This window comes from Taudactylus pleione, unplaced genomic scaffold, assembly GCF_031769625.1.
Source record: "Taudactylus pleione unplaced genomic scaffold, aTauple2 ptg000019l, whole genome shotgun sequence".
Lineage (NCBI taxonomy): Eukaryota > Metazoa > Chordata > Amphibia > Anura > Myobatrachidae > Taudactylus > Taudactylus pleione.
Genome location: NW_028284421.1, coordinates 25,649,145 through 25,793,323, shown reverse-complemented (window position 1 = coordinate 25,793,323; position 144,179 = coordinate 25,649,145). Strand labels below are relative to the sequence as shown.

At 43.6% G+C, this 144,179-nt stretch overlaps 2 protein-coding genes across 8 annotated transcripts; both read left to right on the top strand.

The window, feature by feature from the left end:
• The first annotated feature begins 28,357 nt into the window (after nucleotides 1-28,357).
• Nucleotides 28,358-40,348, top strand: SNUPN (snurportin 1). Of its 4 annotated transcripts, none has more exons than XM_088446193.1 (9): nucleotides 28,358-28,461; nucleotides 30,509-30,667; nucleotides 34,241-34,412; nucleotides 34,711-34,815; nucleotides 35,168-35,264; nucleotides 35,703-35,800; nucleotides 36,030-36,107; nucleotides 36,270-36,350; nucleotides 39,789-40,348. In XM_088446193.1, the coding sequence occupies exons 2-9, from the start codon at nucleotides 30,510-30,512 to the stop codon at nucleotides 40,041-40,043; spliced, it is 1,044 nt and encodes a 347-aa protein (XP_088302319.1). In that variant the 5' UTR covers nucleotides 28,358-28,461; nucleotide 30,509; the 3' UTR covers nucleotides 40,044-40,348. The 4 variants fall into 4 exon arrangements, with proteins under 4 accessions (XP_088302319.1, XP_088302321.1, XP_088302322.1 ...); XM_088446195.1 differs by lacking the exon at nucleotides 28,358-28,461 and adding an exon at nucleotides 28,482-28,571; XM_088446196.1 differs by lacking the exon at nucleotides 28,358-28,461 and adding an exon at nucleotides 29,258-29,367.
• A 6,453-nt stretch (nucleotides 40,349-46,801) lies between these two features.
• PTPN9 (protein tyrosine phosphatase non-receptor type 9) lies at nucleotides 46,802-111,935 on the top strand. Of its 4 annotated transcripts, XR_015869733.1 has the most exons (16): nucleotides 46,802-47,061; nucleotides 54,004-54,147; nucleotides 56,036-56,125; nucleotides 56,257-56,393; nucleotides 61,883-61,988; nucleotides 62,730-62,840; nucleotides 69,408-69,730; nucleotides 70,820-70,910; nucleotides 71,825-71,894; nucleotides 93,933-94,011; nucleotides 94,089-94,239; nucleotides 94,801-95,008; nucleotides 95,201-95,433; nucleotides 104,037-104,116; nucleotides 111,204-111,295; nucleotides 111,372-111,935. XR_015869733.1 is itself a non-coding variant. In XM_088446192.1 (13 exons), the coding sequence occupies exons 1-13, from the start codon at nucleotides 47,029-47,031 to the stop codon at nucleotides 95,365-95,367; spliced, it is 1,710 nt and encodes a 569-aa protein (XP_088302318.1). In that variant the 5' UTR covers nucleotides 46,802-47,028; the 3' UTR covers nucleotides 95,368-97,270. The 4 variants fall into 4 exon arrangements, 1 of the variants encoding a protein (XP_088302318.1); XR_015869731.1 differs by having other exon boundaries at nucleotides 111,204-111,935; XR_015869732.1 differs by lacking the exon at nucleotides 104,037-104,116 and having other exon boundaries at nucleotides 111,204-111,935.
• Nucleotides 111,936-144,179: the final 32,244 nt, after the last annotated feature.

Sequence of the window (144,179 nt, the reverse complement as noted above, 5' to 3'; positions counted from 1 at the left end):
ACTGTATGATTACAATGTCACTCTGCTTCTTCCTGTCACTCTCTGCCTGTCCCTGTCATCCACTGCCTCCCTAGTCACTCACTGCCTCCCTAGTCACTCTCTGGCTCTCACTGTATCTCTCTGCCTTCCGCTGCCGCTCACTGACTCCCCAGTCACTCACTGCCTCTCCGTCTCTCCTTGCCACTCTCTGCCACAACCTGTCACTCTATGATTTCCGCTGCCACCCACTAACTCCACAGTCACTCTCTGCCTCTCCCTGTTACCAACTCCCTCTTCCTAGTCACCCTCTGCCTCCTCAGTTACTTTCTGCCTCTCCCTGTCTCCCTAGTCACTCTCTGCTTCTCCCTGTCACTTTCTACCTCTCCCTGTCACCCACTGTCTTCCTCTGCCACTCACTGCCTCCCTATTCACCCCTGTCACCCTTTGTCTCCCCAGTTATCCACTGCCTCCCTAGCCACTCTCTGCCTTCTATCACTCTCTGCCTTTTTCCACTGTCACCCACTGCCTCCCTAGTCACCCTGTGCCTCTCCCTGCCACCCACGGGCCCCTAACATTGCATTGCCCCAGTCCAACACTGGTGGTACTAGAAGCGTGGCGCCCATTTGTTGCACATACAATGCTACACTTTATATACAAATATAGTTTTTAGGTGCCTAAGTGAGGGAGGTGAGGTTTGGTAAGGGGTAATGGGCACTTATATATTTAATTCTGGCATTGGCTGAGGGGTTTTATAGGTGATGGGGCCTGGCCTGCTATAATCAGTGAGGGGGGAGAGCACTTATAATCTCCAATTTAGGATTTTTTGCTTTCAAATGCAACATGCCCCAATATTTTAACCATGCCCCCACATTTTAGCCGTGCCCCCAATTCAGTACAGGGGAGGGGGGTGCCGAAACATACCCTTGCTCTGGGCATCATGGCACCTAGCTACACCTCTGCTAACAGGTACCCACTTCTGTTAAAAGCCAATATTGCCGCCCATCTAAAGATTAACAATGACCATCTGTATGATCCAGAAATATATAAAAAACTATTCCTGAAGAACCTCATTTTAAATGCTAACATGGAAATAGATGTATGAAGATTTGGGGCTATTTTGCAGCCTTAGGACAAGGACAGATGAGTAGGATACCACTTAGCACACTTAGAGGGTGATTCAGAGACTGATGCTCAGTTGCGATGGTCACATCCATAGGCCATGTGAATAAGCTTAAGCTTACTCAGACTGCCTGCTGGAACTACTCAACAGGGGCAAGGAAATCTGAGTTGGAAGACGCAGGCCCTGGCCTCGGCACGCTTGTGTTAAAAAATGGACCGGCGGCTGCCCCATCCCTGCCCCCAAATTGATAGGCTGCAGCTTATGAGGCACTGAGAGCGATCTCAGGACCCGTTCTGCACACACGCAGAACGGGTCCTGCGCATGTGCAGTCCCCCTGCTTTTGGGGAAGTACTCAAACCATCGGGTTTGTGTACATCTCTGAATCAGGCTCTTAGACTAGAGCATCAAATTAAGCAGGAACTTTGAGTCCTGTAGGGTGCTCCCCATTCCTCCTAAACTTTGGGGGAACAAAAATAGACAAGAAGCAGAGTTGCAACAACATTTCCTCCACCCAGTTCAGGTCTAAGAGCACCAGTTCACTTGCTGCTGAATGGTATGTGGAAGGACATGTTCCAGCACTGCTGTCAGTATATACACAGTTGCTAACATTTTAAAATATTTTCCATGGATGCTTAGCATCTAAGCCTATACATTTACACAGACCACACACAAGACTGTATCTGTGGACATTATAGGTCAGTAAGTCATATAATGTAATTTTTTTGTGCTTTTATGATCTAATTAACCCATACTTTTTACATCTTAAATACCTTTATTCAATAAATATTAATGTATAGAGCCAAAAGGACAAGTGATTTGTGGTAAGAATTGCATCTACCATGAAGAAAAATTGTATTTAATTGTACAGGTTGTCAATATTGAGAAAAAAATGGGGACATCATTTCCAGGCCATTAAAAGAGTTGGCAGCTAGGCACTGTACAGCAAGACCCTAACAGCAGCAATTTCTCTAGGTCCTTCTTTCATCCTTTGTATTAATTGTAAGCATACATTATGGGTCTGATTCAGTTAGGAGTATTTGATAAAAAAGGAACAATTTGCACCTTGGCAATACCATGTTCAGTGCAGGGTCAGAATTAAAATTTGCAGGTCGACATATAGGGGGGATTTAATTGCAAACATAGATGTAATGTGCCGTTCCGTAATGCACCAGCAGCATTGCATTGCACCAGCAGCATTGCATTGCACCAGCAGCATTGCATTTTCTTCTTTGCACACCCAAAGTGGTACGCGAGAAAACTTGCGATGTTGGCACTACCATGAATGGCGATGCCAGACAGCGCTTCCTGCTGAATTGAATTCCCCTATAGTTGGGAAAGGGGGGTGTCCTAGCTTCATTCCTAATTTCAGTGTAAAACCATAGCTGCCCAGTATTTACTCACTACATGCAAATTAATCTGTATTTTCCCTGCATGCAATGAATGCATTGCACCCCTTGTAATTGCAACATGGTTTGTTCTAATAGCAAATTACTCCTTTTCTTATCTGCTCCTAACTCTGAATCGGACACTATGGGGGAGTTATATCAAACCTTAAAGAGAGATCATTTGGTGATGTTGCCCATCGCAATCAATCAGCTTCTGTCATTCAGAGCCGCATGAATCTACGGAAGCTGAGAGTGGGCGTTTCAGTCCTTGCACATTCATACGTGCGAATGTACACCTGACAGGCGACCGCCAAAATGCGCAGCCACACCTGCGGCCACCCCTGAATCAGGCCCATTATAGACGGTGCTAAATAAATGACAGAAGCTGATTGGCTGATGTGGACAACTTCTCCACTTTATTTCTCTGGAAGGCTTGATACATCTCCCCTTATGTCTTTTATGCCCTACTCTCCTATATTGGTACATACTTTGGAAATAGCTGATAGAATACGTACATATTATAACCTTACATAAGTGTAGGGAGTGGGGCTTTAAGAATGTGGTAAGTCACAGTCAGGAGCTTATATAACATATTTAAAAGGGAAGTAAAATAATAGCCCTTCCCAATGAGCACGTCTACCTTCTCCAACAATTTCCCAAAACCCTGGGCTAGGAATATCCCTCCCTCCTACAGCCTGGAAGTTCTGCCTGAGATCTGCATGTTCACTTTCATAAATACTGAACTGTTACAAGTTATACACACATGCTCCTCCTCCTTAGCCATATACTACTCTCCATGTGACTCACATTACATACACACATTCAGTATTACACCATCCACTAATATTTACTCCATCCATCAACTGTCCTTAGCCATATATACGACATCTCTGCCTCTCTCTGCTTTCCATTCTCCGATCTTTGGCAACTGCCTCAAAATATATGATGCAAGAATATGATACTTTGATATGGGTTGGCTTACCTGCACCTGACGGCTGCAGAAACTCAAGCGGCATCTTCCAGTTCCTGGTGGCCATGTGACTGTAACTTCCAGGTTAGACCTCCGATCCTCCAGCGTACAGGTATTTCTTCCCTAAACCTAATCCCTTCCCGTCCCTCTAGTGCCTAAGTGCCTAACCAGGGCCGTAGCTAGGGTAGTGCGGCCAGTGCCATCGCACAGGGCACCACAGGTCAGGGGGCGCTGTTTGGGTCTGTCAAACTTCTGTTTATTATCATTCTCACTTGTAGCTTCCTCTTATTTCATCCCCAGCATTTCTTGGCCTCCTCTATCTCTTCCCTGGTCCTTCCCCATGAGGCCATTCCCCTTTTTTGGGTGTATTATGTCCCTTTGAAAAATGAGGGGGGCACCAATGCTCTTTCTGGCACAGGGCACCAAAAAGTCTAGTTACGGCTTTGTGCCTAACCCTAAACCCCCCCTACCCTGCAGCCTAACCTTCACCTCCATCAGCAGCCTATCTCTAACCCTCCCGCCAGCAGCCTAACCCTTCTGACGTCAACATTTCACCTGTCCACATTCTAAGAATGACACGTTGCCTGTCGACAATTTATTTCATAACTGTCAACACTGAATTTCAACATTGTCAATGTTGACCTTTTTACTACATCACCTTTGGTAAAGTGTAGGTGACAGACAGAATTACAGTGCATCCGGAAAGTATTCACAGCGTGTCACTTTTTCCACATTTTGTTATGTTACAGCCTTATTTCAAGATGGAATAAATTCATTTTTGTCCTCAAAATTCTACACACAATACCCCATAATGATAACGTGTAAAAAGTTTTTTTGAGATTTTTGCAAAATTAATAAAAAAAAACACTAAGAAAGCACATGTACATAAGTGTTCATGGCCTTTGCCATGAAGCTCAAAATTGAGCTCAGGTGCATCCTGTTTCCACTGATCATCCTTAAGATGTTCCTACAGCTTAATTGGAGTCCACCTGTGGTAAATTCAGTTGATTTTACATGATTTTGAAAGGCATACACCTGTCTATATAAGATCCCACACTTGACAGTGCATGTCAGAGCACAAACCAAGCATGAAGTCCAAGGAATTGTCTGTAGACCTCCGAGACAGGATTGTCTCGAGGCACGAATCTGGGGAGCGGTACAGAACAATATCTGCTGCTTTGAAGGTCCCAATGAGCACAGTGGCCTTGATCATCGGTAAATGAAAGAAGTTTGGAACCACCAGGACTCTTCCTAGAGTTGGCTGTCCATCTAAACTGAACGATTGGGGGAGAAGGGCCCTAGTCAGGGAGGTGACCAAGAACCCAATGGTCACTCTGTCAGAGCTACAGCATTCCTCTGTGGAGAGACAAGAACCTTCCAGAAGGACAACCATCTCTGCAGCAATCCACCAATCAGGCCTGTATGGTAGAGTGGCCAGACGGAAGCCACTCCTTAGTAAAAAGCACATGGCAGCCCGCCTGGAGCTTGCCAAAATGCATCTGAAGGACTCTTAGACCATGAGAGACAAAGATTGAACTCTTTGGTGTGAATGTCAGGCATTCTGTTCGGAGGACACCAGGCACTGCTCATCACAAGGCCAATACCATCCCTACAGTGAAGCATGGTGGTGGCAGCATCATGCTGTGGGGATGTTTTCCAGTGGCAGGAACTGGGAGATTAGTCAGGATAGAGGGAAAGATGAATGCAGCAATGTACAGAGACATCCTGGATGAAAACCTGCTCCAGAGCGCTCTTGACCTCAGACTGGGGCGACGGTTAATCTTTCAGCAGGACAACAACCCTAAGCACACAGCTAAGATAGCAAAGGAGTGGCTTCAGGACAACTCTGTGAATGTCCTTGAGTGGCCCGGCCAGAGCCCAGACTTGAAACCGATTGAATATCTCTGGAGAGATCTGAAAATGGCTGTGCATCGATGCTTCCAATCCAACCTGATGGAGTTTGAGAGGTGCTGCAAAGAGAAATGGGTGAAACTGCCCAAAGATAGGTGTGCCAAGCTTGTGGCATCATATTCAAAAAGAGTTGAGGCTGTAATTGCTGCCAAAAGTGCATCAAAAAGTATTGAGCAAAAGCTGTGAATACTTATGTACATGTGATTTCTTAGTTTTTTTTTTTTATTAAATTTGCAAAAATCTCAAAAAAACTTTTTTCACGTTGTCATTATGGGGTATTGTGTGTAGAATTTTGAGGAGAAAAATGAATTTGTTCCATTTTGGAATAAGGCTATAACATAACAAAATGTGGAAAAAGTGACGCGCTGTGAATACTTTCCGGATGCACTAAGCTGTTATAGTAATAAGCATAAATCTGTCTAGGACCAACTCTATATCCACCGTATTAGGGCTTTAATTGCTGTTTAAGTGACAGCCTTGTAGATATATTTGTGTCCATCTGATTTATATACAAAAGACCCACACACATTTTTGTAATCTCTCCATGTCAGTGCCATACATAAGAAAAGACTATATAGAGGAAAATTAAGTTATAATGAACTATTATGGTATCCTAAGAAGAACTGTTATATTGTAACCACTATCTAGTCAAATGTGAGATGTTCTGTAATATTGGGGCCTATTCATCAACACTAAAATAACGGTTTTAAGGACATTTAGTGAGCAGGTCCTCCTCGGCTCCCTCCGTCACACCCTGGTCCCTCCTCCGGCTCCAGCTGCTGCTCTGACTGTGTTCTCCCGGATCTTCAGACAGGAGGTCGGGGTCCGCAGCTGCAGCCTGTGACAGATGGCCAGGTAGGTGGGGGAGGGGAGCGGAGGAGGGGTGGGAGTTATTTGGGGCGGACGGACACAGAATTACCGCAGCTGTAATCAGTGCTGTGCAAGCGCCGCTTTTGCGAACGTAATGGTGCAACTAATTACATCTGCTTTAAGTTAGAGCAGATAGGGAAAAGTATCTATTTTCTGAAAATCTGTCATCGCAAAAATGACAGGTTTTTGGAATAGATAGTTATGGAAAGGAGGAATGATGAGATCCTCCGGTAATTAGGTACAGTAGAACTCCATGCAAGTTCTAAACCTAATTACCTCCATCGACTTTTTAGTGTTGATGAATAGGCCCCTATGTAACTTGCAAATATGTTCAGTATGTTGTTACCTGATATGACTACAATTTTTGTCATATGCGTATTTTCATCTAATGGTATAAAAAAGCTGATAAACACATGAATTACAATTTAAGGTTGGTACAAATAGAGAATAATGTAATTGTATATTTATGTACTACGAATAAAGACCCATTTTAAAATTAAATAATAGTGTTTTTAGAAAGCATATCATATACACCAGGGGTGGGTTACCTGTGGCACTTCAGCTACTGTGGGACTACACATCCCTGCATGCCCTGCCAGAGTTTTAGCATGGCATGCAGTTACGGTTGCTGCTATTTCCTATGTGGCTAAAGGACCTCTGTGACGTATCCACCACGTGACCGCTGCAGGAGGGCTGGACCGCTCCTGCTTCACCATCCACTAAGGCATAGAGGGGGAATAAATATTTGTGGCGAGCACAGCGAGCCACCGTGCCCGAAGCATGGTGAGCGTAGCGAGCCCGCGAGGGGACACTTTTGGTCCCCCGTTAGCATCCCCGCCCCTCCCCCTTTCAGGCCGGGTCACGTCGGTGTGACGTCACAGGTCCATCAGTGCTGTATAGTCTAGACCTAACCATGCACTTACAGCAAAACTGTGGCAGGGATTGATGAGGTGTAGTTCCACAGCAGCTGGAGTGCCAATGGTTGCCTACCCAGGGCCGGCACTACCATTAGGCAGCTTTAGGCAGCTGCCTAAGGGCACTGGCCACTGGAGGGCACCGCTGAGCAGTCTAAACAAAAGATATCCTTGATATTACAAGGTGCAGGCAGCGACTGTGGCCCGCGGGACATTTTATCTCTGGCCCACCTCTCTAGACCACCTGACCTCCCCCGCACCCAGGCAGTGTCAGAAGGACGAACTGTGGTGGATTGGGCCGCTGCCGGGACATCGGGCAGTTCCCACTGTGCCTCCCTAGATGGGTCCCGTCCCCTTCTCTCCCAGGGCAAGGGGGATCCCAGTGCCTCCTCTGAGTGAAAGCCAGCGCAGGCTCAGTGTCTAACACTGGCCGCGCTAGCTGTTGGGGCGGAGAAGAGCACTTCTGCAGACTGTGGAGAGCAGCTGTCGTTAACGAGGATGCCGGCAGGGGAGGAGACAACACCAAAGTTTGCAGGTCAGTGTGCTGGAGATTTCAGGGGAGCAGGGGGTGGGGGGTTAGGGGTGTTTGTGCAGTGTGATCTGGAGGGGTTGGGGGCAGTGTGAGTGGTGAGGGGGAATCAGATGTAAGGTGAGGCATTGTTAGAGGAAGCAGTGTGGGCTATTGGGGGGACAGTCATAGCTATGAGTGGGGGCAGTGTAAAGGGAACTGTGAGGGGTAGGCAGTTTGATCTGGATGGGGGACATGAACCTCTGAGTAGAGTCAGTAAACTGTGAGTGAGGTCAGTGTAAGGAGGGCAGTGTGAGAGGTGAGGAGGAGCAATGTGAGCTGTTTAGGGGACAGTGTAAGTGGTGAGAGGGGCACTGAGCTGTGAGGGGGGAGCAGTGAGATATGAGTGGAGGGATTGTGAGGGGCATCAGTGTGGTCTTTGAGGGCGGACATTCATAGCAATGAGTGGGGGCAGTATGAAGGGGCTGTGAGCTCTGAGGGGGGCCCTTGGTTCTGGATGGGGCAGTGAGCTGTGAGGGGGGAGGCAGTTTGACCTAGAGGGGGCATTAAGCCGGGGAGGGGGGCAGTGTGTGGAGGGCAGTAAGCTTTGATGGGGGGGCCGGTGGGAGCGTCTGGATCTAGGAAAGGGGGGGAGTAGACTGACATTTTGACTAGGGTACCAAGAAACCTTGCACCAGCCCAGTGCCTACCTCTGATATACACCATCCTGTAAACATGGCATATTTAGTTTGTCTGGCAAATATCATGGGGAGGGGCAGAATTGTAGTCAATGGAACCGACACATAGCTGTAGAGCTTATGAGGCTCGCAGTTGGACACATTTGTATCAAAAGTTCAGGCGCCAAATATGTATGATACTGTTCCTGCAATTCAAACACAGCATGTAAAAGCTTCTGCATACAGACATGTTTAAAGTGTATTGAGATATGCTTTAAGTGTATTATGACATGAGGTACACTTGCCATACCATTCATCATCAACTTATTGGAGGCAAAGTAAAGGGGTTATCAACATGAATCACTACATAAGATTCTTAATTGCACTCCAGAATCCCTTCAGCTTGGTGCACTACTGGCAAATAAGTAGAAAAAGCAGCTTCTTAGTGACCAACTTATCCAACTTCTATCAGAGGATGAATGAAATATTCTATGAATTCTAGATGGACTAGTGTAACAGTGATAACATTGTAACCGTATAGTCATTTTCTTTCATTTTGATGCCAAGCTGTTCCAGATGTCAGTCCAGTCTCCCCTATCTGATTCTTTAGTGAAATCAGTCTCCTATTTTTCTTCATGAAGATCTTTGATGTGACATTTGTAATAACTAAATTGACATGATGGAAGAGATTAGAATGCGCGAGGAGGCCTTCTTACGTGGCATTACATCAAAAGAGGTTTATGATCTACTGGATATGTTACAGAAAACAAATCAGTAGAAATATCCGAGTTGTATATATGTATTGCTAAAATCCCTTGGTAGGCATAGAGAATTTATTTGCATGTCTGAAAAGGGAAGGGGGGTTCTAAGGAAGGTTAAGGAATGAATCCCACCACAGTGGCAAACACAGGATTTTGAAAGGGGGGTTTCCAAATCCTTGGCCACTGAACCAATGAAAAAAAACATCTAGCCACAAATAAAAATAATAATAAAAAAAAATACTGTGAGTGTATATGTGTATAAATATATATATATATATATGTATGTATATATATATATATATATATATATACATAGAAACAGCTTACACAGAGTTTAGTACCACTACAGTATAATATAACACTCAACCTAAGATGGGATACATACACACTGACTGACACAGACAGACAAACAGACACACACACACCTCTAGTGCCCCTTATACAGTGCCGAGTTTGTATGATATTTTTTATGTAGATGGTGTGGTCACATACCAAGGGCACCCCATATGGTCGAGTGCCGTGGATTGAGCCTGTCGTATATATATATATATATATGTATATATATACATAGAAACAGCTTACACAGAGTTTAGTACCACTACAGTATAATATAACACTCAACCTAAGATGGGATACATACACACTGACTGACACAGACAGACAAACAGACACACACACACACACACCTCTATCACTAAAAACAAAACATGAATGCAGCAGGCAAATAAGTGTCCCTTATACAGTGCCCCGAGTAGTGGTCCCCCTATGCAGTGCCCCTTATACAGTGCCCCCAGTAGTGGTCCCCCTTCATACAGTGCCCCCAGTAGTGCCCCTTATACAGTGCCCCCTATGTAGTGCCCCCAGTAGTGGTCCCCCTATGCAGTGCCCCCAGTAGTGTACCTTATACAGTGTCCCTAGTATTGTTCCTCCGATGCAGTGCCCCCAGTAGTGCCCTTTATACAGTGCCCCCAGTAGTTCCTCTTATAGTGCCCTAAGTAGTGCCCCATATACAGTGCATCCAGTAGTGGTCCCCCTATGCAGTGCCCCCAATACAGTGCCCCCAGTAGTGGTCCCCTTATACAGTGGGGGAACCATTTTTATTGTGGGTAGAAATTTTAGGTACACTAACATAGTTTTGTCAGCATTGATTTTATAGCTGGATAAAGGGCCATAAATGTCATTTTACCTACGCCGGGAGACCGGCGCCCGGCATCCAGATTGAAGGGATGCCGGGCGCCGCCCCGGACAGCCGCGGGGGGGGAGAGGTTAGGTTTAGGGCTCCCAGGGGGGGGACTTAGGGCACACCCTCGGGAGGTTAGGGTTAGGCTAAGGGAAGGGGGGTTAGGGTTAGGCACCCCCCCGTGGTACTTAGGTTTAGGCAGCGGGGAAGGGGGGGGGTTAGGTTTAGGCACTTAGAGGGGGATTATGGTTAGGCACTGGAGGGAAGGTTAGGGTTAGGCACCCTAAAGGAGGGTTAGGGGGGGGAAATTAGATTAGTTATACTTACCTCTCTAGACGATCAGGATTTCCTCCTGTGTCGGGGACACACTGTCGGCCGGCGGTAAATACGGCTTCCGTCAGATCAGATTGAAATTAATAATCTCATAGACTATTTAGAACATACATTAGCCAGAAATATTTACCTTATTCCTATTTACCTAAATGAGGTGCATGTATTTGTTACACAGATAATAATATTAATAATGCTATTTATATAGCACTTTTCTCCTAATAGGACTCAGAGGGGATGATTTAATTAAGCGCACTGTTGATAGCGCCAGGAAGTAGTTCACGGAGCTATTAAATTAATCGCGCTGTTAGCCTGACTAAAGGATTTCTTCTCGCACCCTCCTAAGGGTGCGAGCAGAAATCGGATCAAAGTGCTGGCTGAGAGGCTGTTTTCAGGCCCAGCACGGTGCTAACAACCTTGCGGCCAGCACTTTAGTCGGAGAATGCCGTTTCTTGCAACTAAACACCCAGGTTAAGTCGCGCGAACCAGCATTCTTCAATTTCAGTTGTAATAGTCAGACTAAACAGCATGGTGAATTGAATAACTCCAGGAACAACTTCCCGGCGCTATTCACCACCCGCTTAATTGAATCACCCCCCAAAGTGCTTTACATTTGCCTTTACAACACAAAATACAAATCAGGCTTAACAAGGGACATTAGTGAATGCTTGGGTGAACAGGTGAGTCTTGTTTATTTTTGAAGGATTCTAGAGTGGAGGCTTCTTGAACTGTGCGGGGAAGTGAGTTCCATAGAGTCAGAGACACAAAGCTGAAAGCTCAACCCCCAAATTAATTCCAAGACATTCTAGGTACTGATGATGATTATTTACTCAATAATTATTATCATATGTCCTTCTATGAGGTAAAAAGCTATCTATCGATATTGTGAGAGAATCAGTAAAAGCAGGTCCAAGGACTAGCCAGAGTCCAGAGCTAAAAAGGGTAGTTGTCTGAAAACCAAGGGTAAGTAGCAAATCATCCTGCCCACAGAAAGCTATAATATAAAGGGGGCAGTAGGTTGTTGCTAGAGTCTGTAGGTCACTGCTGAAATCTAGAACTTGTAGTTCAAGGCCATTAGCACCAGATTCATCATAGACATTGATGGTGTGAGGGGGCACAACAAAACCCTGTGCCTGTAGTAGCAGAGACACAAGATCTGGGTCAGATGCAACTGTGAAAAAGGACACATCTCCCATTTTCAAGCCGACTACATATTCTGAGTCATATGTATGGGTAAGGGAAGCCTATTTCTGATGGATCTCTTGCACCTAGCATGGGGCTGTGCAAGTGCTGATACCAAAGACAGATGTGTCTGCGGACGCTAGAACAGAGAGCGGGATAGACTTGCAGTTTTAGATGCACCAGTTTGTGAGTAAGGGGTCTATTTACTAAGCAGTGTTAGGATAATCTTAGATTACCGCTGTTTGTTAAATACAGAAATGTGGCATAACCCCGTTAGCAAGTGCTAAAGGGGTTATGCTTCGTTAGTAAATGGAGCCCTAGATAAGAGAAGGGGTGCCCCAGAGTGCATCAAAGTAAATTTTATTGACAAAATTAGGCACAAGCCTTATGACATTGCTCATACATTACCGCATGGTTTTATGCTGCACGAGTATGTGATGTTCTGGGTTGTTTGTGGACCCGGGGTGGTAGCAGGAGCGATCACAGAAGCAGATTTAAAAATAAAACTAGAATTTTTAATAAGTGCTTGAGTAGACATATAATGGCAGTAAATAAAAGTCCAGGAATATATAATGTGCACAAGAGTTCTGTGGTGGGAGTAAAAGGGTTAATGTCCAAGTAGAAACAATTAGAGCTGTCCAGGTGTGCAGGTAGTGAAACTGAAAATAATCAAGCCAGGTTTGCAGGTAGTGAACTGAAAATAAACAAGCCAGGTATACAGGTAGTGAACTGAAGCGCAGGATGTCAGCAGGCTCAGGCACTCAGGTATGGGCAAGGGTGATAGAGGAAGCGGGCTAGTCCAGTGGGAGCTAGGAGCTGACAGGCAGACTGGCAGGCAGCGAATTCACAGGAACAGGAAAGCACAGAGAACTCCCTCTCAGCTAGGCTGAGATACATGTTGCACTGGCAAAGAAGGAAGGCACTGACCCTTCCTAAATACCCCATGCCATGCTGTTACTGGCCGGAGGGAACATGTGACTCACCAGGATTGGCCAGCCGCATCACATGGCCAGAAGGCAAGATGGCGGCGCCCATGCCAAACGGAACGGAGACGCCGCCAGGCCTCACCAGCGCAGAGTGACCACAGGGCCGCACAACAACGCGCGCAGCCAAAGCCCCCCGCCAGACACCAGCTCCGCCACCAGACAGCCCGTGCCACAACGACCTCACAGGTAACACCCGCCTAGCGCCATGCTGAAATACCCTGGCCGTGACAGTACCCCCCCCTTTTGGGGTGGCCTCAGGACACTCACCAGGCTTCTCCGGATGGGCAGAATGGAATCTCCTGATGAGCATGGGAGCGTGGACATCACGAGCATCGGTCCAGCAACGTTCCTCTGGACCGTAACCTTTCCAGTCCAACAAATACTGAAGATGACCTCTGTGCAGACGAGAGTCCAAGATCTGGGCGACTTCAAACTCAACTCCTCTCTCCGTCTGGACTCGAGGAGAAGCAGGTACAGCATTATGGAACTTATTCAGGACTAGGGGCTTTAATAAGGAAACATGGAAGGAATTGGGAATTTTTAGGTATGGGGGTAACTGTAAACGGTAGGCCAGTGGATTAATGACTTCTGTTATGGTGAAGGGACCGATGAAACGAGGTGCGGATTTCATAGACGGAACTCTTAGACGAAGGTTCCGAGTAGACAACCAGACCTGGTTTCCTACTTGCATGCCTGGAACTATTCTACGCTTCTTATCGGCCTGGGTCTTATAGCGAGAGGATGCCTTCAACAAATCAGACCGTACTTGAGTCCAGATGGCAGCAAAATTCCGCACCGTGTCCTCCACGGCTGGAACATCGAAAACAGGCAGGCTTCGGAATTCGGGAACACGAGGATGAAGGCCATATACAACCTGAAATGGCGTTTGGTTAGTTGACGAGTGGTAGGAAGCATTATGTGCAAACTCAGCCCACGGCAGCAAGGCAGCCCAATTGTCCTGGGAAGATGACATAAAAATTCTTAAGAAAGTCTCTAGTTCTTGATTAACTCTCTCGGTGAAGCCGTTGCTTTGCGGATGGTAGGCCGTGGAAAAGTTTAACTTCACTTGAAGCACAGAACACAAAGCCCTCCAGAATTTTGCAGTAAACTGCACACCACGGTCAGAGACAATTTCAGCAGGAAGGCCATGTAGACGAAATATGTGTTGGACAAACAACTGTGCCAGGTCAGGGGCAGAAGGTAACTTCTTCAACGGTATATAGTGGACCATCTTAGAAAATCGGTCAATTACAACCCAGATAGTGTTGAAACCTTGAGAGACTGGCAGGAAATTCCCCAGCTGGAGCTTGTCGTGATGATTTATGCTGGGCACAGGAGGAGCAGGAAGAGATAAACTCCATTATATCTGCCTTCATGGAAGGCCACCAATAGTGTCTTTTCAGGAACTCCAAGGTCTTCCGAGTGCCTGAGTGCCCTGCGAAGTGAGAGGAATGTGCCCAAGTGAGAAGCTGCTTCCTTAATTCCGGGGCCACAAATGATTTTCCTGTAGGAGGCTGAAGTTGTAATGCGGCGAAAACTCTTGATTCCAAGACAGGGGTATTGCTTTGATTTTCAGATTGATCATCACAGAGGAGAGATCTCGATAGGGCATCAGCCTTCTGATTAAGTGCTCCAGACCGGAAGGTCAGGGTGAACTGAAACCTGGCAAAGAATATTGCCCAGCGGGCTAAACGAGGACTCACACATTGGAGGTTTTTGAGAAATAGGAGATTTCTATGGTCCGTAAATACAGTAAATGGAAACTTGGCGCCTTCTAGCAAATATCTCCATTCCTTCAACGCCAACTTTACAGCTAGTAGTTCTTGCTCACCTATGGCGTAGTTCCTTTCGGCAGGAGAGAATTTTTTAGAAAAGAACCCACACGGATGGACTCGGTTGTCCTCATAACGTTGAGATAAGACTGCTCCCACAGCTTCAGATGATGCGTCTACTTCTAACAAAAAAGGCCTGTCCAGATCGGGTTGTCGAAGAACTGGTGCTGAGATAAAGGCCTGTTTTAGAAGATGAAAGGCAGACTCTGCCTCAGGTGACCATTGGGCAGGATTAGCACCTTTGCGGGTCAAGGCTGTAATGGGAGCCAGCAGTGTAGAAAATCCCTTAATGAAGCGTCTATAATAATTTGCGAAGCCCAACAATCTCTGGATGGCCTTCAGTGTCTGAGGTCGGGTCCAATCCAGAATTGCCTGTACCTTCTTGGGGTCCATTTCTAAACTGGAGCCAGATATTACATGGCCGAGAAAAGGTACACTGGGCACTCCAAAGATGCACTTCTCCAGTTTGCAGTAAAGGTGGTTTTCTCTCAAACGGGTCAAAACTTCTTTAACATGTTCTTGATGTTTAGCCACAGAGGGTGAAAAAATCAGTATGTCATCCAGATAGACAACAACCGAAACATATAACAGATCCCGGAAAATCTCATTAACGAAACTTTGAAAGACAGCAGGGGCGTTACACAATCCAAAAGGCATTACTAAATACTCGAAATGTCCATCTCTGGTATTAAAAGCGGTCTTCCATTCATCGCCAGCTCGGATACGAATGAGGTTGTAAGCCCCTCTTAGATCTAATTTCGAAAAAATGACAGAGCCCTTGACCCTATCAAACAACTCAGTAATCAGGGGAAGAGGGTATCGATTCTTTACAGTAATGTCATTAAGGCCTCAATAATCGATGCATGGTCTTAGACCACCGTCCTTCTTGCCAACGAAGAAAAACCCAGCTCTGGCAGGTGAAGTAGAGGGGCGAATGAACCCCTTTGCCAGGTTGTCCCAGATGTATTCGGTCATGGCTTGAGTCTCAGGCAAGGACAGCGGATTGGTACGACCACGAGGTGGTATCTTATCAGGTATCAATTCAATTGGACAGTCCCATTCCCTATGAGGGGGTAAGATATTTGCTTGTTGTTCAGAGAAAACGTCGGCGAACATCTGATATTCCTTGGGAATGGCAGAAGAAACTAATGGAACTGTCTTTCTCACAGGTCGAATCTTTGGAAGACAGGATTTCTGACAGTCCATACCCCATGAAAGAATCTGCATAGAACTCCAATCAATCCTGGGATTATGTTGACGTAACCAGGGTAGACCAAGAACAATTTTTTGAGAGGCCTCTGATATCACCAGGAATTTTAAGGACTCAGAATGAAGTGCCCCAATTCGGACCAATACTGGTTGAGTCTCTTTGGTGACTATCCCGTTAGTTAGAGGGCGTCCGTCTATAGAGGTCAGAGAGATGGCATGGTTGAGAGACAAACAAGGAATCTGAAATTTATCTATGAAACTAGACGTTATGAAATTTCCGGCTGCTCCCGAGTCGAGTAGAGCAGTAGCAAAGACAGGTTTGGGTTTAAGATCCAAGGCTAGGGTAATCGTGAAATCTTTAATTTTTGGAGACGGGTTCATAACGCCTAACGTGATGTCTCCAGGGTCAGTTAGGATTTGGCATTTCCCGGTTTACGGGGGCAGGAGATCAGCAGGTGACCGGACTCTCCGCAGTACAGACAGAGGTTCTTTTGCATTCTTCTCTGACGTTCTTCTTTAGAGAGGTGTGTATGATTCACCTGCATAGGCTCCTCTTCAGTAGGGGAAGGAATGGGACGGGTAGAAATGGAGGGGGTAAATGACCTTTGCCAGTCAGTTCTGTTTTTTTCAGCCTGACGTTCCCTGAAGCGTAGGTCAACTTTGATACACAATGAAATCATGTCGTTCAGATTAGTAGGAAGCTCTCGAGTGACTAGATCATCCTTTAGTCGGTCTGACAACCCATGCCAGAAGGTCGAGGTGAGGGCTTCCTCATTCCATTTGAGCTCTGATGCTAAAGCTTGAAATTGCACGGCATATTGACTGACAGGATGGACCCCTTGTCTCAGTGTCATGATGTTTGATGATGCTGATACAGTACGCCCAGGTTCATCGAAAATCCTCCTGAAGGATGACACAAAGCCTGCGTAATTATCCAGCAGCGGATCTGAGCGCTCCCAGAGTGGGGAAGCCCATTCCAAGGCCTGGCCGGATAACAGAGAGACTATATAAGCCACTTTAGTTCTTGCAGTTAGAAAGTTGTCAGGCTGCAGGGTAAAATGTATGTCACACTGATTTAGGAATCCTCGGCAGAGTTTAGGATTGCCGTCAAATTTATTTGGTAAAGGAAGATGTAAGCGGGGAGATGATCTGCCTCCTGTATTCCCAGACGCTGAGGCGGATGTAGATGCTGGTACTTCAGGGGTAGAAAAGGAAGTTTGCAAACTATCCTGTCGCTTGGACATCTCTTGCAGAAATTGAGCCATCTGATGCTGCATGTTTTCCAGATTTTCTAAATGACCAGAAATGCACCTGAATAAATCCACTCCTGACTCCTGATCCGTGGCCGGCTCCATGGGGCCAGTGTAAACTGTGATGTTCTGGGTTGTTTGTGGACCCGAGGTGGTAGCAGGAGCGATCACAGAAGCAGATTTAAAAATAAAACTAGAATTTTTAATAAGTGCTTGAGTAGACATATAATGGCAGTAAATAAAAGTCCAGGAATATATAATGTGCACAAGAGTTCTGTGGTGGGAGTAAAAGGGTTAATGTCCAAGTAGAAACAATTAGAGCTGTCCAGGTGTGCAGGTAGTGAAACTGAAAATAATCAAGCCAGGTTTGCAGGTAGTGAACTGAAAATAAACAAGCCAGGTATACAGGTAGTGAACTGAAGCGCAGGATGTGAGCAGGCTCAGGCACTCAGGTATGGGCAAGGGTGATAGAGGAAGCGGGGTAGTCCAGTGGGAGCTAGGAGCTGACAGGCAGACTGGCAGGCAGCGAATTCACAGGAACAGGAAAGCACAGAGAACTCCCTCTCAGCTAGGCTGAGATACACGTTGCACTGGCAAAGAAGGAAGGCACTGACCCTTCCTAAATACCCCATGCCGTGCTGTTACTGGCCGGAGGAAACATGTGACTCACCAGGATTGGCCAGCCGCGTCACATGGCCAGAAGGCAAGATGGCGGCGCCCATGCCAAATGGAACGGAGACGCCGCCAGGCCTCACCAGCGCAGAGTGACCACAGGGCCGCACAACAACGCGCGCAGCCAAAGCCCCCCGCCAGACACCAGCTCCGCCACCAGACAGCCCGCGCCACAACGACCTCACAGGTAACACCCGCCTAGCGCCATGCTGAAATACCCTGGCCGTGACAGAGTAGGGGCAAACACGTGCACCGTGCCATCCTCGGACTCATATCTCACGCCAAAAACACCTGGAAAGTATTGCCGTTCTGACGACACTTGGAGCTGTGATGTATGGGGATCCCACACCAGTGGCCTTGTGACATCATTTGCATTTACACTAATGCCACAACCGGCCTTCCTACTTAGCCACCCACCTACTGCATCACATAATCTCGCACCGATGTCAGACACAGGAGCAGCCCTATGGAGGTGTAGAGTGTCTGTCAGAACATGGCCTGTGATTCCAGTGTAACTGCGTCTTTAGGCCGCAGTCACTGGCCGCGACACGCCTGCATCTGACTAGCCACCCCCGTTACACCACAAAATTGCCTCTCTCTGCATCCAAATTAATTTGGCGCCCCCCCTGGTAATTCCCCCATAGTAATGCCCCCTGTAGCAGTGCCCCTATAGTAATGCCCCCTGGGGTAATGGCCCTGTAGTAGTGCCCATATAGTAATGCCCCTGTAGTAGTGCCCATATAGTAATGCCCCTGTAGTGCCGCTTACACAAAAAAAAACAATACTTACCTTAAACTCCGCTCCTGTGTCCACCGCCGTCCAGTCCGCCCGGCTGCTCCTCGGAACTATGGGAGAGACGTCATGACTTCTCTCCCATAGTGTCCGTGGGGAGAGCCGGGAGCTGGAGTTCAGGAGAGAACATTGGTGCACCCGATGCACGTGCACCTCCAGCCCCCCCAAGTTGCGGCCCTGGTATGCGCAGTGTGACTCAGACACACGTGCAGATGTAAATCTTTAGGCGCTTGCATCCGAAAACGTTGCGGCATCCACCTCTGAACGAGGCCCATTATATGTGTATGGGAATGTAGTGCTGATAGTCCAAAGTGTATTCCATCATGAATCTCAAACCTTGTCATAACCTGTATAAACTTTAAATCGGTTATGACAAAAAGTAGCTTCGACAATAGCATTATTTACGGTTAGGGTCATCGAAAAGCTTGCATGAAAATACCATTGCCCTTTGCTGCAGACGAGTGGGGCTCTTCCTCGCATATATACTGTACACAGAGTGAGGAGGATGTGCCCCACTTGTCCTCCACAGTGATGGGGAGAGCGTATGTGGCCCACTAGTGATTAACAGACAATATTACCCTTCGCTACAGAAGAGAGATGCTTTCCTTAAATGGGTAGGAGGGCACTACATACACTAGCATTATACCTATAAACATTGGGGCACCCAAATATAAAAGAGGGGAGACCCTCTTTCAAATTATTTGGTCCTCTTAGCAGCTATTGTCTGGTGATCACCAGACAACATTGCCCAGAGTTACGGACATAGATGGGAGAAGGACACATTGTGACCTTGGAGCAGGGTTCCCGACTTTCTGTCTGCCCCTTCCGGGAGGGGGCAGCCAGATCGGCAAATCAAGGGGGCCTGGCCGGTATTTGTGGGCGGAGCGGGGGCTGATATTGCCAGCATTGTGAAGCAGGGTGCGGGGCTAAAGTGACGCAATTTGGCGAGAATCGCATCACCTGCGAGGGATTCCCTTATTACCATGTAAGGGGGGGGTGGGCGGAGGGTTCGGCGGCTGCCAGGAGGCTTGCTTGCCTTTACGGAGGGCCGGGAGCGGCACTTGATTTTCGGGAGGCTCCTGGCCGCATTGGGAGGGTAGGCAAGTATGCCTTGGAGGCACCTTGCTTGGAAAGAGAGGAGTCTCCACTTTCAATGTGCTCTCTTAGTAGCTACTGTCTGGTGTTCACCAGACAATAACTGAAACAGTACACGAAAAATAAAATTTGACACAAATGGGGGGGGGGGGGGTCTAAAGCCCAGATTGTCCCTATCTTCTGCCAAACAAAAAGTGGTCCCCTAATTGAATGTACTATATTGTCTATTTTAAAAAAACAGTAGACCTTGGTGGTCTACTATATTATTCCTACTTGTTGGGGCATATGCAATTGGCAGGAAGATTTTTGCAGTAAAACCAAGGCGAAAATGATTGCGGCTAGTTTAATAGGAAAAATCTCCCAGTTAAAATTATTAACACGGCCAACTGAATATGCCCCTAGGTGTTTTTATGTACGTTACCCCACTAATACCACTTTTACACCTAAATTCCGGGTCTGACCCGGAGTTGGAACAGGGTTCCAATCCGGATCAGACCCGGAATTTAGCCGGCGCCGACCCAGGATATTCCTGAGTTGGCGCCGTTCACACTGGAGCCGGGTCTACATAAACCCGGCTTTTCCGGCGTTGTAGTGGACGCTTAGAGATGACGCCATCTCCAAGCTCCACTGAAGCCAGACCAATTGGCCGACACGCGGCGCGCTCCAGGTCATCGTGACCCAGAGCGCGTCGCTCACACTGCAGGGTTTCACAGGTTACTCCCATGTTACGTCCTGCTAGTTACCTGGGTTGGATTGCCGGGTCGACCCGGCGATCCAACCCTATCCCCTTTTACACCAAGGAACTACCCGGGTTAACCCTGCAATAACCTGGGTTTTAGCTCCGGTGCAAAAGGGCTATAACAATGAGCTAGCTTCCTTGTCAGTTTAATGAGTTTTCATGAATTCAGGGGTGTATCTATAATGGGTGCAAGGTTCCAGGGGGGGCCACACATCGCACACCCTGCAGGCATTTAAATATACTTACCGCTCCGTTGGCGCTAGCTGCAGAAATCACCGGGAAAATGGCCACCACAGCCATTTACCCGGTGATTTGCGCATGTGCAGTAGAGATGTCCTGGGAACATGCCATAAGCGCCATGTTCCAGGAGACCTGCACAATGCCAGAGTATACTGCACCGCCAGAGGGGGGGGGGGCGTTCGGAGCCTACACACGAGCCTCCTGCTCTTTTTAATTGCCTCTGCATGAAAAGTTAGTATACAATGTTGGCAGGTGACAATGTTTGAATGTCTGAATTCTGGTTGACTGAAACCGCTTTTATACCTAAATTCCAGGTCTGACCCGGAGGTTGCAACAGGGTTCCAAACTGGATCAGACCAGGAATTTAGCTGGCGCCAACCCAGGATATTCCTGAGTCGGCGCCGTTCACACCGGAGAATTCAACCCTGTCCCCTTTTACACCAAGGAGCTACCCGGGTTAACCCTGCATTAACCCGGGTTTTAGCTCTGGTGTAAAAGGGGTACCCAACCCTTTTTGTACCTAATATAGAGGTTCTCAGGACTCCACACAGTTCACCCAGCAGGTGCACAGGTATATTCATTACTCACTGGCACATTTTAAAAGATCCACCCTTGGAGTGAATATCTCACTTGTGATTCTGTGAGGAGACATGGAAAATATGCACTGTTGGGGTCCTGAGGACTGAGGGCCTGATTCAGACCCGCTCGCAAGCGGGTCGATGTTGGGCCAGTGCGCATGCGTACGTCGGACCCGGCTCCGTCGTGCGCATGCGCGAGACCTGGATAGCTACAAAGGGGTCTCGCTACAAAGGGGGCGTGCTGTCGATGCTGAGTGACAGCAAGCCCCCTTTGGTGGGCATGCCGGGGGCGTGGCTGGCCAGATGGAGGCGTTCCCATGGGAACGCCTACCGTCTGGGGCCGGCCCCACTGACATCACAAGTGATGTCAATGGGAGTGCTTTTGGCTCTGATAGAGCCAAAAGCACTCCAGGGCTTGCGGCAGACGAGACCCTACCACAAGGGTCTCGTCGCAAGCCCAATGGTCACGATGGTCTTGACCATCGCGACCATCTTTTTGGCCGCTCGCTATAGCTGTGTGTGGTCACCCACAGCTATGCGAGCGGCCAGGAGGCCGCTCTAAAAATCAGAGGGACGGCCCTGATTCAGAGCGAGCGCTCTGTCAAGAGCGTTCGGCTCTGAATCAGGGCCTGAGTTTAAGAACCTGTGACCTAATATATGGCAGGTGCAAGTCTGCACTAATAATGACTAGTCACATTTCGATAGGCGTGGCACTCTGAATACTGGCAAATATACACTTTTTATTTTGAGCACAGTCATTTGTTGTTGTCGAGTAGGATTTTGTTTGGCCCTTCCAAACATGCCATAGCTAAAGAATCTGAGAAATTATCAGATTCCACTGTAATCAAAGTAATGGCAACTTCTTGGGCAAAGAGGGTTCAAGCCTCGGTGTCAGAACTTTGCAAGGCAACAGGATGGCTGTTTATCCATACCGTCTCTAACCATTAGCACTTGTATATATTAACCTCTGCTGATTCTCAGTTTGGGAGACATGTTCTCCACACAGCCACTTATATATTTTTTTATTATGCAGCATCTGTTGCTTAAACAGTAATTTATATTTAATAGAAATTCCATTTCTTCTAATTTTACTTCATGGCAGCCCAAGTTTCCCAGCTGTGTTGTTTAAATGCTATACTTTTCAGAGACATTTGGGAAGTCGCTCAAAGACAAGGGAAGATCAGAAGCAGTATTATAAACTGGAATCGGTATGTAATGCCGGCGGCCGACAGCGGCAGCAGGCGGGTCGAAATCTCGACAGGTAAAGGTAAGTAATCTAACTATCCCCGGGCTACGTGTTATACTTACCCATCAGAGGACGATCGGGATGGCGGGGGTCGGTCTTCCGGCGTCGGGATTAAGATAGGCATCAGCATTTTGAAGCCTATCTTAAGTCCATTGTAGGGCAGGACGAGTCGGGATTGAGACTGGCGGCATTGCGTGTGCCGGTCTATTAACTACATCCCTTATAAACCATCAGGGGTGTATGTTTTATTTATATACCTGTCTCCACCTAACTTTGAAGGGGGCTAAACCACTATAAGGTCTGCTATGGAATATTAGTAGAAAAGTGTTATATTGTGTACAAATTGGGTACTATAAGTTTAGCATTCACTACTAATACTGTCAAACATACTTGCCTACTCTCCCGAAATGGCCAGGAACCTCCCGAAAATTGGGCGTCACACCCGGCTCCCCGGAAAAGTGGGCAAGTGTCCCGGCCAGTGCCACCCGCACACAACCTCCACCGGTGTCTGCTCCCACCCTGCATAACAATAATACAAAAATACATGACAATGTTAAAAAGCTGTACATCCTACCCACATAATAACCAAGAAGATCTCAGGATATAGCACTAAGAGGCGTCCCTCTATAATCTAAAGGAGAGTAAATACCAATGTAATATCTCAATAGATATGAAGAAGCAAAAGTATGTGCTCTTATAGGTCAGACTCTGCTGTTCCACGTCTTATATATATAGAGGATGTGGAATGAGTATCACTGACACACGGCACATATAGAAACAGTGCAGTCTGCTTCTGCTGTTAGTGCCGACGTTGTTGTGAGATCCCTGTTGCTCAGGGCAGCGCAGGGACGCACAACACAGGCAGCTAATGAGAGCAGGAAAGAGGAAATAGTGACTACCTTGGGTTTGCTGTTGATCCATACTTACCTACTCTCCTGAAAGTTGCGGGACGCTCCCAAATTTTTGGGGAGCCCTCTGCACCTCCGGAAGAGTATCCGGATCTCCCGCATCCCGCCCACTTCCTAGTGAAGTGGGCAGGATGGGGAGATAATTGCTGTCAATCGCAACTCCGTATGGAGGGGATGGGGCTAAATTATGTGAAACCACGTCATTTAGCCACACCCCCTTCTCGGCCTCCTGCAAACGGGCCCCCCCCCCCCCATAGTGCTCAGCTGTTTCTGCTCTCCGGGCATCTCCCGTGGAGCAGATAAAAAAAAGTTGGTAAGTGTGTGTTTATCTTCCTGCCGAGCCATCAAACCATGCCGCATGATGGACCTTCTGCTCTCTGAGGTGCTGATCTGACTGGTCCCATCCTGTACGTCAGAGACTTGCATACTAGCCCTAGATGTTCTGGCTGGATTATAACCCAGTGATGCCAATGCCACGTTCTCTCTCTTCTCCTCTGCCAGTGATAGGTCAGTCATCTGTGGGGGCTGGGGCAATTAATGGGTGTGTAATTTTTTTTCTGTGGGGGCAAATGTGTTTTATTTGTTTTCCGGTGAGGGCCAATGTGTTTTATTTTTTCCTGTAGGGGCCTATGTGTGTGTTTTTTTTTCCTGTGGGGGTGAATGTGTTTTATTTTTTTCTGTTGGGGGGGGCCTATGTTTTTTTTTATTATTTTTTGTGTGGGCCAGTGTTTTGATTTTTTTTCCTGTCTGGGGTCAATGTGTTTGTATTTCATCCTATCACGGCCATGTGTTTAATTTTTTCTTGTGGGGCCCAATGTGTTCGTTTTTGGGTTTTTTGCTATCAGGGTCAGTGTGTTTTATTTGATTCTTGTGGGGGCCGGTGTGTTGAATTTTTTTCTTCATTAGCCTGTGGGGGCTAATGTGTGTGTGACTGTGTGTGTGTTTGTATGTGTGTGTTTTTTGCAGTAGTGGCCAATGTGTGTGTTAAAAAATAATAATAAAAGTATTAAGTATGGATATTGTTCGTGGGGGGGGTGTCCAAAATTTCTTGCATAGGATGCTAGTGGACCTAGGATCAGCCCTACATATGCTAATGATTATACTATCGTAACTGGGCTCATATATTATTGATTTCTCATGAAATAACACTAGCGCATGTACAATATTTAGACAACCAAAATGTCGACATGGGCTACATGCAGACATTCAATATGTAGAAAATCAAAATGTTGCCAAGTACATAATATAGACATGGACATAATTTAGACATTCAATACACAGTTTGAAGTGTCATCAGGGTCAAAATGTCGACATTTAAAATATAACAAATCATAAGGTCGACAACCAAAAATGTAGACACAATTAAAATGTCGGCAGTCATAATGCATACTTACCAACTTTCTGGCAGCCCCGTTCTTCGGGAGGGGGCAGCCAGGTCAGTGCAGCAGGGGGCGGCTTAAGTCGGTGGTGCGGGGGTGTTCTGGTGCGATTGCGTCACTGCCCCTCTTTGCAATGGCGATATTGCCGACATTGTAAAGCAGGGGGCGGGGCTACGATTACGCCACTCAGTGCGAATAACGTCTTTGGCCCCTCCGGACATCCCACTTTCGCTCGCTAAATGGGTGCTACCGGGTGAGGGCGCGAGGGGGGGGGGGGCGGCAGCTGTTTTCGGAAGACTTGCCTACTATGCGGGGGTCCGAGAATGGCACCCAATTTTCGGGAAGCTCCTGGCCGTCCCGGGAGCGTAGGCAAGTATGTCATAGTGTTGACAAAGTGTCAACATAGCTAAAATAAGAACTAGTGGTACCAGTAAAGCAGGTGCCTGCACCATTGGCCCCGGTGGGCTATTGTTCTGGGACACCCCCTGCATAAACAATGTACAGGTATCCTGACGGTAATTACACCATTCAGATCGCCACTCTATAAAATACCATCTGCATTTATTATTACCGTGTAGAGACTGACGATGACTACACCGAGAGTCTCCACGGGGGAAGCAGTCGGGAACCCGATGGACGGCTTCCCGACTGTCTAAACCCGGCATGGGGTTAAATGACAGGCGTCCAAATCCAAATGCCTGTCATTTTACCTACGCCAGGAGCCCAACCCCGGCTTACCGTTCGAAGGTAAGCCGGTCACAGACAGCCGTTGGGAGTGGGGGTGGGTTAGGTTTAGGGTTCCCAGGGGGACCTAGGGTTAGGCTATTGGTAGGGAGGGTTAGGCAACCCCAGGGGGAGGTTAGGGTTAGGCACTTAGGTTTATGCGGCGGGGAAGGAGGGGGTTAGTTTTAGGCACATAGTGGGGGGATTAGGGTTAGGCACTTGGGGGGGAGGTTAGGGTTAGGCACCCCTACGGGAGGGTTAGGGGGTAGAATAGGGTAGGAAATACTTACCTTGGGACGATCGGGATTTCCACTGCTGCCGGGATGCCGCTGTCGGGATTTGAACCGCCGGCCATGCGAGTTTCTGGCGCTTGGTAATTACATCATCTCCAAGTGCCGACACTTCACCCGTGTACAGTGTGAACGGCGTAGACACAGGAAACTTCCGGTTTGGCGCCGCAGTGGAATTGGTAAATCCTGGGTCAGACCCGGGATTTTGGTGGAAAAAGGGGTATGGTGCTGCTCTTAGCATGCTAATTACAATGAGACTGATGCTGCTCTTGGCATGCTAATTGCAATCAGACTGTTGATATTAGCATAACAACAATAGTAGCAGCCTGATTGCAAGAGCAATAGCAGTCTTATTGTAATTAGCATAACAATAGTATCATCCTGACTGCAATTAACATGCCAACAACAGTATCAGCCTCATTGCAATTAGCATGCTACCATCAGAATATTCCAGGGTATGAATGCATATTATATAACTGCAGAAGATATTGGTGCTGATCTATATAAAACTGGAGCCTGTCAAAAATTAGGTCATCACACCTAGGACGTGATGCTTAGTACGTTAGTGTTCATTCTAGCACCCTGCACCTGTCACACCCCGTGCAGTTCCTCTTTCCTGCCTTGGGTGTCGCTCTCTGCTCTGGTGCTTCTAGCATACTCTGCAACAAACTGCTAAGATACAGACCAGAGTGTGCTAGAAATACCAGAGCAGAGAGCGACTTCCCAGGCAGGAAAGAGGATCTGTACGAGTTGTGACAGGTGCTGGGTGATAGAATGAACACTAATGTACTAAGAATCACATTTGCTAATCTGTACATACTGCCCATTATCTGGTACATACTGGCGATAATATCACCAGTATGTACCTAGAAAATCGCAACTGACAGATCTCCCGGGAAAGAGATGCCCCTAATATCCACAGCATGCGCCATGGCTCCCACTGCACACACTCTCTGCAGCCATGGTGACAGGAAAGAAAACTGAGAATGGGGAGCAAAAACAGCAGTATAGCATGGGTTAGGACTAGACTATAGAGTGCAGATGGACCTGTGACGTCACACCCACGTGACCCGGCCTGAAAGGGGGAGGGGCGGGGATGCTAACGGGGCACCAAAAGTGTCCCCTTGCGGGCTCGCTGCGCTCGCCACGCTACGGGCACGGTGGCTCGCTGCGCTCGCCACAGATATTTATTCCCCCTCTATGCCCTAGTGGATGGTAACGCAGGAGTGGATATATCACAGAGGTCCTTTCTCCAACTAGGAAATAGCAGCAACCGTATAGCATGGGGTTGGGAGGGGATTAGGAGAAGCAGGGATGGCTGAAGTGACCCAGCAGATGATAGGTACGTTTTATAGTACAGGATGATGATAATAATAATCACTAAAAAAACTAATTTAAGGACAATGTACAAAGAGCTGAGGCAGATTTGTATCCAAACTGCCAACCAAAGATGGCAGAGTATGTATTATATATACCCCACTATTTTACCAACTACAAGCAATAGCTGATCGCTAACAACTGCTCTATAACTGATGCATCGTTTCACACATTTAGGGGTATTCAATATGGGTGCGATAACATCGTTTTTGCGTTAATATCGCACTTTTTAACGTTTATGCGTTAATATCACTTGTTTTACTTTTACACCCTATTCAATTTCAAAGACTTATCGCAGTTTTGACAAGTCTTTGATAAAAAACGGTGATAACTTTTCACCATTGAATAGGTGTCGAAAAAAAGTGCAGAATTGGGGTTTAGGGGTGCAGGCTTAAAAAAAATAGCCTGCACCCCTGAGATTGACATTTAAAAAAGAACTGTGTCAAAAAAAGTAAAAAAAAAAAATAGGGACACCCCAAAAAATTAATTAAAAAATTGGGGTGCAAAAAAAAAATGGGAAAAAATTGTTTAACAATAGGGAAATAGGTTCAGGGCTATTCTGCATGTATGCGGCAGGTGTTTTCTAGAAATGGGGAAAATATTGTTTAACAATAGGGAAATAGGTTCAGGGCTATTCTGCATGTATGCGGCAGGTGTTTTCTAGAAATGGGGAAAAAATTGTTTAACAATAGGGAAATAGGTTCAGGGCTATTCTGCATGTATGCGGCAGGTGTTTTCTAGAATAGAATTATAGCGGCAGGTGCACAAATGCAGAATTTTTAAAAACTTACTTTAGGGACACCAAAATATGCTAGTACCCATTTTCATGTACCCCAAATTTGATGGGACCACTTACAAAAACGAAAAAAAATAACCTAAGTGCTCTTCTGCATCACTTCTTCAATGTCGGGAAAAAAACACCTGCTGCGGCTATTTAAAGCCCCGACTTTCAATTAAAGGCTAAAACGGGGGTAGCCATAGTGTTCCCCCATGTTTTTACAACTTTAGGGGGGTCTTACAATTATTTTAAAGAAAAATTTGTAACTTTACGCAAATCCAACTTCGGAGTTTCCCGTTTTCGTTAATTTTATATTGAATACGGGGATAAGCGGGAGCGCGCACCATACCTTAACGCAGAAAAAAACTCCGATATGAAACGTTAACTTCGCCAGGGAAGTTAACCTTTCATATTGAATACCCCTCATTATGTTTCACACAGTGCTATAATGTAGATGACGTGCAACTTCTAGCAGTCACGTGACATGCATGTGTCTACTACCATGACGGCTAAGCTATTTCTGGTCCGCCATTTCCGGTTCCTTCAAGCAGCTCCTGGCGCGGCGTAGTGACGTCACCAGGTAAGCTGTGTTTTGTTGCCATGTGGGCGATAGAGGGACTAGCAATGACAGCTGTGGCTGCGTTATTTTGATACCTGCACGCCTGTCCTCTTACACGTAGCTGTGACAATGTGTGTGCTTATCCCTTACTCGCCCGCTTCACCAACGCATGATCATCCAGTGTCATATACCAGCTTTGCCCATACCCCAGCTAGCTCAAGCTCGCTCCTTCAGCCAGGCTAATTTCAGCTGCAGTCATGTTACTGATAGTCACACAAGGCATTGCTGTTAGTATAATGACAGCCCCCGCTAGTATTGTCTCACCGCAGGGTTGTAAATTAGTTTTTCCCAACAGTCGCTAACTCCTCCATATCAATAAATATGTCTACACCTATGGTAGATCTATTGTTTATTTAAAATTGTCAGTAAAATATGTATAAGACTTGCTAACTAGTGGTAACGTAACAGTCCTTTCATGTTACCCGCCACACACACACAGACCTGCCCAGCTCTCCCCTCAGCCCTGGGGAATTTTCTGTAATATATGGGAAAAAAATAATTCGGGGAGATTGGGTTTTATATGTGTGCTTGCAAAATGGTTTTGCACAACCTTATTATTAGTTCACACTCCTGCCCTGAAGTCACAGGGTTAGTGGGGACTAGGTGCTTATTGCTGTTTCATTGTGTGTGGTTGTTACAGGGAATCGTGGTGACTACAATAACTTGTACAATCGCCATGTCAGTTGGGTATATAGAATTTTTGTTTTTAATTGAAATTTGTGATTTACATCTAAAAATAAATGTATAACTTTACAGGTGTATGCTGTATGGGACAATTTTTCGGTGTCAATTATATGGATATCAGGAGTCTCTGAAAACTTCTGTGACTATAAAAGCACAAAATTCTTCAGAAATCTGAGGCGACCTGTAATATATCCCTTATGATGCACGAGTTTCACTAATGAAAACTGAAGTTATAACATCAGAAATAATTTTTTTATACATCTATTATTCACCCTAGACCTTTCGTGGCACTGTGCTTTACTAGTCTATCTTCTATTTCTCTTAATACTCCTTCCCTGTTTACTTCCGACAACCTCCCACCAGGGAAAAGTAATGTTACGCACTGCAATCACATTACTTCATGCTATGCACCGAAGGATGTCGGTTTATGTGCTAGACATAGCCACCCACCAGTCAGGGATTACTCTCTTGAAAAAACTTTTAAAAAGGTAGCCTGTAGTATACTATGGGCTAACGACATCTGAAGATGGTGTTAGCGGCCAGGGCCAAGCTCCTGAATGCTTCGCATTCCGTATCTTAGTAAATCTGGCAGTACAGCAGCCCCCATAAAAACCTGTATGTAAAGTGGAGTTACTGTCAGAAATGGAAGGACCAATGTTGATAACGGCTGCTTGTTACATCTTGGGGATACTTAATATTTGCGTATATCCCACGAAAATGGGTGTTTTCAGGAGATATGCCACAAATATACTTTAGTAAATAGGATCCTAAACCTTCAGGTTTCTATTTATCAAGCAGTGAAAAGCTTGGAGAAGTGAACCAGTGGAGAAGTTGGCCATAGCAACCAATCAGCTTTCAAATAGCATTTATCAAGTGCAGTCTATAAAATAATAGGTAGGAGCTGATTGGTTGCTATGGGCAACTTCTCCACTGGTTTACTTCTTCACACTTTTCACTGCTTGATAAATAGACCCCTCAGTCTCCCAAATGCTCTTATAAAACACCTTAGTTTTAAGGATATCCATGCTTGAGCACATTTAACTTAATTAGTACCCCAAACATTTTGATGTAACTATCTATGCTGAAGCATGAACTGTTAGTGTGCCTCACAAACTGAGTTTAGGAAACAGCGCGCAGCCTATCCTACCTTCATCTATTTCTGCTACCTTTTGTTACAAGTTGCAACCAGCTACCATCCCGTGCCAGTAACTCCCATTGTCTCAGCATTGTATAAGCTCTCATGATCAGGGCCTTATCTACAGGTGTCTCATCTACACTCCTCTGTCTTATATGTATTTGTTATGTTTCTGTTTGTGTACCTCAGAATGGATGCCCTCACAGAATCCCTGGCTGGAAGTTTCTCTGTGTCTTCACACCTAAACAGTCCTTCTGCTCCCCACCCAAGATTGGCTCAGTACAAGGGCAAATACAGCTCTCTGGAGCAGAGCGAGCGCAGGAGGAAACTGCTAGAACTGCAAAGAGCGTGAGTGATGAAATATTATTGACTGTTGACTATTATTGATGCCGGTATGTACTCGATACGCAGTGGGATGTACCACATCCACAATGCGATGCTTAGTACATCCTGCCCAATGTATTTTCCAGAGGTCATGGTGTAAAGAAACAGTCCCATATGTTATTTGATGCTCATCGATGTCATTCAGAGTGATAGTAAATTATTGTAAACAGTAGTACCGTGTGACTGACGTAACCTTCAGTCACATCGTATTTCAGATAAGCCCCCACCCTTATTTCTACAAGTTGCGTGCATAATTATTCTCTTTGGTTTACCTTGCTTGAATGATATGGTGCACCATAATCGCTTCCATGTTCTCATTTTTTAGGTGGTGTTGCTGTTTCATTAATCATCTGACTGGAGTGGATTGCATCATGGTTGAGCTGCCATGTTTGTGTGTGTGTGTGTGTGTGTGTATATGTATATATATATATATATATATATATATATATATATATATATATGTGTATGTATATATATATATAATTTTTTTTTTTTTTTTTTTTTTTGTGGTGGAACTCACGGGTCATTCAAGATGAGAATTCAGACAACAATCTGTCAGTTCAGTTCAACGTTTGTCTGTCAAGACTTTTATCAAGAACACAAATGAAAAGCAAAGCCATTCCTTATATATGAGAAAACACTGCAGGACATATGTGCAGGCTGCATGCAACGCCAGGCACCAGGGGGTGACATCGCCATCTCTAGGTGATGTACCATATGCGTGATGACTTCATGTGATGGACCACATCAAACATGTGATGACGTCACTGATGCGAGGGCGGCCAGCGTCTCAGTAGTTATGGTAACCGTAAACAAAGCATACAGAAAGGGGGAAAAAAACACACAAAAAAACTATTTAGGACTGCATACCTAAATAAACGTAATGCATATAACCACCACAAATAAACATGACAACACGAAGGCTGATTGCGTTCAATTATCCAAGGCGTATGTATATCACCGCACACCCATGAGTGGTATAGCTTTTTTATAAAATGGTTCTGTCCAAGTTATTTAAAGAGATCATCATCGTCCTCCCTGTTCCTTCCAGCAGCTGGAGTGGAGGGGTTCTTGCAGATTTTTTGACTCATTGTTATATTGATTCTCTCCTATAATACTCAGCGTCCATATCCTTAAAAGTGTGGGTCTTTCCACACACTCTCTTTTGTTCTTGTTTCCTTACTGCCATTCATACAATTCTCTGGATAGTATTGCTGTTTATTGGTGGCAATATCTCTGTTTTTACCGTATTGGTACTGTAAAAACAAAACAAGAAGCACAGCTGGCAACCAAAGTATGTCTCCCTTTCTGCCCTCAACACTTGACAGCTCTCTCTCTGGTGCATCTGATCGGAATCTGGCTTTCAGTGATGACGGCTAGTATGCAGAGCGTTATTAAACAGCTGTGTTACTAAAACTGGCATTTCCCTGTTGGAAATGGGTTTATGTAGAGAAGTGCGCACCCAACTTTCTTAACTGAAGTGCCCTGCCTCCAGAGGACAGGAGTTAAAACCAATTTGTCTCTGGTTCAGAACACTATCAGGCGCTAAGTCCGTTATATGATTTATTAAGCAACATCAATAAAAAATAGTTATAGAAAATAATAAAAATAAAATCTACAGAGAAAAATAAAATATGTAAATAATAAAACACATACCATAAAATTGCACCTTTTCTGCTGGGACTCCTCTCCTGAGGAAGCTGCCAATGTTTGAAAGGCGGAGAAACGCGTAGAGAAAGAGAAGTGTCTGACTGCTAGCCGAACGAGCAGACCACTCTCTGTGTTAACCAGAGGCCGGTACATTCTTATACCGAGGTATTTGACCATTGATGGGGTAGCTGCCTCGGACTTACCATTGTACATTGCTATGTGGACATCGTGGCAGTGAGGATCCCAGTGGAGTCCCAGCAGAAAAAGTGGATCCGGGCAGGGCCTTGAGTTTCACTAAAAGCATGCATGCATAAATTGTTTCAAACTTTCTCCTGTTCCCTGCATACTAACTGCATGAGAACAGTGGCTTGCAGTCTGTGCAAGTAGCTGTGGCTATTAATACTAACAGCCGCCCTGTGGATAACAAATTAACCCGAATAGAAAGGAAAAAATACGGGTTGCTATAAATAGAATTGGATTAATTAAAAGCACAGCACCTTGTACTCAGAACTGTGTTTTTATAAAGTATTTGCTTAGTGGAACTACCAACTTGCTGCTATACTAACACTACTTTGCTTCCTTTGAACTAATTGAAACAAACTGTTACCACTGCTACGGACCATCAGACCACACGGTAGCTTACAAGTTACGAATAACAGCTACATTATTGAACTATGCAGAATTTTGTGTGTTTCTTAAAGTGCGTATCCACTAGCAGATAGTGGAACGACTGTACGATTACAACATTATAATCGTGCAGTCGTTCCTCTTCTCCTGCAGTGCCTACAGTGAACGATGTGTCGTTCAGTGTAGGCACACTCCCTCATCCCTGAACATGGTCAATCTGTCGTTATCGGCAGATTAACCAGCATGTTCAGACGATGATTGATGTCGAAAACTACCAGCGGGAGCGCGCATCACTGGTCGTTTTTGACATTCACATGTCCGATTAATGCACGATTAATGAGCGACTGAACGATAACGATATCGTTCAATCGCTCATTTTAATCGGCAAGTGGATACGCGACTTAAATTAATATATCTACTAAGGAAAGCTTAATCCTGTAGAAACCGGTTGCTGAATGCTCTCAGCCTCTATTTTATTAGATGCAGTTTTATGGTATGTGATTTACTATTTACATATTTTATTTTTGTCTAGATTTTATTTTAATTTAATTATTTTTTATAACTATTTTTTTATTGATGTTGCTTAATAAATCATATAACTGACCTGATAGTATTCTGTTCTAGTGTTGTAATTGTTGGAGAGTCCAGTTTCCTCCTAAATTGATAGCTGCTGTCAGCGGTTATTGTTTTTTATATTTTGTTTTCTGTTTATATTTAAACATAAATTCTGTGCTTAATACCAGACAGCAGATGGAAGTGCAGCGCCTATTTGTGTGAGTTTTTTTAGTCTCTGGTTCCCCCATTTCCCCCATATGTATCTGTTTTATTGTTAGCACACAAAAGACAGTAAAGGGAAGAATATAGGTGGCGAAAATATACACCATACAAAGTAGAAGCTGTAAAAAAACATTGAAGCAGCCCTCATGGAGTTACTACTTGCAAACCTAAAACAATTATCTTGTCCAATCCACATCAGATTGACTGTGATTTACATTGAGTAACTGGATCGCAGCATGTGGGGAGCTTAAATCCTGTAGATATTTACTTGTGTACGGTTACACAATTAAATATACCCAGTGTAGTAAGAAAAAAAAATAAAATGCGTGTATATATATATTTTTTTAAATTATATAAAACTTTTTTATTTTTATTTTACTAAAATCTATGTTAGTTCGTCCCAATACATGATGTCTAAATCATTTAATCACTGTTAAGGCGTGATAATTTAATTAAAAAGGTCCATCAACTTTACATGTGCAGGAAACGTTTGGACTATGTGAACCATGCCCGTCGGCTGGCAGACGGAGACTGGACAGACCAAGATGAGGAGAAGGTAGATGAGGAAAAACAAAAGGAAGATGCAGTGGGGGAAGCAGAGGAGGACATGGATGTGGATCCTGGGAAGAAGCTGCCCAAACATTATGCTAACCAGGTAATTTATATTTACAGCATAATCCAGTGGTTCCTAAACTGTGTCCTCAAGGCTCCCTAACAGTCCAGGTTTTTAGCATATCCATACTTAAGCACACGTGACCTAATTAGTACCTCAGTCAGTTTGATTATACCATCTACGAACACACGCATGGATATCCTTAAAACATGGACTGCTAGGGTGCCTTCAGGACTGAGTTTGGGAACCCCTGGCATAATCCTTTCTTAAATGTCACCTCTTGCTATTACTCTTTCGCAGTATGTTTTCATGTATGTTTGTTCCTCCTGTTCTTCTCCAGCTCATGCTCTCTGAGTGGTTGATAGAAATCCCCCCAGACCTGGCTGATCTCTGGCTCCTTGTAGTTTGTCCCACTGGAAAGCGTTCGCTGATTGTTGCATCTCGGGTGAGCTACTTTCATACCTTCTATGCAGTTAATTGTTGCCCTTTAAGCAACAATTTAAATAATTTTAACACATGTGTGCGTCTTTTGTGTAACGGTATAGCCTCTCCCTGAAAAACAGGCTTTCATTGAACATGTTGAGAGACTTCCTACTATCAGGTCATTACTGCGATTACTCGTCATGATATTGCAGACCATTATTTTCCAACAACTCATTTTACTAAACACCTGTGTACTACAGCAGAGTTGGACGTTACACACACTTGTTCAGTACAGTTGCTGATAAAATTACATGTACATAAACACATTTATGTTAATAGGATTTCCCTTTAATCAGTCTCTTTACCTATTATAGGGTTCCACTGCAGCTTATACTAAAAGCGGATATTGTGTGAACAGGTTTCCATCACTTCTACCAGGAGGAAACCGTAACTACAATGCTAGCGGCAAAGGTGAGGGAACTGTTGTGTGTCAGCCTGTTCGCGGGTCAGATCCTAGGGGATGACTGGTTGCTACAATGAGTGACATAATATATTTTGACATCAGCTTCTACAATCGAGGACTTAATTATTATGATAATGACCACTATTTTCCCATATGTATGTTTAAACACAGACTGTTATATAACAGGTCCCATTGTATACAACACAATAAGCTCATCTGGTCAGTATTGAGACATGGGAGACCCCACACTGCCACTTAAGTCTGTGGTTGGTTATATTAATTATATTACTTTGTGTAGATTGAAAAGATGGGCTTTTATGTAGCGGACTGAAATTATAAGTATATCAAATTTACAGGTATGTTTTACTTGTTTGATCTCTTATATTAACCTCTTTTAATTATGGCAAGCTAAGGATTAATTACTTTGTGTTTTCTATTAACTGCAGATTACACCATTCTAGACTGTATATATAATGAGGCGTCTCGGACATATTATGTGTTAGATGTCATGTGTTGGAGGGGGCACCCAGTGTATGACTGTCAAGTAAGTAGAAGACCTATATATTTTCATGATTGTGAGATTTTGTTGCGCTTTTAGTGAGTCATAAGCCATGTAGTATTGATGGTAGACACTGACGTCTCCCATTTATTTGTGATGTGTCCAAAGGCATCATGCATAATCCAGTCACTGAAATTCTTTTTAGCATGAATTTTATAAATGTGATCCTGTTGACTATCCACAATTTTTTCACGGGAAACCGATTCTCTTCTAGACCGATTTTCGCTTTTATTGGCTTGAATCAAAGCTCCAGGAACAAGATGGACTATGTGATGTTTCCAAACGCAACCCAGTGAGTAGCACAAGAGTGTGAACGATAATTCTAGGGTTATTGATTCCTCCGTACAGGGAAGGGAATAGGTTTCAGTAGGATGCTATTGAAAAAATACATACGGAATAACATCCTATTCTGTTTTATCATTTTTTATTTTATTTTTTTCCCTTTTCATTCTAGTTCAAGTTTGTTGGTCTGCAGAATTTTCCCTGCTCTCTGGATTCCATACAGAATGTTCTCATGCAAACCTTTGCATATAAGGTATACTGTATATAGTGTTTTGTTTTTGTTTTTTAAAGAAACGGGGGGTGAAAAGCACTATGTAATAGTACTTTAAAAAGCAATAGTAATTACATGATAAAGCTGTGTTACATAATGGAATTTAAGGGGTAGTTATAGTCTCCAATAAACCTTCACTGATATGTGTGAAAGCCCTTTGTGGTGGGAGCCACAATTGGTTGTGTATTTGTGAGCCAAATCTGATTTTCTCCTACCACTTTCAGATCCAGATAGCACCAGATTACTATTGTTAGTGTGTGTATAGGGAACATTTCCCACACTATGGCCCTGATTCAGACCCACTCGCGAGCGGCTGTCCGCTCGCAAGTGGGTCGATGGTCTGCACTGCGCATGCGCACGACAGAGGGAGCTCCATCGTGCGCATGCGCGAGACGCGACGAGCGAAGGACTTTCCTTCGCTCGTAGTGTCTGATCAAAGGGGGCGTGCTGTCGATGTTGATTGACAGCACACCCCCTTTGGTGGGCGTGCCGGGGGCGTGCCTCCCAGACGGAGGCGTTCCCAAGGGAACTCCTACCGTCAAAAGCCGGCCCCACTGACATCACTAGTGATGTCAGTGGGAGTGATTTTGGCTCTGATAGAGCCAAAATCACTCCTGGCCTTGCGGTTGAGAAACTCAACCGCAGGCTTCTGCTCGCAGTGGCGATGGTCGCGATGGTCAAGACCATCGCGACCATCATCCTGCACGCTCGTATATGCTGTGGGTGGTGACCCACAGCTATACGAGCGTCCAGGAGGACGCTCCATATTTATGGAGGTGGGCCCTGATTCAGAGCAAGCGCTCTGGTCAGAGCGTCCGGCTCTGAATCAGGGCCTATGCTCATTGCATAGGGCCTTCCAAAAGTTTGAATAAAATATTTAGAAGTAATAAAAATAAAACATTTGAATTTTTTTTATAATATACAAATGTGCATATTACACTCAATATAGAGGCACCCCAAATTTGGCCATCCTCCACAAATGGTCTAGAGTACCTGGTAGCATTTCAAAGGTCTAGTTTCAAATCTGCTTGTGCCATATTTGGCTTGAAGGACTCAGTGAAAAAAACCCTGGTAAATTTGGGAGGGCAGTAGATTCTATCTTCCTGCCCAGTCTAACTAGAGCCATTTTAAGAGGGCACTGAGACCCTTAGCTGCTGGCTGCAAGGGACAGATGCCCCTTACTGCTAGATGTAATTTTAAGATGTCCAGGCTGATTGCACAGGGGGCTGTACTACCCACCCTCAAATCTGTGTGAGAGTATATTATAAAAGGTGGGCTTAATAGCCCATATAAACTACTACAGTCTTGTGAAATACTGTTAAACATCTTTTGATTTTTTACTACCTCCTTTGGTCCTGCGAGCAACAGAATACAACTCACATTCTAATCTACCCACCAGCTGTCCTGCAGTAATCCTAAATACTACCCAATACTGATTAATAGTAAGTGGCCAGGAGGGATTCAGCCACAGCAAGTAGCAAAGACATTCTGCAGTAGCTCCATATTGCCCAGAAAGTGTTAGTGGTTCCAGGTGCTGGTGATAGTCTATGGGTTGCAGGGATTACAACAACCATGGACACCACATTGATATGCAGTGGACACTCCGTCAGCGAGAGCACTATTGGGAATAGTCTGTGATGACAAATTTTATGAAAATAAGTGAAACCCAAAAAATGTGATGAAGAGTGGTAGCATAGTAAGCCCATCCAATCACTCCACCATGTGTTTCTGGAGCCTATAAATGTCAGATACAGTACGTTGTACAGTACTATGGAGGACTAGGTATAACCAGGCTCCTGGGGAAATTGCAGAAGTGGAGAACTAAGAAATGGTGGGCGCTGCAAAAAAGTAGTGATTCCTAAGCAGCTGTTTGAATTAAGGTTAGTTTGACATCTGGGATAGTTAAATGCAGTATACACATGTTCCTATTCTAGCCTCCTGTATTAGAGGAATCCGTTGGCTGATGTCACAAGAATGAAATCAAACAGTCTCATACAATACCACTATGGTCCAGCAGTATAGGGTTCTTTGGCAGATGATCCCTCAAGTCGGTAGTCCCTTAATAGGAATGGTCCAATGTGGCTGTAGAGATAAGTGACCATGAGCTTCTATAAGTCCAGCTGGTAATGATATTCCAGGGCTTGGTCCAGGTGTTCAAAGATAGTCATATATTCCCAGTGTAAGATCTCCTGACACGTTTCCCTGTGTGTCCCACAGCTTTATCAAATGATAATGGTCTGTATTCTAAAGGGGGTTAAATACTCTGGCCAATATGGCTTCCAATTAATACACCCGTGTATACAATCCATTCCATTTAACAAAACATTTCTGTACAAATGAATTCATAAAGAAAACACACTTACTAATAGAAGGACAAACCTTATTAGCTATATGATCTAGTATTCCCAAAATTTCCTAGAGCATTATTTTCTCATGTTATAGATTACACATTGAACTTACTACCTAATTGATTGTACAGACACGATCACATGATCGGGGGGATGCAGCCACATCATTCCATGGCAGGTACATCAGCATTCTTATACTTGATGTTTTATTAGGTTATGTATTCAGCGGTGCGCGTCACTAATCATGTGATCGCGCCTGCTGGGCTCAGTGTATAGTACCTGTCATCCTTTATTCAAAGACCCTGAATCAATCTTATACAATCATTAATTTCCACACAAATAGAGATTTTGCAATAAATTCTCAATAGGGACATGCCAAATTAACTTTCATTTTCACAGTGGTTCCATGCATGATGATTTACACTTGGTAGAGTTTAAAGTTTTTGAAAAAAGGAGGCAGTTACTGGAAATCCCTGACAAATAGGGCTGCTGCAGTGTTTATGAATGAACATCCTTTGTGTAACCATTGGCGTTTAGAAGGTGATACTTTTGGCTGTATTTATTTTACATTTAAAAATATTCTGATTTATTGTTTTGTATTTATGGGTTTTTTTTATACATTGATTATGTGCATATATATTTGCATGCTATGATTTTATTTGCTGTTTACTTGCTTTTAAGACGAAAGATAGCTAAAATTTCATGAAAGATACTGATTTGTTAAATTTCTGCTCATATATGTTCTCCACCGTTGTCAGCTCATGTAAAGATCTTGTCCCACAAGATAAAATATAATTGTTGTCCATTTACACATGAGTGCATTACGATGCCAGTCTGGGAGTTTTAAGAAGGTCCGTGATCCATCTAGGTCTGCCAAAAATATACTTACTCTGCATTTCTTACACACGTGCAGAGCCTCTTTGTACGCTTTGCAAATATATATATTCATAGTCTGGAAACAAATGCCTTTTGTGTCTTTAAGTATGACCATAGTAAGAAGAATTTTTCACACATAATCTAGTGGAAAGTAACATTTTTGTGTGTCTGTCTTCTATTCTTCCCTCACTTTTAGGTGGATGGACTTTTGTTTTACCATAAGCACACCCACTACACTCCAGGTAGTACTCCACTGGTTGGATGGCTACGCCCTTACATGGCACCCGAAATCTTAGGCTTCCCTACTCCACCAGGACCCCTTGCAATGAAGCCAGCGTATGCACAAGAGCAAATGCGTCAAATTCTAGAACATAAGAAGGGAGGGAAGGGAGCAGCAGAGGGTGGACGCTATGAACTAGAACATCTTTCCACACTAACTCCATCTGAATGAGAAGTGTGTGTATTGGAGATCATGTGAAATACTGTTGCCCCAACAATTGTTTTTATACTGGAATCCATTATTAATGCCTTCAATACATCATAGTCATCGTCGGTAAGAGCTGCCATTACTTTAGGTAGAAATATCCCTTAAACTAGATCTTTCGTTTTGGCTCATGACAAGACCAGTTTTGTGGACATCTCGAGATGTGTTTAGACTTGTTTTGCTGTCACAAGGAACAGAACCCTTACCAGGACTATGCACATCTGTATAGTGTTGAGATTAAAAATTTTCTAATAAATCTATTTAAATAGGAATGTACATTTCATTTCTGCTGTCACATGCTCTAACTATTGTTTACATTTTCTATCATGTACATTATTTTCTGGCTTTTGTCCTCTGCTCATCAATGCGCCTGTAAAGTCTTAAACTCTGCTGAGCATTTTTTTAAGATTTCCATGAAGGCCTCTAGCAAACTGGCATATCTGGTCACATACACACATTAGGGAGAGATGTACTAAGCCTTGGAGAGTGATAAAGTACCAACCAATCAGCTCCTAAATATCAGTTTACAGGCTGTTTGAAAAATGACAGGAGCTGATTGGTTGGTACTTTATCACTCTCCAGAGCTTAGCAAATTTTCGCCATAATATAAGGTTTGCTGCATGCACCACCACCATTACTGGTCCAACTAGGATTTAGTGATATGCTAGGAATAATTTATAGGTCCCAGACAACCATTGAAAGTTTAGTGTGCACAGAGTCAAATAATTTGGACAAATAAGCAATGGACCATTGTAAAATGAGTTTTGTCATTAGTTATTATAAATGTTCTCAGTTACATCTTCTAACATATTTTACAGGTACAAACTAAGTTTTCCGCTGATGTACAAGAAACATTAACAATATTTAAATTTAAATGTCTAATATGTGTATTGTGCATATAAATTACAGTACCTCTTTCAGCTCTGCAGCACATCCTTTAACTTGCCTTACTAGTGGGCCCAGGTTTCTCCATTCCCACAATGGCACTGTTCCCGCTAAGTTCAGTTCCCTGAAATGGATAGAACTGCACAGGACAAAATATACTCATTGCAGCCCTCAATTTGGTCTTCACATAACCTTGTAATCTAGTGGATTCTGGAGGGAACATTGGTGGAATAGACCTTCACAAAAAGTATGGCTACATTGCTGATGTGATCTGCTTGAGACAGCTCATACTGTACTACAAATTTGTGAAGTGGTGGTCCACTATTCACTAGAGTTGTATAGAACCCCGGCAGTAATGGCATGGATGCTGGTAGAAGTGGGCAGGGATTGGGTTCCAATGATTTGGTCAACATGGAAGAAGATCAATGTGTCAAAAGGTCGACAGGTACAAAAGGTTGATATGGAAATAGTTAACACATAGGTGGCCTATATGGTTTGATTTTTGGGGGGGGACCTTAACTTTGTTCTTTCAACTCTTCAACCCCCGCCATTTGAAGCTCTGGAGACAGTTGGTCTGTGTTGGCTGACTTAAAAATTGTTTTACTCTTAGCTGTCGCATAAGCTAAAACCGTGTCAGAATTAGGGACTCTGTCATGCAGATCTTCATTTTTGATATTCCATGATGTTAGGGCAGTACTGTGTACTAGCCCCATTATTCCAACCTAAAGTTGTATTCAGTTTTCATCTTAATCACAAGATCGTCTTTCCCATTTTCCAGTTTTCAGAGTCTTCCACTGAACCCAGCCAGCTTTTACTGCTGGATGTAATGAGAGCCTTGACAATTTACAGAACAGCCAAACTGTGCAAGACAGACAGTTTGATCATATTATATGAAGCACAGAAGAGGGTTTGGCCATCCTCGAAACAAGTTAAAGCCACATGGATTAGGTTAACTAGCTAGTAAGCTTATACAGCTGGGCTGCCTACTTCTTACCTGATCTTGGTGCGTTACACCAAATCGGTTGGTGCTTCACGGTTGGCTAGAAACTGAGCCTCAGCCGAATAGGTGCATCAGATATAGCCCTTTGGTCATTAGTCAACACATTCACGAAATTCTATCAGTTTCAGAGTTTTACATTAAAAGATGCTGACTTTGGAAGAAAAATATTAAGCTTAGTATTGGCTGAACATTACGTTCCCTGGTAATACCTCTGGAACATACCCATGGTGAGCAGTGTCCCCCAGATAAAGGAGGAGAAAAGAGGATTTTTAGGCACTCTGTTAAATTCCTTTTTCCGAGTCTAGCTGGAGACCGTTTTCCTTCCCAATTTATTATTCTGCTGTGAGATTCTATTTCTATCTTCTGATATACAGTGCATCTGGAAAGTATTCACAACGCTTCACTTTTTCCACATTTTATGTTACAGCCTTATTCCAAAATGACATTCATTTTTGTCCTCAAAATTCTACACACAATACCCCATAATGACAAAGTGTAAAAAGTTTTTTTTGAGACTTTTGCAAATTTTATAAAAAAAAAAAAAAAATACTAAGAAATAACATGTACATAAGTATTCACAACCTTTGCTCAATACTTTGTTGATCCACCTTTGGCAGCAATTACAGCCTCAAGTCTTTTTGAATATGATGCCACAAGCTTGGCACACCTATCTTTGGGCAGTTTTGCCCATTCCTCTTTGCAGCACCTCTCAAGCTCCATCAGGTTGAATGGGAAGCGTCGGTGCACAGCTATTTTCAGATCTCTCCAGAGATGTTCAAACGGAATCAAGTCTGAGCTCTGGCTGGGCCACTCAAGGACATTCACAGAGTTGTCCTGAAGCCACTGCTTTGATATCTTGGCTGTGTGCTTAGGGTTATTGTCCTGCTGAAAGATGAACCGTCGCCCCAGTCAGAGGTCAAGAGCGCTCTGGAGCAGGTTTTCATCCAGGGTTTCTCTGTACATTGCTGCATTCATCTTTCCCTCTATCCTGACTAGTCTCCCAGTTCCCGCCACTGAAAAATATCCCCACAGCATGATGCTGCCACCACCATGCTTCACTGTAGGGATGGTATTGGCCTGGTGATGAGCGGTGCCTGGTTTCCTCCAAACATAACGTCTGGCATTCACGCCAAAGAGTTCAATCTTTGTCTCTCATGGTCTGAGAGTCCTTCAGGTGCATTTTGGCAAAATCCAGGCGGGCTGCCATGTGCTTTTTACTAAGAATTGGCTTCCGTCTGAACACTCTACCATACATGCCTGATTGGTGGATCGGTGCTGAGATGGTTGTCCTTCTGGAAGGTTCTCTCTCCACAGAGGAATGCTGTAGCTCTGACAGAGTGACCATCGGGTTCTTGGTCACCTTCTCCCCGATCGCTCAGTTTAGACGGACGGCCAACTCTAGGAAGAGTCCTGGTGGTTTCGAACTTCTTCCATTTACAGATGATGGAGGCCACTGTGCTTATTGGGACCTTCACAGCAGCAGATATTTTTCTGTACCCTTCCCCAGATTTGTGCCTCAAGACAATCCTGTCTCTGAGGTCTACAGACAATTCCATGGACTTCATGCTTGGTTTGTGCTTTGACATGCACTGTGTGTATGCCTTTTAAAATCATGTCCAATCAACTGAATTTACCACAGGTGGACTCCAATTAAGCTGTAGCAACATCTCAAGGATGATTAGTAGAAACAGGATGCACCTGAACTCAAGTTTGAGCTTCATGGCAAAGGCTGTGAATACTTATGTACTTGTGATTTCTTAGTGGTGGTTTTTTTAATTACATTTGCAAAAATCTCAAAAAAACTTTTTACATGTTGTCATTATGGGGTATTGTGTGTAGAATTTTGAGGACAAAAATGAATTTATTCCATTTTGGAATACGACTGTAACATAACAAAATGTGGTAAAAAGTGAAGCGTTGTGAATGCTTTCCTGATGCACTGTACATCTATCCTTTTGCGGATTATATTCAAAACTGGAGGGGGGTTGTAGGGGAGGAGCATTATATATATATATATATATATATATATATATATATATTATAACACAACTTAATTAGCCTAATTAAGTGCTTATTCTCGATGCTCTAACTCCAACTTATAGCAAGCAGTGTACCATAGATGGACTTGGAGAAAGGTTTTTAACTGTAAGTCTCAAAACATTGTTTTTTTTTTCTCTGAGAGTCTAAGGAAATTTGGTAGTCTTTACCATCATGGCATTCCAGTTTTGTGATATTCCTGATGGAATTCATTTAGAAATAGGATGTCACACCAGCATTTGTCCAGCCAAGTTAATTAGATTGTCTCCAATGGTGCATCAGTTGCTCCTATGTTGTCTTAAGGATGACTTCCCCAACAGTCCTCCATTCATTGTCTGGGATTGGAAAAATTGTGCAAAATGAGGCCTGCCTTCTGGGATTGTGGGCTGTCACTCTTCGTCATTTGTAGGGTTGCAGGATCCAGAGGAATTCAAGCTCCTGATTAATACACTGGAACTCAGTGGTGATCCAGTCAGACAATGCCAAGGGAATAGCATACCATATTCATCAGTGAGGCACCAAAATTTCCCTTGCCATGAGAGAAACATCCAGGATGATGCGATGGGTGGAGCAGACTTTTGCAGCTCTGGCAGCAGTTTTCATCACTGGGGTGGAAAACTTGGAAGCAGATTTTCTCATCTGACATGCTGTCAGCACTGGCTAATATATGCCTTTCACCCGGAAATCTTTCAGCAGATAATGAAAAGATAGGGTAAGTCAGATGCCGGGATGATGGCATTTTAGTTGAACCACAATGTGGAGCACTTCAGTTCATCATGGCATTCTGCTTCTAAGACAAGATCTGTTTAATTCAGGAGCCTTTTCATCCCAAGGGTTCAGCTCAGTTGGCTTTCAAGTTACGATCTTTAGGGCTAAGGCTTTTTTTTGTCAATGTGGTTCAAACCATACTTTAGGGTTGGTTTCATCTACATCAGGACATTGTGATTCTGGCATTAGGCCATGGTAGGTCTCTGGAAGATAAGGGATCTCTTTGCATTCTGGCCATTGTCAGGGCTTTTAAAGGCCTATGTTCATATGATCTATGGAATGAGTAGGGTGGATGGTCTTTGGTTTTTTATGTTGCCCACAAGAGAGACTGACCAGTTTCGGTAAAGAATTCTCATCGAAAGCAGCTATGTCAAGCAGCACCCTGGTCTGTGGTACACCCGTTAAAAGAATGTTACATTTGTAGAATTTTATTATGTGAATCTGCAAAGGCCAGTTTTTGATGAAAGTTGCTGACCGCCACTACTGAGTATACGCTCCCTTAGGGACAGCTTTGGGCCATGCCCATTGTTTCCAATGTCCACATGGATAAAAGACCAAATGTGATTATTTTACTTACATTAAATGCTTTTCTCTGAGTTCAGAGGAGAACACTGGATGGGCACTACTTACAATCTTGTTATGCTTGTTCAGGTATTCAGCTAAAACCATCACTGTTATTGGAAAATGTTTCTTTCACTAGATTCCTTTACTCTGTTCTTTTGGGCTTGATTAGAAAATAACTGCGGTATCTAAGTAGACTGCAGAAATATAGGGGATGAGTTTAGTCATTTAAGGGGAATGTAATGGAGGGTGACTTAAATCTGTGTCGATTTGTAGCGAGTTTGAAAGGCCAAAATCATCCGCAATTTCAGCAAATACAAACCGCCAGGAAATGCATCTGACTGGTGAGATTGCTCTATATGTCCAGCCAGAACATACTAAAGAGACGCACATTAGACATATTTAATTGTCGCTAATACTTATTTAATGGGCCTAAACAATAAATACATTTATAAGACATAATTATATAATGTATTCTCTTTAATTGCGAACTGATTGGCACTAAGTAAAATTAGGAATGATGAATTGCAGCAAATTGGTTTTGTGTGATTTGCCTTGAATACATTCAGCAGTTTGTAACTCCTCCTAAAAAATGGCAGAAAACTGGCAATTTCAGCAAAATGCACTCCATTACATTTCTTCTTTGTGCAAAGCACCTTAAGACCTATTGGAGAATAACATTCTATAAATAAAATTATTATAAATTTAAAATGTGCAGCTTCCAGAGTGTCACAGTGAACACAGGAAAAGTGTCTTAAGTGTAAAAATATCATTATTCATATCATAGTGCACAGTTCATCTACCTTTGGGCGGGAAACATCAAGCATCACATTTTGAATGCAATGCATCCCGACACTGATTGGATGCATGGCGGCGTTTAGTAACACTGTATGCTTGAAGATTTAAGCAAAGGGCCTCTCTTTCGATAAGCTGTTCTTTGCGGTGTCAGGACTTCCAGGTTTATGACTCGGGAGTACTTCTGCGCATGCACAAGCTGCAGGGACTCTGGGAGGGGTCCTTTTTTATTCCTCTCAGGGAAAGCTGCCCATGGGATTCTATTAGGCAAATCCATCTTTGGATGGATTTGCCTATCTGCATATGGGGAATGTGGCCAAACCTCCAAGAATGTCATTTATGGAGGTTTGACATGTTTTTTAGGATAGGGCATGAGAGAAGGCTCAGCAGCTTCAAGTCTGCAATAAACTGTATGCAGAATTTGATATAGAATGAATCTAGTATCCATTTATCATCTCTTGCTTGGTCCTAAATGTAAGAATCCAGTGAGTAAAGTAAAATATGAGGGAAACCATTATTTCCCAGTTTTTGTCAGATATTTTGTTAATTTAGATACTCTACTATTAGAAGGAGGTGACGAGGAGGTTAAATATGGTTTTATTCAGCTTGTAGGATTGATGACTGCCACTAGAGGGTGCCTGAGGATTTCTTTTGGATCTCGTTTTTTTTTTTTTCTGTTCTTTTTTTATGACTGCTTCCTTTTCCCCCACCCCTGTTCTGAAAATGTCCCGTTGAAATAAAATTTTCTGCATGAGCCTTTCTTACTTAGTTTTTGTGTAGCATAGCCTACCCACAAGTCATCTGCTTTCCCATCTGTACTCACGTTTGTTAGCAAGGCCTAATCAAAAAGTAGGCCTTGCAGGATCCCCAGCCTGTAGTAGGAACTGTGAAGTGAGAGAAGTAAATATGGCGGAAGCTCTGACGCAAGAAGAGGAACAGGTAATATCAGCACTGTATATCCAAATAATGCTGTACATTTAACATTTGAAATCTGTTGTTTTTAATTCTATTAACTATGTTCTCAGAGAGTCTCCTAACAGTATAATCCAAACTGCCTTTACGTTTTATGAGGCAGAAATCTGTATTTTACAAATTAGTTGATGTTTTGTCCTGAGCAAAGATGCTGCATACAATAAAATGCAGACTGTTCAAAACTGCAGTCAGTGATTTGCTTTCGTTGTCTAATTTGCATTGTACTAGATTATTTAATGCAGCTGCTGACTGATTACAATGGTCTGCTGCACATTTGCAGTTAGTAAATAACAGTCACAGACTTCGTCAACTTCATCCATAACGAGCACAAATCCCCCAAATTTTTGGATATGAACCGTTAAGCAAAAATGACATTGTTTCCATCACTGCTCTTTTACAAAGAATATTTCTGTAGTCTCCCAAAATGCCTAGGGGGTTCCTCAATTTTGGGGAGTTCTGGACACCCAGGAGGTTAGACCACCCTCCCAGATCCCACCCACTTCACAACAGCCCCTGACAGCAGGACGCGATGATGCGTATCCTGGCTTTGTGCTGTGGGGCTGGGGTTGTGATGATGCCACCTGCACAGCGGCAAAGCTCATATAGGTGAAAACAGACCGTGACATTTGCTCATATGTTCCCTGTATGCTGCATGTATGTCGAATCACAAAAACTTTGTTTTGTTTAATGGTGACCTCGATAGCCTGATAACAAGTTTGTACCTGTATTGTATGCGCTTCTCTCCCAAGACTACCCCAATTCCCCTTTTTCTCATTCCAACTGATCACCTACAGAAAAAATATATCTTCCCAGTCTGACAGCAGAAGTCCCTCTACCATCTATAACACAGTGTCCTATAGGATCTGATACAGGTCAAAATATGAGACTACAGTTATATTATCTGTTATGAACTCACTGACCTTTGAATCCACCAATCCACTCGTAGATAATTTATGCCAGGCTTTCAGTCACTCGATGCCTGCTCAGATCATATCAGCACCTCCTCTGTAACAAGCTGCAGGGGAGGGAGTGCTTGATTGCTATACAGTATATTTGATAGCCTTTGATTACCGTGTATGGTGCTGTATACACTTTGTATCAGCGTATACACTGATCTAATCATTGCTCGAGCTATTTTGTGTATATTATTTAGCCCAGTATTTCCCAAATCATGACTCCCCCCAGCAGCTCATAGTTAGAGGATTTTTGTCTGTGGGAACAAGAAGAATAATTACTGACTCAGACATGTAAACTAAGGAGGAAATGTATTAGGGTCTAATTTTGCTCAGGAATTGAAAGAACAATTTATTTTTAAAAAGACAAAACCAATCCTGTTTAAATGCTGAGGCAAAATCACCCCAAAAAATCTGCACTATTACAAAGATGACATTATGGGCTCAATCCTAGTAGGAGCGAGTTTACGAATGCAAGTTTGTTTCATGAAACTAACATACATCGCAGAAATGCGTGTACCTGAGAAATGCGAGATCCAATTAGAAATGGAAATTTGCGGTAGTCGCGGCGAAGGTGCACGACTTTTCTACATATGCGACCTAGAAGAAGAGCATGAAAACGTGGGGAATCCATCCTGTACCCAAAAACAGCGACAACTGAGATAGCAGGACCATATAGGAGGTTGTTAGGGGCCATAAAGGGAAGTGCTGGAGGTGTTCAAAAGGTGTCAAATTGTTGATTTTTTTCACTTTTTATTAATGGTTGAAAAATGATAGCACGTGTTTTTCAGCTAACAAGTCCTTCCAGAATTTTGGGGTAAAGATAAACTATATTGTAATTTTTTTTTAGTCTTTCAAACAAGTTTGGAAAAAGTTGGAATGAACACTTCTGCCTCTCACCCCTCCGTCACCAATACACCTCTACATATACCTGTCCCACATTATTTAACCCATATTATTTAGAGAAATCCACCTGAAAACTGACATTTTGTTATTGGACAAATTATGCTATTTCAACGCCTCCAAGTTGGACTTGCCGACTTTTAGGCTGCCCCCTCCAAGAGAGAGAAGCCAGGTGGGCGCAGCAGGGGGCATGGCGGCGGCGTGGTGTGATTGCATCATCAAGACCCCATCCATGCTTTACAATGCCAAGATTACTGGCATTGTAAAGTAGGGGGTGGGGCTATGATTCCCCGATTCAGCGCAAATCACATTATCGGACCACCCACTTTCACTCTAAGTTAGCATCTATGGAGGAGGGAGGGTGGGATTTTGCATGGGTGGAGACAGGTCCGGGAGACTTCCTCCAAGTGCATGTTTATTCATTGGGAGGGGTGTGCCAGAAGTTCTGCACTGTGGGCCTGATTCAGAGCCGCTCGTAAGCGGCCGCTCGTTCGCTCCGAGCGATGTTCGCACAACTGCGCATGTGTATGGGCCAACCAGTCAGTGCGGTCGGAAATAGTGTGTTCGCAAAATAGCGAGTGCCTGCTAATTTGAGTGACAGGATGAGGCGTTTGAGGGTGGTAACGGGAAGGTGCTTGAAAACGGGTTGTGGTGATCCGAACGCAGGCGTGCCAAACGGTCAAAACGGGCATTTTAAGGGTGTACATAATTAACAAAGCTGCGTCATCGGCCATGTCACTTGGTTGTCTCTTAGCCTGAACTGTTCGCATGATTGCGGTAGGAAAATCCTACCACAAGCACTGCGAGTAGTTCAGACGCCTTTCGATGTACTCGATTAATCTAATAAATAGCGGAGATGATGTAGGATGCGAGCGGCCAGGGGGCGTCTTTACAAAATAGCGAGCGCATGTTTCGTTCGCTCGCTCAGACATAGAGGCGTCAACAGACCGCAAAGAGCGAGCGCTCAATTTAAATATCCGGCCCCTTTTTGTGAACAAGCGAGCGCAAATAGCGTTTCGGCTCTGAATCAGGCCCTGTGTCCCAACATTTTTACCTTAAAACAGTGGTCGAAGTGTGCCGGCGTGCAATGGTATGACATACCGGCACATCGATTTGCATTGTCCCTGAATTGAGCAGCGGTACAACGGGGGAGTAGCTACTAAAGCAGCTGCCGTGTGCTGCTCTGTCTCATCTCGTCTCCTGCTCCCCACGCAGGTGTTGTGCTGCCCGCATGTGTGCACAGCCACAGAGAGGAGCCGAGAAGATGGGAGGTGAGGTGCGCCTGCTGCCATCAATTTTAGTGTGGGGGGAAGCCGGAGTGGGTGCGGTGGGGGATGGGTGTTTGTGGTGTCTGTCTGAGGGGGTGGGGTGATTTGGGGCAGCAGCAGGTGATAGGGGGGTGAGGTGTTGGCAAGGCCTGGGGGACCCCCTGCCAGCCACTGCTTGGCTTACCTATTTTTTTTTTTATACTATTACTAACTCTGTCGGGTTTTGACAGCTGGTCCCTCCTCTAGAACCAGCCAGGCACCAATAAGCTGCATTTTCTTGTCTCCCAAATTGGCCCCCTCCTTTTCCCTTCCCCTGCAGTTAAGTAGTATGCTGACAGTGACTGCAGCAACTGTAGGAGAGTTTGCCACCGTTGATGATACCAGCTGTGCATGCGCTACCTAGTGCGGAGTGGGAGGAATACATTAATTGAAGACACAGGGAGCAGTGTCCAAGGTCTCCCCCTTCGAACTAGGTCACTGTGGGCATGCTGCCTTTGCCTTGGTGAGGCAGCGCAGAGTCTCTCACTATGTGGGTCCCTGCCCACCACTTACCTTCTCTCCTCACGGGCAGCACATGCTACTGTCACTGCACGCACAGTTCAGGAGGGAAAAGCAACAAGGTGAATATTTTACATCCCTGTGTCTGCAACCCCCATCCTCTCCACTCCCGCCCTTCCTCTCCACTCCCTTCCCTCCTCGCCTCTCCCTCCCCTACTATAATGTAAGGGGCATTACTGTGTGGCATAATGTATAATGGGCACTACTACTGCATGGCTTAGTGTGTTATAAGGGGCACTACTATTGTGTGGCATAATCATGTATAAGGGATACTATGGTGTGGTACCCTACACTGATGAAAATGAGGCATGACATAAGGACATGCCCCCTTTTTCCAGCACGCCCTTACATTTTTAATTTTCTCTGAAAAATGAATGCGAATTTGGAAGTGGATTGCAAGTGCGAGTTCGCTGTGGCTTTCAGGACCCAATTCCCACATGAAAGGATTATGCCCTATATTTCCCCCTAAGTCACCTTTACTATTATTATTTTTCTAGGGCACCACAAAGTGTCTGCAGCACCATACAAGGCATATACAGTCAGGTGCATAAATATTGGGACATTGACAGAATTTTCATATTTTGGCCTCTATTCACCACCACAATGGCTTTGAAATGAAACAAACAATATGTGCTTTACCTGCAGACTTCCAGATTTAATTTGAGGGTAATTACATCCAAATCAGGTGAGCGGTGTAGGAATTACAATGGTTTCTATATGTGCCTCCCACTTTTTAAGGCGCCAAAAGTAATGGGACTATCACCTCAAAAGCGATTTCATGGACAGGTGTGGGCTATTCCCTCGTGATTTCATTATCAATTAAGCAGGTAAAAGGTCTGGACTTGATTCTAGGTATGACATTTGCATTTGGAATCAGTTGCTGTCGACTCTCAATATGAGATCCAAAGAGCTGTCACTATCAGTGAAGCAAGACATCATTAGGCTGAAAAATCAAAACAAACCCATCAGAGAGATAGCAAAAACATTAGGTGTGGCCAAATCAACTGTTTGGAACATTCTTAAAAAGAAAGAACGCATCGGAGAGCTCAGCAACACCAAAAGACCCAGAAGACCACGGAAAACAACTGTGGTGGATGACAGAAGAATTATTTCCCTGGTGAAGAAAAACCCCTTCACAACAGTTGGCCAAATCAAGAACACTCTCCAGGAGGTAGGTGTATATGTGTCAAAGTTAACAATCAAGAGAAGACTTCACAAGAGTGAATATAGAGGGTTCACCACAAGATGTAAACCATTGGTGAGCCACAAAAACAGGAAGACCAGATTAGAGTTTGCCAAACAACATCTAAAAAAGCCATTACAGTTCTGGTACAACATCCTATGGACAGATGAGACAAAGATCAACTTGTACCAGAGTGATGGGAAGAGAAGAGTATGGAGAAGGAAAGGAACTGCTCATGATCCTAAACATACCACCTCATCAGTGAAGCATGGTGGTGGTAGTGTCATGGTGTGGGCATGTATGGCTGCCAATGGAACTGGTTCCCTTGTATTTATTGATGATGTGACTGCTGTCAAAAGCAGTAGAATGAATTCTGAAGTGTTTCGGGCAATATTATATGCTCATATTCAGTCAAATGCTTCAGAACTCATTGGACAGCGCTTCACAGTGCAGATGGACAATGACCCGAAGCATACTGCAAAAGCAACCAAAGAGTTTTATAAGGCTAAAAAGTGGAATGTTATGCAATGGCCAAGTCAATCCCCTGGCCTGAATCCGATTGAGCATGCATTTCACTTGATGAAGGGAAAATGCTCCAAGACCAAGCAGGAACTGAAGACATTTGCAGTAGAGGCCTGGCAGAGCATCACCAGGGATGAAACCCAGCGTCTGGTGATGTCTATGCGTTCCAGACTTCAGGCTGTAATTGCCTGCAAAGGATTTTCAACAAAGTATTAAAAAGTGAAAGTTAGATTTAGGATTGTTTAGTTTGTCCCATTACTTTTGGCCCCTTAAAAAGTGGGAGGCACATATAGAAACCGTTGTAATTCCTACACCGTTCACCTGATTTGGATGTAATTATCCTCAAATTAAATCTGAAAGTCTGCAGTTAAAGCACATCTTGTTTGTTTCATTTCAAAGCCATTGTGGTGGTGAATAGAGGCCAAAATATGAAAATTCTGTCAATGTCCCAATATTTATGGACTTGACTGTACATATTAACTGTGTAACTTGACATATGCCAATTTATTGTACTTATATCTTTGGAATAACCAGCGCATAAAAACATTGGGGGGGGGGGGACGACGAACAATGGATTTGGGAAACGCAATTTTGCAAGGTGTTTTATAGGTGGATGTACTAGAGCTTCAAAGGCAGACAAGTAGTGGTGTTGCCAATAGCAACCAATCCGATTCCATCTATCATTTTCTAGCATGCAATAAAGAAATGATTGTTATAATCTGATTGGTTTGGTTGTTGTGAGCAACATCTCCCCTTTTTATAAACTTTAGTAAATATACCCCTAAAGGGGACTATCCATTAGGTGACCTGAAAAACTGAACGTCTAGCTTTCAGACCTTCAGGTCGCCGAGGTGCGGTGCCCGCACTGAACGATATTCACTGAACGTCATTCAGTGCAGGAGCCCGACCTCCTATCTCTAAACATGCCGAACGTGCCGAGCGTCGTCAGGTTGATGGGCGTCGTCAGGTTGACAGTAGATAGTCGGGGACGGCATGGACCCAGCGGCACACGCATCGCTGGTCCTTGCCGACTATCCATTACCCGACTTTGTGAACAATGCAACCAAAACCTCCTGGTTTTGGTCAGATTGTTTGCAAAGTCGGGTAATGGATAGGCCCCTTAAGTCTCATGCTTCTCTTTCTCCCTATAGGCACATCCAAGCCTGTCAATCTTTCATGGGATAATTTGTTTTGTTTTGCACATTCTGTTGCCATTTGCAGGCTCATTCACATATGATTTACAAATGCAGATTAGCATAAAAGCTGTGCTTTATAAAAGGGTTCTGTCTGTCTACACATAATCCTAGCCCTGCCCACTAATCTAACATTACTTGGAAGGGTTGGAGAGAGCAGGCTAAGAAGTTAGCCTATGTACACCATAGTATTGTTTTTTTCTTATTCTGTCTCCATTTTCAATGCTGCATTTGTGCATCCTCTTCCCTGTCTCTCCCCCATGTACCCTGTGCTGTGCCGCTCCCTGGCCTTTCCAGCCTGTGATAATTACCCATGCTTCTCTGCTCAGGCTACCCAGCGGTTCCTGCAGGAGATGAATTCCTGGACTTCCTTCCACTCAGTGTCCCCTCTCCCCTGGAACGTGGCAGTGAAATTTCTGATGGCAAGAAAATTTGATGTTGTGAGAGCAATTGAACTGTTCCACTCATACAGAGTAAGGGAAGAATTGCAAATACAAATGCCTGCCTTATATTTCCATGTATTTCATATTTATAGAAGAATTGTGTTGAACAAGCAATCTTGTATTTACCTACTCATCCATCTTAATCAGGACTTGACACGTGGTATGTTGGATGAGAGATTGCATTTCATAAAGAGTTCATATATTTTGAGTCAATATTTTCCTTTTAATGGTGTCCTGGCAGAGGTATGCATGGCATTTTTTAATACAGACTTTATCAAAAGTGCTAACTGAGAATATGTTTAGTAGAAAAGAAAAGCTTAATAGATGTTTGAAATTGTTAGTTATACATGTACAGAAGTTGCATGCATTCTGTGTGGGTACTGAAGTGACAGCATATATATAATCCTTAAAAAGCCAATACACAGAGAACATTGCTATTTTGTTTCCAAAACCAATAGTAATTGCCCATCCCGTAGGAACTATTGGCATCAGTGGTATTAGAATTTCCTGGTAAATTATCTGAATCTCGTGAATATTGGTTCAGCCCATACTTGCCAACTCTCCCCCATTATCAGGGAGACTCCCTGAAATAGCAGCAATCTCCCTGAAGAACCCACTAATCTCCCTAACTGCATCTTACCCCCATTATGAAGCTGTTATATTAAAAAATAAAATAAAACAAAACAAAGATCTATACATTCAAATGGAATTATTAGTATAATTTCCCTGCATTGGTTATAAGGCACAATGATCCCTATGGCTACATGTGTTTTCTGAGAAGTATCAGTGTGTTTTCATCAACAAGCAGATCTTACTAACTGCTTTGGGGCTCATTTACCTTTGGATGTAAGTCAATTTTATGGCATGCCTCTCAGATGGGAAACAGTCGGGACTGTATAATCTTCCCGACTGTATAATCCCGGCAAGGGTTAAATGACAGGAGCCGAAATCCCGACGCCTGTCATTTTCCCTATGCCCGAGCCCGACACCCGGCTTACAGATCGAAGGTAAGCCGGGCGACAGGCGCGGACAGCCGCCGGGGGGAGGTGGGGTTTAGGGTTCCCAGGGGGGACTTAGGGTTAGCAACTCCCCGGGGGGGGTAAGGTTAAGGCTAGGGGAAGGGGGGGTTAGGGTTAGGCACCCCCGGGGGGAGGTTAGGCACCCCCCAACCCCCCCCCCCGGGGGGACGGTATACAATCGCCGGGCGCCGCGAACGGACAGCTGCGGGGGGGAGGGTTAGGTTTAGGGCACCCGGGGGGGACTTAGGGTTAGGCACCCCCACGGCAGGGTTAGGCTAGGGGGAGGGAGGGTTAGGGTTAGGCACCCCTCTGGGGGACTTAGGTTTAGGCTTCCGCTGCCGGGAACTCTGTATCTGTCGGCAAGGCACTGCCGGGAATCGACCCGATTCATACTGATTCCCGGGGGACTTCGGTTTAGGCGGTGTGGAAGGGGGGGTTAGGGTTAGGCACCCCTAAGGGAGGGTTAGGGGGTAGAATAGGTTAGTGAGTACTTAGCTTTCAACGATCTGGATTTTCAGTGCTGCCGGGATGCCAGGCGGCCGGCGGTAAATCATACTGAATCCCTCTCAGATGTAGCAGTACAAGGCAACTGTAAATTGCACTCATAGGTGCTGCTCTCACAATCTCCCTGAAATGCTTTTTCAAAAATAGGCAAATATGGTTCAGCCCACAAAGTGGCTACCTCCTCTATAAGAGAGACACTTTAAAATGATAAAACACCTGCATGCATTTTACCATGTTGTAAGAGTATTACACTTTATTATTTTCTGTATATAACTACAGTTCATGGCTGAATAAGATATACTCCGTACTGTATAGCAATATCCGTTTCCTGTAAGTATTCATTTATCACTTGTGGATTATGTTTTTGGCAAGTACTGTATATGTCTGTCTGCTAGGAGACGCGCCAGAGAGAAGGGATTGTCCGGCTGAATCCACTGCAGGAGCCATTGCTGTCTGAGCTGCTGAGTGGGAAGTTTACTGTGCTGGTAAGAGCTAGTTATTGGTATAATAGCATGCTAGACTAGGGGCACAACATTGATTGTGTCATATCTGTCACCTGATATTTATACTATATATACATAAGTATACAGTATATCGAAATTCCATCTTTCCCCAGAGTGTACGAGCCCCAACTGGAGCCTCCATTGCCATTTTTACTGCCAAACTTCACCACCCAGCAAGGAAGAACAGCAGAGAAGTGCAGCACACTGTGCTCCAGGCCCTCTTCTACCTCTTGGATCGCGCTGTGGAAAGGTGAGGGCACAAGTCCAGTATAGGGACCAGATTGTACAGTGGGTATTCTGTAATAGCAAGTAGTCACCTGCATAGATGGATTAACGGACCAAAGGCCTAAATACAAAAAAAATCTAATAGGAAAACACACAATATGGCATTGACAATTCTAAATGTTAACATTTCTATCTCCTGACATGAGTTAAAAATAATTTTATGTATACATTGTAAGCAGCATTATGCTGGCTTAGCTGATATGCATGGAAATGTAGCCTATCAGATTACTGGGAACAAGTGACAGATCAATTTGATATATTAAGTCTAGGGATGTGCAAGCTCGGATTAGTTCGGATTTTCCCAACAAATTCTGATTTTTCCCGCCAAAAATCAGGTCTCAGTAAAAGGCAAAACAGCATATTTTATGGACAAACATCATCATTCCTGGACAACAGTCCATGAAAGATGACGTTTTGCCTCTTTCTGAGACTCGATTATTGGTGGGAAAAAAATCCGAATTTGGCGTGAAAGTCCGAACTAATCCGAGCCTGCACATCCCTAATTAAGTCCTGTAGAACCTATAGGCTGCATTCTCAAATATATATTTTGGGCGTCTGTGCTGTGTTTAGCTTTCCGATGGTCTTGGAAATAACACATTTGTATTACATGTAACCTGGTAATCCATCTGCCGCTATGTAATTGAGCCAGGTTATCGGTCATTAAAACCATTGCAGGAATGGTTCTACTGACAGGAAATCTGGTGTGCTGATGAGAAACTGCCCCACATCATGCATTTTAGGATTAGTGATAGTAAAAGTAATTTTTTAACCCAGATCTTTTAACCTCAGCTGAAGTCATATGAGTAAAGATTTCTTTGGTTTGCTATATGTTTAATGGAAATGTCAGTCGTCCAGAGCTGTTGTAGGCTGCTAGAACGTCTAGAAAATATACAGTAAACAAAAAGGGTTAGCATTTCTAGAAGTGACTAGAACAATATCTATATGGCTCGTTATGCTACACAAAATGCTCAGATCTAGAACTATAATATAAGAGCCAAGCTGGTAAACATTGATTAATATATACCAGTTATATTGTGCAAAATGGCAGATGAATATACTGTAATACTGCCTGGGTAGAGATCAGGAAACCAGTATAGGCCCAGATACAGAACAGTGATTCATTATTTATTCCTAGATTTAAGCCATAGTGGGCCTTTTGTTAGAATATCAATTAGCAATCTTCTTGACTTTAGAAATCCCTCTCTGCTGCTCTACAAGACCTCCCTATATGTCCGTTACAGACCCTAGGGTTGTATTTGTTTAAATTAAATTGTTGTTCCGCGGGTGCACTCATGCAGGCTGTTGTCAGCAGGGACACGAAGAGGAGGAGGGGGCGCGTGGACTAAGGGGGTCATTCAGACCCACTCGCGAGCGGCAGTACGCTCGCAAGTGGGTCGATGTTCCCCACTGCGCATGCGCACGACGGAGGGCCCTGATTCAGAGCGAGCGCTCTGGTCAGAGCGTCCGGCTCTGAATCAGGCCCTAAGGGCCCAGGATTGTTGGAGGGGCCCAGGTCTGACACCCTCCCCCAGCGTGCAGCCTCGCATCACCCCCCCCCCCCCTCTAGGTCATGCCCACTTACCCCAGGTCGGCTCTCTACGCTCTTTGTTGTGAGATTTTATAGATCAATAAACATTATGGGGCCTATTTATCAAACGATAAATGGCCCGGTGACCATGTGGAAATGCTAGTTTCCGCATATTTAAGTTACTGGGCCATTCATCATCAGGGGTCCGATAGGACCCCCTTGGTATTAAGCAAACTCCGAAAACAAAGTTTTTGGAGTTTGCTGCTGAGAACAAGCGACATCTTCAGATGGCGCTTGCTCTCTTAGCCCTGCTCCTTCCTATGGGAAGGAGTTCCGGGCTGCGTAAAAGGATGATTGCAGATCCCTCCGCCACCTCCTCACTACCGTATTTCCCTCGATAATAAGACACTGTCTTATTTTTTTTTTTTTGTCGAAAAAACCCCGTAGGGCTTATTTTCGGGGTAGGGCTTGTTTTAATTAACATTTTTTTTTTAAATCTCCCCCTCCCTGTTGAATGCAGTCTGAAAGCTCGCCATTTCCCCACTTACCTTTACCTTCCTCCACGGTCCACAGCTCTTGATCCGCAGGTCCTCCGACGTCGACCTCGCTCTCCAGAGTCGCGCCGTGATGTCATGATGTCACGCGCGCTGACTACAAAACAAGCTTTCAAGCTTGTTTTGGAGTCTGGCTACCAGATCTCACTGTGGAGGAGCGGCCCGAGCAGGCTGGGCAGCCTCCTCCAGCTCTATCATTTAGTAAGGGACCGGGTCGGCGGGAGGTAGCAGCAGCAGCAGCAGCCGGGCCTCCTTTCCCCCCTGGCAGCATCCATTTCATACGGGGGCGGAGCTGGGGGCATTTTAGTGTATGACCGGACAAAATGGGGATTTAGGTAGGGCTTATTTTCGGGGTAGGGCTTATTTTGGACCGGGTTTCAAAAGAAGGGGTAGGGCTTATTTTCGGGGGAAACATGATACCTCCCTGGCGGCTGTGTGCATACGTGATCTCGGGTCACGCATGCGGAGCCAGGTTGAGGAGGTAAGTAACGCAGCTACATCTCTAGCTGCAATACTAACCGAGGAGACAGCTTCTTTTCGGAGCAGTTGTCCCCTCACCAGAGCAATGATGAATTGCTTCGGTGTAATCTGTCCCCCGCTGCGAGTTGGATACTTCATCATCGGAGGACATACGGCCTTCGATGATGAATAGGCCCCTGAGTTTTTAAATATAAACCATAAAAGTTAAATACATAGCTCAGGGTTAACTTTATATTCTGTTGCAGCTCTGTTAAAAAATAAAGTATAACTGTACCTTCACAATTCATTACAGACAGCTAAAGCCTTCCACATATTTAGGGAAGTATTTTAATGGGGTATGATTTAGTTTAAAAGGCTGAGGTTACAGTACTTTGAGCTTCTGTAACATCCCTGCCCATGTGCATTTGTGCAGAGCAAGACTGTGATGAGTCACTAAGTGCCCGTTTAGTTAGGGTAACGCCTACACCCTAACAATAACATTTTGCAAAGGTAGGAGAGTGAGCATGACAAATGGATTTACGTAGTTAACTGTGAACCCTTCAGTTTTATTAGGTAGCTCAGTAATATATAAATTATGATAAATGCCAATGTCAAATAGGAGGTTTTCTTTAAGGTAAAATAATTTTCAGATGCAGTCAATGCATTTACCATCCCATTCACATAGTGTGCTCATACTGAATAATTAAAATAATTTGTGAGTTTACATGGAATGCTACCACTACAGCATTGACTAGTTATAGCAGTGGTGTCGCCTTCCCATCGTAAATGTGGTGTTAAAGGGTAGTGATCTAACACTTTTTGCTTTTACAGCTAGAAATGTGCAGCTTTCAAATGAGCATATTGTATTGTGGGACACAGCTTCAGCTTGTAAGACTCTGCATGTAGAATTTTGTAGCGCTAAAATGCTTTTGAATGACAGTGACGTTACATTACCCTATTAGTTACCATGGATGGGAATCATTCAGCGATTATAAAAGTTAGAAAAACATAGTGCTGCCTTATCACTCCACCCTTAGGCTGGAGTCTCAGAAACATACAGGGAAAGTGCTGCAGTGTTTCCCGACATTTTTCTTGCTAGTATGAAAACGCCTAAATACTAGGGATGTGTAGGCTCGGATTAGTTCGGATTTTCCCACCAAGTTCGGATTTTGCATACAGCCATTTAAGCCACTAGGTCAAGCACTTCAGCCTGTTTTTCTCCTAAACCTGCCACACAAGTCATTAGTGCTGCTCAAAAAATGGCACATTTATGACGTATTTAGTAGGGATGTGCAGGCTCGGATTAGTTCGGATTTTTCCCGCCAAAATCGGATCTCAGAAAGAGGCAAAACATCATCTTTCATGGACAAACATCTCTCATGGACTTTTGTCCAGGAATGATGATGTTTTGCCTCTTTCTGAGACCCGATTTTTGCCGGGAAAAATCAGAACTAATCCGAGCCTGCACATCCCTACTAAATGCACCATATCTGTGCCATTTTTGAGCAGCACTAATGACTTGTGTTGCAGGTTTAGGAGAAAAACAGGCTGAAGTGCTTGACCTAGTGAGTTAAATGGCTATATGCAGCATTGTTAAAGGCTGTTCTATAGCAAAAACTGGTCATATGACACCATATAGGTTTCTTAAGCAGAGATTCAAATGCTACTAAGATTGGCTTAAAAGCATTATATATAAAGCACCAATGTGAAATCACCTTTAATGAGCATGACATCTCAAACTCCTGCATGTATATGTAGTGCTGTATAGATGCAAATGCAGCCTATTCAGATCAGCACATATTTAGGCCTGTGAGGAGGTATATATTTTGCATAGGGCAGGTGCAAGCACACCGACTATGGTGATTAGTAACAAACCAGGTGCATATACTGCTCATGCTTAGGTGTATGCATCTCAAGATGCGTACTACTCTACACATGTGCGGAAAATACACCTTTTTTTGCCTGGCTTACAATTGTGATGACTTACAGTATGTGTAACTATTACCTTACTGCCCTTTAGCTTCTTCCTTGTAGCCATGGTTTAGGAGAGCGTCTCCAAGATTCTCTGCCTGGATAATGCATAGATCAATGGTGCCATGCTACAGAATCACTAGGAAGCCCACTCTTCTGTAGGAAGAAAAAGGGGATCCATTTTAAAAATAAATAAAATTTCTGTTTTTATAATGGAATTTATTTTTGTATTTATGTCCACATGAACATGTATGCAAGGTGCTGCTCCCCTAGCTGTTTGCTTATGACATGATGCATGGTATAAAATATGGTTACTGAGGCTGGAGAATGGGCTGTCATGTAACTACCAAAATAAAGGAAACTCTAAACCAGTGGCCACAACAACCCCCTAGCTTCAGTGTGACTTAGCATAAATGTCTAACTATATTGGATTGGTGTGAATACTGTATATAGTTTATTAGCCGGTTTTGTGGATGGCAATAGATAACACGGTCTCAAGTGCCACTACAAAAATCTAATTTGTCCACAGCCTATATATCCATATCTTTGCATCAGTCTTCCCTGCTACCTCCAGCTTGGCCACTGTTCCTTCTGAAACACCAGCAACTTAAGAGAGCTTATTACCGCAGTTTTTTCCAAACAATGACCCTTTACCTTAGTCATGGTAGACAAAATATTAGACAACTGAACTACACTGTATTTACAGATCTCTAAGCATGATTGGATGTTAAAAGCATAATGACAATCATCATTGTATTTTAGACAAGGGTTTCCTTTATTTTGATTGTTACCTCTATGTATTAATGTTGATAATTGAATGGACTCCCATACCAGCTTACAGTGCACAAGTTTGCTCTTGGAACTTGGGGATGTGAGTTTTTCAATATCCAAGCAAGCAGTATGTGTTCAGTTCTAGACTAGCATAGTGCACTCTCGCTGCAGTGTCGACACACAGAGAAATGGCCTGGTGTTTATCTATGATATGGGGGGCAGTCAGTACAGCAACTTTGAGCTGGAATTAAGCAAGAAGATCTTGAGCCTGCTGAGGGTGAGTGTATTCTCCATTCATCCATTTGCCCTGCTGAATATGCCATTAATCAAACACCAAATTAGGGCTCCTGTGTGTCCCAGTTTTCCTAGGACATACATGGTCTTTGTCCCTGTTGATCTATAATTAAAAAAATATTTTTTTTTTATTATTACCAGGGGTATATTTACTAAAGTACAGGTTTTAGAAGTGGAGATGTACTCATAGCAATCAATCAGATTCTAGCTATTATACTCTAGAAGGTGCTATATAAATGTTAAGTAGATTCTGATTGGTTGCTATGAGCAACATCTCCACTTCTAAAAAGCCGCACTTTAGTAAATATACCCCCTGGTGCGTGTAAAATATTAGGAATAGTGGACATAAATTCTCCCTAGATTGTGGGGTGTTATTTTTATCCAGAAAACTTTTTGTTTTATGGGTGTTCCAATTTTCTGATTTTAAAAAAAGTCTTACAGTAATTCAGGCCTTACTTCACCTGACTGTACAAATCTCATTGTCCATATTACCCCGTACAAAAGACATTTGAATTCCTTGACAGAAAAAGCATGTTTGCAATCCCTTCCAACCCCAGTTGCAGTTGCACCTTGCATGTTTTATTCTCTCCTGCAATGAGTGGTCTGCCGAATACTGGCAAGCTCCTATTCAATCTAACGTAGTATTAATAAATACTAATGCCCCCAGAAAAGAAAAATGTTCCCCTGTTATCTGTATGTGAGCAATATCTGTGTTTTATAATAGGGAGCATTTCCTGCCCGTTTAAAGAAAGTCCTCATCGTTTCGCCTCCTGTCTGGTTCAGAGTTCCCTATTCTATCATCAGTTTACTACTGAAAGAGAAGTTGAGAGAGAGGGTAAGTGCATTGTATTTGTTGTAACCTAACTGATCTGCCATGTGAGATATCTGGCATGTACTTCTAGGTGTCATTGATATATGTACCAAGGCTGACTCTACTCACGAGACAGCTCCCAAGAGTATAGGCATATTTCTTAAATTTTGCACAATTAATCGGACTCAATTTGCAGAGCCGGTGTTACTATTGGGCAGCAGCCTAGGTCGCCAGCATCTGGAGGACACCAGTGAGGCCGCCTAGCACAAAAACATTTGGGGAACAGCCTAATGATATTTAGCAATATCATTAGGCTGAAGCTTTGCCTAGGGTCCCGGGAGACCTTGCATCGGCCCTGCCGACTTCAGTAATGTGGGAAACTTAAATGTTGTGAAATTTAATGGAAACTACTTCTTCCGTAATCATAAGAGGATAGAGTGTTGGGAGAGACCAGGCTTAGAAACCCCAACCTTGAACTAATCACTAAAAATTGAAATACCTATGTAAATGAGGGACACTAAGCATACTGACTGCAAGGGCTTCCACACAGGTGTGACTTGTGCTAAGTAAGCAAGTGACCTCTCACCATGGTCAGGGTGACATATAAAAATGCTGCACAGTCCTGGCTGCCAAGAATGAAGGCTAGTATGGCTATTAGCTGAGACCTCAGTGATTTTGAGAGATCAGTGATTGTTGGGGCACTTTTGACTCATTCAGGATGTAGTGCATAAACATCTTATCACACTTGTCAATGTACATTTGTAAGTTCTGTAATGCAAAAAGCACAGACAATGGACGACTGAGCAATGGAAGAAGGTGACATGGTCAAATAAACCATCCTTCACCATGTTCTTACAAATCGATAAGTGCACGTGTAGCAACAGCATAAAGATCTATTCCTTGAGTGCTTGTTGCCAACGTAAAGGGATCTGGTTGTTCCTTTACTGTTGTGGGGTCCATTTTCCATGCATGATTTGGGTGATTGTATGCCATTAGAAGTCAAAGCCAATGCTAAAAGCATCTTAATGGTACAGAGTGAGCATCTTCACAGCATTCCTTTCCTGACGGAAGGGGTGTTCTCCATCTACAGAGTACTTGTGGAAACTCAGTAGTTTGATAAGCATGACACTAATCTCCATATGTCATGGTCTTCTCAGTCATCAGATCTAAACCTAAACAACCAGGCGTCCGTTGAATAACTGTACTGTGGAATGATTCTGCTGCGTTGCTCTCTACTCAATGCTACTGTTAGTACAGGCTGCACCTGGGGCCTAGTGCTTGGTGTGTGGTTTGCTAGATACTATACATCCAGGACAGTGAGGAATCAACAGTCTGGAAATACGCAGTCTAAGAGTAAGAAGCATTTGCTTTCCTTCTTTCTCAGGAATTAGAAGAATTGCAACATATGCATTGACTAAACCTGTAAGTTTCATATTATAAGCAAATTGCAGACTATTTATCCTAACCAGAATATGAATATATTTGAATTTATGCCTTTGATGGATGTCCTTATAGCGCGTGCCAATGTCTAAGGCCATGACTGTTGCTATTCCAAATGCAGCAACATTAGAGGATAATTGTCTAGATGCAGCCTGGGATCAGCCACTACTTACCTACGCGTCGGCGTCCTTGGGCTTAGGTGTTCAGTCGCCGGGAGTGGAGGTGAGTGGTAGCTGAGTATTCTCCCCGGGGTCTGTTAGGGCTTCCGTGCGTGCGTCCTGATTCCTGTGGTGGCGGGCATTGGCGGAGCCAGTTTGGTCCATAACACCTGACTAGTCTCTCCCAATGGTAGTCCTGCGGTCACTCAGCTGATCTTCTGATCCAGTGACCAACTACCTAAGGGTATTTAGTCTGACGCCAGGAACAGAAAGTTGCTGTTCAACTTCACTTTTCCAGTGACTATGATGCCAGTATTTGTTCCAGGCTCTAGGTTACTTTTCATAGCGTATCCCAAAGCTAGTCTGCATCTGGCTCTCCATCACCTGTGCCATCCTGAGCATATCCGCGTCTGGATTCCTAGTGACTTACTTTCGTTTTACCTCAAGTTTCGCTTCAGTTAATCCTCTTGTGTTTACCCAGCTCTGGCTCATTTACCAGTTTCTTGTGTCTCCTCCTGTACCATTCCCAAGCACTAGTTTCAGTAGCTTTCCCTGCATCTGGATTCGTGAAGCACCTTCCATTATCCTCATGATTGAATCTACAGCAGGCTTGCCTACCCTCCCGATTTGGCCGGGAGCCTCCCGATTTTCGGGTTCCGCTCCCGGCCCCCCGGAAAGGCAGGCAAGCCTCCCGGAAGTGTCCGAACCTCCCCACCTCCCTCCCTGAAAAACACAGAAATCCCCGCAGCGGGGGGCCCGGTGATGCAATTCGCGCAGAATCGCGTCATCGTGGCCCCGCCTCCTGCTTCACAATGCCGAAAATCACGGCATTGTGAAGAGGGGGCGGAGTCACGATGACGCGATCGTGCGACCACGCTCCCGGCTCCACCCCCAGTATGACACAAAATGGCCGCCCGCCCCCTGCTCCACCCCCAATGGCCGGCCCCGCCCCCCCGCTAATAGCCGACAATCAGCTCCCTCCCGGAAGGCTGGAGCTGATTATCGGCAAGTATGATCTACAGTGTATTAAGTTCACTAACCCGCATCTGAGTTCCCTGCACAGTTGCTTGTATTCCGTGCCTGGATCTACAGTATTTCTTTACACTACCCTGCGGTCAGATCTTCTGAGGTTACCCAAAGCATCCAGTTTCTGACCTTGCATTATTCCACGTCACTCCCAACTAGTCTGTGTCTGACCTCCTGTGTCACTTCCTGGTGTATCCTGAATCTGAATCCTGCCTCTGAATCCTGCAACGTTATATAGTGCATACTAGTGCATCATTCCACTCATTGTATCAGTGTCATTTCCTAGTCTCCTCGTCACTCCCAGGTACCTAACCAGAGGGCCGCGACCTGCTCACTCGGTGTGGCGAAACCCAAATCCCAAAAGAAGGGGTCACTGGTGGTGACCACTGAGTTGGTTAGACTCCGCGCCTCTGGTTAGGTCTAGCCAACACCTGGGTTTGACCTTTATTGAGGACACTAGAACTGTCACTCATCTAGCTGTCTTCTAGCCATCCTGTCCCCCGGCTCCCTGTCCTCCACAGAGGAATTCTGGCAATAATACAAATAAAATAAATTCAAGACCATTCTTATTTGATTTATGTAGTGGTTGGTGCTTATTGAGACAACATTTAACCTCGGCTTAAGACAAGAAGCTGGTTGAAGAGTAGTCAAAGCACTCTTCGAAGGCTTGCAGGCGATCAGCCTAGAAGTAAACTGTCTGCAAGACAGGTATTCTGCACACCAGGTAGAGACTGCAGTGGGAACATGTCTGCTGCTATACAAGGATCAGTGGTTCAAATCCACTTCAGATTCCTGGGTGGGGAGCATGATGGATTGGCAATACATTATGAATCTTCTAAGAGCACCACTCTGATTGTTTAACTATTGGTCTCACTGATGGCCTGGTCATGTGACAAGCCATACATGCATACATTACTCACTGTGGATGTGATTATTAAAGTGCCAATAGAACATAGGGTTATACATTGTTACTCAACCATATTTGTTTAGAGACCAGAATGGCTTCCTTAAGCCCAGATGGAATAGGTGAGAACCGTCATCGATGGCAAGGCATGGGATGACGATTCGATGGATGTCAAAGATGCTTACTTGCATGGTGCAATATGGAAAAGTCACCAGTGACTTCTCAGATTTTTGGTCCAGTCCCACCACTTTCAGTTTTAAGCTCTGCCTTTTGGTCTTAGGATCTCTCCACAGCTCTGCCTTTTGGTCTGAGGACCACTCCACAGATGTTCACAAAACTATGACTGCCTCCCGTGGTCCTGGGGTTGATGATTATCCTCTATCTGGTTGAACTCTTGATCAAGGTAGAGTCTCCAACTTCGTTTTGGGTGCACTGAAAATAGACAGCGCAGACTATAGAGTCTGATAGTTGGATTATCAATTTCCAGAAATCAAATCCAGTTCCTTCTTGGAGGCTGGTGTCTTTGAGTCTGCTCTTGGATATTCAACAGCAGAGGTTGATTATCCCAAGGTCATAATAGCCTCTTTAGTAATGTGTCTATTGGCTCTCAGATGAATGCAGTTTTTTTCTTTCCTAGGGCAGATGGTTTCATCATTTGAAGTGGTGCAGATTGCATAGATTCATGCAAGGACATTTCAAAATGAACTCCTCTCATATGGGACACGTTGTATGTTCACTTAACTAGACAATACATTGGTCTGTCAGATGTTGGTCACTTATCTCAGAGACAACAGACTAAGAGACTGTCCCTTTGCCATTTGGAATTGAACAACTGTGATGACAAATGCCAGGCTGGGGGGCTGTTCTCCTTTACTGCCAGTTTCAGGGTCTGTTTTTTTCTGGTGGAAGATAAGCTTCCGATAATGATCTCAAAATACAGTAAGTGTGGTACTAAATGCATTCATTTTGTATTAAAATCCATACAGATACAATTTGACAAAACTACATATTGGCATACTGTACATCAACTGTTGAAGAGGTACAAAAAGCTTCCTTGTATTGAAGGAAACCATTAAAATTAAGTTTTTCTTTTGTACCCAATTGAAGGAAACTAGCAAAATCATGCACTAGGCAGAACAAAGTTCTTTAGTTGTTCAGATTTATGTTTTCTTCCGGAAGATGATGGCACACTTCCTGGAAGAGCAAGCGAAGGCAAAGACAGTAGTCTTGGAAAACATTTTTACTCCTGGCCATTTCCATAGCAAAATGCTGTCAAAGATGGAGGCTCTGTCTTGTAAATCTCCCTATCTGATCTTTCATGAGAGTTGGGCTGTTCTGCAGATGAAACCACCTTTTCAATCTAAGGTGCTTTCGAAATTGTATTTTAAGTAACATATTGTGGTTATTGTACTAGGTCAGAATACATCTATGAAGGGAAAAAGGATCTCTTCTTTTATTGGATATTGTTAGGTTATTGAAGATTTATGTCAAAAGGACAAAATAGTTTAGGAAAACTGATGATTTTTTGGTCCTCTATGATGTGTCAAACAAACTGTACTAAGACGGATCACATCTGTAAAGATATTAATACACAATAGGTGACAACTGAGTGCTAGCTTAATCACTTTCCTTCAAAAATTGCTGTTATTCAGGTCCGTAGAAATGGATAGAGAAATCTTCAACTTTTTCTTTCAATACATATAAAAGAAGAAAACAATACAATAGTGCAACACCGTCTTAATAGATTAATATGTTCAAAGTGTATATAAAGCTGCACTCCTACCCGACGTTGTGTCTACTGGTTAGGTTGACTATTAATGCCGTATCCGGAGAGGGATATCGACCCACTTTGGATCCTCCTCCAATAATTCCTCCTCAACTTCTGTAGTGAATGTAGAGAGAAACAACACTTCCCTCAGACAAAATGAAAAGGCAAAGGAAGCCTCTAATAGTGTATTAAAGTTTTTTATTCCAAAGTAAACATTTTAAAACCATGTGCAAAAATACAATAAAGCAGCAGTAATAAAGATGGACTCCTACCAGATGTTATGGTCTACTATAAATATTAGACTTAAAGGCATAAATTACAGGTGTCCAGGCGTCCCCAGCAACTCTTCTTCAGGCCAAATTGGAAAGAGAGTGCATCAAGAATGCAAGTGCCGCTAGAGCACCTCCCACTGACGCATTTGACACTTCCTGTCTCTTCCTCAAAGTCATCTGTGGTTAGGGAAGTTTATATTGGGATGGGCAAACATGTTCCTTACAATGTATATGCACAATCATCCAGATTGGGTAGCAATTTATTAGCAGTGCAACACAGAGCTTTGGCTGAGCATCTGTGAACTGTATTTTTTTCCAGTGTATAAGTTGTTTTACTTTATTTTGTATTTCTGAGCTTAAAGGCAAATATAAAGCATTTTGAGTCCTATTAGGAGAAAAGTGCTACATAAATAACATTATTATTATTACTTTCTGTTTTCATAGAACCAGAAATATATCAGCTGGGACATGGCTATAAATATACCTCTGTTACCTGTAATATGAGGAGATGTAACAGTGAGGAGAACAAATTATTTAGAATTATTTAATGTGCCAACTTCCTAGAGGAGACTCTATACCCCAAGTTCCAGTGTCTTCCATTAGACTTTAGGGCAGAGGTTCCCAAACTTTGTCCTCAAGGCACCCTAACTGTCCAGGTTTTAAGGATATTCATGCTTGACCACATGACTTAATTAGTGCCTCAGTCAATTTGATTTAACCACCTGTGCTCAACCATGGATATCTCTAAAACCTGGACTGTTCAGGTGCCTTGAGGACCGCTTTTGGGAACTTCTGACTTAGGGGAAAGGATTTAATGTAAGTATAAAGATACAGTTTGGCATTTGGTCCACTTAATCATTCTACACATCTGTTGTTCTGAAAACATTCCAGTGAATAATTACATGATTAAAATCATATCTGTAATGAAACAACTGAAAATGTTGTTGTATTAAGATAATAAATACCTGGAATGGTCCCTTATTTTATTACATGTAGTGTCTGCTATCTTTTCCATATCTACAGGTACACATGGTGAGCATGAGTGAACTTCTTCAGCATTTACCTTCACAGTGTCTTCCTGAGTCTCTAGGAGGATTACTTCCATGGGACCCTGGCTCCTGGAATTGCCTTCTCCTCCCTGGCCGTGCAGGCAGGCCGGATCCCCTGGATGAAGTGGTTTTGGTGCTAGAAAAAGGACAGAGAGGGAGCGTGCATAGACCTTTACCTGGAAGCATGACACTGGATCAGTTGAAGGAACACATTGGCTCTTTAGGGAGACGTGGAGTATGTGATGAGTATGAAGCAATAAGAAATGAGGAACCAGATGGGTCTTTCACAGTTTCACTGTAAGTGTGATAAAGTATTGATCAACCTATTAAGGAAGAAAACTGTGTTATTGATGTAGCGTATGCATGACAATGTATGGTATTCTATTTAAAAAATTTGAGGATTATCGGAGTCTCTGGAAGTTCTCACAGGAGTTTAAGTCAAAAGAAAAACAACATTAAGGGGTGGTTACAGAATATAAGGAAGCAACCCTAGACCAATTGTTTTTGTATTAGAGGATAACAAATAATCGTGTAACCTGACTGGTCGCTAACCAACCAACCAATCTCATCTCTAGGAAGAAAGATTCTGCCTTGAACAATCAGAAAAGTAAAATCTGTCTGTTGATGGCAGTCACAAACACTAGATTGGTCACTTTTGAACTATCACAATCTATTCTGGTTATTTAAAGCTGACTACATTTTCCAATTGCTGGTCCTCTAGGCTACATGGATTGGCAAATATATATCAGCAGAAACTGCTTGTGCGTCCTAGTCGCATCGCTGTGTGAATAAGATATATTTGAAGGTAAAAAGTCGATCAGAAAGACAGTCGGAGCTACCGAGTAACACCCCTGAATGGCGTGACTAGACGGGCTGTTTAATGCACAAGGAGGCTATATGTTTGAGGACACATCTGTATGTAGCCTATCCTATTCAGCGAAGCACCTCTCCCACCACCCCCTACCGGCCGCACGCATGGTGCCACACCTAACCCACACCTAGCTGTTGCATGAAGTCAATAAATTTTGTTTTTGTTTGTTATTGCTCAGCTTTATCTTGATGGATCGAGATGAAACAAAGTGCATGATATCTCTGAATATTCACTACAAAATTATACAGTTTTCATTAAAATCGGTTTAGTAGTTTTTGCGCCAACTTGTAACAAACCGACAGACACAACGTTCTTATAATAGTAGATTTTCTTTTCTGTCCTTTGAAATCTAATAGTTTGGTCCTTTTGGATGATCAGTTTGGAGTATACTCATATGCTAATTTCAACCAAACTGGGCATGTTTGCCACTATTTTATTGTTTTAGTCCTTGCCCATGTTAAACAATATTTTGTGTCTTGCGATTACAGTAACCTTTCTCTCTCACCTATCCTCAGAGCTCCTGTGAACCGTGACCGAAATCGTTATGGGGATGTCCCATGTCTGGACCAAACGCGGGTCAAATTAAAACGTGTCAACTGGCATGATGTAAATATATATTATTTTTATTCACACACCTGTGACCTGTATTTTATGTAGAAACATAGTGAGCTGTTTGTCAGACTGTAGTTATGGTTGAGACTAAAATTTTCTCTTCACGTACAAGAACTGCCTGTATATTTAAATTCAATCTAACAAAATATTAGTTTTAACTTATGAGTCAGTCGAGTCACTTATAGTCTGTGTCAATCTTTCTGTAAGTCACATGAGTACACCAGGCACAGCTTTAAAATTTCAGTTTTCGGGTTCATTTATCATCCTTCAAATGCCTATAGCTGTATTGTCTATCATGTGTGAGGCACTGTGTACCATTATACGAATAAACTAAGCAGTATTTAAATTTATAAATGAAGAATGTATATATACAACAGACTATTGATAATTATTTCTAGTGATTTTGCAGCTGTATCGGGTGTATATCTCAAATTATTTTAAATTATTTGTGCAATTGCAAATCTTGAGAAATATGACTCAGAGTCAAATTATAAAAAATCAGCTCCCGACTATATTACTTTAGGAAGAGAGGAGTGTCACTTTTAGTTTTATTTTGCAGAAATATTGGAAGGGATTGGTAAAATTGCTGGATCAATGTATGGTAAAACCACATAGTGACCCAAATGTAATAGCCTGCGGTCTATGGGCATCAGCGAGACTTAAGCAAGAGAGCTGCTAGACTTAAAGTGCCAATTAGCTTTAAGTTAATACCAGGTTGGTTTTTCCTTCAAACCAATTAACGCTTTAAGTCTAGCAGCTATGTCACCAAACTCACATTGGTGTCCAGTAATTTCAGTCTAATACATCTCATTTTCTTATTAGTTCATCAGTGCTATCTAGAAAGAGTGTGTGTAAACATACTGTGTTTTTTGTGCACAGTGAGCTATAGCTATACTTTTATCCTTTAGCGTTCAGACTATATAAATGCCAGCTTTATGGATGGATATCTGCAGAAGAATATGTACATTGGAACACAAGGTAATTTAAAAATGTGTGTATATAGCAGATGTCCAGCCTTGGATGGATACTTGTTTAGTGTGAGTGGCTTACTGTGATATAACACTTGTTCAATCATTCTTCAAAACACTCATACACCAACAAATTGTGTGTGTATAAAAAAATATCCCTAAAAGTACAGCAAGGGCACTCACAGGCTGCAGACATATTCTGCATTTATTAAATATTACCAATCAGTCAGTGTCGACGTTTTGATCCTTTGTTAAGGAGCAGGTAGAAATTCACAGTCAGCACCAACACATATCCATCAAAGAGCAAGCTCTTGTTATATTGGTAATATTAATGCAAAATATTTCTGCAGCCTGGTGAGTGCCCTTGGTATCCTGCCATGGATATTTTTTTATATATGTCTGGACTGCCCTTGTTTGGTCCATGCAGGAACACCCCAGTGGTCGCCATTTATATAAAAAATGTTTTCATGAAGTTCTTCAACATAATATGCTGTGTGATTGTGTGAGGTGCACCTTAAAGGTGATTGAGAGTATTTTGGGTATGCTGTGTGATGATGGTGATAGAAAAACGGTGGATATGCTGTGTGATGATAGGAGCAGGGTGGGTATGCCTGTGTGATTATGGTGATAGGAGCAGGGTGGGTATGCTGTGTGATTATGGTGATAGGAGCAGAGTAGATATGCTGTATGATGATGGTGATAGGAGCAGAGTAGATATGCTGTGTGATGATGGTAATAGGAGCAGAGTAGATATGCTGTATGATGATGGTGATAGGAGCAGAGTAGATATGCTATGTGATGATAAGAGAAGGGTGGATATGCTGTATGATGATGGTGATAGGTGTAGGGTGGGTATGCTGTGTGATGATGGTGATAGGAGCAGAGTAGATATGCTGTATGATGATGGTGATAGGAGCAGGGTAGATATGCTGTATGATGATGATGATGGTGATAGGAGCAGGGTGGATATGCTGTGTGATGGTGATAGGAGTAGGGTGGATATGCTGTGTGATGGTGATAGGAGCAGAGTAGATATACTGTGTGATGATGGTGATAGGAGCAGAATAGATATGCTGTGTGGTGATAGGAGCAGGGTGGATATGCTGTGTGATGATAGGAGTAGGGTGGATATGCTGTGTGATGATGGTGATAGGAGTAGGGTGGATATGCTGTGTGATGATGGTGATAGGAGCAGGAGGGTATGCTGTGTGATGATGGTGATAGGAGCAGGGAGGGTATGCTGTGTGATGATGGTGATAGAACCAGGGTGGATATGCTGTGTGATGATAGGAGCAGCGTGGGTATGCTGTGTGATGATGGTGATGGGGGCAGAGTAGATATGCTGTGTGATGATGGTGATGGGGGCAGAGTAGATATGCTGTGTGATGATAGGAGCAGGGTGGATATGCTGTGTGATGATAGTAGGGTGGATATACTGTGTGATGATGGTGATAGGAGCAGGGTGGATATGTTGTGTGATGATGGTGATAGGAGCAGGGTGGATATGTTGTGTGATGATGGTGATAGGAGCAGAGTAGATATGCTGTATGATGATGGTAATAGGAGCAGGGTAGATATGCTATGTGATGATAGGAGCAGGGTGGATATGCTGTGTGATGATAGGAGCAGGGTGGGTATGCTGTGTGATGATGGTGATGGGGCAGAGTAGATATGCTGTGTGATGATGGTAATAGGAGCAGAGTAGATATGCTGTGTGATGATAGGAGCAGGGTGGATATGCTGTGTGATGATGGTGATAGGAGCAGAGGAGATATGCTGTATGATGATATTGATAGGTGCAGGGTGGATATGCTGTGTGATGATAGGAGCAGGGTGGATATGCTGTGTGATGATGGTGATAGGAGCAGAAAAGATATGCTATGTGTTGATAGGAGAAGGGTGGATATGCTGTGTGATGATAGGAGCAGGGTGGGTATGCTGTGTGATGATGGTGATGGGGGCAGAGTAGATATGCTGTGTGATGATGGTAATAGGAGCAGAGTAGATATGCTGTGTGATGATAGGAGCAGGGTGGATATGCTGTGTGATGATAGGAGCAGGGTGGGTATGCTGTGTGATGATGGTGATGGGGGCAGAGTAGATATGCTGTGTGATGATGGTAATAGGAGCAGAGTAGATATGCTGTGTGATGATAGGAGCAGGGTGGATATGCTGTGTGATGATAGGAGCAGGGTGGATATGCTGTGTGATGATGGTGATAGGAGTAGGGTGGATATGCTGTGTGATGATGGTGATAGGAGCAGAGTAGATATGCTGTATGATGATGGTGATAGGAGCAGAGTAGATATGCTGTGTGATGATGGTGATAGGAGCAGAGTAGATATGCTCTATGATGATGGTGATAGAAGCAGGGTGGATATGCTGTATGATGATGATGATAGGAGCAGGGTGGATATGCTGTGTGATGATGGTGATAGGAGCAGGGTGGATATGCTGTATGGTGATAGGTGTAGGGTGGGTATGCTGTGTGATGATGGTGATAGGAGCAGAGTTGATATGCTGTATGATGATGTTGATAGGAGCAGGGTAGATATGCTGTATGATGATGATGGTGATAGGAGCAGGGTGGATATGCTGTGTGATGATGGTGACAGGAGCAGAGTAGATATGCTGTATGATGGTGTTAGAAGCAGGGTGGATATGCTGTATGATGATGATGATATGATAGGAGCAGGGTGGATATGCTGTGTGATGATGGTGATAGGAGCAGGGTGGATATGCTGTATGATGATGATGATATGATAGGAGCAGGGTGGATATGCTATGTGATGATGGTGATAGGAGCAGGGTGGATATGCTGTATGATGATGGTGATAGGTGTAGGGTGGGTATGCTGTGTGATGATGGTGATAGGAGCAGAGTAGATATGCTGTATGACGATGGTGATAGGAGCAGGGTAGATATGCTGTATGATGAGGATGATGGTGATAGGAGCAGGGTGGATATGCTGTATGATGATGGTGATAGGTGTAGGGTGGGTATGCTGTGTGATGATGGTAATAGGTGCAGAGTTGATATGCTGTATGATGATGGTGATATGAGCAGAGTAGATATACTGTGTGATGATGGTGATAGGAGCAGAATAGATATGCTGTGTGGTGATAGGAGCAGCGTGCATATGCTGTGTGATGATAGGAGTAGGGTGGATATGCTGTGTGATGATGGTGATAGGAGCAGGAGGGTATGCTGTGTGATGATGGTGATAGGAGCAGGGAGTGTATGCTGTGTGATGATGGTGATAGAACCAGGGTGGATATGCTGTGTGATAGGAGCAGGGTGGGTATGCTGTGTGATGATGGTGATGGGGGCAGAGTAGATATGCTGTGTGATGATGGTAATAGGAGCAGAGTAGATATGCTGTGTGATGATAGGAGCAGGGTGGATATGCTGTGTGATGATAGGAGCAGGGTGGATATGCTGTGTGATGATGGTGATAGGAGTAGGGTGGATATGCTGTGTGATGATGGTGATAGGAGCAGAGTAGATATGCTGTATGATGATGATGATAGGATCAAGGGGGATATGCTGTGTGATGATGGTGATAGGTGTAGGGTGGGTATGCTGTGTCATGATGGTGATAGGAGCAGAGTAGATATGCTGTATGATGATGGTGATAGGAGCAGGGTAGATATGCTGTATGATGATGATGATGATGGTGATAGGAGCAGGGTGGATATGCTGTGTGATGATGGTGATAGGAGCAGAAAAGATATGCTATGTGTTGATAGGAGAAGGGTGGATATGCTGTGTGATGATAGGAGCAGGGTGGGTATGCTGTGTGATGATGGTGATGGGGGCAGAGTAGATATGCTGTGTGATGATGGTAATAGGAGCAGAGTAGATATGCTGTGTGATGATAGGAGCAGGGTGGATATGCTGTGTGATGATAGGAGCAGGGTGGGTATGCTGTGTGATGATGGTGATGGGGGCAGAGTAGATATGCTGTGTGATGATGGTAATAGGAGCAGAGTAGATATGCTGTGTGATGATAGGAGCAGGGTGGATATGCTGTGTGATGATAGGAGCAGGGTGGATATGCTGTGTGATGATGGTGATAGGAGCAGGGTGGGTATGCTGTGTGATGATGGTGATAGGAGCAGAGTAGATATGCTGTATGATGATGGTGATAGGAGCAGGGTGGATATGCTGTGTGATGATAGGAGTGGGGTGGATATGCTGTGTGATGATGGTGATAGGAGCAGGGTGGGTATGCTGTGTGATGATGGTGATAGGAGCAGAGTAGATATGCTATATGATGATGGTGATAGGACCAGAGTAGATATGCTGTATGATGATGGTGATAGGAGCAGAGTAGATATGCTGTGTGATGATGGTGATAGGAGCAGAGTAGATATGCTCTATGATGATGGTGATAGAAGCAGGGTGGATATGCTGTATGATGATGATGATAGGAGCAGGGTGGATATGCTGTGTGATGATGGTGATAGGAGCAGGGTGGATATGCTGTATGGTGATAGGTGTAGGGTGGGTATGCTGTGTGATGATGGTGATAGGAGCAGAGTTGATATGCTGTATGATGATATTGATAGGAGCAGGGTAGATATGCTGTATGATGATGATGGTGATAGGAGCAGGGTGGATATGCTGTGTGATGATGGTGACAGGAGCAGAGTAGATATGCTGTATGATGGTGTTAGAAGCAGGGTGGATATGCTGTATGATGATGATGATATGATAGGAGCAGGGTGGATATGCTGTGTGATGATGGTGATAGGAGCAGGGTGGATATGCTGTATGATGATGATGATATGATAGGAGCAGGGTGGATATGCTATGTGATGATGGTGATAGGAGCAGGGTGGATATGCTGTATGATGATGGTGATAGGTGTAGGGTGGGTATGCTGTGTGATGATGGTGATAGGAGCAGAGTAGATATGCTGTATGACGATGGTGATAGGAGCAGGGTAGATATGCTGTATGATGAGGATGATGGTGATAGGAGCAGGGTGGATATGCTGTATGATGATGGTGATAGGTGTAGGGTGGGTATGCTGTGTGATGATGGTAATAGGTGCAGAGTTGATATGCTGTATGATGATGGTGATATGAGCAGAGTAGATATACTGTGTGATGATGGTGATAGGAGCAGAATAGATATGCTGTGTGGTGATAGGAGCAGCGTGCATATGCTGTGTGATGATAGGAGTAGGGTGGATATGCTGTGTGATGATGGTGATAGGAGCAGGAGGGTATGCTGTGTGATGATGGTGATAGGAGCAGGGAGGGTATGCTGTGTGATGATGGTGATAGAACCAGGGTGGATATGCTGTGTGATAGGAGCAGGGTGGGTATGCTGTGTGATGATGGTGATGGGGGCAGAGTAGATATGCTGTGTGATGATGGTAATAGGAGCAGAGTAGATATGCTGTGTGATGATAGGAGCAGGGTGGATATGCTGTGTGATGATAGGAGCAGGGTGGATATGCTGTGTGATGATGGTGATAGGAGTAGGGTGGATATGCTGTGTGATGATGGTGATAGGAGCAGAGTAGATATGCTGTATGATGATGATGATAGGATCAAGGGGGATATGCTGTGTGATGATGGTGATAGGTGTAGGGTGGGTATGCTGTGTCATGATGGTGATAGGAGCAGAGTAGATATGCTGTATGATGATGGTGATAGGAGCAGGGTAGATATGCTGTATGATGATGATGATGATGGTGATAGGAGCAGGGTGGATATGCTGTGTGATGATGGTGATAGGAGCAGAAAAGATATGCTATGTGTTGATAGGAGAAGGGTGGATATGCTGTGTGATGATAGGAGCAGGGTGGGTATGCTGTGTGATGATGGTGATGGGGGCAGAGTAGATATGCTGTGTGATGATGGTAATAGGAGCAGAGTAGATATGCTGTGTGATGATAGGAGCAGGGTGGATATGCTGTGTGATGATAGGAGCAGGGTGGGTATGCTGTGTGATGATGGTGATGGGGCAGAGTAGATATGCTGTGTGATGATGGTAATAGGAGCAGAGTAGATATGCTGTGTGATGATAGGAGCAGGGTGGATATGCTGTGTGATGATAGGAGCAGGGTGGATATGCTGTGTGATGATGGTGATAGGAGTAGGGTGGATATGCTGTGTGATGATGGTGATAGGAGCAGGGTGGGTATGCTGTGTGATGATGGTGATAGGAGCAGAGTAGATATGCTGTATGATGATGGTGATAGGAGCAGGGTGGATATGCTGTGTGATGATAGGAGTGGGGTGGATATGCTGTGTGATGATGGTGATAGGAGCAGGGTGGGTATGCTGTGTGATGATGGTGATAGGAGCAGAGTAGATATGCTATATGATGATGGTGATAGGACCAGAGTAGATATGCTGTATGATGATGGTGATAGGAGCAGAGTAGATATGCTGTTTGATGATGGTGATAGGAGCAGAGTAGATATGCTCTATGATGATGGTGATAGAAGCAGGGTGGATATGCTGTATGATGATGATGATAGGAGCAGGGTGGATATGCTGTGTGATGATGGTGATAGGAGCAGGGTGGATATGCTGTATGGTGATAGGTGTAGGGTGGGTATGCTGTGTGATGATGGTGATAGGAGCAGAGTTGATATGCTGTATGATGATGTTGATAGGAGCAGGGTAGATATGCTGTATGATGATGATGGTGATAGGAGCAGGGTGGATATGCTGTGTGATGATGGTGACAGGAGCAGAGTAGATATGCTGTATGATGGTGTTAGAAGCAGGGTGGATATGCTGTATGATGATGATGATATGATAGGAGCAGGGTGGATATGCTGTGTGATGATGGTGATAGGAGCAGGGTGGATATGCTGTATGATGATGATGATATGATAGGAGCAGGGTGGATATGCTATGTGATGATGGTGATAGGAGCAGGGTGGATATGCTGTATGATGATGGTGATAGGTGTAGGGTGGGTATGCTGTGTGATGATGGTGATAGGAGCAGAGTAGATATGCTGTATGACGATGGTGATAGGAGCAGGGTAGATATGCTGTATGATGAGGATGATGGTGATAGGAGCAGGGTGGATATGCTGTATGATGATGGTGATAGGTGTAGGGTGGGTATGCTGTGTGATGATGGTAATAGGTGCAGAGTTGATATGCTGTGTGATGATGGTGATGGGGGCAGAGTAGATATGCTGTGTGATGATGGTAATAGGAGCAGAGTAGATATGCTGTGTGATGATAGGAGCAGGGTGGATATGCTGTGTGATGATAGGAGCAGGGTGGATATGCTGTGTGATGATGGTGATAGGAGTAGGGTGGATATGCTGTGTGATGATGGTGATAGGAGCAGAGTAGATATGCTGTATGATGATGATGATAGGATCAAGGGGGATATGCTGTGTGATGATGGTGATAGGTGTAGGGTGGGTATGCTGTGTCATGATGGTGATAGGAGCAGAGTAGATATGCTGTATGATGATGGTGATAGGAGCAGGGTAGATATGCTGTATGATGATGATGATGGTGATAGGAGCAGGGTGGATATGCTGTGTGATGATGGTGATAGGAGCACAGTGGATATGCTGTGTGATGGTGACAGGAACAGAGTAGATATACTGTGTGATGATGGTGATAGGAGCAAAATAGATATGCTGTGTGGTGATAGGAGCAGGGTGGATATGCTGTGTGATGATAGGAGTAGGGTGGATATGCTGTGTGATGATGGTGATAGGAGCAGGAGGGTATGCTGTGTGATGATGGTGATAGGAGCAGGGAGGGTATGCTGTGTGATGATGGTGATAGAACCAGGGTGGATATGCTGTGTGATGATAGGAGCAGGGTGGGTATGCTGTGTGATGATGGTGATGGGGGCAGAGTAGATATGCTGTGTGATGATGGTAATAGGAGCAGAGTAGATATGCTGTGTGATGATAGGAGCAGGGTGGATATGCTGTGTGATGATAGTAGGGTGGATATACTGTGTGATGATGGTGATAGGAGCAGGGTGGATATGTTGTGTGATGATGGTGATAGGAGCAGGGTGGATATGTTGTGTGATGATGGTGATAGGAGCAGGGTGGATATGTTGTGTGATGATGGTGATAGGAGCAGAGTAGATATGCTGTATGATGATGGTAATAGGAGCAGGGTGGATATGCTGTGTGATGATAGGAGCAGGGTGGATATGCTGTGTGATGATAGGAGCAGGATGGATATGCTGTGTGATGATGGTGATAGGAGCAAAGTAGATATGCTATGTGATGATAGGAGCAGGGTGGATATGTTGTGTGATGATAGGAGCAGGGTGGGTATGCTGTGTGATGATGGTGATGGGGGCAGAGTAGATATGCTGCGTGATGATGGTAGTAGGAGCAGAGTAGATATGCTGTGTGATGATAGGAGCAGGGTGGATATGCTGTGTGATGATAGGAGCAGGGTGGATATGCTGTGTGATGATGGTGATAGGAGCAGGGTGGATATGATGATGATGATAGGATCAAGGGGGATATGCTGTGTGATGATGGTGATAGGAGCAGGGTGGATATGCTGTATGATGATGGTGATAGGTGTAGGGTGGGTATGCTGTGTGATGATGGTGATAGGAGCAGAGTAGATATGCTGTATGATGATGGTGATAGGAGCAGGGTGGATATGCTGTGTGATGTTAGGAGCAGGGTAGATATGCTGTGCGATGATAGGAGCAGGGTGGATATGCTGTGTCATGGTGATAGGATTAGGGTGGATATGCTGTGTGATGGTGATAGGAGCAGAGTAGATATACTGTGTGATGAAGGTGATAGGAGCAGAATAGATATGCTGTGTGGTGATAGGAGCAGGGTGGATATGCTGTGTGATGATAGGAGTAGGGTGGATATGCTTGTGATGATGGTGATAGGAGCAGGAGGGTATGCTGTGTGATGATGGTGATAGGAGCAGGGAGGGTATGCTGTGTGATGATGGTGATAGAACCAGGGTGGATATGCTCTGTGATGATAGGAGCAGGGTGGATATGCTGTGTGATGATAGGAGCAGGGTGGGTATGCTGTGTGATGATGATGATGGGGGTAGAGTAGAAATGCTGCGTGTTGATGGTAGTAGGAGCAGAGTAGATATGCTGTGTGATGATAGGAGCAGGGTAGATATGCTGTGTGATGATAGGAGCAGGATGGATATGCTGTGTGATGATAGGAGCATGGTGGATATGATGTGTGATGATGGTGATAGGGAGCAGGGTGGGTATGCTGTATGATGATGGTGATAGGAGCAGAGTAGATATGCTGTATGATGATGGTGATAGGAGCAGGGTGGATATGCTGTGTGATGATAGGAGTAGGGTGGGTATGCTGTATGGTGATGGGGGCAGAGTAGATATGCTGTGTGATTATGGTGATAGGAGCAGAGTAGATATGCTGTGTGATGATGGTGATAGGAGCAGAGTAGATATGCTGTATGGTGATGGTGATAGAAGCAGGGTGGATATGCTGTATGATGATGATCATAGGAGCAGGGTGGATATGCTATGTGATGATGGTGATAGGAGCAGGGTGGATATGCTGTATGATGATGGTGATAGGTGTAGGGTGGGTATGCTGTGTGATGATGGTGATAGGAGCAGAGTAGATATGCTGTATGATGATGGTAATAGGAGCTGGGTAGATATGCTGTATGATGATGATGATGGTGATAGGAGCACGGTGGATATGCTGTGTGATGGTGACAGGAGCAGAGTAGATATACTGTGTGATGATGGTGATAGGAGCAGAATAGATATGCTGTGTGGTGATAGGAGCAGGGTGGATATGCTGTGTGATGATAGGAGTAGGGTGGATATGCTGTGTGATGATGGTGATAGGAGCAGGAGGGTATGCTGTGTGATGATGGTGATAGGAGCAGGGAGGGTATGCTGTGTGATGATGGTGATAGAACCAGGGTGGATATGCTGTGTGATGATAGGAGCAGGGTGGGTATGCTGTGTGATGATGATGATGGGGGCAGAGTAGATATGCTGTGTGATGATGGTGATGGGGCAGAGTAGATATGCTGTGTGATGATAGGAGCAGGGTGGATATGCTGTGTGATGATAGTAGGGTGGATATACTGTGTGATGATGGTGATAGGAGCAGGGTGGATATGTTGTGTGATGATGGTGATAGGAGCAGGGTGGATATGTTGTGTGATGATGGTGATAGGAGCAGGGTGGATATGTTGTGTGATGATGGTGATAGGAGCAGAGTAGATATGCTGTATGATGATGGTAATAGGAGCAGGGTAGATATGCTATGTGATGATAGGAGCAGGGTGGATATGCTGTGTGATGATAGGAGCAGGGTGGGTATGCTGTGTGATGATGGTGATGGGGCAGAGTAGATATGCTGTGTGATGATGGTAATAGGAGCAGAGTAGATATGCTGTGTGATGATGGTAATAGGAGCAGAGTAGATATGCTGTGTGATGATAGGAGCAGGGTGGATATGCTGTGTGATGATAGGAGCAGGGTGGATATGCTGTGTGATGATGGTGATAGGAGCAGAGGAGATATGCTGTATGATGATATTGATAGGTGCAGGGTGGATATGCTGTGTGATGATAGGAGCAGGGTGGATATGCTGTGTGATGATGGTGATAGGAGCAGAAAAGATATGCTATGTGTTGATAGGAGAAGGGTGGATATGCTGTGTGATGATAGGAGCAGGGTGGGTATGCTGTGTGATGATGGTGATGGGGGCAGAGTAGATATGCTGTGTGATGATGGTAATAGGAGCAGAGTAGATATGCTGTGTGATGATAGGAGCAGGGTGGATATGCTGTGTGATGATAGGAGCAGGGTGGGTATGCTGTGTGATGATGGTGATGGGGGCAGAGTAGATATGCTGTGTGATGATGGTAATAGGAGCAGAGTAGATATGCTGTGTGATGATAGGAGCAGGGTGGATATGCTGTGTGATGATAGGAGCAGGGTGGATATGCTGTGTGATGATGGTGATAGGAGTAGGGTGGATATGCTGTGTGATGATGTTGATAGGAGCAGGGTGGGTATGCTGTGTGATGATGGTGATAGGAGCAGAGTAGATATGCTGTATGATGATGGTGATAGGAGCAGGGTGGATATGCTGTGTGATGATAGGAGTAGGGTGGATATGCTGTGTGATGATGGTGATAGGAGCAGGGTGGGTATGCTGTGTGATGATGGTGATAGGAGCAGAGTAGATATGCTATATGATGATGATGATAGGAGCAGAGTAGATATGCTGTATGATGATGGTGATAGGAGCAGAGTAGATATGCTGTGTGATGATGGTGATAGGAGCAGAGTAGATATGCTCTATGATGATGGTGATAGAAGCAGGGTGGATATGCTGTATGATGATGATGATAGGAGCAGGGTGGATATGCTGTGTGATGATGGTGATACGAGCAGGGTGGATATGCTGTATGGTGATAGGTGTAGGGTGGGTATGCTGTGTGATGATGGTGATAGGAGCAGAGTTGATATGCTGTATGATGATGTTGATAGGAGCAGGGTAGATATGCTGTATGATGATGATGGTGATAGGAGCAGGGTGGATATGCTGTGTGATGATGGTGACAGGAGCAGAGTAGATATGCTGTATGATGGTGATAGAAGCAGGGTGGATATGCTGTATGATGATGATGATATGATAGGAGCAGGGTGGATATGCTGTGTGATGATGGTGATAGGAGCAGGGTGGATATGCTGTATGATGATGATGATATGATAGGAGCAGGGTGGATATGCTGTGTGATGATGGTGATAGGAGCAGAGTAGATATGCTGTATGATGATGGTGATAGGAGCAGGGTGGATATGCTGTGTGATGATAGGAGTAGGGTGGATATGCTGTGTGATGATGGTGATAGGAGCAGGGTGGGTATGCTGTGTGATGATGGTGATAGGAGCAGAGTAGATATGCTATATGATGATGATGATAGGAGCAGAGTAGATATGCTGTATGATGATGGTGATAGGAGCAGAGTAGATATGCTGTGTGATGATGGTGATAGGAGCAGAGTAGATATGCTCTATGATGATGGTGATAGAAGCAGGGTGGATATGCTGTATGATGATGATGATAGGAGCAGGGTGGATATGCTGTGTGATGATGGTGATAGGAGCAGGGTGGATATGCTGTATGGTGATAGGTGTAGGGTGGGTATGCTGTGTGATGATGGTGATAGGAGCAGAGTTGATATGCTGTATGATGATGTTGATAGGAGCAGGGTAGATATGCTGTATGATGATGATGGTGATAGGAGCAGGGTGGATATGCTGTGTGATGATGGTGACAGGAGCAGAGTAGATATGCTGTATGATGGTGATAGAAGCAGGGTGGATATGCTGTATGATGATGATGATATGATAGGAGCAGGGTGGATATGCTGTGTGATGATGGTGATAGGAGCAGGGTGGATATGCTGTATGATGATGATGATGATATGATAGGAGCAGGGTGGATATGCTGTGTGATGATGGTGATAGGATCATGGTGGATATGCTGTATGATGATGGTGATAGGTGTAGGGTGGGTATGCTGTGTGATCATGGTGATAGGAGCAGAGTAGATATGCTGTATGACGATGGTGATAAGAGCAGGGTAGATATGCTGTATGATGATGATGATGGTGATAGGAGCAGGTTGGATATGCTGTATGATGATGGTGATAGGTGTAGGGTGGGTATGCTGTGTGATGATGGTAATAGGTGCAGAGTTGATATGCTGTATGATGATGGTGATAGGAGCAGAGTAGATATACTGTGTGATGATGGTGATAGGAGCAGAATAGATATGCTGTGTGGTGATAGGAGCAGCGTGCATATGCTGTGTGATGATAGGAGTAGGGTGGATATGCTGTGTGATGATAGGAGCAGGGTGGATATGCTGTGTGATGATAGGAGCAGGATGGATATGCTGTGTGATGATGGTGATAGGAGCAAAGTAGATATGCTATGTGATGATAGGAGCAGGGTGGATATGTTGTGTGATGATAGGAGCAGGGTGGGTATGCTGTGTGATGATGGTGATAGGAGCAGGGTGGATATGATGATGATGATGATGATAGGATCAAGGGGGATATGCTGTGTGATGATGGTGATAGGAGCAGGGTGGATATGCTGTATGATGATGGTGATAGGTGTAGGGTGGGTATGCTGTGTGATGATGGTGATAGGAGCAGAGTAGATATGCTGTATGATGATGGTGATAGGAGCAGGGTGGATATGCTGTGTGATGTTAGGAGCAGGGTAGATATGCTGTGCGATGATAGGAGCAGGGTGGATATGCTGTGTGATGGTGATAGGAGTAGGGTGGATATGCTGTGTGATGGTGATAGGAGCAGAGTAGATATACTGTGTGATGATGGTGATAGGAGCAGAATAGATATGCTGTGTGGTGAGAGGAGCAGGGTGGATATGCTGTGTGATGATAGGAGTAGGGTGGATATGCTTTGTGATGATGGCGATAGGAGCAGGAGGGTATGCTGTGTGATGATGGTGATAGGAGCAGGGAGGGTATGCTGTGTGATGATGGTGATAGAACCAGGGTGGATATGCTGTGTGATGATAGGAGCAGGGTGGATATGCTGTGTGATGATAGGAGCAGGGTGGGTATGCTGTGTGATGATGATGGGGGTAGAGTAGATATGCTGCGTGTTGATGGTAGTAGGAGCAGAGTAGATATGCTGTGTGATGATAGGAACAGGGTAGATATGCTGTGTGATGATAGGAGCAGGGTGGATATGCTGTGTGATGGTGATAGGAGTAGGGTGGATATGCTGTGTGATGGTGATAGGAGCAGAGTAGATATACTGTGTGATGATGGTGATAGGAGCAGAATAGATATGCTGTGTGGTGATAGGAGCAGGGTGGATATGCTGTGTGATGATAGGAGTAGGGTGGATATGCTTGTGATGATGGTGATAGGAGCAGGAGGGTATGCTGTGTGATGATGGTGATAGGAGCAGGGAGGGTATGCTGTGTGATGATGGTGATAGAACCAGGGTGGATATGCTGTGTGATGATAGGAGCAGGGTGGGTATGCTGTGTGATGATGGTGATGGGGGCAGAGTAGATATGCTGTGTGATGATGGTAATAGGAGCAGAGTAGATATGCTGTGTGATGATAGGAGCAGGGTGGATATGCTGTGTGATGATAGGAGCAGGGTGGATATGCTGTGTGATGATAGGAGCATGGTGGATATGATGTGTGATGATGGTGATAGGAGTAGGGTGGATATGCTGTGTGATGATGGTGATAGGAGCAGGGTGGATATGCTGTGTGATGATGGTGATAGGAGCAGGGTGGATATGCTGTGTGATGATGGTGATAGGAGCAGGGTGGATATGTTGTGTGATGACGCTGATAGGGTCAGAGTAGATATGCTGTATGATGATGGTAATAGGAGCAGGGTGGATATGCTGTGTGATGATGGTGATAGGAGCAAAGTAGATATGCTATGTGATGATAGGAGCAGGGTGGATATGCTGTGTGATGATAGGAGCAGGGTGGGTATGCTGTGTGATGATGATGATGGGGGTAGAGTAGATATGCTGCGTGTTGATGGTAGTAGGAGCAGAGTAGATATGCTGTGTGATGATAGGAGCAGGGTAGATATGCTGTGTGATGATAGGAGCAGGGTGGATATGCTGTGTGATGGTGATAGGAGTAGGGTGGATATGCTGTGTTATGATGGTGATAGGAGCAGGGTGGGTATGCTGTGTGATGATGGTGATAGGAGCAGAGTAGATATGCTGTATGATGATGGTGATAGGAGCAGGGTGGATATGCTGTGTGATGATAGGAGTAGGGTGGATATGCTGTGTGATGATGGTGATAGGAGCAGGGTGGGTATGCTGTGTGATGATGGTGATAGAAGCAGGGTGGATATGCTGTGCGATGATAGGAGCAGGGTGGGTATGCTGTGTGATGATGGTGATGGGGCAGAGTAGATATGCTGTGTGATGATGGTAATAGGAGCAGAGTAGATATGCTGTGTGATGATAGGAGCAGGGTGGATATGCTGTGTGATGATGGCGATAGGAGTGGGGTGGATATACTGTGTGATGATGGTGATAGGAGCAGAGTAGACATGCTATGTGATGATAGGAGCAGGGTGGGTATGCTGTGTGATTATAGGAGCAGGGTGGATATGCTGTGTGATTATGGTGATAGGAGCAGAGTAGACATGCTATGTGATGATAGGAGCAGGGTGGGTATGCTGTGTGATGATGGTAATAGGAGCAGAGTAGATATGCTGTATGATGATAAGAGCAGGGTGGATATGCTCTGTGATGATAGGAGCAGGGTGGATATGCTGTGTGATGATGGTGATAGGAGCAGGGTGGGTATGCTGTGTGATGATGGTGATAGGAGCAGAGTAGATATGCTGTATGATGATGGTGATAGGAGCAGGGTGGATATGCTTTGTGATGATAGGAGTAGGGTGGATATGCTGTGTGATGATGGTGATAGGAGCAGGGTGGATATACTGTGTGATGATGGTGATAGGAGCAGGGTGGATATGCTGTGTGATGATAGGAGCAGGGTGGGTATGCTGTGTGATGATGGTGATGGGGGCAGAGTAGATATGCTATGTGATGATGGTAATAAGAGCAGAGTAGATATGCTGTATGATGATAGGAGCAGGGTGGATATGCTCTGTGATGATAGGAGCAGGGTGGATATGCTGTGTGATGATGGTGATAGGAGCAGGGTGGGTATGCTGTGTGATGATGGTGATAGGAGCAGAGTAGATATGCTGTATGATGATAGTGATAGGAGCAGGGTGGATATGCTTTGTGATGATAGGAGTAGGGTGGATATGCTGTGTGATGATGGTGATAGGAGCAGGGTGGGTATGCTGTGTGATGATGGTGATGGGGCAGGGTGGATATGCTGTGTGATGATGGTTGTAGGAGCAGAGGAGATATGCTATATGATGATGGTGATAGGAGCAGGGTGGATATGCTGTGTGATGATAGGAGCAGGGTGGATATGCTGTGTGATGATAGGAGTAGGGTGGATCTGCTGTGTGATGATGGTGATAGGAGCAGAGTAGATATGCTGTGTGATGGTGATAGGAGCAGAGTAGATATGCTGTGTGATGATGGTGATAGGGGCACGGTGAATATGCTCTGTGATGATGGTAATAGGGGCAGAGTAGATATGTTGTGTGATGATGGTGGAAATGAGAAGACAGAAGGGGGGATGGACTCTAATTAGGAAAGAGACCCTCAAAGTAAGTGGGTTAGAGAAAAAATTAAACGTTGAATGGGGAGGGAATGTTTTGGTATGTCAACCAAGGGACCATATTTTATCGAAAGACTTCGAGGTGTAACACAATATAGCGGTCATGTATTCCATCTTGCAGACATACCAAATATGTGATATTATTGCCTGCATAGGAGGAGTGGGATTTTTCCAGTCAGCTGCAGTTTGGCAGGTCATAGCAGATACGATATGTCGGATCAACTTATTCTGATGCCGGGATAGGGTGGGCATGTACAAGGTAAGGAGAAAATGCTGAGGATCAGAGGGAATAGTTGTCTCAAAGAGGAGCGAGAGGAGACCGACAACCTCCTGCCATATACTGGCTTGTTTAGGACAGGTCCACCAGATATGCAAAAAGGTACCTTTGCCCCGACATCCCCTCCAGTACCTATCCAAAACATCGGGAAACATTACTTTTAGATGGGAAGGTACATAATACCATCGATATACCAATTTTAAATATTTTCCTTGATTTTGGCGCAAATAGAACTGGCGGCGGCGTTGTTCCAAATTTCCATCCAATCCTCAGCATCTATAGTGTCCCAAATCCTGCTCCCACGCCAATTAATGAGAATACCGATTAGGACGTACTTCCTCACTTAATAGTAGAGTTGAGACCCCAGGTAGAGGGTCGTTTCCAACATATGGACTCAAAAGAATTTAAGCGTCTGCTAGTCAGTGTCGGACTGGTTTTGGAGTGGAAGTGCCTAATTTGTAAAAACTAAAAAAATCTTTAGATGGTATTGCTACTTTTTCTCGAATTTCAGGAAATTGGAGAAAATTAGTACCTATGGTGATATCATTTAAATAGTAAATATTACCCGATGACCAGGCAGTAGAGGAAGATTTGCATAAACCTGGAGGGAATGCAGGGTTATGGAATAATGGTATCAAAGGGGACGGGCTTGGAGCTAGTTTAAAACATCTATTGATTAAGTCCCAAACCGCTAAAGAACGGGAAATTACAGGGTGAGAAGAAACTATCTGGGGCCGATGAATCCTAGAAAGCCATAACAGGGAAGATGCAGTGGTCAGTCCCAGCTCCTCGGCTTCAATATCCACCCAGAATGTCTCCCACCTTTCAGCAAGATATGTTACAGGTGGACAGACCGGTAGTCACCAAAGCACATAGGCGGCCTGTATTTTTTCAGTCTGCCCTGCTTTCATATTCTGACACATCATCTGAGGAGGCAGATGATGCACACGGTTCTCCTCCAGGCTTCCCCTCGGGTGAGGTGGCTCGTCATTCGATAGTGGATGTTGAAAATAGAGGATGAGGATGCTGCTCCTAAGCCTAAAGCCCGGTGTTTAAAAGACAAAAAGTGGTGAGGCTGAGTTCCCTCAATCAGAACAGCTCACTAAGCTTATGGGGAAGCATGGAATATTCCTAACAAACAGTTCCAGATTCCAAGAAGACTGGCGTCTTTTTACCCTCTCCCACCTGGTGAGTGTACTAAATGGGAAGTCCCTCCTATGGTGGATTCTCATGTGGCACGTTTAGTTAAGAGCTCAACGTTGCCTATACCATCTGCATCCTCCCTTAAGGATGCTACAGATAGAAAACTAGAAACTTGTCTTCAGTCTGTTTACTCGTTTTCTGGCGCTATTACTAGGCCAGCTAGGGCTGCAGCCTGGGTTGCTAAGGCTGTTGAAGGATGGATGAATGCACTGGAAGACAGCATGTCATTGGACGCTACCAGGGAGCAACTAGCCTTCATCTCCCATATTCGGGAGGTAGCCTCTTATTTGGAAGAAGCTGCGTTGGATACTGGACTCCTAGATTCTGCAACGTCGGTAGTCGCCCGCAGAGTCCTTTGGCTATGATCCTGGACAGCGGACTCGGAAATTAAGACATCCCTCGAATCCTTGCCTCTGGCAACGTACTGTTTGGCACGGAATTAGACAAGATAGTGACTACTCTAGCAGCTTCAAAATCTGCTTTTTTGCCGTCAGCAGCTACTCCTAAGCCTAATAGGTCTTCCTTTTGGCCTTTCGTCCCCAAGGTACGACAAAAGGAAAGTCCTTTCCAAGGCAGCCTGCTTCAGACAAGACCAACAAGTCTAGAGCTAAGCCGCCTTGGGCGTCTAGACGTCCAGCTACTGTCTGCCGACAAACCCTCCGTCTGATGGGGACAACCACAGACGCCTAGGTATAGAAGTAGTCTCTCGTGGATACACTCTCCCTTTCCTTAGATGCCCCCTCCAGCAATGTTTTTGTACAGGTCTTCCATCAGACCCCATCAAGACCCAGGCCTTCGAGGAAACCATTCACTCCCTGCTAAGTTCAGGTGTGGTAATACCTGTTTCTTCAGTTCATCGAGGAACTGGTTTTTATTCCAATCTCTTTTTGATTCAGAATCCGAATGGGTGTCTTCGGCCTATTCTGAATCTCTAACCCCTCAACGGGTTTATCATAGTGCCCAAGTTCTGCATGGAAACTCTAAGGGCTACTGTTCTGGCAATGGAACGTGTGGATTTTATGGTTTCCCTGGACATTCAGGATGCCTATCTGCATGTGCTCATTATGCCATCCCACCAACGATTTCTACGGTTTGCTGTTCTGCAGCAACATTACCAATTTTAGGCAGTGCCATTTGGTCTGTCAATGGCCCCTCGGGTTTTCACCAAGTTAATAGCAGTTATGACGGCCTACCTGAGGCGTCAGGGAGTCAGAACCCTGCCATACCTAGACGACCTCTTTATTTTGTGAGTCACAGGCTGTTTTACAATGCCACCTCCAGCTGACCATTGCCTGTCTGCAAGCACACGGCTGGCCTGTCAATTAGAAAAAGTCCTCCCTCTTTCCAAAACAGAGGGTGGTACATTTGGGTGCACTCCTATATTCCCAGGTACAAAGGATCTTTCTGCCAGCAGACAAGATTTCAGTACTGCAATTGTGTGTGCGCAAATTGCTCTGCAATCGAAGAGTATCCATTCACTCAGCAATGCAGGTCCTGGGATCCATGGTATCCACCTTCGATATGGTGGAATACGCACAGTTCCACTCCAGGCCCCTTCAACAGTTGAATTTCTCCCAGTGGAACAGATAGTATCCTCGGATCAGGTCCCAGATGATCCTCCTCTCTCCGGAGGTTTGGCTTTCTCTCTCATGGTGGCTGCAGATGTCTCATCTTGACGAGGGTCACCCCTTCTGGATTCTAAATTGGGAACTTCTCACTACGGATGCCAGCCTTCGTGGATGGGGCATGTTGACAGGTTATCATACTTTTCAAGGGAGATGGACAACTCAGGAAAGTAACCTGCCTAAAAATATGCTGGAGCTTCGAGCTGTGTATAGAGCGCTCACTTTGGTGCGACACCTTCTCCAGGGTAGGCTGGTCCAAATCCAGTCGGGCAGCCATGTGGGAAGTAGCACACATCCTAATGTGGGCTGAACATTATCTCCTGGCAATCTCTGCAGTATTCATCCCCGGAGTCCTCAACTGGGAAGCGGACTTCCTAAGCCATCAGGATGTACACGCAGGAGCATGGGCTCTTCACCCAGATGTATTCCAACTCCTGGTGAACAAATGGGGCCTACCAGACATAGGGCCTGATTCAGACCCACTCGCAAGCGGCTGTCCGCTCGCAAGTGGGTCAATGTTGTGCTCTGCGCATGCGCACGACGGCGGGAGCTCCGTCGTGCGCATGCGCCAGATGCGACGAGCGAAGGACTTTCCTTCGCTCGTTGTGTCTGATCAAAGGGGGCGTGCTGTCGATGTTGATTGACAGCACGCCCCCTTTGGTGGGCGTGCCGGGGGCGTGCCTCCCTGATGGGGGCGTTCCCACGGGAATGCCTCCCGTCAGAAGCCGGCCCACTGACATCACTAGTGATGTCAGTGGGAGTGATTTTGGCTCTGATAGAACCAAAATCACTCCGGGGCTTGCGGTTGAAAACCTCAACTGCAGGCTCCGGCTCGCAGTTTCGATGGTCGCGATGGTCAAGACCATCGCGGCCATCAAATTGCACGCTCGTATAGGCTGTGGGTGGTGACCCACAGCTATACGAGCGTCCAGGAGGACGCTCCATTTTTATGGAGGGTGGCCCTCATTCAGAGCGTGCGCTCTGCTCAGAGCGTACGGCTCTGAATGAGGGCCATAGACCTCGTGGCAACATGTCACAACCTCAAGGTCCCCAAGTTGGGTCCAGGACCAGAGACCCCTCAGCAGCTATCGTGGATGTTCTGGCAGTGCGATGGAATCCTCCTCCCAAGGGTTTTCTGGAAATTCAAGCCGGAAGGTGGCACAGTGATACTGATAGCTCCAGCCTGGCCCAGGCGCCACTAGTTCACCTATCTACAGAGTCTCTCCATAAATACTCCTTTCCACTTCCTATATGGCCGGACCTATTAGCACCGGGTCCTTGTCTATACTTGGACCTCACTTGTCTGTCTATGTCGACATGGCTCTTGAGTTATCCTTCTTAAGAGCCAAAAGTTTCTCTAGCTCTGTAGTCAGGACAATGCTCGGTGCAAGGAAGTCTTTCTCATTCCGCATGGATATGAAGAGAGCTTTGGGATCGAGGAAGTCAAAATACAGGTGGTTGGCAGGATGGAAATTTAGTGTGACATGAGAGGTGACTGGGAGAGAAGGGAGCATGCAGGGCTTAGTGGTGTGGTAGCAGGACCATGGTTGGAGAGAAATGACTGAAAATGGAGTAACGGGAGATGCAGGGGAGAGTACCAGAGGGGTGGCAGGGAGCCTGGGGTGGAGGAGGCAGAGGAAACTAAGGACGGAGGTGAGAGGCGGAAAAAGGCGGTAGAATGGGATGTGGTCAGGATCCTGGCGGCAAGGATCCTGACGAGGGACACAATAGCGGAAGCAGAATCCTGACTGGTCAAAATACAGATGGATCCCAATGATGATTATTCGTGTTAGGCACTAGGGGGATGGTTAGGGTTAGGCTGCCAAAAGGGAGAGTTATGGTTAGGATGCGGGAGGGGTGGTTTAGGGTTAAAATACTTACCAACATTTGTTGGGATTTTGGGCCTGATTCAGACCCACTCGCAAGCGGCTGTCCGCTCGCAAGTGGGTCGATGTTGTGCACTGCGCATGCGCACGACGGCGGGAGCTCCGTCGTGCGTATGCGCCAAACGCGACGAGCGAAGGACTTTCCTTCGCTCGTTGTGTCTGATCAAAGGGGGCGTGCTGTCGATGTTGATTGACAGCACGCCCCCTTTGGTGGGCGTGCCTCCCTGACGGGGGCGTTCCCAAGGGAACGCCTACCGTCAGAACCCGGCCCACTGACATCACTAGTGATGTCAGTGGGAGTGATTTTGGCTCTGATAGAGCCAAAATCACTCCGGCCCTTGCGGTTGAAAACCTCAACCGCAGGCTCCGGCTCGCAGTGGCGATGGTCGCGATGGTCAAGACCATCGCGGCCATCAAACTGCACTCGTATAGGCTGTGGGTGGTGACCCACAGCTATACGAGCGTCCAGGAGGTCGCTCCATAATTATGGAGGGCGGCCCTCATTCAGAGCGTGCGCTCTGCTCAGAGCGTACGGCTCTGAATGAGGGCCTTTGACCGTTGGGATTTTGGTGTGTCTGGATTTGAACGTGTCAGGATTTTCATGTGTCAGTATTGTCTGGATTTTGTCCGACACATCAGTAGTAATGGAGAGCAAAAATGCAGGTAAATATATAAGCACAACTACAATAGTATATAATGAAGATGAAAAGTCTGGAGCTGTTATGGGTGCAGATTAGTAGATAGTTATACAGTAGGATGCTTATATGTTCTATACTGTTATAGTTCCTAATTACAAACTGCCTTTCTACTCAGGGCCCATGGAAAATACATTCCAGGATTTCTGGCAAATGGTTTGGGAACAGAATGTGTTGGTCATTGTAATGACCACCCGGTGAGTTATTGGGATAATATCTGTAAATGCTCAGCATGTTGTTGGGTATCTTCATTTAAAATCCATTTCCTGTGCAGAGTTGAAGAGGGCAGCCATCGAAAATGTGGCCAGTATTGGTCTCCGTCCCCTGGGTCCACAGCTTTGTACGGCACTATAACTGTCAGGAATATAACCACTGAGAGCCATCAGCACTTCAGAAAGAGTACTTTGGAGCTCAGCATCCGCCAGGTATAGCTACATAATATGTATCTCCCTCGCATTGCACAGACCTTTGTAAGGGGTATATTTACTAAAGTGCTGACTTTTAAAAGTGGAGATGTTGCCCTTAGCAACCAATCAGATTCTAGGTATTTTCTAGAAGGTGCTACTAGATAAATGTTAAGTAGAATCTGATTGGTTGCTATGGACAACATCTCCACTTCTCAAAACCCGCACTTTAGTAAATATACCCCTAAGCGTTTCAAAAGCAATCCACAAAATGTACAGTAATTGCATTGTTAATGATCACATGTTTTCCAGGTGGCCTATGGTGTCAAGTCCTGGGTGAATATAAAGTGATATTCCTACTGCATGATAAACAAAGTCTGTTCTGCAATTTGTCTACAGTATATAGATTATAATCTGATTTTTTATATGGTCATTTTCCAGGGTATTCGCTCAGTAATATTTCTTTTATCTTAAAATGAAAATATTATGTTAGCACAAAAGTATTTTCTGAATAGCCCATGTCAATAAATTTCAATACAAATAACTAACTGTCCACATCTCTTATTATGCTCCATCTCTCAGGTTCGGGAAACACGACAGATCAGTCATTTGCAGTTTTTGAGCTGGCCGGATTTTGGGGTTCCCAGTTCTGCAGCTGCTCTTATCCATTTTAGGGATGCTGTGAAGAAAGAGCAGAGAAGACTGGTGCATGAACTAGGAAATAAATGGAAAGGTCCTGCAGGTGGTCCTCCCATTGTGGTGCATTGCAGCGCAGGCATCGGAAGGACAGGTACGTCAGCTGGGGGGGGACCACAGTGGCTGCATGATGGGAGCATGAAATGGAAATGATTCCTATAAAGTAATACATGTAGGATAGTCCATGCTGAGGGGTGCTTAAATAGGATAAAATAGAACTACAAAAACAATACTCTTAACATTAACAAAAAAAGGACCAAACAATTAAATTTTGTTCTTCCTGCAGGTACTTTCTGTACTCTAGATATCTGTTTATCCCAGATAGAAGATGTGGGTACCCTGAGCATCCAGCAGACAGTTAGAAGAATGCGTAAACAGAGAGCCCTGAGTATACAGACTCCGGAGCAGTACTACTTCTGTCACATGGCCATCCTCGAGCACTTTGCTAGCTGACACCAGTACCTTGGCATGCCCACCTGTGGCATTTCCTGCATGAAGGATCCGAGGACCAACATAAAGGTTTGCAGGAGTCCTCATTACCTTTGGATACTGCAAAATCAGTAAGACATCCCCATCGATGGCTCTTAGGCAGAAGCAATAATATTATACAAACTGACTGTAACTAGGAATTGCACAGCAGCATTATACTCTATGCACTTTCACATAACCACTATAAAGTACAAGTATTCCATAACAGAATACAACGTACCCAGCATACTGTATACTCAATTAAGATAGGGATATTATATAACTGTTTAAATATATGCATGTGTACATTAAGCACATAAGCTTGGACAGTATACATCAATACCAATTATTATCAGATTATATATTAATCATCATACACCTGCATTACATAAAATCCATACATTTACATAAAACAGTGTACTACATAGTGGATGGCAATAGTGTTAATTACTCATTGTCTTCATTGTACAGACCTTGTCTATCCTCCAGAATGTGTTAGAAACCCATAACTTCTGGTTCACATGTTATGACTTAGCGATAAGGGATACATGTACACCCCAATGTAATACACAGCATCGATCTCTGCATTGAGTGTAATGGATATGCTGTAACCATTTCTGTCAAGTACATCTCCTATGATATATTTTATTTGGGGAGCCAGTGTGTGCAGCCAACCGTTATACAGTACCTCCAAACCAGATATTACATACAGTGCTATAGAGAGGGACAGAACGCTTTTCTCATGTAGCCATAATCACATACCATATGATTTGTATTGGTTTCAACTAGATGATACACATCATAAAAGCTATAGATTCATAAAGTAATTTAGTTACATAATCGTATATATTTCATGGGCCAATGAGATGTAAAACCCTTGCAATTATAAAGTAAGGAAGGTTGATTTGTATAAGGACATTTACTATCCTGTTAACAGACTGCAGTCCTTATTAGTTCTATTATTTGTATATAAATGTACAGGTATTTAAACTTGTTTATGAATACCTACATGTGAAATATATATATGCATACAATAATTTATATGCCATTTGTTTTTTTTTTTAAACAATGTCAGGGTCATCACCATTTGTTTTGTAACTGGAAAAGGTACACAGGACAAATTCCCACAATCATTAAAACCCCAAAGTATATGTTAAGCTTAGCTGTTACATATGATCTCGAACAAGATAAAATATATCTATTACAGCTACATTTTAAAACGTATTAAAAATATATAAAAAATATTTAATTGTTCAAAATCCAAATTATGTGAATGAAGAAAAAAAAATCAAATTGTACAGCAATTTAAAAAAGAAAAAAAAATCTATGTGAATATATGCAAGGACCAATTCTAAGGTCTGAATTTCTTATGTCATCCATGGTGGTCCAGCCTGTATCCTCCTGTTCTATGTTCCTTGGTAGATGGGAGTATGACCTGTATAACTTTCACCTGGTATATCTACATGTTGCAATCATTGTGAAATCGTACAGTTACCTCTTACTAGACACAACCATGCTTAAAGTATTTGTAGCTGGTACTCGTATAAGAGAGAAAGCCGGACCAAACATGTCACTCCTCCAACATCTAGCCTCATTTCCCATAGAGCACAGCACCAAGATTATCATCTCTAACCTAAACATAATTTCTCTCCTGCAGGTTATCAACATTTTATATAATTGTACGTTTAAAAAGCTTCATATGTAAAGTATTTTTATGCTTTGTATAGATTACAAAATGTGTGAAACTTTATTTTTTCAATTGGATGGATGTCTTGTTACGTAGGTCTCTTTGTAGGTTCTAAAGTGGAAGACTCTGAAATTGTATAAAAAATATATATTTGAATGTCTATGCAATTGTTCACCACATTATATTAAAAAGTATCCCTGATTTAATTGTTTATTTTTTTTTTATTTCTGTATTCTTTATAGATTTATTTATTTTTTTTAATTTAAACAATACGGAAGTCATCAATTACATAATAATACAGCATAAAAGCATACAACATCAACAACAAAGTATAGCACATCTTTTCAACAAACAGTATATATAACTCGGCAGACAAATGGTAAAAAGAACAACAATATATAAACAGATTGACATAGACATCAGTAATGGAAAATACCAGTACACTGCTATGATATATAAAATAAAAAAATAGATAATAGTGGCAACAGCTCTAGCACAGACCTGTCCAAGCATATTACACCCACAGCATAAATAGTTCTATAGCCGTGGCAGCAGCAATCATTCTGCCCAACCTTGAATGACACCATCTATCCCATTTATCATGAAATTTAGACATATTGTTTTCGTATTTAATCACATCTTTCACGAAGATTCGCCATTTAAGCGGGTCAGGGGGATCAGTTGAAAACCAGGATCTTGGCCAGTGTGGAGAGACACATAATATAACAATATAATATTAATCAATGTGTTTCTTCTAGGTCAAGAGCAAATAGACAGATTTTAGGACTAAAGTTGGGCAAAGAAGGATCCGTGATCAATATATCCTTCCAAATGTGTTCCCAGAAAAATTAGACTAATGGACAGTCGATTTTGATTGTTTATTTAGTTATTTTTTATTCCTTACAAAAATATAGGCATAGTAATTTAATGTTCTGTGTTTTATATGTCTATTGATAGATGCGCATATACACACACACATGTACTGTGCTGTTGAAATGTATATTACTTGCTTCAACTGACTTTAGGAATCTGTATGAAATACCAATGGACGGGATGCCGGTTGTCAGTACACTGACAGTGGCATCCCAATGGTTCAAATCCCGACAGGGGAACGGTGAGTAATGTTCCCCTGTCCTATTTACCCCCTAACCCTCCTTTCCTGCACCCCCCCCTCCCCTCTGTGGCCGATACTTACCTTTCCCCGGTCTCCTTATGATTGGGATGCCGTCGCCGGTGTTCTTTCAGCGATCGGGATTCCGGGTGTCTGGATCTTAATTGCATTCCCTGACTTTCTAGTAGCCTGAATTGACCAAACTATTTTCTGATTCTGTTAAAAAAATTGTTTAGGTTTACTGCTGGCGCTCTTGGTCGGAAAGCAGGCCTGTGCTGCTTCCTAGTTCCCCAAATAAGATCTACGAGTTATAGCAAATAATATTGTAGTGGGATTAACACGGCGCAAAACAAATAATAGTGTGAAAAAAAGAAACAAACATCTACTTTCCTTAAAGGATGATGTTCTTGTCACATAGAAAATGCTCCTTCGTGTTGTGAATTATGATATAAAATATAAAAGAAACTAGCAATAGTTTTTTACCATCTTAATAAAAAATAATAATAAAAAAACAAAGTGATTGAAAAAATAAATGAAGGTGAAATAATTTTTATGGGGTAGGTAGCCCCAATATATATATTGTGCATACTTCTGTAGAACAGTATAAAAATCCGTTCTGAGTTTTGCACTCCCCACACAAGGCAGATTGTAACAGGCAGCCACATCCACATAAAGGAAGAAGCCTCCAGATCCTCCTCCTCTGTAATCACCGGGACAAAAGTTGATAAAGAAATCCAACAAGAATTTACATCCAAACAAATGCCCAAAAGCTAAAATAAAAGGTCCACAGAGTCCAAATGGCTGGCAATGTGCTTGGAGTATGCAGACTCTTCCTCCTGATTTCTATATCAACAAATTACACTTCCCTAATATAATGGGTGGCTGCTCCCAACCAATAACTGCGGTGGTGAGTCGCAGCTGAAAGTTAAATGAATAAGAGTGTAGGAAAAGGAGCTCCTAAAAGTGCTTGATAGTGTAGCCAGGCCCGGCGACAAGGGGACACTTGTACCGGGCCCCGAGATTCCGAGGGGCCCAGTCCCCTCAGGAATTTCAAGAGCCCAGTTCATGTGTCCCCCTTGCCTCTGCCACCTGCTGACTTGTGTAAATATTAAGTACCTTGATAGCGCTGATTGTAAATACACCTCTTTATAATCGGGATATATTAATAACTCATCCCACAGTATAAAATGATATCAATTTATTCAAAATTATATACAACAAAACATGAAATGGTCACATAATATTACATGGAGGAGAAAAGGGTTCCACAAAAGGCTTCTCACCCGAACAAGGTGCTGCGGTGGGCAAATGCTAATTAAGCAATGGGTCCCGGGCCTCAATTGCTCGGCACCACCGCAGATAGTGTGTTAGGTCCAAAGAGCGTAATTGGGTTCCCAAACTGCCTCCCTCCTGGTCTTCAAGTATTCACCTTATTGCAACGCGTTTCGGATCTCTTCAAGGAACCTTTTTCAAGCAAAGAATGGAGAGACACAGGGGATGAGCCAAATGCCGACCTGCATGTACCTACCGGGAGGGGATAGGGGGGCCCAAAAACATGTGTACTAGGCCCCAAGATATCTGTTGTCGGCCTTAAGTGTAGTGAACAATAAAAACTTAGAGAAAAATCAAATATACTAACGTTGCTTGTCCTAATTCATTGTTTGCAACGACAAAGATATAACATAGTGTGTATTGCTTAAAATCATGAATTAAACATAAATAAGTGCTAGTATTGGTGAGTTGAACCAACTTGGGTCTAATAGGAACAATTTGTCCCAATATCCATACCCAATGCACAAAAATGATCTCTGGTTAAAGAAAAAATATTTATTAAATGAAAACAGGACCTATAGTAAGTAGCAAATGTACAGCAATATATAATAGTAGTGCTTATATGGCCATTAAGGGGTACAGGTGTAAGATCTCAGGCCCAAAGGCGTTTTGTCTGTTACTCAGACGTCTTCATGGGGATAGCCATAATGAGGATGGCGCACTTTTTTATAGCAAAATAGAACTAGGAATTTTAAAACATATGGGATACGGTTTGGTGTCCTCCCTTCCAGTGACGTCATGAACATTTCTGATATATTTATGTAGTAGTATACATAATAAATAAGTAATCTAACCTCAAACATAGTTTATAACAAAGAGTCCATCACTTCAGGGCACATAAAATACTGTGCAAATGTTTTAGGCATGTGTGGAAAAAATGCTGCAAAGTAAGAATGCTTTAAAAAATAGAAGTGTTAATAATTTATTTTTATCAATTAAAATGCAAAGTGAATGAACGGAAGAGAAATCTAAATCAAATCAATATTTGGTGTGACCACCCTTTGCCTTCAAAACATCATTAATTCTGCTAGGTACACTTGCACAAAGTCAGGGATTTTGTAGGATTATAGTCAGCTGTATGATTAATCAATCATACGAAATGTGATATTGATCATCATTTTCATATGTAGGTTGATAGCATGATGGTATGTTTGTCCCCAGATTGCTGTCATTGTTTAATGATTTATATGGGGGTGGTATATTTCCATCCTCTATATCCAAAGCCATTATTATTGTCTTGCCAAAACCTGGGAAGGATCCTCGGATCCCTGATGGATATAGGCCGATTTCATTGATTCCTACATATGACTTGCCGACTTCTTATTTTTATAGATTTTGCAAATCCGTCACACCCTAAACACTCCATTTGGAGATGGCCTCCCCAACTATTACTTCCTCTCCAGTAAAAAAATTAAGTGATTAATTTAAGTGAAATCTGTCTCCCTTACGTATTCCATTATATTAACCTCTCATTACAAAGAGGCTCTATCTGTATTGCATAGTCGATGGGAAGATATACTGGGACCCTTTAGTGATGAGGAATGGGATGCAGCTTGGGAATTTCCCTGTAAAGTGACCACGTCTATTAGATGTCAACAGATCCAGTTGTCTCTGTTGCACAAAACATACTTGACTCCGCTTAGTTTAATGCGATTTGGTGGCCGAATATCCTATCACTGTCCCAAGTGTGGTGGTTCACAAGAATCCTTCTGGCATCTTCTTTGGGAGTGTTCTGTGGTTCAGTTATTCTGGACTGGTGAAATCTGCCAATGCTAGCAGTCCTCTTTTGCTTACACCAAAATTTTGCATTGTAGGTGCTAGGGAGGATGATGAGCTTAATTGTTGTGATGCCCAATATACTATTAATCTATGTGCATTGCCTAAACTATGGTTGGCCTCATCTGGTCCTGATTTGTTAACTGGGAATGCGCTGGTGATTGTCTCAGTGGAGAACGAGCACTATATGTATCTCACTCGTAAGGCTATGTCTAAATTTGAGCGAATATGGTCTAGATGGTTGGAATCTACCTATGTAGCCACCGTTCATTCCATGTAGCGTATTAATTATACGGGTATATTTGAAATTGTATGGTTAATGCTAGTGTGGTACACTTCTCTATTTATCTATGAAGGTTTCTTTTTTTTTTCTCTTTAGTTTGTTAGGGGTTTTTTTTATAAAATTTGCAAACTTGAAATTGTGTATAAGATATTAAAGTAGCTCACTCAGAGGATGATGTCAACTAATTCAGATTGGTTTTATATTCTTAACACTTTTGCACTGGGTACTAGCAAAGTATTGCCATTTGCTATGGACTGTTATTTTGATATTTATATATCTGGTGTGGATTTAATGCTATTTGCTATTGTTTTCTGTATGAGCTGCAAAAACTTGTACAATTCTGCATGTTTAATAATTTACTTTATCCAAAAAAAAACATTTTTCAGTGTAAATTTTGAGTTGTTCATTGAAAGTTTCTTGTGTGCTGCAATTGCGCTTGATACGATGATATTGATATTGAGATATTAATTTTACACTTTTTGTCATAGCTGTTTTTAAAGTGGGGATAGCTGTTAGTGATAATTTTATCATCTTCTTTCGTCAAGATGAGGTCCAGAAATTTGATAGAGGAAAAAAAAGAGAGAATCTTGTAGTGATAAACACTACGCTTCCCGGTGCTAATAATATATACCGACAATGTAAATATATAACACCTGCTGCAAGTAATAGGGGTATAGTTAGGACCCTAAATATACAAAGAGAAAAAAATCTAAAAACATTAATTACTGCGCATGGTGATATATAATTTGCATTCCATACAATTTAAATAGATATGTTGAGGTTTGATCTCTATTCAGACACAGTAGGCTTGTTTATTAGTACACCAATAGATACGTTTAATAAACATATGCAAGTAAAAAAAAATTCAAATCAAATAACCAGTTATTTAATATAGCAGCCTAATTCATAAGAACAATAATATCTCAAATATAACAAAAATACACATACAAGTAAATGTAGGACACTGTAAAAAGAACTCTGTTGCTGTATATAAAAAAATAATCAAAAGTCCAAGTCTCATTGAGATGCTGGGTTAATACCAGGGAATCCATAATTTAGCTATTTAGAAAACATAGTAACGAATATGTTGCAATTCCAATGTTCTCTTAGTATAGATGAATAAACAAGCAGTTTGTATAGTTAGCAGCTGTTAATAGTTTAACTGACATCCCAGTTATAATCTCACTGTCCCCACAGCTTAAATAATATAATTACTTGTTACCTCAATCCAAATGAGCAGATAGAATGTAGCACCTATTAGTATACACAGTCTGCTGTATTTGCATGGCCACGCTAAGGGAGTCTGTGGACCGGGTGCTTTCCTCCGTGCATGAACAGATGACTTATGGTGGACTGGAAGGAGGACACGCTGTTTGCAGCAATGATAGACTGCTGCTGGTAACGTTCTCTTGGACCATGAGTAATTTCCGTGCAGGGAATCTGGCAGTAGAAGGAGGCAATATAAGCGGCTAAATGAGACCACTATAATTGCCGTTCCCGGCAATTTGGTATCATGCTCTTGAATTGGCACCGGCAACTGCAATGTATCTGGAAAAATAAGTGACTGGAGGGTATAAAAGTCAACGCATTTCATCCCATGAAATGCCGGGACATTCTCAAGACTGGAGGTCCATAATGTTTCCTTATATTCATCTAGGGTCTCATTAGTTAATTAATTGATCTGCAGCACCTGGGTCTTATTTCTTGTGCACTGCAGATTCTCCCTGTTTGTTCACAGATGGAAATCCATTCTATCTCTCAAACATATATCTCTTTAACCAATTTTAATGTCAACATAATTAATAATATTAACCTACATTTTTAATTTTCATTAGTAATAAATAGATAAAAATAAAATCATATAAAATAAACATAAAATAAACATACAAAATTATCAAATCAAGCCTCCTGTTTCATTCATAAGAAATTTGATGGCTGTCTTGTTGGTATTAGAAGTTTAGATTAAAATTGTTAGCAGAAATATATTCTAAAAAGTAATAAAAGGTGGCTTTATCACATTCCCAGAAAATTAAAATGTAATCTATGTATCTTTTTATTATTATAGAAGCAAAAGCATTATATAAGAATTAATAAAATGTACATGGATTACATCATATATCAGAATGAGTACAGTGTTAATAATCTGTGTATCTTTTCTACAAATTTAAGATGACAATGGTGGGTTGCTGTTATAAATAAACTTCTCTTCCCAACATCCCATAAAAAAGTTAGCAAAGGTAGGGTCAAAAATTGTCCCCATAGCAGTGCCACAAATCTGTAATTAAATGTATCCCGGATTTTAAAATATATATGGCTCAAAATAAAAGCTATGAAATCACAAATAAAATCTTTATGGGTTCTGAAAATATCAATCGATATCCAAGTATTATTTTCTAGTGTTCAATGCAGATGTACATACTTTGCACATCAATTGTGACCGATATAAATGATTCCTCCCATTTCAGATTGAATAAAGTAATGCACTGATGGTGTCTTTGAGATATAAAGGAAGATTTTTCACATATTTACGTAAAGAATTAAACAGGTCTGTGAAATTTAAGGTATTTAAATATTTTTTAATAATACTTTTATATTCTTAATTATACTCCTATGTACATCAGGAAATAGTATATTAAAAAATTTACTACAGCACATTTACCTATAAGGGGGTTACATACATTTTTAAGAAAAAACAAGAAGTTTAATTGGTTTTGACATATTTATTGTGAAATACGATGAAGTGTAGATGATATCAGTGTGTTTTTGTCTTAATTACATAATAAAATAACAATAAAATCAAACAATAATAGAAACAAAACCATAATTATTGAAAAAATTGTTAATAACATTTTTTTTTTGTATTCAAACTTTGTTTTGTCGCTTTTTGCTTATAAGCTTTTTCTGTGTATCATCCAGCAGTAGTCAGCCATCATGCTGATGTCCCAATGACCCTGGTATCTTCTTTCTACATCTTAAACGTCTTGGTGGAACCGTTCACCCTGTTCTTCACTGTAGTCTCCAAGATTATTCGGGAAATGCTCAATATGGGAATTATAAAAAAAAATGGACCTTTAGACTTATATTGCAGCCAAGGTTTCTGTAACTATTAAGCATTTCCCTGACAATTTCTTTGTAGTTTGGATTCTTGACATTGCCTAAAAATTTTGAAATCACTTGCTTGAACGAAGTCCACGCCAAAAGTTCCACAATATTCATTACACACACAAAATGTTCATCTTTTATTAACTTTCTAATGTCAGGTCCTGTAAAAATGCATTCCTTCAGTTTAGATTAGTATCAGATAGGTTAGGGAATTTGGTGCAAAGATATTTGAAAGTTTCTCCATCTCTAGGCAGTGCTTTTACAAATTATTTTATATGTAGAGGTAGAAGTAAAACTTTATTTGGATCTGCTAAACTGGATTTGATGATGACATTGTTTCCAATTTCTAAACTTTTTTGAGCTGGCCAATTGTTTTTTTCCAATGTAAAATTTTAGCTCTGCTATACCATTAACAGAGAAAGCATGGGAATGTAGTGTAACCTTGTTGCTGGCCAAGTACCATGCATAAAATGTTAAGATCTCCACATATTAAGAAAATATATATAGAAAAATATATATGAACCTCTGCGCTAGTAAAAATAAACCACAATATGTGAAATGGCAGATAGACCTCCGCAACCAATACTTGTGTAAAAATTGTTCAGGACTCGATCAATAAAACATATTACATATTTAATCATATACATAATAATAGAAAATAAATATATCACATAATGCATATGGTAGATCCCATCTTGAGATAACTTGAATATCAATTGCAATTGCTTAAATTACTTATAACTAGGGATGTGCAGGCTCGGATAGGTTCGAGTTTGCACGTTGAGTTCGGATTTTTCCCTCCAAAAAAACGGAACTCAGAAAGAGGCAAAACGTCATCTTGCATGGACGAACATCATCATTCCTGGACTTTTGTCCAGGAATGATGATGTTCGTCCATGCAAGATGACGTTTTGCCTCTTTATAAGTTCCGTTTTTTTGGAGGGAAAAATCCGAACTCAACGTGCAAACTCGAACCTATCCGAGCCTGCACATCCCTACTTATAACACACAGCACCACATATAATGATTATGTTAAATATATCTCAATTTGTTTAATAACAATAGCACTTAGTTAAAATGTCCTGATGCAGTCCATATTCCAGCATACAATAGAACTGTTAGTAAGGAATTTATCCTGCTAGTCAAACAGGTAATTAATCCTCCTCATGTGCAAATAATGAGTTATATACACGGTAAACGTCCCGTGAGAGTAGTCAGTCAGTGAACAGGCCAGTTCTAGACCAGCAGCTTGATTATGCTCACCCCGCTAGTGTGCTCAGAGTCCACAGGGCTTCTTGTTAAGCACTGGCTGTGACAAGCCTTGAACTTGGTGACGGCACCAGCCTGCCCTCCACTATAGAAGCATCCTGCAATGTAGCAGCAGCTGTGAAGACAACAATGTAACAATAGCGTTGGTCACGTGGTTGGCACACCAGCATCCTGGGCGGGTCGGGTCAATAGCTGCTGGATATCCTGGACTGAAACGAAGTGACTGGGGATCCCTCTGATGCGTTTTGCCCCTATATACACCGGGGGCTTTCTCTTTGAGAAACGTGACCAACGCTATTTTCTTCTTGTGTTTCTAATTAGGGTGAGTTTTTTCACAGACTCATTCAAACTCTCTGCAGCTGAGATTTTTCATTCAAATTAAATTTTTTATATATATTCATTTTTAAATATCAAGCGCCGGAGTAATTTTTCTGCTTGTTATCTCCACATATTAACCAGTTGTGTCTTGCATATCCAATCAGTTCCAAAACATGTGGACCTTACTCTGGCACTGGGCGGGGGAAGTTTTATGATGAGAACTGAATTGTAACATTCTATACTACCGACTGAATTCATTTAAGACAATGTTTTATAATAAATGTAGGCAGAATACATTTATTACTTTAAAGAATATGAAAAAAATTACTCATTTATAAATACACGTTTTGCAAAAAAAAGGTGATGTGATATGCAAAATCGGAAGTCATTTTCGTGTTCAGAAGCCAAAAATCTATAAGTATCACATAAATTCGTTAAAAAAAGCTTTTTCATCGTAGACTTGTGTTATTTACATACTACGAAGGATGTGAAGTCAGAGTAGATTGCTGCAATGAATAGCCTTCCTAGCAGGTCTATTAGGGATTAATAGTTTTGGTAAAGAAATAAAAAATTGGGATTATGGGGTTTGATGTCAACAAGTATTCAACCTTATGCAGGATATTGTTACCTAGACCTTTTTACTATTTGTTTCATGTTGTCCAAATACTTATCAGCAGGATTATGTTGTAAGATGTCGTGTGATTTACTGTCACTTAAGTCTATTGACTTCTTTAACATAAACTGGGTGATCTATGATGACCAAACCCCTCCTCCCTTCCCCTTGTCAGTTTTCTTAATAACTATATCAATGTTCTTTTGTAAGTTCTTGAGAGCTTCTATTTAACTATTTCTCATGTTAATTCAAATAATGGGTTCCAGATCTCTTCACAATATCATAAAATATGCTTATGTGGTTACCCTTTGATTCTAGGAGAAAGTACTTGGATTTTGTCTTTAACCCAGACTTGGAAACATTAAAATTGGATATGATAGTGTTTTCTTTTGGGGTAAAGTGTCTTTTTAATGTTCATTTTCATACATATTTATTTAAGTTAATAAAAGTCTCAAACTTATTAAATTTAGTCTTGGGAGTACATTTCAAATGCCTTTTTCAACAAAGATATTTCTGGTTGAGTAAGGTTGTGATGAGAAAGATTAAAAGTTACCTTAGACTTATGGTCTATGGCAGGGGTTCCCAACCAGGGTCCTCAAGGCACACTAACAGTCCAGGTTTTAAGGATAACCATACTTGAGCATAGCTGACTTAATTAGAACCTCAGTTATTTTGATTTATCCATCTGTGCTGACCAATGGATATCACTAAAACCAGGACTGTTATTGTGCCTTGAAGACCGAGGTTGGGAATCACTGGTCTATGGCTACAGGTGTCTTATTTTGTAATTTCCTTCCCCTATTGCCCCGTTTTCCTCTTATTTCTTGGTACCTTCTTTTGAGTGAAGAAGGCGACACTGATATTTTCCTTGAAATAAGTCATTTTCTTTATACAAAGGACCATAAATATAATTACTTGTTACCTCAATCCAAATGAGCAGATAGAATGTAGCACCTATTAGTATACACGGTCTGCTGTATTTGCATGGCCACGCTAAGGGAGTCTGTGGACCGGGTGCTTTCCTCCGTGCAGGAACAGATGACTTGCTGAAATGTCCACTCTCATTTCATCTTCAGCATCCTGGTAGATGGCAGCAGATTTTTATCAAGAATGTCTCAGTACATTTTTCCATTCATCCTTGCTTCTATTAAATGAAGTATGCCAGTACCACAGTGTTGGACTGGCATGGCGGGGAGCCGGGGTATTCCCCGGTGGGCCCCACTGACTTTAAGCCCCTCCCTCTAACATGGGAGGACGGGGCCTATAGCGCTTCTACTGTCGTAAGGGGAGTGCGTGTTTAACATAACAAGGAGCATGGCAGGGAGCCACCCACAACTAGAAATATCTGTTTGTTTTTGGAAACCCTTGGATCCGAGTTCCAGCACTCGGGGGTAGGGGGGCGGAGCCTTCAGTGTTGGGACCGCAGTGCACTGCCCCTGTGACTGACATGTCACGTGACTATCCCTATTGGCTGCTCACATGTGCTGCTGTTGATGCATTCTGTGATGACCCTCAGACCCTGATGCTGAGTTGTTTACTGTTGGTCTGCCTGGATAAAGGATCTTCAGGATCCAAAACATCGGCATGTGGCATCTGTATTGAGCAACAATTGAGCTGGCTACCTGCATGGATATGACGGTGGCATATTAAAAGTTTATATTTCTTCACAACCTGGTGAGTGTTTTCAATTTCCATTGCCTTGCATCACTTTAAATTATTTATATAGTCAATCTAATTGATTGTACTATAAGATGCACCCCACATAGGCAAACGCAAGGGGGTTTCCGTCTGCCTGGAAACCCCCCTCCCCAGCCCACACCATGACCATAATAGAAATAGTAATATAATAGAATTTTACTAGTGATGCATAGTCTTTTCAGTATCACAAATGAAATAATTAGCACCACCTGTGGATCTTTTAACATGAATCATCCAGTAATAAATAACCTGTGCACCAACTAGGAGATCTGGAAAACATTCACTGTTAGGGATGTGCTGCTAAAGAGCCCAATATGTACATATATGTCCAGGGCAGTGCTAGGTTATTCTGCTGCTCCCCCAGACTCCCAGAATTGCTCTAATACTCTAGAATGGTGCCCACATCTAAAATAAAAACATTCAGCTCAGGCAGAATGGCCCTACTGCCGCATCTAATGACTGTGACCCTGGTGACGATATTAAAATGAACCTCTATATACCCCTGCCTATACCTTCTAATTTCCTGCCTATACCTTCTAAGGATGACGCTAATTTGCGTACGCAGTCATACCGTAAATAAAGACTTAGATGTGGAATCTGTGGTTCCAAAGCACAAGTGTTATTCAGGTAAAAGTTCGGACAGTTACATGCAATTAATCTAGACACAATTTAGGTGCAAAAGGAAATTATACAGACCCAAGTACAGTATACATACGCAGGCGCTTCCGGACCCGGAGATAGGCATCAGCAAGAGACCCCTAGTCATACAGCGTTCAGCACGAAGACTGAGAACCAGCGTTCGTGCACACATATTTATACCCCCCCAGAATAAACAGGACAATAGGGAAGTTTGTTGCTGGTGTCATTGGTTCCCAGGGGAGAAGCATCTGTTACAGCACGTTTAACAGGCTGGTTCAAATAGACTCTCCCTGCCTCTAACAGCTGGGGATCTTTCTCTTTACGCCCCCTGCAACATCCTAACAGTTGTTCCTGAAATATACATTTTGTTGCTTGTAGGTTCTGTGATCCATAACTCGAGTTTGCATGATGCGACCTCCCCACCGATAACACCGGAATACTGTAAAAAGAATACGCATCAGTACAAGACCAAACATGACTTGTTTAGCATGTTTAATACCTTAGTTATCAAATCTCTTTATTTCTCAGTATTTAATCTAACTGAACCAACTTAAATCATACACTTTAAAGCTTATTGAACCTTATGTGTGAATATATAATGTGTGGGTATTCGGGGTTTGATATAAGGACACTAGTTATTAATGAGTGAGATTTAAGTGCATAATTTCTCATACACGAAGTGAACATCCAGCAGTGTGGATTGCTGAGCATGGTAGTTCCACATGCCCTCTGTCAGCAGGCGCCCACCTTTCCTGTGTTCAAAGGAAAAAGCTCTTTTGTTCTCCCAGACTCTTGTGTGAACTGTGTTACCAAATCAAGCTGTGAAGTTGGGGCCATCCTGTCTGTGTGTGGGGCTAAGACCTGTTTAGGATTCAGACAAATCCAATTGTGTAGATCAATGCCTGAATTATATTACAATTGCCACAACTATACTTTGTCTGCATCCAGGGATTCCCAATTTGTATGTAAAAATACCCATTGTCTATTCTATTTACTTTTACTCAGGAAGCTTGTTCTTCCAGTTGCCCTTGGTAGATTAACAAAAACATTGGCATCTGTTCTTAGCTCCTGAGTTGTAACTTAAAGTGACGCTGGTCACAAAATGGCGTCTTGAAGATTCTTGTTTCTAAAATGGAGTCTAGCTGCCATTTGCAAGATGGCGTCGCGCACGCTTCAATTTTAAACTGATCTTGTCTCAGCCAATAATCCAGTTTTGACACTGATCCTCTATATGCTGGAATTATGACACACAATATACTTTGTATGATGCATATTAAAGCTGGTTAAGTGCTAATTCTACCCTACTTATGGACTGGCCACATGCACTCTAAAATCAAGCATTTGGAAACCCCCCCCCTCTAGAAATCCTGCGTTTGTCACTGGCACCCCAGTATATGTGAGTGCAGAACTATGTTCCTATATATATGTGTATTCGCACTAGCTAGTTTTAGCGGGGTGCCGCGTCATGCCCGATTTTAAAAGGGCGAAATGGGCCTTGCCCTTTTAGTGGCACCCTGTTAAAACAGCATGCCCTAAGCCTTCCCCACTCATGGGCCACAGTGTCCCGCAGGTGGGAAAAGTTACGGTGACCGATCGGCATCTATTCACCTTGAAGGGAGAGCTTGGGGATGCCCAGCACCTCTGCAAGTGCTGGGCACGCCCCCAAGCATCACAAATTGGAGGCGTCCCCCTTCGGCGCATGCGGAGACTACTGGCCCGCCCCCCTCCCCCCAGCTTCCTGCCGTTCTCACAGCCTAGCGGGAACACTATATATTATTGGGATATTACTCCGCCCCTGTCTCTGGTTGTAATTTTTTAATATATCCAGGCTGTAAAGAATTTCTTATTGCCATGATAAGAGGTTATAAGAAATTCTAGTTATCGTGTCTAAAACCCAATAATAAATGGACTTTTTAGCCATTAATTTTACACAGTAGGCAGAGTTGTTTTTTTTTATAGAGAGCCCTTAAAATATTATATTTACTTTGTATAGAAATGCAAGTTGGCCATGTAGATCGAATCTGCCCCCTGCACTGCTCCGGAGAAGCTACAGAGGCAAAGCAGACTGTCCAGACAAGCTATAAGGTAGGTGGTTTTCAGCCAAAAAAGCATGTGTCAACCATTTTCATGTCGACCATTTACATGTCGACCTTTTGTGCAGGAAACAGTGAAGCATGGTGGAGGTTCCTTGCAAGTTTGGGGCTGCATTTCAGCAAATGGAGTTGGGGATTTGGTCAGGATTAATGGTGTCCTCAATGCTGAGAAATACAGGCAGGTACTTATCCATTATGCAATACCATCAGGGAGGCGTCTGATTGGCTCCAAATTTATTTAGCAAGACAATGTTCCCAAACATACAGCCAATGCCATTAAGAACTATCCTCAGCGTAAAGAAGAACAAGGAGTCCTGGAAGTGATGATATGGCCCCCACAGAGCCCTGATCTCAACATTATCGAGTCTGTCTGGGATTACATGAAGAGACAGAAGAATTTGTGTAAGCCTACATCCACAGATCATCTGTGGTTAGTTCCAGATGTATGGAACAACCACCCTGCCGAGTTCCTTCAAAAACTGTGTGTAAGTCTACATAGAAGAATTGATGCTGTTTTGAAGGCAAAAGGTGGTCACACCAAATATTGACTTGATTTAGATTTCTCTTCTGTTCATTCCCTTAATTGTATTTTGTTAATTGTTAAAAATAAACTAACACTTCTATTTTTGAAAGTATTCCTCCTTTGCAGCATTTTTTCCACACCTGCATAAAACTTCTGCACATTGTGTGTGTATACTGTGTGTGTGTGTATATGTACGTGTGTATATATATATATATATATATATATATATATATATATATAGTGATAGAAGCACTGGTGAAGTTAGGGATGGCATGTATTTGTGTCCCAGATTCCTGTAGAATGTGTTTTAACCCCCAGGAAGAGTCTGTTTTACAGACAGATCTGAGTGTCGGCTTTTGGTAAAAGCCGGAGAATGGGTCCTGGGGGTGTGAATGTGAGAGAGAAGGGAGGGCTCCATCCACAGGGCCATTTCAGGTGTTAGGCCTTACAGCCTGTGAGCAGGCTAATTAGGGATTACACATGGAAGTGGCTCAACATAGCTGTGTGGGAGTTTTGATGCAGTGTCTCACACACCCTGGAGAGAACAGACACTGAGGTTTTGTTCTGAGACACTGTGACATTGGTATATACTATGTTTGTGGTAAGGCAGTAAGCCCTGCCACATGTAGAGAGGGAGTTACCTGTCTAGTTAGAGCCCAGACGGGCTAGGGTTTATTTTTATGTTTTGTTTGTTTGATTATTGGTGTTGCACAATAAAAACTGGTGCCGACCAGCTTGCACGAAAACCCATGACTAGTGCTGTTTCCTGGCTGCTGTGTGTAAGGAGGTGTCCATCTACCCCAGGAAAGGGACCCCTACCCCAATCATATCACAATATATATATATATATATATATATATATATATGTGCATAACATGCACTCATACATACAGTATACAAATACTCTGGGGGTGGCCTTACACAGCAGTGCCACCTTCCCCTCCCATGGACATTCTGTGTCAGGCCCTGGTATAGCTTGTGCTCGGCTAAGGGTTCAGTAGCTGGGGGGCTAGGGTGAGCTGGAGGTAGAAGACTGGGTGGTAGAATATAAGTCTTCCTCATATGCTACTCGCAGATGTTGGCGAGACCTACTCCAAGGTGTGGAGTCTAATCCACTTAATGGTGTTCACCAGTGACTCCTCCAAGCGGGATATGGGTTTCACTGCACCAAGTGAACAGGTTGCGGCCCCCGGAGTAGGTATCTGGGAGTAGCAAGAAGACAAGGACAGGACTACGAATGTACTGGAGGGACAACTGGTAGAATAAGCAGGAGGCGGCAGATGCCGATAGCGATGGGAACAACTCTGGGTTCCAGAGTTCCTCCACGAGTAGCTGCACTGGGAACTAGATGCCAAATGGTGAAGAATGCTGCTTCAGTGATTTGGTCGCTGAATAGCGATGGGTAATAGTGTGGAGGTTTTGACAAAGGCTTCTTAGTGACTGGATATCCAGATACTGACTAGCAATGGGCGACAGCTCAAATGAACCAGATGCTGAATAGCGATGTTAGCTGGCCAGGTATCCAGACGCTGAATAGCAGTGTCAGTTGGCATGGTATCCAGATGCTGAACAGTGATGGGAAACATGAAGGTTGCAACTAGATGGAGAACACTAGGGAGTAGTGTTGAGCATAGGATGCAGTCTCAGCAAATTAACACTAGAGAAGCGAAGTTGCACAGGCAACTTCCTGTTCTAAGAGTTGAACTAAAATAAACTTAGGTAACTGGTCATTGGTTGAATGAAGCATCTGACCAACCGCAGGCTACCAGTGGAGGATACTAGTCAGATGACACAAGCCAACATGGCGGCTCACACCAGTGGCAACCAAGAAGCTGTGCATGAGGTTTCTAGCAGACCCTGGAGAGAATACTCAGCCACTACCGGTTCCTAGGCCTGACATCCACATGCCTCGGAGCACGCAGACACCGGCGTTGGGGTGAGTAGCGGCCGATCCCAGGCCGCATCCTGACATTCTGTATGCAGAGAGCTCTGTTGATCAAAGCTCTGTGTAATAGCATTTTCATAATTGCGGTTTGTACTGAGATGGAGACACAGCTGTCTCCGTCTCTGAAAACAACAATTGGCCCATCGTGGAAGGGTGGAGGAGTGTTTCTAGGTACTTAAAAACCTCCCCTACATGTGCCACTGTAGATGATAATGTTCTTATCAAATGTTTTTGAACACGTTCACAAAATGTTGAAAAGTTGCTGGAGCATTTTTAAGGCCGAAGGGCATTACTAAATATCCAAAATGTCCATAGTGAGTGTGAAAAGCAGTCTTTAAAAGTCTTTTATTCCAGCTCAGGAGGGGAATAAATATGACCAAAAATTGTGTTCCAGGAATTTTATTAATGAGACCATAGTATATTCTATGGGGAGGAAAGAATCTGCTTGTCTGGTAAATAGATTCCAAGTATAAGCACTGCTGACAGGCACAGGAGTTAGGAGTCAAATGTCTAGAAATCGAGAAGATGAATCGCCTAACAATTAATGCAAGGTTAGGCCACAGCATTTCCCTCCGTGGAGTGCATGCCATTTGATTTTATGATGAGAATGTATTATGATTTGGCAACATTTCTACAATGTTATTTCATACATGGTAGATTGTTTACTTATTTTGTCCGTTAAGTACATTATGTTTATCATATCAAGGGAACAGTACTAAGATATACAGAAATACATTGAAATGGAAGCTTGGATTTCAATAATCGACAGCTTCTGTTAGAATATTAAAATATATTATTTTGTTATAATGTAAGATTTTTAAGGCTAGAGAAAGTACCTGATGTTTGTGCATTTTTATTTTATAAGAAACGTGTTAAGCCGCATACACACTAGACTATTTTTATGAACGATATGGACGATAACTATATTGTTTAATGATATATCATTCATATCGTACAGTGTGTATGCAGTGAACGACGAACGATGCATGCTCTCGCGGGTCGTTAACTATGCCTTTTGTCGTCTGTACATGCAGGCCAATCTGACGATATCATCAAGAATTGCCTGTAATGCCGCACATCCACTAGGCGACTGTGAAACGAGAGCACAATTACGACATTGTAATCGTGCAGTCATTTCACAGTCTGTGATGTGCTTACATTGAGCGCTCAGTTGTTCAGTGTAGGCACATCAATCATCCCCGAACATGGTCAACCTGACAAAGTCGTCAGGTTGACCAGCATGTTCGGGTGATGATAGATGGCAAAAACAACCAGCGGGCGCGCGCATCGCTGGTCGTTTTCATATTAAAATGCCCAATTTGCGGCTGATTAACAAGCGATTGAACGATAATGATGTCGTTATCGTTCAATTGTTCTGTTTAATCGCATAGTGGATACGCGGCATTAGAGATGTGGCTGGATAACTTCACTGAAAGATATCTTTAAAGATATCTATCAGTGTGTACACCCAATATCATTTGTCCTGCACTACAGAAAGATCAAAGGAAATCTTTCACCAATATCATTCACATCGTCTAGTGTGTTTGAGCATTTACTTATATTATGTCTATAGTAAATCTCCACTACAAAACTAGTAGTCTGTATAACCTTGACAAACTACACAGAAGACCCAGTTTAAAAACTGCAAGACCCTACCACTTCACTTGCAACTCTTTGTACAGACTTTCTGGTTTATTCTGACTGCATATCTGTACCAATGCCATTTTGTGCTTGAAACTTCTGTCTAAATTACAATTATGTATCTTTTTTTTTTTTTTTTTTTCATATTCCCCTTTTCTCCCGCTCCCCCCATAGCCTTTCTTCACCTAACCTCTAACACACACTACTTTAAGACTAAATTTCTACACCTATAACTTCTCTATTCCACTCAATAATCAAATTTTTGTAATTTACTAACACACTACTTTTACCTGTACTTCTGCAAATCTACTGCACTGTCACTCATACAGCTTTTATTTTATTCCTTCCTCCAGTTTTCCTTCCCTTTTTTACCTCATCCATACCATGACCATGTTTTCTTCAATGCTCCCCATCACTCAGTATCTACCTAATTCTTTGCTCTGTCCCCCTGCTCCTATCTCTATCTTTCCCTACTTGTCTTCTCCCGCTCTCCCCCTTCTCTGCTTCCCACCCCCACCTCTCCCGCTACTCCACTCTTTCACTTCTCCCCAACCACAGTGCTGCTACCCCACCACTAAGCCCTGTACTCTCCCTCCTCTCCCGGTAACCTCATTCTTCTGCATTATACTCCCTCCCTGCCCACAATCTGCAGTCTCCCTTCCTAGCTCTGTAGCCCACACCATCGCTACACTCTCTTCATCTCAATCTCCCAAATTAGTTTAACCTCTACGCTACAGAAACCCTGATAATCTTATTCGTATCTATCCTACAAACTCTATCCATTTCTCCTGTGCCCTCTGGAATGCCAGATCTATCTGTAATAAACTGGTCCCCACCCATGACCTTTTAATCTCCAGCTCTCTGAACCTCCTAGACATTATCGAAACCTGGATTTCTCTGTTGACACCACTTTTTCTGCTGCTCTTTCCTGTGGGGGCCTCACATTCTTTCACACACCCCTGCCCAGTGGCCAACATGGTGGTGGTGGTGTTGGGGTCCTTCTATCTTCTGGTTACTCCTACAAACTGATAACGCGATGTGTTCTAGATTTATTTATAAACCTTACCCGTTACAAAGAGAAATTAAATAATCCACACCAATACAGATTCTAAAATAAATGACAATGCTTTTACTTCAAGACAACGTAATTATACATGTATTTTGCCAGTGCAAACTTACAACAAAACACTTTATTAGCAGCAGTAAGGAATACTTGTAAAATAAATTTGTGACACCCAGTGCAGTATCAGTCAGTCAATTTAATACATACGTACGGCACCATCAGACCCCTCGTTGGGTGCTCTCTCCTCCTTCCTCCGAGTGCTCCCCGACTGTCCCCCCCCCCCCCCCCTATCTCTGCTCAATACTTTTTACTATAATCTGTCCATACCTCCAATTAACCCAATGGGGATTAATTTATTTAATATTCGTACGTGCTAAACCTTAATTGGTTATGGGTGTCTTAATCATAATATTGACACTTATGCTGTGTTATCTTTTTGTTCCCATGTAGAATTCTAATATAGCCTTCAGCTGCTGCTTATGGCAGATAAAAGTTATCTTGATTGAACTCTTTTTGTTTATAAAACTGAGACTTGCTGCCTGCCTTTCTGCACATGTTAAAACCAATACACTTTAAACTAGGGGTGAGCAGGTTCGGTTTTACTCGGATCTTTTTATTGGCTATCGCCTATCATGTGTTTTGGATCGCTAATAGAATAAATCCGAATTTGCTGTAAAGTGGCGATAAGAACCGAGTAAAACCGAGCCTGCACATCCCTACTTTAAACCCATAATTCCTACTGCTAGAACAACGGTTAACAACAAGATGGCTGCTGCCTCAGACACGCACTTATTTACTTTAGAGGGAAAGGGAAGGCCTTATCATCTCTAGGTTTGAGGCCATTCGACATATGCGGTCTTCGGCAACTCACACTAATTCTAGTACTGAATATAATCTCAAACATTTCTATACACTCTTAATTGCAATACAGGTAATAATAAAATACATAAGTATACATATATTCGTGAATTGCTGAAGTAACATGTACAGCCACATAATTCTGTGTTATCAGTCCATCCTCTGAACATTCTGAATATATTTCTGAAGAAAGTTCATATCTCATAAATTGCATCGTCTGATTTCTTCTTAATGCATTGGAAAACCTTCTTGAAGCATTTCACTAATATATAGAAAATCAACATTATCATGACAAAAAATATTAACCTTCCCAATATGCGCATCATACTGCTTAACCAATTTCCAACCCATGCGAACCAGGTACTGGGGTTCAACCGTTGAACCAACTGTCGGGAATTGCACCATCATGTTTATTTGTTCAGCAAATTAATTTTTATTGAATCTCCCAATTAATTTACTTCAACCTTTCTTTTATTATTTCTTCAGTATCATAAGAAATTATGATGTATGTATGACACTTTAACTCATATACTGTTTGTAATATGACACAATGTCCTGAAGTTGCAGCTGTAAAGTAGTGTGTGCTGCACTTAATTCAGTGTTTTATTGCTTGAAGCTCTCTTACCGCGAATCTAAAAGTACTGTCATATATGTCTGTGATATTATTTATTAAATCTCCCAGTTCCTGTATCATTCTTTGATCTGCAGTTATTCCCCATATACCAAATGTTATTATGTTACTAAATCCCAAACCAACCTTATAACTTGGGACAGTGTAAAGAGGTGTTTGTACTCTTTCATATACCATTTGTATCTCCAGGGCTGGATTAAGGGGGGGGCGACAGGGGCGATCGTCCCTGGGCCCCCACACCTGAAGGGCCCCATCCAGGTTAATGTGAACGGGAGGAGACGGAACCAGTTCCACCTCCTCCGGCCAACCTAACCCCGGCGCCGCAGAGAGGCATTATTTGCCAGACACCCGCTGATTTACAGGTTCCTCCCCGCAGTGTCAGCTGGAGCCTGGAGCTCATTCGTGAGCTCCGGCTTCCAGCTCACGCAGTGCACTATGGGAGAGACATCATGATGTGTCTCCCATAGTGCAGAGGAGCAGCCGTGCGGAATGGATGTGGACGGCAGCGGGGCTTAAGGTAAGTATTTGCTTTTTTTTAAGTGCAATTGGCTTTTCAACTGGGGGCATTACTACTGGGGGCATTACTTGGGGGGGACATTACTACTGGGGGCATTACTATTGGGGGCACCACTTCTGGGGGCATTAATATTGGGGGCCTCTACTCTTGGGGGCTTTACTACTTGAAGGTGGGGCATTACTACTGGGGGCACAACTGCAGGGGTATTACTACTGAGGGAATTTATACAGGGGGCATTACTACTAGGGAATTACTATTGGGCACACACAGGGGGCATGACTACTGGGGGTTATTACTATTGTGGGCACAACTACAGGGGTATTACTACTGAGGGAATTTATACAGGGGGCATTACTACTAGGGAATTACTATTGGGCACACAGGGGGCATGACTACTGGGGGCATTACTATTGTGGGCACAACTACAGGGGTATTACTACTGGGGGTAGTTATACAGGGGGCATTACTATTGGGGACACAACCATAGGGGGCATGACTACTGGGGGCACTACTAATGGGAGTATTGCATAGTGGGCACTGCATAAGGGGCACCACTCCTGGGGGCACTGCATAAAGGGCACAACTACTGTGGGCTTTGCATATGGGGCACTACCACTGTGGGCACTGACACTACTGGGGTCTCCATTGCGCATACCCCCAGTTTGTCACATTTAGTAGGGACCCCCACCTGTTTGTTGCCCAGGGGCCCCCACAGACCTTAATCCGGCCCTGTGTATCTCTATTTACCGTTCTTACACAGTAATTATTTTATGTTGCCTTTAGATTTTTCTGTTGTATTACCTTTGTATCAGGTAACAATGTTCTTATAAGACCCATTCCAAAAAAACGTATCCTTAATCATTTATAAGCCCTATGTCCATATTTATTATAACCCCTGTGGTAGTGTCATGGTTTATTAGACAATGTGTTAGAAAAGCATTATAAGGAACATTACAACGGGCACCCTTTTCATCCACGCTTTCTTCTTGCTTGTTCCATTCTGCGATATGATGACTGTATGTTTTATTGTACCCCAACATTCCTTCTGTTATTACACAGTTTATTAATGCTCTCACATATAATTTTTTTATTAGGTTTTGTGTATTAATTTCTAAAAGATCACCAAACAAGTTTAATTCAGTAAGATCCTCCTTGTAAGATTGTGTTACAAACACTGGTTCCCAAATAAATACCTTCAGCTCCTTTACCATTTTGTTAATACACATGAGGTTGTCCTGTTCATACCTTGGATACCTTGTTAATTTTAAACGTAGGCAACCTGTGACATTATAAGGTTCAAGTGTGTGAGTTCCACATAGTGAGTGAAGTGTTGTTTGATTTGAGTGTAATGAAATAGACATTAGCACAACATTCCCTGAATAACATGGTGACTACATACCCAACAATCAACTTTATTGTTCTTTCTATAAGCTCATGATAAGTGTCCAGGGAAGAAGTGTCAGTTTGTATAGAGTTGTTGTCTTTGCACCATTGTATACCCTTTTCTCTGATTTAAACCACAATATTCACATATACACCTTGGAATTGTGAGGCAAACCTTCATACCTTTTTCTCACTGTAATGGCTCTTCTTTTCCCGATACTTCACTAGATGTATCTTATACCTAGTACAAGTATGAGTCCTTATTTACCTGTATTTTGTTACGTTTATATATTTATTATTCAAACCTTCTAATTATTTTTTATATATGGGCTATTAAGAATTTTTCAACTTATTCTTCTGACCATCCTCTGACCCATACCTATACCTGGGAGTATCAGAAGTAAAATAAGTGTGTGCGTCTTTTATAGCTTAATGTGGTTAATACCCAATCCATTACAATCATGGGTACCCCTAGGATAGCTCTCCACACTGTCCTCGTCAGCCACCAGTCCTTGACAGCCCTCATTCACTTGAAAAAATAAAAATAAAAAATGCAACAAAAATAACTGCCTCAATAAATGGATACACAGAGACTTGTTCACACAATAGCCTCTTTTCTTTGTCCACAATCCGCAAAACATCACTAAGGATATCTCCCGATTCTGTGAACCTGATCTTGATCTGAACTGTGGCTCTGATCAGGCCCATCATCAAATAAGTTTGTTAGATTTAAGTCACAGCCAATGTCTTTATCTGCGTCTTCTCTTGCTTCAACTGACCTCACCGCCCGGTCGGAAACCTTCTTGCAGTGAGATGCATTAATCCAATTGTCCTTTTCAGCCACATCAAGGTTGTTAGCAGAACCTGAAACGGGCCTTGCCATCAATCTATTAGACAACCAGAACATAAGAAATTTCTCACCATTACATAGTCTCCAAGCTGGACTGCATGACAAGGTCCCTCTGGGAGTCTCTTCATAAGCTTTACTTGCTTTTCTTGTGAAGTCTTCAGATGCTGTGAGAATTGTATAACATAGTCCGTAGTTAAATCATATAACAGTGACAAGTCTGTTGCTGGACTTACAATGAGGATAGGCAGTTTCCTAAAAAGTAGCTCATAAGGCACATGTTAAGTGGCTGCTTTGGAGTGGTGCGAATGCTATACAAAACCAGAAGTAAAGCCCCCAGCCAACTCTTGGCAGTCCCCACACCCACCTTATCTAACTTGTACTCAATGTTAGTGTTTACACATTCAATTTTGCTTTTTTATACCCTTATATTGACACATTGCTTGGAATACCTTTCCTGTAAAATGTGTACCTTCAACAACACATGGGATACTATATCTGGACACAAATTCCTGCACTGTGAATGATGCTGCACCTGATGTAGGATTCCTGTAACAACATCCAGGTCACTTCATCAGGAAACTGTGAAGTACTCACAAACAATAAATGGTTAGATAAATACAAGGTATCCAGGACACATTGAACCTGCTAGTGATAGTGAGATTAGTTGCAGGAAGGACACGGATATCAGTAATAATCATCAATTGAATCAGATCTAACAGTTCACTTCTGGGGAATGGTCATAAACATATTGTTGATTAAAACAAGCAAGCATAGATATAGCAATAAGCTGAAGCGTTACATCTGCATTGTCATCTTCAGAGACAGCAGTCCCTGAGGTATAACTCTTGAATAAAATAGAATAAAAAGACAAAATGGGGAAATGTAAGGTAAGGGGGTTTGGGGGAGGAGGGCAAGGGGAGGAAGAAGGAGGAGAGAGCTGTGAAGGCAGGGGGTGCTGTTGGCTGACTGCCATATCACACTGCAGGTGTCATTGTGTAGCTTCTTATTGCTGCACTGTGAGAAATTACAATTGTTTGATTAAATTAATTTGGCCAATTTGGAAAGAATAATTCTTGCTTTAAAAGCTTCTTAAACAGACAGATTAAATGTGCCAGACATTGGGAAAGGTTCTGGTGACCATTTTGGACATATTCAAAACAAATGTCACACTCTCATCATCATACAAGTCTTTCATAATTACATACATACTTGCCATTCCTAATCACATATGCATTTTTTTTTTATTATTATCCCTAGATCCCGCATAGCGCTAATCTCATTCCCCATCCTCTGCTGCCAGCTCTAAACTTTTTTCTTTTTAAATTACTACCCTCTTAACGCTTGCCATACACAAGAAATGTCTTTTTTCTCAAATAGCCAATCTCTTGACCTTGAAATTGGAACACTCTTCCTTAGTCTCAAATAAGTTTTACACTTGCAATGAGAAACTTTCCTAAGTACAAGCGTGTTAGTGGGATGCAATACAATTTGGTAAACTACCCTGGTTTCATTAACCGTTTCACCAAACCAATTCCTTCTTACCTTCATTCAAACAACCATTACCATCCAGGTGCTTTCACATGCCCTGTGCCCCTGTACTCTGTAGCATTATTGCAGGCTACAATCGATCTCTGCACATTCAAATCACTTGCTCATACCGTCTATATCACCTACATGAACTCTCTCCAATCCCATACAAGTACTTAGACAGTGTTGCCCCTTCAAAACAAATAAATGAGATTAACTCTTTTTTTTTTTCTCAAGATTGTGACACGTCTGTCAAAATACAAACCTAAAAAATGTACCCTAGTCAGGTTACCTGTCTTCTTTATCAGGTCAAACACCTTTCATGTACAATCTGTCCTCGTTATCAGATTTGTACCTATACTGTGCTTATCTGCCCTTCATTATCAGATTTAGCACTTTCACATCAATATCTTGTTTTCAAATATCTGCAGATCGATTTTACACTATCTAGCCATGGCCGTGGACTTCTCCCTTTGATTATAATATTACTCCTGCATCTTCCACATAACCAGATTCACATCTCTATACACCTTTCAGAAAAGACAAAGAAAAACCCCAAAAAACACATATGTCACCAATGCCTATTACCTCAACCCCTAAATAATTACTTAATAACAGCAAAAAACCTAAACATGTATCTGACACAAAACAAATCTTAAAATAATATTTCAAATCAGGAATAAACACCTCAAATTTACAATATATCATAACACATCAGCAGAAACTGATCTATATTAATCAAACTGTCTGCTAAAACTAACACAGCAAAATACACACAATTAAAACATCTACTTTAACCACTCAATCAGGGGTTCCCACCAAAGTAAAAGAATAGGAAGGAGGAAAGGTGAGAAAGTATGTGCAACCTTATTTTGATGGATCACTCACACGTTACATACACTGCTATCTGCATCCTTATAGTGTGGGTTTTTCCCTGAGTGACAAAAGACCCTTTCCTAATTCTAACTTCAAGCGGAAGCCATAAGCAATAACCGCGTAGGATTCTGCCCAAATTCTGCTGTTTTAAAGATCAGCCAATCAACCAAACATACGCCACTTTCTCATACAAAACAGGGAGGAAAATAAAATAAAAACTGGTTTGCACAATTTTTTTTTTCAGAGTGAGCAGAAAAAGAAATAAAAGAAATCCATATACCAACAAAAAATAATGCAAAAACAATCACTCAATTAGTAAATAAAAAAAATAGCAATCTTTTACACTTAACATATTTCAGTGGAAAGTGTTGCGCAGAACAAAATGACTTTCTCTTATCTACTGGTGCACTGCCCAGACTGTGAAGGAGGGGAGAATCTTCTGCTCCCAGCGCTATTTTCTAACCGGCTGAAAAACTGCACTTATTGTCATACTATTACAATAACGGGGGAAAAAACTTCTAACAAGAGTATACAAATCCAAAACACTCATTTAATACAGCACAGTTTAACTTACCACTACCACTCAAAGACCAAGGGAGGAAAATGAGAGGAAAAAACAATATCGCACTTAAAAAATACATTTATGAGTAAAACAACTTACTGCCCGTGCAGACTCTCTCTCCCTCCCTCAATCACCGACCTATAGCGGGCATTAACTGGTGTATCTCGATGCTCCAAAATTGATAACGTGATGTTGTCTAGATTTATTTATAAACCTTACCTGTTACAAAGAGAAATGAAATAATACACACCAATAGATTCTAAAATAAATGACAATGCTTTTACTTCAAGACAGCTTAATTATGCATGTATTTTGCCAGTGCAGATTTACAACAAAACACTTAGGTTATATTAGCAGCAGTAGGGAATACTTGTAAAAAAAATTGTGACACCCAGTGCAGCATTAGTCAGCCAATTTCATATATATGTACGGCACCAGCAGACCCCTTGTTGTGTGCTCTCTCCTCCTTCCTCCGAGTGCTCCCTGACTGTCCTCCCCCCCGTCTCTGCTCAATACTTTTTAATATAATCATTCCATACCTCCAATTAACCCAATGGGGAATATTAATTTATTTAATATTCGTACGTGCTAAGCCTTAATTGGTTATGGGTGTCTTAATCATAATATTGACACTTATGCTGTGTTATCTTTTTGTTCCCATGTAGAATTCTAATATAGCCTTCAGCTGCTGCTTATGGCAGACAAAAGTTATCTTGATTGAACTCTTTTTGTTTATAAAACTGAGACTTGCTGTCTGCCTTTCTGCACATGTTTAAACCAATACACTTTAAACCCATAATTCCTACTGCTAGAACAACGGTTAACAACAAGATGGCTGCTGCCTCAGACACGCACTTATTTACTTCAGAGGGAAAGGCCTTATTCTGTCTAGGTTTGAGGCCATTCAACAAATGCGGTCTTCGGCAACTCACACAACTAATTCTAGTACTGAATATAATCTCAAACATTTCTATACACTCTTAATTGCAATGCAGGTAATAATAAAATACATAAGTATACATATATTCGTGAATGCTTAAAAAACATGTACATCCACATAATTCTGTGTTATCAAAACTCATTCCTTCTGAACCATCTCACATTCTCTACATTTAAGGTTCATGCTATACACCTCTTCCAACCTGTTCACCTTCAAGTAGCTGTCATTTACTGTCCTCCTGGCCCTCCCTTCAAATACCTTGACAACCTTGCTTCCTGGCTCCCTCACTTCAGATCTTCCCTCAATTATCTTAGGTGATTTCAATATCCCTATCGATATCCCCACAGCATACTCTGCTTCTAAACTCCTTACCCTCACATCTTCATTTGGTCTCTCCCAATGGACCTTCTCAACCTCCCATGTGAGTGGGCACTCACTGGACCTGGTTTTCACTCACTGTTGTGATATTTCTGATTACACAAATTCCCCATTCCCCCTCTCTGGCCATCACCTTTTCTCTCTTTACTTATCCCTCACACCTTCTCCACCTCTGCCTCCTAAGGCTACTATCACTAATATTGAGGCTATTGACACCGCTTCCTTATCCTGCCTGCTCGACTCGCTTCTCTCACCTATTCTCTCTCTCCTGCCCTGAACAAGCCACTTCCCTATACAATGCCTCCCTTACTTCTGCTCTTGACTCTGATCACTACTTACCCTCTCAGATCCACACCTCAACCATGGCATTCTAAATGCACCAGATCACTGCAAAAGTGTTCACGAACTGCCGAGCGACAGTGGAGGAAATCACTCTCTAAGGCAGGTTTCCTCCATTTCAAGTTTATCCTCTCATCCTACAGTGCTGCCTTTTCACTCTCTAAACAGTCATTTTTCAATGACCTCATCTTCTCCCAGTCCTCAAACCTCTGGCATCTCTTTGCCACTTTCAACTCGTTCCTCTGCTCACCCCCTCCTCACTTTCCCTCATCAATCTCTGCACTTGACTTTGCCACCTACTTGACAATTATAATTTACTCCATATGTGAGGACATCATATCCCACCATACCCATGGCACACCACCCCCTCCTTTGCTAACCTATCCCTCCCCATCCATCTCACCAACTCTGACTTTTTACCCCCGTATCTGAAGGTTGTTATGGCCCTCATCTGATCTTCATCCCCCTCCACCTCCCTCCTTGATCCTATTCTCTCCTGCCTCCTCTACTACCTCTCCTTCTGTCTCTTCCCAACTTGCCCATCTCCTCAATCTCTCCCTCTCTTCAGGCATTGCCCCCCCTGTATTCAAGCATGCCCTTGTTTCCCCCATTCTTAAAAAAACCTAACTTTGATCCTAAAATTCTCTACAACTACCGACCTATCTCTTTCCTCCATTTTGCCTCCAAACTCCATGAGCATATTGTTTACATCTGCCTTACTGCCTTTCTCTCCTCCCACTCCCTGCTTGACCCATTTCAGTCAGGCTTCCATACTCTCCAGTGAAACTGCCCTGATGAAAGTCAGCAATGACCTCCTTGCTGTCAAGTTCAGGGCTCCCTGCTCATTCTTCTCGACCTCTCTGCAGCCTTACACTGTGGACCACCCTCTTCTCCTACAAATCCTTTACTCCCTTGGTCTACATGACACTGCCCTCTCCTGGTTGTCTTCCTGCCTCTCTGACCACTCCTTCTCTGTCTCCTCGCATGACTCTTCTTCCCCCGCAGCACTTCCACTAACAGTAGGGGGTAAATTTACTAAAGTGAGAGTTTTTAGAATTGGAGATGTTGCCCATAGCAACCAATCAGATTCTAGCTATTATCTTCTTGAAGGTGCTAGTTAAATGTTAAGTAGAATCTGATTCTTTGCTATTGGCAACATCTCAAATTTACCCCTAGGTGTCCCCCAAGGTTCTGTTGTGGGACCTCACCTATTCTCCATCTATACGTCCGCTTTAGGTGAGCTCATCAGCTCTTTTGTCCACCAATATCATTTCTATGCTGATGATACTCAGATCTACCATTCCTCCCCTGACCTCTCCTTCTCTCACATCTGTAACTGTCTCTCTGCTATCTCTTCCTGGATGTCCCAAGGCTTTCTTAAACTTAATATGTCTGAGAGTGAATTGATAATCTTCCCTCCAGCATAAGCTCTCTTCCCACAATTTAATTATCTGTTGATGGCACAATCATCTTCTCTAACCCCCAAGTGCGCTGTCTTGGAGTTATCCTTGACTCCCCCCACACCTTCAAACTTCGCATTCAGTACTTTTTGCAGTCTTGCCGTTTGCATCTCAAAAATATTTCCAGAATCAGACCCTTTCTCACCCTGGATGCTACTAAGAACCTAATCCACTCACTGGTCATCTCCAGATTGGACTACTGTAACCGCCTCCTATCTGGCCTACCTGACACCCTCTCTACTCTAATCTGTTCTCAATGCTGCTTCCCAGCTTATCTTTCTTTACAAACACACTACATCTGTCTCCCCTCTCCTACAAGCCCTACACTGTCTCCCCTTCCCTTTCTGAACCCAACTGAAGCTTCTCACACTCTCCTATAAAGCCCTCACCCATTAGTCCTCCCAGTTACATCTCTGACTTTATCTCCCTTCACACTCCCGTCCACCAATGAAGGCTGCCTCTCCTGCCAACTGTTTACTTCTTCCAACAACCGCCTACAAGATTTTGCACGTGCTGCTCCCTACCTCTGGAATTCTCTACCTCTCCTTGTCAGACTCTCCCCCTCTTTGCAAAATTTCAAACGGGCTCTCAAAACCCACTTCTTCATCAAAGGCTTCCATCTTTCATCCTAACACTCTGTCCCATGCTCACTATCTACCCCATCTGTGTCATCCCTGTCTGTCTACCCAAACCCTCTAGAATAGGGGTTCCCAATCACAGTCCTCAAGGCACACTAATAGTCCAGGTTTTAAGGATAGCCATATTTGAGCAAATGTCGCAGCCGCTGGTAGATGTATTGAGACACCCACCTGTGGCTTTACAAATCCAAGCATCTGTGTTAAATGTTGCAGCATCGGTCTCAGATCAGTCGATCATCGGCCTTCTGAGTAACCCTATGGCTACAAGAAAAAGGAGAAGCACTCCTATATGGGGTACACTTTCAATGTGAAATATAATGTAACTTTTATTTATCTATACATAGTATAAAGCCCCTGGTAGGTGTCTTTCTGTTTGTTCAGGCTAATATCAAGAACCACTGGCCGGATTTTGATGCAGTTTTTTACTGTTCTATAGAGCATTTGGTGATGAACGTTTAGGTGTATCAGCCATTAATGTATGACAAAAGAAAGCCGAGCAGTAGCGATTTTAGTGAAGCAAGTCCATGAAAAAATGGACGTCCAAGCACTTTCTTGGCTTACATTGCCTAAACCGTTAAAGATATATCACAACGATGGACCTTATTTCATACCATGTAGAGATTGATACGTATTAGCTGATTCCACCAGAAAAATTGATGTAAGCGCTGTATACAAAATTTTCTTTTTTTTTTCTTTTTTATCATTCCTATTTCATTTAATTTCCAATTAATACAATTCCCAGGAAGAGTCTGGTTTGGCATGACAATAAATAAAGCAAAGGGACAGATACTTAACGTGGTGACTGACTGTTTTTCTCATGGACAACTTTACGTGGCTCTTTTCCGTGTCATATCATCAAAACTAAATCTTTTCATGTTGACAGGAGGAAAAACGACTAATGTGGACTACAAGGCAATTTTGTAATACTTCGGTTAAAATAGACTATTGCCATAAATTCACAATTGCTCGCATGCCATGCCAGGGTGGGTCAATAGTTTAGATTAAAATCATACTAGCAATGTCAAATAGGCAAAGCACATGAGCTATAAACTTGTGTGTCCCCAATATGTCAACTTAAATAATCAGCTCTGATAGAGCCAAAAGCACTCCAGGGCTTGCGGCAGCGAGACTCTACCGCTCCAAAACCTAGGAGGGACGGCCCTGATTCAGAGCGAGCGCTCTGTCAGAGCGTCCGGCTCTGAATCAGGGCCTAAGATGCCAGCAACAGTGAACCTACATATAAAGACACAGTCGCTGGATCAGACACTTTTATAAAACAGTTGCGACACACCCAAGTTTTTCCACTGAGACGCATGCGCTGTAATAAAAACATTGGCCTACTGCATAAATAATGGCATAGTGGACAAGAATCAGGCCCTAAGTACACAGAAAGTAGAGGGAGAGCATACCTCACAACTGTCCCTGTTTTAGAGGCAATGTCCCGTTGTCCCACCTGCGGGCCGCAGTGTCCCGCCGGCGGGGGGGAAGATGGGTGGACACGCTAACACAGCTGCACTGCATAGCTGAGCAGCGCTGAATGGATGAAGCGCGCCTGCACGTGTCATCCATTCACACAGTGCCGGCTCTTGAAGAGGCTGGGGGGCTGTCCAGGAGCACTGGGCAAGCCCCCAGCATGACAAAAACTGGGGGGTGTGGCATTTCCCGCTGAGGCCCTTGCTGATAGGCTACACCTGTTACCCTTGCTGGACTTCAATGTTGGGAGGGATGGGTGAGTATGTACTATTCAGTAGGGATGGACATTGATCTATAAGGCCTGAGTCGCACGCAAAAGCGAAGCAGAAATATCTATTGGCGGTCCGTTAACTGCATCACCATTGTAAACGACTCAGAATCAGTCCTACAATTTTTAAAAAAGATTGATCATCATAGGCAATGTATTGATTTTTGAATCAATCCTGGAAAACTCGTATGGAAATCGCCGATGCCTGCAGTCCGCAGGCTATTACACTTACCTCTACGTATCAGTACAATTCTAAAATCATAATGCTGGCGGTGATCTCTTTACCTGGTACCTCGCGTCTTTTTATTTTAACTGTACATGCGTAACTGGCCTTGACTCTTCAATTGTGCATGCGCCAAAATAATATTGATCCCGGAGACGGTCAATATTATTTATGCTTATTTTCCTCCATATGAAATGCAGAGATGCCGATCCTATATAGATCCAAAACAGCGATACGGGACCGGCGATTGGCAATCTCTACTACTCAGTGGACCTCATTCAGAGTCGGTCGTAAGCGGCCACTCGGTCGTACGCATCCGATGTTTCCAAACCACGCATGCGCACGGTTAGTTGTGCGCATGTGCGTATGTGGCTTTGCAATCCAAAATGCTGTCGATCGTATGGCTTACGAGCAGGAAGTGGCTTCCGAGAGTTGATTGATATGAAAGGCCGTTTGTGGGTGTTGACGGGGGTGGTTGTCTGAAAACGCAGGCGTGCCTCAGCATTTTGAGGGCGTTTTAGGGGCGTACATAAATTACCTGCTACGACCGACATAGAAGGCCGGAAGTAGTAAAACGTCACTCTGCGAGCAGGTTCGAGGCCTGGCTGATCATCCAGCTTGAGGTTGGGTATGTGCTCTCGCAAGCCCCAGAGTACAATCAATACTATCGAATGTTATTGATGTTAGGATTGATGTTTCTATTTTGAGCCACACAATGCAAGCAGCTAATAATCGTTTGTTGAAGCTAATAACACTGCTAATTGGCTTGTAATTGATTCAGCTGCGTTTGCATTAGCGAATACTAAGAATAAATAATTTTCATGGGGATGGCTTATTCTATGCGTTTTTTTGTTAATTTTTGGTGTAATTTACATTATTTAGCCTGCACCAGTCTTTTCAATACCTTGATTAATCATGTATATTTTTCATTATTAAATCAGACACGATTTCAGTAGTTTGTTCAATATTTTTTTTAATTTTTTTCATGAATATATATAATAATTTTTTATGCATTTGGTAGCATGCAAAAACGAAAGAAATTAAAAAAAAAAAAAAAAAAGATGGAGATGCAGGCATTGGTGACTAGAAATATGGGGACTGAACATCTACAGGGGAAGGTTCAGATAGCCAGGGCTATTTTCTGCCTTTGGGACGGCTCGGCTGAATAGGCTTTTGCGGAACAGTTGACTGGCGTGTAACACGCCGACTGGCCTGGTCAGAGCCGGATGGCCTAGGCGTAGGGCTCGCCATACTTTGGGGGGGGGGGCTGTTGGGCTGCCAGAGGTGGTTGTCCTTGGAGGAAGGGAGACTCGCTCCATCATGGCAATTCTGTTTGCCTGGTCCTGGCCATCGGCCATCCAAATCAGGGCCGCAGCAAATGTCTCCAGGGACTCCGCCACCCTCAGCAATCTGCCATCTATCCTCACTAGAGTGGTCTCCATCATCAGGAGAGCTGAATTATTCTCCTGAGTTTGGTCGACCAACTTGGTGAGGAGAGACAATGCTGGGGTGGGTGGTGACCCTGGAGTGGGCTCCACAGGGTCCCCAGATGGAGAAATTGGCTCATCCTCTAGTGTATTAGAGTCATGCAAACAACAGTCCATTGTGGGCCTTTTTTTTTTTTTTTTTTATATTTTTTTTGTAAATTAAGATTTATAACAGGCAAATCTTAATTTTTTTTTTGTATTTTTAAGGATTTTTCCAGCCCACTTTATTGTGGTCCTAGGTAAGTTTATCAGAGTCCTGCTGGCATCAGTCTATTACATGTTTTTTTTTTATTATTATTTTTTAAACTTTTTTTCCCTAATGTAGTTTTGGAGTTTGGTTTTTGGAGTTTACAGGAATTTACAAGCCCACTTTATTGTGGACCCAGGTAAGTGTATCTGACTTTTTTTATTTTTGTCTTTTAACACCAAAAAAACAGTTAACACGTTTGTTTGTTAATTACTATTTGGCCTATGTGTTTTGCACCTACATCATTTAATGCATTTCATTGATATACTGACGTTTTGTTTTGTTTTTTGGTTTCTTACATACAACACATGTAGGTTTTTGGAAAGATGGCCCTACCCAATCCTGTAAGAATCAGCTTCATTCTCACTAAGTTATTTTTTGTTTGTTTGTCATATCAGCCCTACTAATTTCTATGAACACACATTTCAGAGAGACATTGGTGAGCTAATCCTCGCCATGCTTCCACACCCCAACCTACCTGGTCCTCCTCCTCATCGTAGGCATAGGAGGCGTGCAAGGCCCCAGATATTTTGAACACAGGTCACCCTTTTTGGAATGCCAGATGATGAGGTGTTAACGACTTACCGCCTACCACCCACCATTATCCTAGACACTCTTTCAATAATAAAGAGTGATCTAGAAAGCCAAATTCACATTCCTACATCAATATCACCACAGACACAGTTGCTGGCGGTGTTACATTTCTGTGCCTCAGGGTCCTTCCAGACCACTGTGGGTCTGGTGGCTGGCATCTCCCAGCCATCATTCTCCAGGATCCTGAGGCATGTGATGGATGCTTTTTTTAAGCATATTGCTCAATTTATTAGTATGCCTTTGGATCAGGAAGCCCTTGTTGTGGTAAAGCAGCAGTTTTTGGAGATTGCTGGCTTTCCACACGTCATAGGGGTAGTGGATGGCACTCACATAGCACTTCAGCCTCCAGCACGAAAGGAATATATATATCGCAATCGTAAACATTTCCATTCCATGAATGTGATGGTGCTATGTGATGCCTCCCTCCAGATCCTCTCCATGAATACAAAATTTCCAGGCAGCTTACATGATGCATATGTGATCCAACATTCAGGGATTTGGCATAAATTAGTCACACTGCAAGCTGGTGATGCGTGGCTTCTGGGTAAGTGAAACTTCGGTATGTGTTTTGTGTTAAAAGTGAATGTGTTATATTTTGATTTTTATAAATTATCTCCTTCCCTACAGTCAACAGTGGATATCCTTGCATGCCCTGGCTGCTGACTCCTTTTTTGGCCCCCACACCAGGGCTACAAACCCGATTTAATGCCGCGTTTACTGCCACCAGGCAGGTGGTGGAGCGCTGTATTGGTCTTTTGAAGGGTCGATTCAGATGTCTCCACCACTCTGGTGGAAACCTAATGTATTCGCCGGTTATGGTTTCGCGTATCGTGGTCCTGTGTGGGATATTGAGAAGGCAGAAGTGGGCGTCCCTGTGCTTGGTTGGGCTTTGGAAGGCATTAGCATATTTTAGCAACTGCGATCCATGAGAGTATGCACTTGTGAGTGCATTAGCGTAAATCTCTGAATCAGGCCCAAATGTCAACCTGGACCCCAGGGTGCTCATCTGTTGTTGTCTGTCCTGATATTGAAGGGTCATTGATGCTGGCGCATTAATAACATCCGTGGCCAGGGGGAGACACTTCCCCAGAGATTCCCTCTATCCTGTTTCATTATTTATTTTGTCTTTATTTCTTTCAAACAGTGACATGGTTAATGTATGCAGAAGGTGCTTAGGGCATTATGTGTGTTTGATTAAGCAGCATGGTACACACATACTGGGGCAGCTGTCCTTCTAGAATCGTGCTTGCAATCATATGACAACTGCTGTTAATGAGAGATGGTATATTAGTGAATTACATAGTATGTGGTGATTTGTTTTGATGAGCTTCGAAGAAAGAGAGTTAACAAAGGTAAGTTCTTATCATAACTCTCATTTTCTTCAGGTTCCATAGGCTCCACAGGGAGACCTTGGGGATGTCCCAAAGCAGTCCTTTTAAGGGTGGGGATGCTCCTGCGCTGAGAGGAGAATATGGCGCCCAAAGGAAGCATCCTGAGAGGCGAACGTATCAAAGGCAAAAAACCTTAGAAAGGTCTGGAAGACCACGTGGCCGCTTACAAAGCTGAACAGCCGAGACGCCATGGCGAGCTACCCACGAAGGGCCCACAGGCCGAGTAGAATGAGCCTTAACAGAAGCCGGAACAGGCAAGCCTGCCTGTGTGTAAGCCTCTGAGCTAGTCAAATGAATCCATCTAGCCAATGTTTTTTTATTGGCTGGCCATCCCTTCTTGTGAAATCCAAAGAGCACAAACATGGAGTCTGATTTCCGAAGGGAACTGGTATGGTCCACGTAACTCCTGAGAGCACGGACCACATTCAATGAGGCCTCACCTGCCGAGAGGTCTGGTGACTGAAAGGCCAGTACAGTTATTTCCTGATTAATATGGAAATTAGAAACCACTTTAGGAAGAAACTCAGGGCGAGTGTGAAGCACAGCCCTGTCCTGGTGAAATATCAGAAAGGTAGGACGACAGGAGAGCGCCCCCAATTCTGACACCCTCCTGGCAGATACAATTGCCAGAAGAAAAAGATTCTTAGCCGTTAACCACTTAATTTCCACCGAATCAAGTGTTTCAAATGGAGGACCCTGGAGGGCCCGAAGAACTACCGCCAAATCTCAAGGAGCCACAGGTGGGACAAAGGGAGGTTGAATCCGGAGAACACCCTGAAAAAAGGTGTCGATATCCGGAAGCGAAGCTATCCTACGTTGGAAGTGCAGAGACATGCACTTTCAACCAGGCCAGGCGTAGGCTGCGGTCCAAGCCAGCTTGAAGGAATGTTAGTATTCTGGAAATACGAAACACTTGAGGGTCGTAATCCCTTGTGCAACACCACTGGAAAAAAGTATACCATACCCTGTGATAGATCTTAGCTGAGGTAGGTTTATGTGCTCGAAGCATCGTGTTGATGACTGAGCTAGAGAATCCCTTGGACCTTAGGATGGATGTCTCAAGAGCCACGTCATCAAAGACAGATGCTCCAGGTCTGGGTAAAGGCAAGGACCCTGAGACATCAAGTCCAGATGTTGGGGCAACAGAAACGGAGTGTCAATGGAGAGACTCCGAAGATCTGAGTACCAATGACGTCTGGGCCAAGCCGGAGCCACCAGCAGGACCATGCCTCCATCTTGCTTGAACTTCTGAAGAACCTGAGGAAGCAGGGATTTTTGAGGAAAAAGGTACACAAACTGGAAGGTCCACTTCACTGACAGAGCGTCCACTAAGCTTGTTGCAGCATCTCTTGTTCTAGTCCCGTACACTGGCAACTTGTGATTGCGACAGGAGGCCATTAACTCCACTTCTGGGAGGCCCCATTTGTCCACTAGGAGTTGAAACACCTCTTGGTGAAGAGACCATTCCCCTGGATGCACGTTGTGATGTCTGCTTCCCAATTGAGGACTCCCGGAATGAACACTGCCAAGATGGCCGGGAGGCGATACTCTGCCCAAGTCAGGATGCATGACACTTCTGTCATTGCTGCCAGACTTCGAGTGCCTCCTTGATGGTTGATGTAAGCCACCGTGGTGGCATTGTCAGACTGAACCTGCACGGCTTTTCCGTGAAGAACGTGTCTTGACATCATGAGGGCCCTGTGCACAGCCCAAAGTTCCAATATGTTGATTGGAAAGATTGCTTTGTCTGCTGTCCAACGGCCCTGAAATGAGTGCGGGCCGGTCAGCGCGCCCCAACCCCCGGAGATTGGTGTCCGTTGTCAGAAGTACCCAGTCCGGGATCCAAAAGGGGCGACCCTTGGTGAGATGAGTTGTTTGTAACTACCAAGATAGAAACAGGCGCACCTCCGGAGAAAGCACCAGCATTTGAGTCCTGATCCGGTGGGATAACCCGTTCCACTTTGATAGTATCAGCCCCTGCAGGGGCCTTGAATGGAACTGGGCATATTCCACCATGTTAGAAAAATTCTCTGCTGATGAGAATCCAGAAAGGCTCCCAAATAAACCATCCTCTGTTAGGGAATTAGAGAGGACTTTTTCCAATTGATCAGCTTCCCGTGTGCTTGTAGACAAGCGATCATCAGGTGCAGGTGTTGCTGAAGTACCTTTGGAGAGCCCACCAGCAAGAGAAGGTCGTCTAGGTACGGCGGGAGTCATATACACTGACTCCATAGATGGGCTGCCATGACAGCCATAATTTTGGTAAATACCCTTGGAGCCGTGGAGAGGCCAAAGGGCAGCACCCAAAACTGGAAGTGTTGTTACAGTATAGCCAACTGCAGATAATGCTCGTGGGAAGGCGTTATGGGGACATGTAGGTATGCATCCTGAATGTCCGGTGGTACCATGTAATCCCCAGGTTCCATAGCCAATATGATGGATCGTAACGTTTCCATACTGAACCTGGACACCGAGGAACTTGTTCCGAGATTTTAGGTCAAGGATAGGCCAATGACACCCATTCGGCTTTTGAACCAGAAACAGAGTAGAATAGTAACCAGTCCCGTGCTGAGACAGTGGAACTGGTACTCTATGGCCTCCTGTATCTGCAAGACCTTGTTCTTGTCCAGTGGAGTGCTTGTGCAGAAAAACTGGTGGGGAGGCCTTTGATGGAATGAGAGAGCGTACCCTTGAGAGACCACTTCTTTTACCCAAGCATCCTTGGTGGTGTGACACCAGTACTGGGTGAACTGAAGAAGTTGGCTTCCCACCCTGGATTCCCCCAGAGGGAGGCCCATCCCATCAGGCCACGGGATTATCCTCCGACTTGGAAGTAGGGTGTCTGGTGCTCCAGACCTGTTTCTTAGGCTTAGAGGTCGATTTGGCCGCTGATTGTCAAGGAAAAGACTGTCCTTTGGGCTTTTCTTGAGAATGAAAGGACCGAAAGGAACAAGTTCTAGCCTTTGAAAGTGCAGATGCTGACGGCAGAAAAGGTGACTTCGATTTAGCCAGTGTGTCTACAATTTTGTCAAGGTCTGGGCCAAACAATATCTCCCCATTGAAGGGCAAGGCATCCAGGCCCTTTTTGGAATCAGCATCCGCCCTCCAGGAGCGTAACCACAGGGAGTGGCGAACAGACACGGCTGTGGCCGAAACTCTGGAGGTCAAAAGCAGCCTCACCAATATAAGCAGCTGCATCCCTCATGTGGACCACTAAAGACCTTTGAGCCTCAGAAGCCTCCTCAGGGAAGGTGTCCTCCAGAACATTCGCCCTGGCTCTCTATTGCCTTGGCCACCCATGAGATAGCCATGGACGGACGGGCCACAGCTCCCGAGAGAGAGTAAATCAATTTCAGGCACGTCTCCACCTTCCTATCTGTAGAATCTTTCAGGGAAGAAATGGAAGGCATTGGCAGCGTAGCACTTTTAATCAGGCAAGTAACATGAGAATCTACCGCAGGTGGTGATTCCTACTTCTTGCAGTGACCCTCATCGAATGGATAACATGAGGCCAAAAACTTTTGCAGTTGATACCTTTTACCAGGTGATTGCCAGGCCTCCGCCATGTGATCTAACAGCTGGTCTGAGAGAGGGAAAACTGCCGAAGTCACCTTTACCTGTTTAAACTGAGGGTATTTGGATTTAGGGGCAGGAACGTCATCCTCTATATCTAATATGGATCGGACCACCTGTACCAAAGCTGGAATATTAATATTTGATTTAGGCTCCACCTCTTGTGAAGGGGAATTAGGCGCCTCTGACACTTCCCCATCATGCGATGACACGTCTATGTCCGATAGTTGCATAGACTGGGATGACAATACAGGGCGTTTAGATGCCTTCTGAGGTCTTTCATTCTGCAACATGGTCTGAAAGGCCATAGATGAAGCTGCCAAACTCTGAACCAAACTAGATAAAACATCCACCTAGGGTGGATGTACAGCTTGCGTAAGTCCCTGGAAGGGAATGACAGATTATGGTGGTACCGAAGGGGATTGCATATAGTGTGGTAACCCTTGGTAGGGAGTGACAATCTGTGGCACAGGAGTAGACTGCAACAACTGCGGGACACCATGAGAGGGAAGGATGACTGGTTGGGGTAACCTCATATGGGGCAAAACTGCCGGGACCGTCAGGTGATCCGCAGTGGAGGCCAGTACCTGAGAAAAAAACACTCAAGGGGGATCCTGTCCCATTGTTGGTGAATTTGAGGGGCCAAGTAACTGATAGCACCTCACACACAACCCTACAGCACATAGCCTGCAGGAGAGCAGAGTGGGTGCAGCAGAGCGCTCGACCTCCTCGTCAGACATGTCTGACTATATATATATATAAATATATATTTTGAGAAATCAATACTGGGCACTCACAATGTATGCAAATCACTGGTCCAACGATATGGCACCGTGCAGCACACAACCGTATGTGACAGACCTCACAAATACTTGAATCTATATATGTGAGATCAAGAACCACCCTAAATACACCTGTTAGGGCTGTAGTAAAGGAAAGGAATAGATATAAACTGACAGAATCAGAAAAAAAAGACACAGTCAGCGCTAGCATAAGTCACATACAATGCAGATATGTATCTCACACTGCAAATTGGCACTACAATCAACTGCCCAGATTCAGTGTCTGCGAAGGCTATAGTGCTGTATAAACTAACCCAAGGGAGAGGTATACAGGGGGACTGGTCCTCATGCTGTCCGGAGAAATCTGTGATGCACCAAGAAAATGGCCGCCCGAGACCTCAGAGGGGGCGGGGCCGTAGGAGGAGAGCAGCTCAGCAAAGCCAGACCTTAGCGGAAAGGTCTGAGATGAGGGGAGGAGCCGCTAAACAGGGAAGGCTGTCTCCCCTGGCTGGCAATTAACCCCCGGGTTCCCGCACCAACTTCAAGTCCCTGGTGGTCTAGTGGAAGTGCAGGGTCTGGGGGGCCTGCCTCCACCTCCGGTCTGTCCCCAGAGACCAGAGGTTTGGACTGCTAACACGCGGATCACCACAAGTGGTGATCCGCTCTTACCTGTCCCCGTACTTCCGGCAGCAGTCCAGGGAGGCCCACGGGGCCCGGCTAGCACAGACTCCGGGGTCCTGCCGAGATCCCCAGATCTGTACTGGCGTTGCGGCAACGTCAATACAGATAGGGTGACGGAGCGGCAGCGCAGCCATCCTATGGACAGTCTGCTGCTGACCACTCTGAGGAAGTCAATAAAAACGAATAAATCCTAAAAATAAAACAGCTATGGGGCTGCTAATCAGGCCCCTGCGTCAAACAGTGACCCGACTCCAGCCGGGCACCAACTAGAACTGAAGTGGCTCGGGGGTGGGGTATAGAGGAGGATGGTTCCAGTGCATCCTGGGAGTAAAGCTTTTAACTGCGTGGTGCCCGGGATCCAGATCCAGCTATTCCCCAAGGTCTCCCTGTGGAGCCTATGGACCCTGAAGAAGAAGAAAGAGGAAATAGTAGCACTAAAAATACACCCTGCTGCCCCTTTATCTCATTTCAATAATATTGTTCAGCAAAAGGAATTCTTAATGTTACAGTGTTGTGCAAATCCAGGTGCACAGTTCATGCAATACTCTGAACTTTGCAAGGAACACCTCATTAACCATTTACCTAGGCCAACATCTACTTTTCCACAAACGCATCTTAGCACATAAATGCCGCTCATACGAGTATAGTGTAATTAAACTTATTGGGGTCAATTCAATCAGGGGGGAGTTTCATGAAACTCTCATACATCGCACGAATGTGCGCACCTGAGAAATGTGAGACCCAATTAGAAATGACAATTTGCAGTACTCGCAACGAGGTTGCGCAACTTTCCTACAAAAAGAGACCTGGGAGAAGAGCATGAAAAAGTGGAGAAAACACCCTGGACCCCAAAAAAGTGACAACTGAGATAGCAGGACCATAGAGGAATCTGTTAGTGACCACTGAAATAGCAGGATCATATAGAAGGCTGTTAGTGACCACTGAAATAGCAGGACCATATAGAAGGCTGTTAGTGACAACTGAGATAGCAGGACCATAAGGAAGGCTGTTAGTGACAACTGAGATAGCAGGACCATATAGAAGTTTGGTACTGGCCATAAGGGAAGCACTGGAGATTCTTAAAAGGTGTCAAATGGATGATTTTTGCACTCTTTATTAACAGTTTAAAAATTATATCAAGCGTTTTTTTCAGCAATTTAAAGTCTTTACAGCATTTTGGGGTACAGATAAACATCTGTACGTGTATAGTAATTTTTCAGTGTATTTATACAAGTTTGTATAAAGTTGCAATAAATACTTTTAGCACCCATCTCCAAGTTTTAAACCCCCTCTCCCAACAATACACCTCCACATAACTGTTCCACATCATTTACAGTCCCACACACCTGTCCCACATCATTTACACCTCCACACACCTGTCCCACATCATTTACACCTCCACATACCTGTCCCACATCATTTACACCTCCACATACCTGTCCCACATCATTTACACTTCCACATGCCTGTCCCACATCATTTACACTTCCACACACCTGTCCCACATCATTTACACCTCCACATACCTGTCCTACATCATTTATACCTCCACATACCTGTCCCACATCATTTACACTTCCACATGCCTGTCCCACATCATTTACACTTCCACATGCCTGTCTCACACCATTTACACCTCCACACACCTGTGTCTCATCATTTACACCTCCACATACCTGTCCCACATCATTTACACCTCCACAGATACCTGTCCCACATCATTTACACCTCCACACCTGTCCCACATCATTTACACCTCCACATACCTGTCCCACATCATTTACACCTCCACATACCTGTCTCACATAAGTTACACATCCACATACCTGTCTCACATCATTTACACCTCCACACACCTGTCCCACATCATTTACACCTCCACACACCTGTCCCACATCATTTACACCTCCACACACCTGGCCCACATCATTTACACTTCCACATGCCTGTCTCACATCATTTACACCTCCACACACCTGTCTCACATCATTTACACCTCCACATACCTGTCCCACATCATTTACACATCCACATACCTGTCCCACATCATTTACACCCCCACATACCTGCCCCACATCATTTACACCTCCACATACCTGTCCCACATCATTTACACCTCCACACACCTGCCTCACACCATGTACACCTCCACATACGTGTCCCACATCCAGTGGCATAACTATAAATTTTGCTCCCCCCTGCCAAAAAGTTTCTAACGCATACCCCCCCATGGCATTTTGCTAAAATGAATACAGGGCCGTTGATACGCAATTTGGCTCGTAGTGCAAAAGCTAAAAATGTGCCCCCACCCCCATAGACAGTTTACAGTATTTGTCATTTTTCCTCGTTATAGTAATGCCCCTTACACATTATGCCACACACAGTGGCGGTTCTAGGGGTGGGCTAACAGGGCAGTCGCCCGGGGCGCCGGCCCCTAGAGGGCGCCACTGAGTCCCCAGAAGGTAAAAAAAAAAAATCCCATAATAAAAAAAAAACTAGCGCCAGTTCCCCCGCGTTGCCGGGGCACCCGCTGATATTTGTTATCAGCGGGCACCCGGCTCCCTCCCTGCAGCGGCAGCCGAAGCTCACTCCAGCACTCCGGCTCCCGCATAGAGCACTATGGGAGGGACGTCATAACTTCTCTCCCATAGATCCGTGGTGGAGCCGTGGTCGGACCGGACGGCAGCGGACGCAGGAGCGGGCCTAATGTAAGTATTGTGTTTGTAATTTTTTTTTTCAGAAGAGAGGCATGGGGGCATTACTACTGGGGGCATGTCTATAAGGGGGCATGTCTATAAGGGGGCATTACTACTGGGGGCATGTCTATAAGGGGGCATTACTACTGGGGACATGTCTACAGGGGGGCATTACTACTTGTAGCATGTCTATAAGGGGCATTACTACTGGGGCATGTCTATAAGGGGGCATTACTACTGGGGGCATGTCTATAAGGGGCATTTCTATAAAGGGGCATTACTACTGGGGGCATGTCTATAAAGGGGCATTACTACTGGGGGCATGTCTATAAGGGGGCTTTACTACTGGGGCATGTCTATAAGGGGCATTACTACTGGGGGCATGTCTATAGGGGGGCATTACTACTGGGAGCATGTCTATAAGGGGGCTTTACTACTGGGGCATGTCTATAAGGGGCATTACTACTGGGGGCATGTCTATAGGGGGGCATTACTACTGGGAGCATGTCTATAAGGGGGCATTTCTACTGGGGGCATGTCTATAAGGGGGCATTACTACTGGGGGCAAGTCTATAAGGGAACATTACTACTGGGGGCATGTCTATAAGGGGGTATTACTACTGGGGACATGTCTATAAGGGGGCATTCCTACTGGGGGCACTACTATAGGGGGCACTAATGGGGGCATTCCAACTTTGGGCACTACTATAGGGGGCATTCCTACTGTGGGCACTACTACTGTGGGCATTGTATAAGGGGCACTACTACTCAGTACTGTGGGCCTTGTGTATAAGGGGCACTAATTTGGGCATTGTGTAAAAGGGGCACCACTGTGTGTCATAACATGAATAAGGGACTAATGTGTGGCGTCATTTGAATTGGGGATACTGTGTTATAAAGGGAATTACTGCATGTGGCATGTGTTATAAAGGCCATTAATGCATGTGGCATAATGTGTTATACAGGGCATTACTGCGTGTGGCATAATGTGTTATACAGGGCATTGCTGCGTGTAGCATAATGTGTTATACAGGGCATTACTGCGTGTGGTATAATGTGTTATACAGGGCATTACTGCGTGTGGCATAATGTGTTTATAAAGGGCATTACTGCATGTGGCGTAATGTATTTATAAAGGGCATTACAGTGTAAGGCGCATTGCTTTACATGGCAATTATTCGCCACGAGGGGAGAGCTTGGGGGAAGCCCATAAGTGCTGGGCATGCCCCACAGTGTGATGAATTGGGGGTGTTCTGCAAAGACACGCCCCCTTTCCAGAAGCGCATGTGCTTTCAGCGCGTGCAGAGGAACGTCATCTACGAAAAGTTTTTTTTTTTGTGGGGGGGGGAGTGGGGCGCGCAACTGTGAACTTTCGCCCTGAGCTCCACAATGTCTAGAACCGGCCCTGGCCACACACTGTAATGCCTATTACCACCCAAAGGGTTGCTGCAAGCTCCTATGTGGAGAAAAGACCTCTGTGACGTTGCAGTCACGTCACCGCTGCAGGAGGGCCCGATCGCTCCTGTGTTACCATCCACGTGGGCATAGAGGGGGAATACATTTTTGTGGCAAGCGCAGCAAGCCACCGTGCCCAAAGTGCGGCGAGCGTAGCGAGCCCACGAGGGGACAGTTTTGGACCCCCGTTATCATCCTTGCCCCTCCCCCTTTGATGACAGGTCACGTGGGTGTGACGTCACTGGTCCCTTGGAGCTGTGTAGTCTATACCTAACCATTACCAAAGTGCCACTTACATTTTTGCCCCACAGTAAGGCTTCTAAATACTTTTAAATTACCTGCCCGTTGTCAGGGGTCTCATGCTCGTTGCCAGGGGATTCATGCTCGTTGCCACCTGTCCCACATCATTTAACCCATTATTGAACTTTTTAGAGTCTCACCTGAAAACTTACATGTCTTCATTTGCCAAATTATGCTATTTAAACCCCTCCAAATGTATAATCATTGATTGGGAGAGGCAGTGCCCTAGCTAGCGCTTCTGGCACAGACCACGCCCCCTCCATATGACATCAAATGGAAGGGGCAGGGCCTGCACACGGTGCAGGGAGCGGGTGATTACAGCAATGTCCAGGATGCTCCAGGGTGTTGTAAGGGCAGCATTGTGACCGTCTGGAGCATCCTAAGGACGCTCTGGGCTGCACTGCTGCAGAGATTCTGGCAGCAGGATGCTGTTACAGGCACCCCTGCTAGCCAGATGCAGGAGCTGTGGGGTGAGCGGCGGTGCCGCCCACAGAGTGCTGCGCTCTGTTCAGCCGTACCGCTCGCACACCCTTAGTTACGGCCCTGGTAAGGGTGTACCAAAGGTTCTGCACTGTGGCTCTGATTCAGATGTGAACGCAAATGCGATCTAGTACACATTTGCAATTGCTAAAATATGCTAACTTGCATTCCAGTATTTAGAGATGCTCACTGAAAGCATCTCACTTATGCAGCTGACACACAAAACCTGAAACATCAAATGCAGATCAGGTGGCTATCAGCCTTCTCAGTAAAAGTTACACCCCCACTCTCCTGTCTATTTTATTTTATTTACTCTATATTTTCAATATACGGTTACTTTGTATGATTTCAGTATATATATTTTGTTGTTAACAACAAAACAGAAAATTGTATATTTATTGTAATTTTATGTGTTATATCTATGTACTTATCTGAGACACTAATAAAATGTTAAAAAGAAAAATAGCAATTGATGAATGCTAAAAACATCTGTAATGTAATTGCATAAAAAACAATAACAATCAATATTACACAGTACTGACCAATTCACACCCCCATAAAACATTATATAATGTTCAAGCTCTTTTTAGATGGGGTTGTATGGAGTAGGTTAAAAATCACATGAACTGGGTGAATACGTTATTGACGGCAAACACTTTCCTTATCCTAACCCTGTACCGTACCTCTGATGTCAGCGATGTTTTGGCAGCACTCGGTGGCTCCTTTTAGTACTGCGGCAGTGTCTTCTCTCTGCTTATAGAGTCGGCCTCTGTGTACCTCTCCTGCGGGAGTCCGGAAGTGGGCAGCTACTGGAGAGACGATGTAATGCCTGCACTCGCTGAGTCTCCAACAAGTTTCCTACAATGAACTTTTTCAAGGATGACACATAGTATCTAGAGTGGTCCTTTTAAGTCTGGCTTTTTTTGTTATTGAATCGACTTTATGAACTCTTAAACTGGCATGCTCTTGTCAGATTAGTAAAACTATCTTAAAATGGTCAGATCATTATAATATATAGGTATATGGCTTTCTACGCAATGTAATCCTGTGATATGATATATATATATGAGTTTTAAATGGTTGGGTACGGGATGC

Coding starts and splice junctions, on each gene's coding strand:
- SNUPN (XM_088446193.1), top strand. CDS start 30,510: ATGGATGCCCTCACAGAATCCCTGGCTGGAAGTTTCTCTGTGTCTTCA. Junction 34,413..34,710: donor CCAAACATTATGCTAACCAG/GTAATTTATATT, acceptor GTTCTTCTCCAG/CTCATGCTCTCTGAGTGGTT. Junction 36,351..39,788: donor TGCAAACCTTTGCATATAAG/GTATACTGTATA, acceptor CCTCACTTTTAG/GTGGATGGACTTTTGTTTTA.
- PTPN9 (XM_088446192.1), top strand. CDS start 47,029: ATGGCGGAAGCTCTGACGCAAGAAGAGGAACAG. Junction 47,062..54,003: donor TGACGCAAGAAGAGGAACAG/GTAATATCAGCA, acceptor TTCTCTGCTCAG/GCTACCCAGCGGTTCCTGCA. Junction 56,126..56,256: donor GTGGGAAGTTTACTGTGCTG/GTAAGAGCTAGT, acceptor ATCTTTCCCCAG/AGTGTACGAGCCCCAACTGG.